Source organism: Polypterus senegalus, chromosome 7 (genome assembly GCF_016835505.1).
Source record: "Polypterus senegalus isolate Bchr_013 chromosome 7, ASM1683550v1, whole genome shotgun sequence".
Lineage (NCBI taxonomy): Eukaryota > Metazoa > Chordata > Cladistia > Polypteriformes > Polypteridae > Polypterus > Polypterus senegalus.
The window spans coordinates 20642066-20786244 of NC_053160.1; the positions used below are offsets into that span (position 1 = coordinate 20642066).

The following is a 144179-nucleotide window of genomic DNA, read 5'->3' on the forward strand; positions in this document are numbered from 1 at the left end:
ATATATTTTTTTATATATACATATATTGTGAAAGGTGCTATATAGGCACTCGACCCGACACAGACTGACAATGGAGGCCCAGGTAAAAATAAAAACAAAAGATTTATTTTCTTCCGCTGGGGGTCACGTCTTCCCTGTGTCCCTCAGCTACAGCACAGTTGCACAAAGCACCACACAAACTAAATCAAAAATATTCTTCTTCCTCCACTCCTCCCAGGCAGCTTCGTCCTTCTCCTCCCAACTCTGGCGCCCGGAGTGGTGGCTGCTGGTTCCTTTTATAGTCCAGCCGGAAGTGCTCCAGGTACTTGACCACCCGTTTCCGGGTGTGGCTGCAGAACTGCCCAGACGGGCTCAGGAACCCTTGCAGCTGGGCAAGCTGGGGGCTGCCATCTTGCGACCCGGGACAGTTATTGTGCAACCTATGACTGTTCCCCTGGATTATATGTAGAAGGGGCATCCCAGCCGGGCATTGGCCTTGGCCGTCCATCTCAATACACAACACAATACACACACACACATATACATATATATATATATAGAGAGAGAGATGTGTAGGTGTTGGACATAATTCAGTTAAATTATATGGTCTAATCTAATGAGACTACGTTTTCTTAGCAGTCAGCGACTATGAAGTTATGTAATTTAATCCATTCTTGATTGACATGGCAAGAAAAAGTATGTGGACCCTTTGGAATGACCTTTATTTTGCATTAATAGGTTATAAAATATGATCTGATCTTCATCTAAGTCTCAAATATAGACAAGTACAACATGCTTTCAGTAGCATCACACAAACGATCCTAATCTTTCATGTCATCAAATATTCAGAGTGTGCTGTTTAAAAAGGTAAATGAACCCTTGGATTTAAAAACTGATCCTCAAGCTCCATTGGCAGCAGTAACTTGGAACAAGTGATTTTGGTAGCTGTTGATCTGATCTACGTGATGTCCAGGATGGATTTTGGGCCATTCTTTGTGACAGAACTGCTAAGGATTCCTGATGAGAACGTCACTCCATGGCATCTCCACTATTCGAGGTCTGGCTCTGACTGGGCCACTCCAAAATGTAGATTTGTTTTTCTTTTTTTGAAGCTGTTCTGGAGCAGATTTACTTTAAAGTTTAAGGTCACTGTCACCCAACGTCTACTGGAATTCACCTTGATGTTTTCGTGTAGAGTACCTGCACAAACCTGGGAATTCATTTTCCCTCTTGACGATGGTGAGCTACCCAGGCAGCCTCAAATCAAATCACATCCTCCGCCACACCTGACCATTGGGACGATGTCTTCATGTTGGTATGCAGTGCCCTTTATACACCTTATGTAACTGATGAATATTCTTTCCGAGTAATCGAACCTTGCCTTTATCAGTCCACCAAATAGTTTCCCAATAGCACTGTGAATTGTCATGGTGGTCTTTGGCAAACTTCAGGGGAGAGCAGCTATTTCCTCCTTGACGTCGTGCCACGGGCACCGTGCCTGGTCACTGTTTTGTGTATGGTAGACTCGTGAACAGAGATGTTCCAGCTCTTACTCAAGGGTTTTTGTTTCAGCTCATAGAGCATTCTTCGTTGTGCCTTTCGACTCGTCTTCTATGGACAGTAGCCACAGTATTAAAATCCCCTCCATTTCTACTCAAACTCCTTCAAAATAAAACATTATTAGCCTTTCCAGCTTTAGACATTCTTGACTGTAGATCTTCTGATTTCCTATTTTCTCCTTTTTTTTGCAAGACATGCCTTACATCAGCAGACAACAGCAAGCTCAAAATGTCTCTGACCTTTTTTTTTTTTTTTACAGGTTAAAGTAGCTCTAAGCTCCACCTCCAATCTCGTTTCATTGGTTGGATTCCAGGTTTGCTAACCAGTAACACCCCGTCGTCCTTCTCCAGTTAGCTTCTGTTGTGGTCATCATCCTAGGAGTTCACAGCCATTCCTTCAACTTACACTGTGCATGTCTGAATGACGTGTTCAATATGTACAAGAACAACACAATAAGCAGATTGTGTTTCTCATTATTGTAACTTAGATGAAGATCAGAACATACTTTAAGGACAAATCTATACATAAATGCAATGGGACCACAAGAAGTACTTTTCCTTGCCAGTCCACTTGAAAATAAACACCACTATTATTGCTACAACTTTCTGCCCGTACTCACAATAAGAGTTGCTCTCATTCCATCCTTTTAAACGTATCCACAAATGGCTGTGCGACGGGCCCCTTCCTTCCTGCAGTCATGACGCAGACCCCCTGGTATCATGACAAGTGACCGGCACTCAGCACACCAGCATGCTCCCTCTTGAGCAATCGCCATCGTACTGCAGCACAAGAGGGCCGGCCTCTAGATATACCTGCTGCCATGGCAACGGCCCTTGGGTCCTAACAATAAGAAAGCAAACTGTCAAAAAAAAAAAAGATCAAGCAATGCCGTTTCAGAGCCCCTCATGTAACATCTGGGAACACCAGAAAAATGGTGACAGGGGGAGGCCGTCCAGCCAGCGTGTTCACCAGTCCGAATCTCCAAGATCACATCCAGCTAAGATTTGAAAATAGTCTTCACGCAAGAAACCAGCCACATAAAGCACGAGGCAGGATGTCAACTGTACCCCAGGCCATTTTAATACTGTTGTTTGAAGTAGACAGTTAACTTCATGCTTTTGTTGTACGTCTCACTTGCATTTCACTTGCAGGGTTGTTATCTCCTCACAAAGGCCCACGGTGTTTGAGCCTGGTTCTTGCTTACATTAATTAGGGTGGCACAACGTCATCTTTGGCCAACCAATAATCAGACTCGGGCAGCAAACCAGTGTGAGTTTAATGGACAATAAATAGTGAGTACTCCTGCTTGGCAGCTTCAGACACTCGGCTTCCATCCACAGCCCACTCACTGACTCCCTGGATGGAGTTGCCTGCTTTCAGTTCCTCCGAGACCTCAAATGCATGCATATTCACGTCCTGTTCACCCCACAGCGGACTCAACATATTCAGGACCCCTTCACTTTCTGCACCCTTTAATATGCTGCAGATTTAATTTGTAATGGAAAAGCTTGCCAGCAATCTACATTTAGTGACCCATACTCACAAAGTGGCGGTACTAAATGAGAAAGGCTAGAGCAGGCTTTTCTTCCTAAGGCGACTGCATTGCTTTAATGTAGAAAGTGACATCCTTCACGTCTTCTACAACTCTGTGATGGCCAGTGTGGTGTGCTCGGCTGGTAACATCACTTCAAGAGAGGCCCCCCGAATGACCAAGTAAATTAAAAGGGCAAGCTCAGTTATGGGACACACTCTGGACACTCTGATGGTCGTAATGAAGGAGAGGATTTAAACAAAACTGAGTGCCATTATGAACAATGCTGTACGTTCCCTCTCAGACACACTGAGGACTTTCAGACAACGAATAATTCAATAGAAGTGTGTCAAGAAAGGCTAGGGGGGGCTCCGTTATACCAACAGCAAACTGCCTGCATAGCACCTTACTGTGACTGGGACTGTCAAGGCAGATGTTGTTCCTACTTTTAAAGTTTATATCTATGATATAATGTCTTAGATAGATAGATAGATATGTAAGGCACTATATAATAGATAGATAGATAGATAGATGTGAAAGGCACTATATAATAGATAGATAGATAGATAGATAGATAGATAGATAGATAGATAGATAGATAGATAGATAGATAGATATGAATGGCACTATATAATAGATAGATAGATAGATAGATGTGTAAGGCACTATATAATAGATAGATAGATAGATAGATATGTAAGGCACTATATAATAGATAGATAGATAGATAGATAGATAGATAGATATGTAAGGCACTAAGTAATAGATATATAGTTAGATAGATAGATAGACATGTAAGGCACTATATAATAGATAGATAGAAAGACAGACAGATAGATATGTAAGGCACTATATAATAGATAGATAGATAGATATGTAATTCACTATATATTAGATATATAGTTAGATAGGCAGATAGATAGAGAGATAGATAGATAGATACAACTAGGCACTACATAATAGATATATAGTGTGGTCTATGGCCGGCTTGTCATCCCGGCCAATACCCCCAGGCCGTCAGATGGAGCCATCCCTGCAGTATGGAGATGCCCCGAAGACCAGCAGGGAATCATGGACAATGGAGTTTTTATCCACAGCCCTGCTGGATACAACAGGGGCCGCAAGAGGGAGCTGCAGGGAGGAGCCAAGAGTCATATGTGCCCTATAACCCGGAAGTGCGTCATAGGCAGAGCAATGGCAGAAGTGACGTACTTATGGGGTGAAGAAAAGAACTTGTACCTGACCTGGAAGTGATAAACATGGACTGGGGATTGGGAACACTTCCAGGTCAGGGAATATAAAAGGACTGTGACAGCTCCCAGACGGCGAGCTGAGCTGGGTGGTAGAAAGGCAACGCGTCTGGGAGTGGTGGAGAGTATTATTGTTAATGTATTGATTTGTTATATGAGTATAGTGGAGGAGAGGGTGCTTTGTGCACTGTGCAGAATTAATAAAGTCAACATTTGGACTTTTATCTGGTGTCTGGAGTCTTGGACAGGGGTTCAAGGGAGCGATAGCGCCCCCTATATGTCACAATAGATAGATAGAGAGATAGATAGATAGATAGATAGATAGATAGATAGATGTGAAAGGCACTATATGATAGATAGATAGATAGATAATGTAAGGCACTATATAATAGATAGATAGATAGATAACGCACTATATAATAGATAGATAGATAGATAGATAGATAGTGCATATGAATCCCAGAACAACAGCAAAGGAGCATGTGAAGATGCTGGAGGTAAAACAGGCAGACAAGTATCTACACTCACCGGCCACTTTATTAGGTACACCTGTTCAACTGCTTGTTAATGCAAATATCTAATCAGCCAATCACATGGCAGTAACTGAATGCATTTTGGCAGGTAGACATTGGCAAGTTGACCTGCTGAAGTTCAAGCTGATCATCAGGACGAGGAAGAAAGGGGATTGAAGTGACTCTGGATGTGGCCTGGTTGTTGGTGCCATTTGAGCTGGTCTGAGTATTTCAGAAACTGCTGGTCTGCTGGGATTTTCACGCACAACCGTCTGTAAAGGGAAAATATCCAGTGAGTGACAGATCTCTGGGCGGGAGTTGCCTGACTAGTCTGCGCTGATAGAAAGGCAACAGTAACTTAAATAATCACTCATTACAGCCAACGTATGCAGAAGAGCATCTCTGAACTTATAGAAAATTTAAATTTAGGGATCAATGTGCTTTCAGCCATTAGCTTTTTAGAATTATTAAAAACTTATGCTCACATTTTTATTTCTAAGTAGCTGAAATGCCCTCATTTATTTGTTAGCATAAAGGCTGCTGGCATTTTTTTTTTTTTGCTTACAAGTGGCCTGTCTTTCTTTCTTGCTGCTCAGTTTAAAACTTCAGCGAGACGGTGACAAGTCAAGGACACAGCATACTCTGAGAAAGCTGAACAGGCCGTCGTCTCAAGAAACGCAGCTGCTGAGTGTAGTTTAGAAAATATATACAGTACTATATATAGGTCAAATCTAAATTCACGTATTAATGATTTTGTGTGCTAAAGATTTGAAGTCAAGTTAACGTAAAATGTGTTATAATTAGTAGGCTCTAGGTTATATAAGAATGAATAAAATTAAAAGCTTGTGCCTGTATTTTTATTTCTCTAAACAGCTAGTTAGCCGCCTGTGCTAATCTGCTCAAGGCCACTTGCCTTCACTTTTTTTTTCTTTGGTTCTTTATTTCACCTTATTAAAATTTCATGTATTAGGAATTTGTTAGTTTTTCAATTTATTTTTGTAGCGCCCAAACTCACACAAGAAGGTGCCACAATGGGCTTTAACAGGCCCTGCATCGTGACAGCCCCCCAGCCTCGACTCTCTAAGAAGACAAGCAAAAAACTCCCAAACAAAAAACTGGAAGAAATCTTGGGAAAGGCAGTTTCAATAGAGACCCCTTTCCAGGTAGGCTGGGCGTGCAGTGGGTGTCAAACAGAGGGGGTCAATACAATACAATACACAGAACAAAACAGAAGTAATTCTCAGTACAGTATAAAAATATTACAAGTACGGAGCAGAATTTAACAGTAATGATATCACATGCTATGATTTGATTTTTTTGACCCCCCAAGAGTGCAGGGTCTGCTATTGTACGGCACCCCAGGAGCAAATCGCTCAGGTGCCCAATGGAGTAGGATCCTTTCAGACAATAAATGGCAACCTTCCGGATGCCAGTGCAGATCCTTAGCCTCAGACCCACTAGCTGTAGTGGCCAGGACTCTGCCCACCTGCTCAGAGACTAGCATGAGGTGACGACAAGCCAAGCAAAGTGTGTTCTATAAGAAGACTAAGTGCCACTGTCTTAGAGATGCAGCTGTCCAGAACTGTAGCCTTGCAACAAGTAACTTTTGTATATAAGTTGAAAAGTATTTTGTACAGTTGTGCTTGAAAGTTTGTGAACCCTTTAGAATTTTCTATATTTCTGCATAGATATGACCTAAAACATCAGCAGATTTTCACTGAAGTCCTAAAAGTAGATAAAGTGAAACCAATTAAACAAATGAGACAAAAATATTATACTTGGGCATTTATTTATTAAGGAAAATGATCGAATATTACATATTTGTGAGTGGCAAAAGTATGTGAACCTCTAGGATTAGCAGTTAGTTTGAAGGTGAAATTCGAGTCGGGTGTTTTCAGTCAATGAGGTGCCAATCAGGTGTGAGTGGGCACCCTGTGTTATTTAAAGAACAGGGATCTGTCAAAGTCTGCTCTTCACAACTCATGTTTGTGGAAGTGTATCATAGCACGAACAAAGGAGATTTCTGAGGACCTCATCAGGCTGGAAAAGGTTACAAAACCATCTCTAAAGAGTTTGGACTCCACCAATCCACAGTCAGACAGATTGTGTACAAATGGAGGAAATTCAAGACCATTGTTACCCTCCACAGGAGTGGTCGACCAACAAAGATCACTCCAAGAGCAAGGCGTGTAATAGTCGGCGAGGTCACAAAGGACCCCAGGGTAACTTCTAAGCAACTGAAGGCCTCTCTCACATTGGCTAATGTTCAGGGTTATGAGTCCACCATCAGGTGAACATGGAACAACAATGGTGTGCATGGCAGGGTTGCAAGGAGAAAGCCACTGCTCTCCAAAAAAAACATTGCTGCTCGTCTGCAGTTTGCTAAGGATCAGTTGGACAAACCAGAAGGCTATTGGAAGAATGTTTTGTGGACGGATGAGACCAAAATAGAACTTTTTGGTTTAAATGAAAAGCGTTATGTTTGGAGAAAGGAAAACACTGCATTCCAGAATAAGAACCTTATCCCATCTGTGAAACATGGTGGTGGTAGTATCAGGGTTTGGGCCTGTTTTGCTGCATCTGGGCCAGGACAGCTTGCCTTCATTGATGGAACAATGAATTATGAATTATATCAGAGAATTCTAAAGGAAAATGTCAGGACATCTGTCCATGAACTGAATCTCAAGAGAAGGTGGGTCATGCAGCAAGACAACGACTCTAAACACACAAGTCGTTCTACCAAAGAATGGTTAAAGAAGAATACAGTTAATGTTTTGGAATGGCCAAGTCAAAGTCCTGACCTTAATCCAATTGAAATGTTGTGGAAGGACCTGAAGCGAGCAGTTCATGTGAGGAAACCCACCAACATCCCAGAGTTGAAGGTGTTCTGTACGGAGGAATGGGCTAAAATTCCTCCAAGCCGGTGTGCAGGAATGATCAGAAGTTACCGGAAACGTTTAGTTGCAGTTATTGGGGGGTCACAGCAGATACTGAAAGCAAAGGTTCACATACTCTTGCCACTCACAAATATGTAATATTCGATCATTTTCCTTAATAAATAAACGACCAAGTATAATATTTTTGTCTCATTTGTTTAACTGGTTTCTCTTTATCTACTTTTAGGACTTGAGTGAAAATCTGATGATGTTTTAGGTCACATTTATGCAGAAATATAGAAAATTCTAAAGGGTTCACAAACTTTCAAGCACAACTGTATGTCTTTATTTGTAAGTCAAATGTAATGTTTCTTGTCTGACTATACAAATCCCCCCGAGTCCTTAGGACCGACTCAGGATGTGAGTTTAATTGTAGGGTTTTTTTTTTTTTTGCCTTAAACCAGTTTGGCATCCCCCACAGAAAAGCCAAGCTTCAACTCAACAGATGGGTGCAGGAGTGAAAAGGCAGTATGGGAGATGGAGAGTCAGACCACCTTAGCGAGAAGTGACTGTGTTTGGAATGAAAAACCTAAAAGCCATCAACAAAGCAACTGGGGGGGGTGACTTGTTCTGGAATCCTATTGGTGTAAAGTTGGCTGTTGGGGATTGGTTCTGAATCGGAGAACATTCAGTACCACGACGCCCTATTTTGCCCAGAGGGGACTGGGCGGTATCATGGTCTGGAATCCCTACAGATTTTATTTTTTCTCCAGCCGTCTGGAGTTTTTTTGTTTTTGTCCCCTGGCCATTGAACCTTACTCTTATTCGATGTTAATGTTGATTTATTTTTTATAATGATGTCTTTCATTTTTCTATTCTTTAATATGTAAAGCACTTTGAGCTACTGTTTGTATGAAAATGTGCTATATAAATAAATGTTGTTGTTGTTGTTGTTGGTGTAAGGATTTGGAACAGAGAATCTATTAGTTTGGTTGCTTTGCCACTCCTTCTCTCTCTCACACCATCGCCATGAAGAGAAGAACACAAACAGAAAACACAACTTGACAATTTCCCAACGTCTGAAGGCTCCACGTTCATCTGTACAAACAATAATACACAAGTACAAAAACGGCATGGGACCACCCAGCCGTCATACTGCTTAGGAAGGCGACTCGTTCTCTCTCCTAGAAAAGAACGTACGAGGGGGAGTCAAGCTAAAATTTGTAAATGGGATTTATTAGAAAAATAGAACAAACCTTAACCCTTAAACTGCCACATACCCTGGGGGCGTAATGCACCCCCAGACGCCAAATACTTTTTTTGATGCGCTTTTTAAGGAAACGTCACAATTCACCAGGAAAATGTGAAATTTTAATGGAACACATATTTTTTTCATGCAAACAACATCACAATTACTGTACCACTGATCATTTTACACACTGCCAGTGAACTGTAAAAACTATATAAAAAACTACTGTAGCAATCTATTATTATATGAACGAGGTGCAACTGACACCATTGATGCAATTCAGTAAACTACCGAGCCAACTGTGCTTGAACTGGCTGCACATGGGCACACAGAGGTAAGTGCTGAGACTCGCAGGCCAGTCTAGTGCAGCGGCTCAATCATAGGGACAATGATGCTGATTCACTTGGGGGCGCCAGTGGTCATGAGCTGGCTGGTCAACGAATGTACGGCACGGACTGATCAGCTTCAGCGTGCTGGCAAATTGCACCGAGAACCAACTATACGGCGGTTTAAGGGTTAACATAACTGATGCTGTCATTTCTCAATGTCGTCTCCACCCTTCTCAATGCACTTGTGCCACCTGTTAGGATTCCAGAAGAGTAAAAGGTTTTATCTCGTCCTCGCCACCACTCATGCACCTGAGTTATTGTCGAACACGATAGATAGATAGATAGATAGATAGATAGATAGATAGATAGATAGATAGATATGTAAGGCACTATGAAGCCTGCTATTCGACCCAAATGGCAGGGAATGCTGTCTCAAGGGGTCCTTTTGGTGACACACACTGCTAAGAACACCAAAGCCTGTCTGGAGAAACTGAAGTTTGAGGTATTGCCACATTCTCCTTGTTCACCAGATTTGGCACCGTGGTGTGATTTCCAGCTTTTTGGACCGCTAAAAAAACATCTGGGTGGTCGTCGATTCAAGACAGATGACCGCGTGAAGAAAGCAGAGCACAACTGATGGCGAGGACAAGCAGACCTTTTATTCTGCTGGCACTTCCAGACAGGTGGATTGAATAGCAGACTTCACATTGGTCTCCAGCAAGTCACAGTAACTTCCACCAGTGACTGGAGTACCCCTTGACATGTCATGTTCGACAATAACTCGGGTGCACGAGGGGTTCAGAGGACGACACCAAACCTTTTATTCTGCTGGCACTTCCAGGCAGGTGGCGCAAGTGCATTGAGAAGGGTGGAGACGACATTGAGAAACGACAAGATCAGTCCTGTAAGGTTCAATTCCATTTTCTACTAAATACCATCTTCTAACTTTAGCTTGACTCACTCTTGTACTTTGGCACAAAGAGTGCAAATCAATCCCAGAACAACAGCTGGAGATGCTGGAGGAAACAGGTAGACAAGTATCGATATCCACAGTAAAACAAGTCCTGTATCGACATAACCTGAACAGCTGCTCAGCATGGAAGAAGCTACTGCACCAAGGCCGCCATACAAAAGCCAAAGATCTTACCTTCTGGAGAAATGTCATCAGGTCTGATGAATCCAAGATTGGAGTGTGTGGCCATAATAGCCATCGTTTTGTTTGGAGGAAAAAGGGTGAGGCTTGCAAACCAAAGAACATCAACCCAACCGTCAAGCATGGAGGTGGGAGCATCATGTAGTGAGTGTTCTATATTGCAGGAGAAACTGGTGCACTTCACAAAATAGATGGTATCACGAGAAAGGAAAATGATGGAGATATAGATAGATAGATAGATAGATAGAGAGGCACTATATAATAGATAGATAGATACTTTATTAATCCCAAGGGGAATACTACAGGAACATCTCATGAGCTCAGCAAGGAAGCTGAAGCTCAGTTGCAAATGGATCTTCCAAATGGACAATGACCCAAGCCTACCTTGAAAGTTATAACAAAATGGCTTAAGGGAAACAATGTCAAAGTACTGGAGTCGCCATCACAAAGCCCTGACCCCAATCCCATTGAAAATTTGTGGGCAGAACTGAAAAAGCGTGTGTGAGCAAGGAGGCCTACGAACCTGTCCAATTTACATCAGTTCTGTCTGGAGGAATGGGACAAACTTCAGACAACTTATTGTTAAGAAGCTTGTGGAAGGCCAACCAAAATGTTTGGCAATTTTAAAATCAATACTACCAAATATGAACAAAGTGTACCCACTGGACTTGTGATAGAGTCAATAAAAAGTGGAATAATCTGAGGTCTGCAAACATTGTTGCAAAAAATTACTTTGCACTACAGTAAGTAGATGTCTTAAATTAAACGACAAATGTATAGTTTGTTAGTATAAATTCTGTGGAAGGGTTATAAAGTGAGTTTTAAAGAATTCATCCTAAGGGCTGATTTAAACTTCACGCTCAGAATGTTGACGCTCACTCATCATGGCTGCCATGTGTTCCCAGCATTCCTTTTGACACGTCCTGTGAGCACGTCGTCAGAAATTAATGTGACACGTGTATGAGTTGCAGTACCTGAAAAATCTGGGTGACGTGTGTGTACGAGTTTTGGTACATGATGTCTGTACCGTTATCTTCTATCAACATTTGATGGCATCGCAGCTCCAACAGGATCAATGTGTGTGCTTCGATGTTTGATGAATGGTTCTGTGCGGTGAAGGAAATCATCATACTTTTCTTCATCCATTTCTCGCATAGGCAATACAGTGGAACCTCGGTTCACAACCATAATTCGTTCCAAAACTCTGGTCGTAAACCGATTTGGTCGTGAAACGAAGTAATATCCCCCATAGGATTGTATGTAAATACAATTAATCCATTCCAGACTGTACGAAATGTATGTAAATATATTATTTTAAAGATTTTTAAGCACAAATATAGTTAAGTATGCCATACAATGCACAGCGTAACAGTAAACTAAATGTAAAAACATTGAATAACACTGAGAAAACCTTGAACAACAGAGAAAACTAACACTGCAAGAGTTCACGCTATAGCGCTACGAACCGCTCATTAAAAACACTTTTTTAATTGAGTTTTAAGCACAGGGAAAAAAAATGAACATTTGAAAAATCCGTAATTTAATAAACCACCAAGAAAAGTAACATTGCAACAATGCACGCTACGAACCGATCGCTGTAAACAGAAGTGAAGTGGAGGTTAAAATCCAATAGAAAAAAGTCTTCATTAAATACGAGGTTAAAACAATGCTCAGATCTGTCTCTTTAAAAACAAGCTTGGTGCCTTCTTTAATTGCCTTCTTGGCCTTATGCGTCCAGCCGTCTCTCGTTCGCGCACGTGTGTGTCTCTGTCTCTCTCTCTCTCTCGTGCGTGTGTCTCTCGCTTGCTCGTGCACATGTGTGTGTGTCTCTCTCTCTCTCTCATGTGTGTGTGTATCTGTCTCTCTCTTTCTGCACAGGGAGAAGCTGAACACGTGCGGAAATCATCGGCGTGCATAAACCGAAAGGGAAACTGGCTTGTTCGTATACCGAGTGTGTGGCCGTGAACAGATGCAAAAGTTTGGCGAACTTTTTGGTCGTAAACCGATTTGTACGTGTTCCGAGACGTTCGTGAACCGAGGTTCCACTGTACAAATGTTGCATATTCCCCATCGCAATGGCGCAATACACTTAAAGCTCTCACATCCCATCCTCTGCACTGCTGTTGCCACATCTACACAACAGCATCAGAATGCAAAGAATTTTTATCTTCAACTGACAACACAGAGAAACCAGTTGTTTTCTCACTGTGATGGTTTCTCACACTGCCACCTGATGGAATACAGTTACTTAAAGCACACGCACACAAGTATAGTCCGCACACGTTTGTGTAGCAGCAGCAGCGTCCTCAAGCACACACGTCGCGAATGGAAACTTGTGAGTTCAACCGTAGATCTTTGTTTCAATTAGGAGAAATTGGGTTGTTGGCCTCTGAGAAACATGATTAGCAGAGGCAAATTTCTCTAAACATAACCTGACCCCTCAACTTTTTTCATGATCATCCTCACCCCATGAGGCAAGATCTTGAAAGGAGCTCCAGACTGTGGGCAATTGATGGTCAATTCATATTTCTTCCGTTTCTGAATAATCATACCAACAGTTGTGACCTTCTCACCAAGCTTCTGGCTGGTGGTCTTATGGCCCATTCCGGCCTTGTGCAGGTCTTGTCTCTGATGTCCTTTGACAGCTCTTTGGTGTTGCCCGTGGTGGTGAAGAGGTTGGAAGAAATGGATTCTGTGGACAGGTGTGCTTTATGCACATAACGAGTTGAGATCAAGAGTATCTGTAATTGATCGATTGATCGACTGATTGATTGTAATGCACACAGCCATATTGGTTGGCTGGGTTGTAGGGGATCAAATCCTTAATTCACTCAATGACACCCAAATCAATTTGTAATTTTTATTTAAAGTATTTTTTCTGGATCTCTCCATTAAAATGAAACTACCATAAAAATTAGAGACTGTGCTTTTTTTTTTTGGAAGTTTTATTAATTTTATTACAAAACGTAAAATTGAGTTAAGAACAAATCGATCCCCACCCCTGAGAGAGACAGCAAGGCAAACGGCGTGACATTTAAGGCTTGTAAACATACCTAAATTAATAAATTTGAGGAGATGGATGCATAAGACAGAGAAATACAGAAATAATTGCTTCCTCTGTGCTTTAAGGGCTTATTTTAAAATATTACTGATTAGATCCTGCCATGTTTTGAAAAAAGTCTGTACGGGTCCTCTTGAGTATTTGATTTTTTCCAATTTCAAATATTATAACACATCGGTTTCCCACGGACTTAAAAGAGGAGAGTTTGGGTTCTTCCAGTTTATCAGAATAAGTCTGCGTGCCAACAGTGTAGTAAATGCAATCACAGTTTGTTTGTATTTCTCCACTTTAAACCCCTCTTGAAGAACCCCAAACACAGCTGTTAATGGGTTAGGAGGGATTGTGAGTCCAAGGCTGTCTGAAAGGTAAGTAAAAATGTTTGTCCAGAAAAATGTTAATTTGGTGCAGGCCCAGAACATGTGACCCAGTGAGGCTGGGACTTGGCTGCTGCATTCGCAGGTTGGATCATACTCTGGAAACATTTTGGAGAGTTTTAGTCGAGACAGATGTGCTCGATATATAATTTTGAGTTGTATAATTGTATGCTTTGCGCATATGGAGCTCGAGTGAATTCTCTGCATTGCTACTTTCCACTCCTTTTCTGATATATTAATTGAGAGATCTTTTTCCCATTGTCCTCTTGGATCTTTGAAAGGGAGGGACTGTAAAATGATTTTATATATTGCAGAGATGGTGTCTGAATCCTTGAGATTGAGCAATATTTTTTCCAGCATGGATGAAGATAGTGAAAGAAATGTGTAGCTGGAATGTTAAATTTGGAATGTAATTGTTCATAGGATGCAAAGACGTTGTCTATATAAAGATCTCTAAGCAAGTTAATTCCAAATTTTTTCCAGATATTAAAAACTGCATATGTTTGCGAAGGTTGAAAGAGGTGGCTCTCTTGCAGAGGTGCCACAGATAAAAGCGTCTCCGTCTTAAAATGGTTTCTACATTGGTTCCATATTCTAAGTAAGTGAAGCACAATTGGGTTATTTGTATATTGCCGATAACTTGCATTTATTGGGGCACAGAGCAGGGAATATAAAGAAGTACCGCAGGATTTTAGTTCTATTGTGGACCAAGCCTGTGTATGTTCTTCTATTTGTGTCCAGGTTCTTATCGCTTGTATATTTGCTGCCCAGTAATAAAACTGGAAGTTAGGTAGAGCCATGCCGCCTTCTGCCTTTTGTCTTTGTAGGGTCGCTCTTTGATGCGTGGATGTTTTGAGTTCCAAATAAATGAGGTTATTGTTGAATCTAATTGCTTAAAGAATGATTTATTAATGTATATTGGAATGTTTTGAAATAAAAAAGGAGCTTAGGAAGAATATTCATCTTAACAGTGTTAATTCTTCCAGCTAGATGAGACGAAGGGTTGACCATCTATGCAAGTCTTACTTAATTTTTTTCATGCAGACGGTGAAATTTTGTTGATAAAGAGCTTTATGTTTACTTGTGATGTTTACCCCGAGGTATTTAAACTGTTCTGCAATGATAAAAGGTAGGGTATCTAATCTAATATTATATGCTTGAGAATTCACTGGAAAGAGTACACTTTTATTCAGATTAATTCTGAGACCAGAGATCTTTTGAAATTCTGTGAGTGCTGTTAAGACTGCAGGCACAGAATTTTCTGGGTCTGATATATACAGTACCATATCATCTGCATATAATGAAATTTTCTGTTCCAGTCCTTCTCTGATAATCCCCTTTATCTGATCAGTATTTCGACAATGTATTGCCAGTGGTTCAATGGCAATTGCAAGCAGTAGTGGTGACAAGGGGCATCCTTGTCTAGTACCACGTTCTAGTTTAAAGTAGTCTGAGCAAATGTTGTTGATACAAACTGAAGCTTCTGGGTTAGTATACAGTAATTTGATCCATGCACAAATGTTGGGCCAAACCCAAATTTCTCCAATGTAGTAAAAAGGTATTTCCATTCAATCATGTCAAATGCTTTTTCTGCATCCAATGATAATATTTCTGGGGTGTTTGATTTAGTTGGTGAGTATATTACATTAAACAGGCGTCGAAGATTTGAAGATAAGTGTCGGCCCCTGATAAATCCAGTTTGATCTTGTGATATTACCGAGGGGAGCACTTTCTCCATCCTTCTAGCTATGATTTTAGAGAGTATTTTAACATCATTATTCAGAAGTGAAATTGGTCTGTATGATGCACATTGTAATAAGTCCTTATTTTGTTTTGGAAAAACGGTGATTAGTCCTTTGTGTAAAGTTTGAGGAAGAGTTTGGTTGTCTCTGGCTTCTGTAAATGTTGCTAATAGGAGGGGAGTTAGCTGAGCCGAGAATTTCTTAAAATTCTGCAGGGTAGCCATCAGGGCCTGCTGCTTTCCCACCTTGAAGTGACTTTATAGCATCTAGTAATTCTGATAACGCCAGAGGTTTTTCAAGTTCCTCCGCGCTAAAAGTGTCTATTTGTGGTATCTTCTTTAAACTCAGTTGCATATAGGGATTTATAGTAGTCTCTGAAAGTGTGCATTATATTTTTGTGGTCGATGATTTTATCTCCGTTCGCGTTGGTGATTACTAAGATTGCGTTGCACACTTCTTGCTTGTGAATTTGTTGAGCTAAAAGCTTAGATAGTTAGATAGATAGATAGATACTTTATTAATCCCAAGGGGAAATTCACATAATCCAGCAGCAGTATACTGATACAAAAAAAACAATATTAAATAGTAATAAAAATCCATGTAAAAGCAGACAATAACTTTGAGTAATGTTAGCTTTCTTGCTTTCTCTCCATGTTCATAGTAATGATGTCTAGATTTATAAATTAGTTGTTCAATTTCTTTAGTTGTCAAGAGATTTAGTTCTGAATGCTGAGCCTGCCTTTTCCTATGTAGTCTCTCGCTTGGTAGTCTGGCATGTTCTTCATCTATGCTAGTAATTTCGTTTTTTTATCTCTGCTACTTTCTTGGTTTCTAATTTATTTCTGTGGGAAAGATATGAGATAATCTGTCCTCTTAAGAAGGCCTTAAGAGTTTCCCAGAGTATTCTTGCAGAAATCTCTGAGGATGTATTTGTCTCTAGGAAGAAATTGATTTGTTTGGATATGAATTCTGTACAAGTCTCTTCTGCTAACAGAAGCGGGTTGAGACGCCATCTGTAAGGTGAGTGTGTGGGGCTTAGTAACTTTAGCTCCAAGATCAGAGGTGCATGGTCAGAAATTACAATTGCATCGAATTTGCAAGATTTAATCATAGGCAAGAAGTTATTATCTATAAACAATTCAATCCTTGAGTAGCAATGATGTACTGGTGAGTAGAAAGAATATGTTCTTGAGTTTGGGTTTAAAAACCTCCAGGGGTCTGGTAAGTTGTGATCAGTTATAAACTTTGTAATTATCTTTGCGGTGTTAGTTGCCGTTCCCCCTGTGGAAGAAGTCCTATCTAAGAGTGGATTTAAAACACAATTAAAGTCCCCAGTCATTATAATTTTAAGAGTGTTCAGATTGGGAATGGATGCAAATAAATTTTGTATAAATTCCGTATCATCAACATTAGGTGCATAAACATTTATCAAAATCATTTTACAGTTAGATAAGTCTCCCATGACCATTACATATCTTCCTTCAGGATCCAATACTACATCTGATGCTACAAATGGGACTGTTCTATGTATGAGAATTCCCACACCTCTAGTTTTCTTTGTAAAACTAGAATGGAACATTTGACCAGTCCAGTCTTTTTGCAGCCGGAACTGATCCTTGCTTAGTAAGTGGGTCTCCTGTAAAAAATACTATTTTAGCATTTAGACCTGTTAGGTGAGAGAGTACTTTCTTTCTCTTTAATTCGTGATTCAGGCCTTTAACATTCCAGCTCATGAAGTTAACTGTCCTATCATGGAGACATTGATTCCGAGTTTTTGATGTCATTTTATAGTCTTAACTGGAACTGAGACAGCTTCGGCCGTAGTTTCCCATTTACCCAAGAGTTATTGACATGCAGCCTATTATTACGTTGGTAGTTATAATTATAAAGATTAAAAGGATAGATTAGGTATAGATCAAACCTGCTCTCTTTCTCTTCTTTTGCTTCTGTGCCCTTTTTTTTTTTTTTTTGGCATTTCGTACCTGTGAAATGCGTCATTGTTACCTTCTGCTCATTACTCATAGTAACAGACATTTTAAGCACGAGTGCTCAGACTTTTACATGTCACTATAACTTTGCATGCAAAAGTTAGCATTTATAAAAGAAAACGTTTGCGAAAATATATGGCACATCCGTTCGCCAACATTTCGGAGAAAGCAGGAAATGATTACATCCTTGGTCAAGCAGGCAAATTCAGCTCAGCCAGCTCACGTGTATAATTCATATCACCGAGCCATTATTATTAAGTTATGTTGATGTGGCAAACATATTAAACGTCATAAGTGATGAATATGACATACAGATGGTATTTTAGTTCCCTTTTACGAAGGCCAATGCTGTGTATTATAACTTTTGTGTTTTTTTGTTAGTTTATATTGACTACCTGCTGTCACTTCATAGGGAGATGGCCAACAGGAGAAGAATATCTCAGCCAAGCTCCAGGTCCTTCATGTCCATAATACTGGAAGACACTAACCAACTAGCAGGGCACTACATTCAGTTTCTGTATGGTGTGGGTGCAAATACACACAAAACATGTTTGTTGCCAACATAAAAAAGCAATTTGCAGCAGTGTCCCGCTTACCAAATGTAATTTATTGCACTTATATTGCAATAAGCGCATCTAGGAAGAATAAAGCTGCTGTTATGAACCACAAGCAGTGAGACTGCATTAACGCACAAGTCATCTGTGGTGTCAAAAATGAGATTGACAAACGTTGTAGGAGTGTGGCCCGTGGTCAATGCATAACTCATTTATTTTGAGGCAAATCAACGTCAGCAGGCGATTTGCTTACAGAGCCACATGTGGTGGCTGACTTGTTGGTAAGGTAACTGCCTGAACCATCAGATTTTCATATAGCCTGTACAATTCATTGCCATTACAAGTGCCTGGTGACAGTGGCTACCCGCTTAGACTCTGGCACCTCACTTATGCAATTCACCGACCCCCAGAGGACAGGCGATACAATGCTGCACATTGTCTTATGCGTATATGAACAAGACTGACTAGCATTGTCCGCATACGGTTGTTTCTGGGTGGCAACAGGGTGGGATTTGTGGTGTATTCACATACACACATTTACAAGAGGATTGTGATTTATAAAGGTAAAATTAGGTAGAAATGGAAAAGACAGGTTTTATTAATCAGATTTCTTTTGTTTTTTTTAATGCATGCATTTTTTTTTTTTTGGAGTACAGTACACCCCCAAAATTTGCGGGGTGTGAAAAACCACGACTTTTGGATGTGGTTAAAAAATGCCTTTTAAATGCCTATTTTTATAGTTTAAACCCTAAATACAGTATGCCCCCAAAGCACTTTCATTTCGTTGCAAACTCAGCTTAATACATTACCTAAAAACAGAATGTAAAGGTAAACCTGTATACTGTACAGTACTGCTAATGTCTCCCACGGTGCTAGAACGTAAAATACCGATACTACCGCTATATGTACTGTAATTCATGCAAGCACGTTTTCTTTGGTATGTGCTGTCGTTTTCTTCGTTATAAGAAGAGTAAATGCATAATTTCATTTAATTAAAATACAGTAAAATGTATGGGTACTCACCAATGCTGAATGATATTGATGATGAAGATGAAGTAGCTGTGCAGTATGATGAGGAGGATTTAAAACTGCTCGGGTGGCGCCTCTTCTTCAGGCGCTTAAGGAGGAGCCATATCTTTGGACGGGTCCTTTTTCTGGTGGGGTTTTGTGCTGGCTTTTCTTTATAGGTTTCAGGAACATTGTGATGGGAAGTTGCTGTCGTTTCTTCATGGTGGCGAGGAGCGTTTTATATATCTGAATGGCAGGATCGATGCAATTATTAACTGTGAGAGCCCGAACCATATAGGGATCCCATGCTTCAATCACCCGTTGTAAATCGCTACTGAAAACGATCAAACCATGCCTTAATGGCTTGAAAATCTTCAGGCTCCGGTGCTGTTGATGGTCCTGGTTGCGGTTCTTCGGTACCTTCTACATTGTCGTCCGTAGCGAACTGCTGGTACAATTTCCATGCTTTCTCACGGATGATGTTACTGTCCACAGGGATGTTTTTCTTCCTGCAGTCGCTGATCCACAATGCCAAGGCAGATTCCATCCTGATGATATTTTTATTCCTTACAGTCGTAACCTTTTTGGCACGATCACAGAAACTTATAGATATGGTACTTCGGATCGCTGCCTTGTTCTTCTTTATGTAGTGTACAGTCCTTTCATTAATGCCATTGTGGTGCGCTACTGCTGCATAACTTATTAGTTCCCGGAGAAAATCCAGTAGTTCAACCTTCTCCTGGGACCTCATGCATAAACGGTGCGTACGCACAGAAATGTTGCGTAAGAACGTTTCCATGTTCAAATCGCAATGTATAAAACTTACACTTGGTGTAAAGCCATGCACTTTTCCACGGTACCTCATACCTTGTCGTACGCAAGTTCTCCGCTCGGGATAGCAGACTGGCGGCACCCAGCATCAAAGCAGTGCTACTGTTCCTGTGTGGTTAATCTTTATTTTTCTGACGCGGCTTTATAAATACACTGAAACTAACTGCATATTGTCGATTAGTGTAATGCATCTGATTGTAATTAACTTGTAACAATATAATGGTCCAGGGAATAGTCGTAGTATTCCAAATACCATAACCGCTTTAGCATGGTTACTCTAACTGCACTATCTTCCTCATCTTCTTCTTTCAGCTGCTCCCTTTAAGGGTTGCCACAGCAGATCATCTTTTTCCATATTTCTCTCACTGCACCACTCGGATTATTTATATCACTGTATCTGAGTGTGAATCACAGCATCAGCTGATCAGAAAGAGAATTATCGGTACTACAGCATCAAGCCCACGCTGCCTCAGCCATGGCAAAACGTTTCAAAGCCTTTCCTGTACGGACCTCGCGGTTCAGAAACAGTTTCATCCCAAGAACTATAAACACACTCAAATCAATTGCTCCTTGTAGAACTGTTTGTACTTATAAGTACAATTACCCCACTGTAAACTTGCACTACAGTTATAATATTACACAACCTGTGCCACTTTATAAAGCGCCTATTTACATATGATGACGATATCATTTTTAAGATGAAATGCAGCAAAATGTGTTTATTATATTATACAGATAAAACTTTAACTTCATTTAAATAATCTGTATTGTTAATAATTAAACATGTGAGGATACGGGGCCACAGCGCTAGCAAGTTTACGTATTGTTCCTGCCTCGCGCTGTATATTTACTGAGGCTGGCGTGACACTGGAAGGACAGATAGAATAATTAAACAAGTACTATGAAGATATTTCAATGTTCCTTAAAAGTTCTGAAGAATCATCGTTGTAAGCTTACAGATGGCTAAACGTCTATTGCAGAGCTGATTGTGTGGCGATTGGGTATTTGGGGAAAGAAAAGTAAAGACAGGAATTGAAGGTTAGTACGTTTGAAAGAGACAGTACTGCTACAATAAATTATTTCATCGAAGGTCGTGCATGGCGCAGCAGCATCTTGTGTGAGACATGAACAATCACTGCGCCATCATGTTTCCATGTTTAATAACATGCTTTCATTCCAATCATCATGAAAATGATACCACGTATACGTCTCAATATTTTAATTATTCAGATAGCTGTAATATCACGAATTTAATGGATTCTGTGTCCTGTTGGAGAAAGAACGGAAGCATGCAGTGATTTACACACAGAGCATATAGAAGATCAAATACAAAACAAAGCATTTAACATGCTACTTTAGTTACGATGGGATTTGAGAAACTAGTAAATTAAATGATTTTAAAATTACGTTTATGATGTTTTACTTTAATGACAAAATAAACTACGTGATTAAAGTGGAAATTTCGAGATTAAAGTTGACATTTCCAGCTTTTTTCCCCACTGTGTGCCTATTTTTTTTGTCTGTACCCTAATAAGCTCAGACGGTGGGCTACAACTCGCCTTTTCACTGCGACTTTTATGTGACTTCTTTTTTACTTTGCCACTGTGCAACTTTGTGAACGTGAGCTTTTGAGTTTCCCCGACACGCTATGTCACTTGATCAACTTCCTTTTGTTGATTATACCGCGGTTTAAAATAAATAGTATGTTTTTCCTTTGCCTCCACTTGGCATTCGCAACCCAAATTCTCTTATTTTCCCCCCATGCTTTTCCCATTGTCTTTTCACAGAAGGCTGAGCTTAAGGGTCGATTTATGTTGATTTGCATATTCATAGAGGTGTAATTCTGGGAGGAGTTGGGGGCGGGACAGAAGGCGCGTGCACAAGCGTCACTTTTTATGCTGACCAGGATTTATGGAGCAGAAGAACGTGGAAGTTGGAGTACACACAGATTCCTGCATCTAGATTTTTCTGTGTAAGCACATTTCAGCTTTTGTGATTACGTCATGTTATAGTGCAAATTCTACACACAGCGTCATGCACGAGGCTACTGGAGTGTTTTAAACTGCTTCTGGAGCTCAGGCTCAGAGCCAGAAGCCTTAAAAGGTGCAGGGCGTTTAGGTGACGTTCTTGTGCATTTAAGAATAACAAAATGAAAACAATAACAAAATGGAAAACACGACACTAAGCTGGAGACGCTTCACAGGGAAGCAGTCAATCAGCAGCAAGGAGAAATGAATAATGCTCTCAGATTGGCTACTTTCACCATCCAAAACCGCGTTTCCCTCTGTGGTTGCTTCCTGTTCTCTCTACAGCACCGTATTGCCACGAAAAAAACCATAAAAAAAAAAAACTGGAGTATATTTGCGCTTTCTGAGAACAATTAATAGTTAGGTTCTAAGGAAAAATCCGTGAATGACCGAGTCATTCATGCTCAAATCCAAATGAACATTTATAAATGAGACCCTTTGGTGAATTAGCTCTAATAATCCTTGTAGGACATCTCCTGGTCGATTTGATATGTGCCAATACACATCTCAAAATGTATCTTTCATTTACCAGCCTTCACAGTAATGAAAAGAATTATACAGAAAAAGGGGGATTCCCAATAGCAGGAAACTAACCCCCAATTTTTTATTTATATTTATATACACAAACATACACACATACAGAATATATACAGATATATTTACATTAAACAGAATATACATTTCAAAATGTACCCAACTACAGACTGAATTAAATTTTGAAGTGTGTATGCTGAAGTTAATTATACTTTATATACTCTCAAAACACCAATTTGCTTTGACCAGTAATGGGAAATTTGCATTTACAATATAAAAAAAATTAACAAATATTAATATACATTTAAAAAATGTGTATTTATACATCACAAAAATACTGTAAAAATAGTTCAACAGATATACTGTACTTGCAGTTGAATGAACAGTTACAAAAATATATAGTGCACATTGTTTCTAACAGAAGATAACTGATTGTAATTTAATGGCTTTTGCAAGATGTAAAAATCAAATGGAACACTGAACCATTATTACTATTTTTACTTTTTAGGACTGAAAGCATTAACTCTGTTTGGCTTGATTTAATAATGCAGAAACAAAAACATCTTCAAAAAAAATTACATACAGTGCTATGCAAATTACTGGCTCTGCTGTTGTCGCTTAATGAGCACTTCATAACGAACATCAGCAGTAGTCAAAGGCAAATACAAATAGCTTAAACTGAAAAATCACAAACTTAAATAATTTTTGTCATTTAAAAACAAAAATATTAAATCTGAGACAAGATATGTCAGATACATATAAAGACAATATTATTGTCTGAATTATTTAGAGCTTAATTAATGTTATGATTAAGGAGTTAAACTGTGCAAGTCAATGAATGCTTCCCAGTATTTTTATCTTACCTAGAAAGCACATTTCAGCGCGTTATATCGGCTTCTATCACTCTACATAATTTCCATGGCCTGTTCCATATTACATCGTCAATAAAAACTGGGAGTAGTCCTTTAAGTTGTCAATGTACATTTTCACAAAAAGTGGTCTTTGTGCTGTTAGTGGAACAGAAATGACAAACTCGTTATAAACAAGGAGAAGCAAGAACTATAAAAACATTGAAAGGACACCGTCTGAATACAAATGCGTTACCCAACCAGCAAACATTACAACACAAATCTGAAACACAGTCAATGATCGTCAAGGTTAATAAATGTCCTCAGTTGCTGACGGCAGGCCAGCAAACATGGTCCATCGTTTTTAAATGATTTCTTTAGAAACTTACCAGAAAGAAAGTCTGGCATTTCAGCATCAGCTCTAAAATGAAGTTCAAACTGTATCACTGAACATAATTGCAGTATTTTTATTGTTACTTTCACATTCTCTTCAACAAAGATTATCTGTGGCAATAAGCAAGCATCCTTCAGATAGTGTGGATCCATATTTTAATGCAGAATATTACATGATGCTTGATTATCTTCGAAAATCTAGTATTTGTCAGAAAACAATTTCTTCTTTAATCTCCAAAATTTAAACAGGATTCCTTTTCAGTTCAACAGATACGAGATCCTTATAACAAACTGTAGCAATTACTTAAAAGGTTCTCTTATTGCTTTTCTGAATTTGAGTACTGAATAGGAGCACCATAATACATTTCCAAAGAAGTTATTCAGATTTGTCAATTGCACAAAAAAACCCCAAATTTTAGCTCGAGACTGGAAAGTTAAATAATTCCCCATTTGCTTCAACAGCACACCATTCTGTGGTGCTGTTTTTTTATTGTTCTTCTTTTTCCAAAGTTTCTCAAAGCATCGATGCTGAAATGAACTGTAAAAAATATGAAACTGAGCAGCTGCATCTTAAGATTGAGGGGCAGATTTTCACTACCAGATGGGTCAAAATTATCCAAATGTTTGGGAAATGGTCTCTAATCCAAAGAAATAATGTCTGTAATACTTGTTCCCATACCACCAGTTATAACTCCAGCTTCACTTCTGTTTGCATTGTTGCCAAGATTGCTGCTTTCATATGGAGTTGATATTATGCCAGCACTCGTAGCGGCTGTCTGTAATACACTAGGGAGGGTATCCAGGAACAGTGGGGAGCAATAAGGCTACAAGAAAATAGACATTCTTATTAATTAAAAATAGCTGCAAATGGTTAAGCATATATACTATATTGCCAAGCAATAGTCTATTATGAAGATGAAATTTGGAATCACTAAACAGCAAAGGTTAATGGCTGACAAATGTGAGGCTTGACCGTTTTAAAAATAAGTGAAGTAAAAATTTTACTTATAAGGCAATCACTGACAAAAGTCACCAAGTGATGAACAATAAAACACAGAAAACAACAAAAAATACAATAAGAATGTAAAATTAACTCACAGATGGAAAAACTACCGAAAGGCCTGTTTGAACAGATGTGTCTTAAGGTGACACTTAAACAATTCAGTAGACTATACTGGTCTCAACGTCACTGGAAGACTGTTCCAAAACCTTGGAGCAATGAAATGGAATGTGCAGTCCCTACATGTCTTTGGTCTGGGGTACAAGAAAGAGAAAGAAGGTCTAACTGAGCAGTTCTCATGGTATGGCCTAAGGTGTAATGCTGCAGGAGGTTTGCGATACTCAATTCCACGGGGATCCAATGTAGAGAGAATGAAAAAATTATGACAATGAAAATAGAAAAACTAACATTTTTTTCTTCTACAGTAATATAAAAATCAGTGCTGTATGGCACGAATATTCTTATTATTATTCTGAGCAGGGTCACAGGGAAGCTAGAACCTAGTTTAGCAAGCATTGGGTTCACAGCAAGAACCACCACTAAAGAGGGCACTGCAGGGTGAAAATGCACTAGGGTCAATTTAACAATGCTAATTCACCTAACCTGCATGGTCTCTGGACTGTTGGAGGAAACCAGACCACCCAGAGAAAGTCCATCCAGAGAACATGCAATCTCCATGCAAGGAGCACCCAGAATGTGAAATTCAGTCTTCTTGGTGCAAGGCAGCAATGCTACCAGTGCACTACAGTGCTGCCTGCAAGTGTATCCTAATATCTAAAGGAATCTGAGGCTGTTTCGGACCAAATAGGCTAAGGCACCATTTGTTCTGTGGTGAAATTTACTGTTAATACATGTTATGAACAAGAGAGAGCAATATTAGTTGTATAAGACTTCCTTTTACAAGCTAAATACAAGTGAAAAGATTTTTAAAGGGTAAATTAGAAACTTAACTCTTGAATAACAGCACTATGTGAATGGCATCCTCAGTGAAACGAGTTCTAGATACGACTAACATTTTAACATCAACTCCTGCCTGGAAAAGATTTTTTTTTTTTTCCTCCAATCTTGTGCTCATGAAATTCTGGAGGGAGTCATTAATACGGTAATAGTCAGTCAGTCATTGTCCAACCTGCTATATCCTAACACAGGGTCACGGGGGTCTGCTGGAGCCAATCCCAGCCAACACAGGGCACCAGCCCACCAGCAGGCGCACACACACACACACACACACACACACACACACACACACACACACACACACACACACACACACACACACACACGAGACAATTTAGGATCGCCAGTGCACCTAACCTGCATGTCTTTGAACTGTGGGAGGAAACTGGAGCACTCAGAGAAAACCCACGCAGGAAGAACATGCAAACTCCATGCAGGGAGGACCTGGGAAGCGAACCCAGGTCTCCTTACTGCCAGTCAGCAGCACTACCACTGCGCCACCCTACGGCAATAGTATGTGAATATTTAAACATCCGATGTATTTGTATTGGCCATTACCATCTTATGTACTACTTCACTTTGAATAGAAAGTACTGAAAGCTTAACTGAGAGCTGCCAGCAGATATTTTATAGAATGATTAGTATATTAGGCGGAAGAAAAATGATAGGTGAAAGACTTAGTTCATGAATTAATTTTTCCTCTCCACTTTTTTTACTTGCTCAAATAAATTAACACATATATACAGACAAAATGCAGTAAACCCCAATAAGAAACAGCAACTAGAAACTACTCTAATGGGAACTGGTTCAAAAGCCTGAGTTTGTTTGAGCATGCTTTAATGTCATACATGAGGTGACTTTAAGGAAATGCATTTTTGGTAAAATATTGCTGAAAAACCATGGGTTTGGGACATTGCAAGCTACTAGCAGAACACCTGACATTTGTATTACAGCTCTCAACCAGTCATGTGCTTATTTACAGCTGACCGAGTTGAGGCCTTTCATACTTACGACCAATGTTCCCTCTTTTTTTTTTTTTACCTGACAAATAAATATTAAATAACAGATGAGCTGGTACTTTCCTTCTGCAACAGATTTCATTTATCCCACTGCACTACATAAGCTTTATCCCGTGAAGTCTCAATCAATCAATCATCTGAAAGGATCAACAAATGAACAATGAACTTTGCATGGGATATTACGAAAACCTGCAATGCCTCAATACATGAACAATAAGCGTGGTCCCACCTGGAGTTCCAGGAGGACAGTTGTGTGGCATTTCAAAACTGCTGTGAGTGGGAGAGTAAGCAGCATGACAGGACATATGCAGCATTTCAAAAGTGCAGCACAGCAGCACCCTGAAAATAAGGCCGCTGAGAATCAAGTATTTGCTTGTGCTATTCCGTAACAGCAGCATACCACACCCACACGGCCTCAAGCTGAAATGACCGGTATACTTTTTGACAAACATACTGCTAAATGGAGTCATAAATCGGTGCCTACTGTAGTTGCTTATGTAATTTAGTTATCTAGTTATACATTTAAGACGCTGCTTACCTGTGACTCTCCTTGAATTAGTGAAAGGAAATCCAGACCTGTAAGAGAGGGTTTTTACAATTCATTTTTAGTGCTAAAACAGTAAAAAAAAAAAAAAAAGCCAACCAATGAACAATTAAAAAAATAAATCTCTTAGCATTTGAAAAGATATTTGCACATAGCACCAATTCTTAACACAACAGCCTAGGATCCTACAGCAAACCTGTGCTGGAAAAGGAATGTCAAACTGTGCTTGTACAACTCTTTAGCTCCCTGTGTAAACTGCTAAGCAAGACAAGCAGACAAAATTTTCTTTGAATTATGGATCTGAACAACCTTGGCGAGGATGTGAGGAAATCTGTATATTTGAAATGGATGAAAAATGAATAACGCATTTCCTTTCATGAAGTAAACTTGCTTGCAGAAGGATTCTTTGCATCTCCATCCACCAATGTGGTCTGAGCAGTAAACGAGTGAGGTCTGAGTTGAACATTAACAAGCATTCAACAGATAACTGAACTAAAATTAACACTAGGATAGTATTATTTATATTCTTAGTAAATTATGCAAATACAGTGATCCCACTCTATATCGCGCTTCGACTTTCATGGCTTCACTCCATCGCGGATTTTAAATGTAAGCATATCTAAATATATATCACAGATTTTTCTCTGGTTCGCGGATTTCTGCGGACAATGGGTCTTTTAATTTATGGTACATGCTTCCTCAGTTTGTTTACCCAGTTGATTTCATACAAGGGACGCTATTAGCGAATGGCTTAGAAGCTACCCAATCGGAGCATGTATTACGTATTAACTAAAACTCCTCAATGATATACGATATGCTTCCCGCGCGGTGCTTGATTGTTTGCTTTTTCTATGTCTCTCTCACTCTCTCTGCCCGACGGAGGGGTTGTGAGCAAAGGCTGTTTGCCTAGAGGAAACAGATGCTCCTCTAAAAAATGCTGCTTTATCGCGGTGCTTCGGCATACTTAAAAGCACAAAAGCACGTATTGATTTTTTGATTGTTTGCTTTTCTTAGCAAGCTCTCTCTCTGAAATTCTCTGCTCCTGACGCGCGCACTCCTTTGAAGAGAAGATATATTTGCATTCTTTTAATTGTGAGAAAGAACTGTCATCTCTGTCTTGTCATAGAGCACAGTTTAAACTTTTGACTAAAGGGTGTTATTTCATGTCTAGAGGGCTCTAATAATGTTAACAGTGTGGGAGAGTTTATAAGGGCTTAAAATATATCAAAATAACCATACAAACATATGGTTTCTACTTCGTGGATTTTCATCTATCGCGAGGGGTTCTGGAACGCAACCCCCGCGATTGAGGAGGGATTACTGCAATATAATTTTGCCCTTTTGAAACAGTAGGATTATTGAAATATTTATGATTCTTGGCTGGGTCAAAGTATGAAATAACACAGCAAAGGATTCTTCAATTTGTTCCCCAATATGACACAAATAAGACAATTCAATTCATTATCATCACTAGTCTAAAAGCCCATTTCCCAAGTATTACCCAGGTTAGCAAGCTACTCCCAAATTTTTTCCTTCCATGGTCATGTGCATCCTTTAGGGTGAGACCCATTGTTTTCACTGTATTAACACTGACCCTCTTTCTGGATGATGTCAGCTGTTAGATATCTGTTGCATATTTTGCTTGGACAAGGAAAACTGCCTGGACATTCCAGCTGCTTACATTCTGACTTTTGGTATAAAAGACCACAAGATCTGATTTCTTACTAGTGATGGATTAATACAAAAATTTAAACTTCAGTACTGATACCAGCTTTTGCACCAAAGCACCAGTAATAAAACAGTATTCGACTGCTCTGCAGCACACGTTCGGCACCTGTGGTCTCTCTGCTGCACTGCACTCCATTGGGTTTTTTGTCCCTCTTGATGATTAAAGAATGAAGATATACATATATTATAGCAATGGAAATGTGGGGTGGGAGTTTAGTACTCTTGAAATTCCAATCATGCTTATATGATAGAGCAAGATACAGTTTAAGTCCTACGTTTATATACACTTCATGGATTTTATACTAACAAACTATACATCTGGAATATTGTTTATGACATCCACTTTGTGTAGGGCAAAAGTAATTTTTTCCAACACTGTTCGCATTTCACTTTTTATTGACCCTATCACAATTCCAGTGGGTCACAAGTTTACATATACTTTGTTCAAATTTGGTAGCATTACCTTTAAATTGTTTAACCTTGAGCCAAACCTTTAGTGTAGCCTTCCACAAACTTCTTACAATAAGATGCTAAAATACAGTAATACCTTGAGATGCGAGTTTAATTCGTTCTGTGACCGAGCTTATAAGTCAAAATGCTCATATCTCAAATCAATTTTCCCCATTGAAATTAATTGAAATGAAATTAATTCGTGCCGGCCCCCAAAAAACCACCACAATTTTATGTTAAATGTTTTCAACATAAGAAAAATTTATTTATAATGTACAAATATTGTATACAGACAAAATAAAACCTAATACATAAAAGAGAATCTAAAGAAATAAACAGATGTTGGCAAAGCTGAATAGCATACTGTAATGTTTTTTTCTTTCACTTCACTTTTGCTTAACTTCATTTTCGTCTTCACTAGTTTTTTTCTTTTTTGCCACGCTTTCGTCACTTTCATTCGCAGGGCATTTCAATAGAAACCTGTCCAAGGAGCTTTAAGTGTCATTAAATAGCGCTGCTGCACGATCAGTTGTAACTTTTTCTGGGTGTTTCTTTTCAATAAAGTCAAGTGTTAGGCAAGTGTCATTAAATCGCACTGCTGTACGATTAGTTGTAACTTTTTCAGGGTGTTTCTTTTCTTTAGAGTTCAAAACTTTTTCCCACATTGCAAACACTTCCTTTATTTCACTTTAAGAGATAACCTCCTCCGCAATAATGATCACCTGCAGAACCTCCGTATGTTGCTGCGTCTGTAGTTCCGTCAACTCCTCTGTCATCAGTTCCTCGGAATGTGCGGCGACAAGCTCTTTGATGGCTCGTATTTTGAATTTTGGCTCATAACTCAAGGAAAAAAAAAAAAATCGACCTAGTGACGGCTCGTATCTCAAAAAACTTGTACATTGGGGCACTCTTATCTCAAGGTACCACTGTACTGGCTTATTCTTCTAGACAGAACTGATGTAACTGGAACAGGTTCACAGGCCTCCATGCTCACACACGCTTTTTCAGTTCTGCCCACAAATTTTCAGGTTCACAGGCCTCCATGCGCACACGCTTTTTCAGTTCTGCCCACAAATTTTCAATCGGTTTGAGGTTTGGGCTTTGTAATGGCCTCTCCAGTACAACTATGGAGGTATGCTTGGATCATTGTCTGTTTGGAAGACCTCTTTGTGACTGACCTTGAATTTCCTTACTGAGCTCTTGAGATGTTCTTATGATACCATCTTTTTTGTGAAGTGCACCAGTCTCTCCTGCAGCAAAGCACCACCACCACACGGTGCTCCCACTCGCTTGATGGTTAGGATGATGTTCTTTGGCATGTAAGCCTCACACTTTTTCCTCCAAACAAAATGGTAGTCATTATGGCCTAACAGTTCGATCTTGGAATAATCAGATCAGAGGACATTTCTCCAAAAGGTAAGATCTTTGTACCCATGTGCCATTTCAAACTGCAGTCTGTTTTTTTTTTTATGGCAGCTTTGGAGCTGTGGCTTCCTCCTTGCTGAGCAGCCTTTCAGGTTATGTCAACAGAGGACTTGTTTTATTGTGAATATTGATATTTGTGTAACTGTTTCCTCCAGCTTCTTCACGTGCTCCTTTGCTGTTGTACTGGGATTGATCTGCCAAAGTATGTTCTTCTAAGGGAGACAGAATGAGCCACCTTCCTGAGTGATATGATGGTTATGTGGTCCCACGGAGTTTATACTTACGCATTATTGCTTGTACAGATGAACATGGAACCTTCAGGCATTTGGAAATTGTTCCCAAGGATGAACCAAATTTGTGGAGGTCCACAATTTTTTTTGGGAGGTCTAGGCTGATTTCTTTTTCTCTTCCCATTATGTCAATGCAAAGGGGTAGTGAGTTTGATGGTAGACCTTAACTTCCATCCACACATTGACTCCAATTACGCTAATTGGCTGTCAGAAGCTAAATGTCTACGTGCCTAAAGGCTTGACATAATTTTCTGGAATTTTCCAAGCTGTTTAAAGACACAGTTAACAAAAGTGTACTTAAACTTGTGATCCTGTGGAACTGTGACATAGACAATAAAAAGTGAAATAATCTATGAGCACTGGTGGAAAAAAAATCACTTTTGTCCTGCACAATGTAGAGGTCTTGAAAGATATGCCAAATTTATAGTTTGTTAGCATTAAATCTGTGGAGGGGTCATAAAGTGAGTTTTACAGAATTCACCCTAAGTGCGTGTAAACGTTTGACTTCTACTGAATGCCTGCAGGCAACAATTCACTTCAATGGCATTTTCAATAAAGTGTGATCAATTCTGCGGAAACATAATACATGTTAAAAACATAATGTGCATCACATTGTGCACTGTTACTATCCTACTGAGTACAGAGTTAATATCAGTGCTAGACAACTTCCAATTCCGATTGGATGTCAGTTTGATGTTTTTCTTGTCTGCTGCACTCAATGTTTGTGGCCAATGTTTGTTTCTGGTCCTCAGCCATTCTCACTTCCTATAATAATTTTTGCTTGGGAGAGATGTTGATGTAGGATGACCACCTTGTTTCTTGATGCTATGCTTACTTTATTGAGATGGTTTATGAACTAATAATTTCAAGGTTATACAAACATAACACACCCTCATCTTTTAGTATAGCCATCCTTTGCTCATTTTGATTCCTTCTAAACCGCTGTTGTTTTAGTTCATCGGTTTGATTCAATCAACTCATTATATCACTGGTCATTTGACCTTTGTTTAAATATGCACTGGGCCATATAGCTACAAAGTAATGCAGTTTGATTTGAACAGTCGTCTATTACTTGCTGTTATTTTCTTTAATGAAATCTAAATACAGAACACAAAAAACAAGCATGTCAGAAAAATTTTACATAAAAAAAAATATTTAAAGCAAGATTTCCTACCCTGTATATCCGAATGCATTAATGGTAATGTACGATGGAAAGGAACTGCATAGTCGGGAAGTGAAGATGCCAAAAAGGAGGTATCAACTGTTTGCATGTTTGGCAACCGCATAATTGGAGGTTGGTAATTCAAAACCCTAGTGGGGCAGGGAAAAAAAACGAGTCAAAGCAAAATCGCAAATTTCTTTTTAAAACAGTTACATTTCAAAGGTTACAGATATATACTACTCCCATTTAAAACTTTAAAGGCAGATGTACTACTCTATTTCATTGGTACTAACCCCTTGTTATGGCAGTCCTCTGGTCTGCTCAAGTAAAAACATTGCTTCTTAAGAGGAGGCTGTTCTACATGATCTGCTCCATCCTCTTCCTCTGAACTCTCAACTGTCAGGTCAATCACATCTGCTTTTTTCACATTACTTGTTTCGCTTGGAGATGTTAATGGAGATAATCTGCTGACAACACAAGAACCTGAAAGTTTCATAGAATAATTAATATAGAACAAGAATGAGCTGATTTGCAACCTGATGCTTGCTGCTGAAAAAGGAAAAAAAGTATACAATATTCAAGTATCCTGTATACATTGAAAACAAACACTGTTATTTATGACAATGAAATATTTACTGAGTTTTGTGCCCTCTAATAAAATAAAATGTGAAATAATGTATTACTGTTTTTACACTGAATTTAAAAATACAACTCTTATTTAAAAAAAAAAAACAATAAAACAAAAGACTTGCCTTCAACTTTCATACTGCCTGAGCTTGAAATCTTGAGTGGTTCATTTTTGGGTTTCATAGGACACCAAGTCCCATCTTCCTGGAATTTAATTTCATCAGTGTCTGAACAGGCATTAAGAATCTCCATAAAAAGTCTAAAGTTTTGGAGTACAAAAAAGGATGTGTATTTTATGAAGTATTTTCAATCATGAACTGGAAAAAGGCACATCAACTAAATTGTACAAATATCACTAAACATCTGTATAACTTCTCAAATTGGCTTCATTTGAATATGTATTATACACTATAGCAAGTGCCAGAAACATTAATAAGGAAGAGGGAGTTATTGAATGATGTTAGCTTCAACTGGTTCCATTTAATATTAAATATGCTTCTGAAATATTTTGTTTTTTTAACATGCACATACCTAACTATGCAAACCTAAAGCAGTTTGTGAACTAGTGTATCAAGCCATAACTACTGAATAAACACGTTTAAGTAAGTTATGCCCTTTACATTTGTCACTGCACATCCAAGGCAGGAAACATGCAGTACGGCACATGGATTAGACAGGCAATAAACACGCAAGTATGAATAGTCCATGTTGTATTGTCTGAAGAGACTTTATATTTCACATCATACGTAACCATGATGATGCCACTGCCTAGTACTGCACCATCACTTTATAGAAAGGATGGAGTTGCCTGGCTGATAAGCAGTGTTATACTTATACCACACATAATGCTTAGTGTTCACACCACAAAATTTGCCTTTAGTCTCATCAGACCACAAGGCTTTCTGACACATCTCTGCATTATTTTATCTAAGTCACGTTTTGAATGTAAAGACATGTTTTTTTCAGCCAGAGCTTCTTGCTTGACACTCTTATATAAAGTCCCATTTTGTACAATGGCTTGGGGATTGCTAATTTGTGAACATCCTCTATATTCACAGTCAATGACTTTTGCAACTCAGTAAATAAAGGCCACTATATAATGACCAAATTAAAAAGAGATTGTTCAAATTATTCAAAGGATGTTTTTTAATTTAACAAAATTCTAAAATATCTCTTGCTGCCTTAGCTTTTATATGAACATGGCCAATATTAACTATTAACAATCTGCAGAGAAAGAGCTTTGTGATTTTAGCATTTCCAGTCCTTTTTGCAAATGATCAATAAATGTTAAAAAAAAAACCAGGGTGTTAAGATAGCCACTGTGGTATCATTTTGACAACGTAAAGTTAAAACCCAACCACTCTATGCATTTTAAATGTACAAGCAATAAGCATTTTTCTCAATTTCCAAGGTTTTCCACAGGTGGAGAATAATTGAAAAACTCAAACATTTGAATATACTCAAAATACTTAAACTTACCCATCAATAATTAGACTTTCATAAGCAGCCTTTTTATCACAAACTGGACAAATCCATGTGGGCTTTTTCTCATTCATTTGAAGGTAAAGTGCTGCATCAAAGCACTGAAGATGAGAGCAAGTAATTGCACGGCAAGGTACTGTCAAACGCATTTTCCCAAGCTGATAAAACACAAATGTGGATTGGTTTGTTACATGTACATTAAATATAACCTAAAGTAAAATTTAAAAGAGAAACCTTTCTTACTTACTGGGCACATTAATGAAACCCTAAGGCTAGTAGTTGCAATCTCACTGTCAGGGTCAGCAGTTAACTTCTCTTTTACTGAAAATAAAAAAACAATTACGGAGGATTTTACTTAAAGAAGCATGATGATACTGAGGAATAGCACTAAAACACAATTATATTTCGAATTTATTTTAAATATGCTTTAAAAAAAAAAAGTTATTTTATCTATGTATATTGCCAACGAAAACACTACACATCTAGTACAACAGATTCAGGAAAATTAGTGTGAATATTATAGGAACAAAAATTCTTTACCCCTGTCTCTCAGTATTAAAAGGGGGATACACAAGTAAAGAAGGATTTGTTCTCAAAGTAAAATTAAATTAGCAAAATAGTGGAAAGATGCAGCAAATGTGTTCTCACATATTAAGGAGATAATGCAAAAACCCAAAATAAAGCAGACAGCCAAAAAGGAAACAGGGCAAAAACGAACGTGAAACCTCCAGCATATTGCCTGAATAAATGTTTCAGGGCAACACTAAATCATCCTCTCAAAATTTCATTTTGAATATAAAAGAACCACAAATTAAATTATCACAAAAGAAAAAAATGTTCTGAGACCCTTTACATTTTATCCATTGCACATGTGTATACGTCTGGTTCAAGGTGGCGATTCTGACATTCAAAACAATATTCTCTGTATAACACCTTCTGAATGCATTAGGTTACCCATTGAAATACCTTGTTCTGTAGAGCTCTGAAAGCTTAATTTTAAATTTGCAATAAAGAATAGCAGCTTGCAAGAATTCTTGTATGCACCAGAGATCCGAACACAAACCTTATAATTCTTTCTGCCTTTCTTATAAAAGCATAATCATTGATTAACCCCAAAAGACACTTCACATCTTCTGTCTAGCAAAAAAGGCAAATCATGTCAGTATGGGCCAAGTCAAAGTCCTGACCTTAACTCAATAGGAATGTTGTGGAAGGAATTGAATCATACAGTTCATTTGAGAAAACACAGCAACATAATGAGCTGAGGCAATTCTGTATGGAGGAATGGGTCAAAAATTCCTCCAAGCCGATGTGTAGGACTGATCAAGACTTACAGGAAATGTTTAGTTGCAGTTAATCCTGCAAATGGGGTTCACATCAGATACTAAAAGCAAAGGTTCACATACTTTTGCCCCTCACAGATATGTAGTACTGGGTGATTATCCTCAATAAATAAATGACTGAGTGTGATATTTGTGTCTCATTTGTTTAGCTGGGTATCTACTTTTAGGCCTTGTGTGAATATCTGATGATGTTTTAAGTCATATTTATGTCTTTCAAGCACCACTATACTTTATGCAGAGCAAAGGAATGTTTTTCCCCAACAATGCTCACAGACAGAGAATTTCACTTTTTATTGACTATATCACAACTCCACTGAGTCACAAGTTTCCATATACTTTGTTAACTGTGCCTTGAAACAGCTTGGAAAATTCAAGAAAAAATGTGAAGCCTTTAGGCAATTAGACAATTAGTTTCTAATAGCAAATTTGCCTAATTGGAGTCAACATATGGATGGATGCTAAGGCCCACCATCAAACTCACTGCCTCATTGCTTGGCATAATAAGAAAATTAAAAGAAATCAACCAAGACCTCTGAAAACAAATTGTGGACCTCTACAAATGTGGTACATCCTAGGGAACAAATTCCAAACTCCTAAAAGTTCCACATTCATCTGTGAAAACAATAATACCTAAGTATAAACGCCATAGGACCACATGACCGTCATACCACACAGGAAGGCAACTCATTCTGTCTCCTAGGGAAGAATGTACTTTGGCACGAAAGGTGCAGATCAATTCCGGGACAGCAACAAAGGGCCTTGTGAAGATGCTGGAGGAAACAGGTAGGCAAGTATCTATATCCACAGTAAAAGAAGTCCTGGATAGAGATAACCTGAAAGACTGTTCAATAAGGAAGAAGCCACTGCTCCAAAGCCGTCATAAAAAAGCCAGACTGCAGTTTGCAGTGGCACAAGCGGACAAACATCTTGCTTTCTGGAGAAATTACCTCTGGTCTGATTAATCCAAGGTTAAACTATTGGGCCATCATTACATTTGGAGGAAAAAGGATGAGGCAAGCCAAAGAACACCATTACAACCGTCAAGCATGGAGGTGGGAGTAAACCATGTTGTGAGGGTTCTTTGTTGCAGGTGGGACTGGTGCACTTCACAAAACAGATGGCATCATAAAGGAGGAAAATTATGTAGATATACTACAGGAACATCTCATGACTTTAGCAGGGAAGCTGAAGATCAGTTGCAAATGGGTCTTCCAGATGAACAATGACTCCAAGCATACCTTCAAATTTGTGACAAAATGGCTTAAGGACAACAAGGTAAAGGCATTGAAGTGGCCATCACAAAGCTTCAAACTCAATCAGATTTAAAATTTGTGGGCAGAACTGAAAATGTATGTGTGAGCAAAGAGGCCTATGAACCTGTCGCAGTTATACCAAGTTCTGTCTGGAAGAATAGGACAGAATTTCAGCAACTCATTGTAAGAAACTTATAGAAGGCTACCCAAAATGTTTGGCTCCAGTTAAACAATTTAAAGGCAACACTACCAAATATTAACAAAGTTTATGTAAACTTGTGACTCACTGGAGTTGTGATATAGTCAATGAAAAGTGAAATCTGTCCGTGAACACTTATGTAAAAATTACTTTTGCTATGCACCAAGGAGATGTCTTAAAAAGTAAGCCAAATTTAAAGTTTTTTTAGTATAAAATCTGTGGAGGGGTTATAAAGAATTCACTTCAACTGTAAGCCTTTAGGCCTTACACTGAGTGCATATGCAATTTAATACAGGCTCAGTTTATAACTGTGCTCAGATTTAACTAGTAACATTTCAATCAAGTATAAATGTTATTTGCCTTCACCTGAAATATTCTGATTAGCTGTTAAAGAAGCAGTTCCTGCAAGATTTTCCTCATTGTATAGAGCTAGGCTATAATCAGAAACGGGCTAAGAAAATATCTAAAAATTTGGAAGTGTTCAATATTTGTACATTTGCCATATTTAACGGTTACATATTCCAGGCCAAAAATAAAGACAGTGATGCTCAGATGCAAACTGAAAAGTTACATATAATGAGCTGTGTTTAACTGAGAACTGGAAGACAAATGAGGAAATGCATAAATGTTACTAGAAAAATATATTTTGACATGTAAAAAGGAACTAACACCGATACAGAATTCAGATAACAGAATAATACTTACTTAGCGCTCTAGAATGGTCCGAGTTTCTAATGCCTTTCATTTTCAGTCTCTGCAACAGTAGTGATGATGTCAGTTGTCTTACAAGGTAAACAGACATGGAATATGTCTGCCAAAAACAGAAAAAGACAGAGGAGAGATTACCTTTAAATTTAAAACATGTAGCTGAAAAACAGATGAAATGCATAAATAAATCCCTACAATTAAAAGAAATTATGATTAGGACAAGTAAATATTTACATGTTACCTGTTAAGGATCCATATATGGCCAAGTAATATCTAACAAAATTAGCAGATATTTAAATACCTTACGCAAAACAATAACCAAAAAAAAAAAATTAACCATAAGATAAACAAGCCAAAACAAACAAGAAGTACAGGTTGACTGATACGACATCTTATCAGTTGTGATGGACAGCCGACATTTCAGTACAGTTTACAATACAATACAGTTTATTCTTGTATAGCCCAAAATCACACAGGAAGTGCCGCAATGGGCTTTAACAGGCCCTGCCTCTTGACAGCCCCCCAGCCTCGACTCTCTGAGAAGACAAGAAAAAACTCCCAAAAAAAAAAAAAACACCTTGTAGGGAAAAATGGAAGAAACCTTGGGAACGGCAATTCAAAGAGAGACCCCTTTCCAGGTAGGTTGGGCGTGCAGTGGGTGTCAAAAGAAGGGGGTCAATACAATAAAATACACAGAACAGAACACATCCTTAATACAGCATAATAAAAATTTTAGAAGTACGGAGCAGAATTTAACAGTAGGTGATATCACATAATAAGATTTGGATATTTTTTTTTAAAAAAGAGTCCTGGAGACCTCATCCATCAAGCTGCCCCCCCATTTTGCCATTCCACGGCTGAAACGTTGCTCGGCCAGCCAATCCGACGAAAGGACCCCTTTTTCCCATGATTCCTGTGATCCTCCATCAGGAATGACATTACCATAGGCAGGCAAACAACTTGGCAGGTGGGCCGTGACACCAATTGCCACATTTTCCACATTTCAGTACGGCCGGGACGTCCTTCAAATGAAGAAAACAGCCTTTGCAGGACAATACATCCCCCAGGACGCTAGATGGCAGCTCCCCTGGATGGAAATGGTTCCCCGGACTCCTGCAGGGCAGCATGGGACATGGAGTCCGGTTCTTCAGCCCTGTTGGGTGCCGTGGGTGTCGCCAGGGGGAGCTCACCAAGAACCAGTGGGATATTACAATGACGTTAACCTGGAAGTACTTAGGAGTCAGGAGGACAGAAACCCACAGTACTTCCGGGGCACCTGAAGAAGGCGTTTGACCGGGAGACGGAATACTTCCGGGTCAGGGACTTTAAAAGGACTATGGGAAACACAGCAGATCGGTTGGAGTTGGGTGGTAGAGGATGGAGCTGCTGGGAGAGGAGGATTGTGTGTGATTATTGTGTTTTTGATTATGGATTTATTATTGAAGAATTGTGGAGTATGCGGTGCTTTGTGAACTTTATTGAAGAAAATATTAAAAGAATCTTCTTGTGCTTTTACAAGTGTGTCTGGGACGTCTGTCTGGTGGGTTCAATGGGGCAACAGTGACCCCTAGCATCCACACAGTTTATATATAAACCAGGCTTTAGATAGTGGTTACTGAAGTCTGAAACACTATAAGCAACTGTCTTTAAAAGTGACAAAGCTAACATTGTACATAATGAATTGTACTGAATTTATTTTTATCAAATTGTTTCTGGTTAGAAAAATATTATATGGACCAAAGATTCAAAACATCTAGTAGTCCACCAGGCTTTGTGAGTCTGCAGTTTGGTTGTCCTGAACTAAAAACCCATAGTTCTGGGCATCTGGACTACCGATTTATTCACCCCTGCAAACTGTCGGAGAAACTGGACAATGGTACAAGTGTAAAACATCCTACATGTTGGATTGACTACCACCAATGGCCTAAAGGGACAAACTGTTGGAAGTTTCATGCTGAAATTGATGAACAGAAGCCAATGGAAAAATAGAGAAACACTATGAAAAACTAAAAATGAAGATCTTAGTCATGTATTGAAAGAGTGGATTTGACAATTTTGCAGTGAAAACATGCCAATTAATGGCATGCTGGTCATGAAACAAACATCTATAATAATAAACTGAAAATTGAAGGAAACTGAATATTCAACAAAGAAAACACCACATTCAGTTCGCAAAGGTAATTGCTGATGAAATCCTAATGCAAGAACATCACTGTTATTGTGTTATTGCCCTAGAAAGAGACCATACTGGAATTAAGGTTGCCAAGGACAGAATAACTCTTTTGGGATATGCTAATACAGTGGGAATGCATAGGTGTAAATATGCTGTGACAGGAAAAAGCTTGTGCCCTCAGTGCTTTAATTTTCATTCATAAAATAATCAGCCAATGAAAATTATATTGTATAAAATTACCTTCAGGCTATGTGTTTAATGTGTATATGAAAAAAATAAATTCTGTATTTAGACTTGGGTCCCATCTATAAGATATCTCATTAGATATATACAAATAGATCTTCAACAGATCTGCTAGTTAAATGGACTATAAAAGAAACTTATTTACCTTTCCAATTTCTGGAGCCCATGTAACAGAAATATTATTGGGTACCGCAGATGACAACCTAACTAGTGAAGTAATGTTTAATGGGCGCCCAGGTCTCTTCTGTTCCACTCCATTTTTAGGTGGCGGTGCATATCCCTAAGAAATAAAAACTATCGGTAAATCTATGTACCAGGTAATATAATCATATAATAAAACACAACCACAGTAACTTAACAAAATTGAGAAAATCAGGTATATTTCTTCGATTTTGTTGAAAACCAAGCAAACACTTACTTCATGGGTTTACACTTGAAAAGCTTAAATTACCAGTGGGATTTTTTTTTATAAAGATGCCAAATTAGAAACCCTGTGCTCAAATATTAACTGGGAAAACCTTGGCACAGGGTTTCACAGCATGTTTTTGCCAGGGAGCACAGGTGCACCTCAATTTAATTTGACAAACACTTTTTTTATACTCTCCCAAACCAGGTATGCATTCAGTGAGCATGAGTAAATTGAACACAACTTTGCTTTAACTGGAAATGCTGAATAAGGACCAACTGTCCTCAAATACATTAATTAAACATTTTGGCCTTTTTTTTCCTTTCATCAACATAAACGGCTTATATGAATGAATCCCTTCTGTCAAGAAGGAAAATGTATCAGGCTGCTCACACTTTAACTGCAGGGCCATTTTTAGTTATGTCTGCTATCTAAATTATGATCTTAACATAAGTTGATCTTTTCTTCTCTGTCAAGCAAATGAAAATGGGAGCTCTTTAGTCAAAGTGTAATATGCAACACTGAACATTATTTTCCCTGCGCTGTATTTATGCAGTTGCTGTAATATGTCTGGCATGGGCTTGGTTGGTTTTATTCATAAATAAGATGCAGCAAATGGAATGCTGATAAGCAGAGCCATGCTTTGCTATGCTGTCTCATTTGCATATTTACAAACATTTAATTCCATGAATTTGTGCACCAAGGTGCACAACACCATTTGTAAAACATGAGCTTATCATCAAGGTTACAGAATAAGAAAAAACTGATCACACGCTGAACTTTGGAAGAGATATTTCCTTACCTAAGGACATTTTAGCCTCATCCTGTGTCAGTCCTGTATATTCAAGATTCTATCTGTCTTCTTCACCTTACTTTCATCACTTTTCAAATTAGCATTACTTTCAAGGATGCTGATGCTCCATATCCAATTCCACGAAAACAGTATCTATCAATACTTGCTATCATTGAACTGGCTACATGATTTGTTGGTTACATGATGACACATTTTACAAGGCTTTTTCAGAAAAACAGAACATTTTCATGTGTTGCCATTTGGCTTCTCCTAAAATAACTCATTGTTCCCTCTGAATCTCTGTAAACCAAGTTCTGTTAGTGAAGATATTCCTAATGGATGACCTCTGATTTTATTTAAATTGGACATCTCACATTGATAAACTAAATAATTAACATGCATTACTATTAAATCTACAGTACTACATAACATGTCATCTGAGCATGGACAATTAAATAAAGATAAATTAAAAACAATCTCTTACCGGTAATGGAAAAAGTTTGCCATTCACTTTAATGCATAAACTACTTGGGAAATTGTCTTCTTGGGGACAGCTAGTCTCCGCAAGGCAAAACCTACACAAGAAAGCAACAGTGCATACAAGTTGAGTAAGTCAGCTCTGCTCAATTAACATGGTGACAATTCAAAATTGCTACTGCTCACCAAAACTACACAACAACAGCTGGTACAGCAGGCCTTCAGGAGTATACAGATTTTTGCTAATTATAAAGACTGTAATGATATATTTCAGCAAGGCTTAGGCACATGTTACTGAGCATTAAGAAATATAAGTCAAGTGCACAAAGTGCCAGTGCCTGAATAATTAGCAAAGGAAAATAAAAACAAAATGGTTTAACCATGCTATGAAAGTTTGTTAAAGAACTAAATATAATGAAAAAATATACAAATGCACATCACATTCTCATGTGCTTTGCTACACATGTGGTCAATGTCCAGAGATGTGCATCAAAATAACTCATGATTAACCACACTTCACCCTTCAGGATAGATATGCCTCATAAGCATATAAAAGGTTTTCAATAAAGTTCTATAAAACCCTCTGCTAAAAATAATAAGGATCTGTGAATATAGTTGTGTCAGGGTTGGAGGCACTTGCAAAGCCGTCTTAAGCCGATTCACAGCATCTGTGATCATGGCACATCTTTTCTCTTCAGATGGTCAAGCTGGGTGGCGATGTCTGCAAAACTATGGATTAACTTGTGGTAGCCTACCAACCTCAGAAGTTGCTGATGTGACTTTAGGTCAGAGGAGGGTGGATAGCTGGATCGGTGTCTACCCCTTTACTAGACACCACATGTCTATAGGAAAGTGATTTGGGTTTGGAGGAGTCTGCATATTTTCATGCTCAGAGTCAGTGCAGTCACCTGGAGTTTGAGGAAGACAGCATCCAAGTGTTGCTCAATACACAGGAAAAAAAATATGATTTCATCGATATAAGCAAAACACGGAAATTCTCTTAAATTCTGCTGCATAATGTGCTGAAATGTGGCCCCTGCATTTTGTTACTTTAAACTGGCAACCCCTCAGGTGTAATTACTGTGGGCTTTCTCTTGCTGTTCTATTCCATTAACCTTTGCCAGGATCCACACTGAAGGTGAAGCAAACTAAACATTTGAGCTCCTTGCAAAGACCAGGAGCACAAGGTAGGCACTTAATCTGGTCTTGGCATTTACTCCTTAATAGCCCACACTGAACCGGTACTTTTCATGCGATTTATGACCCCAAAACACATGCAAGGCCCAAGTAAAACTTCAGGGCTTGATAATTCCACTCTCCACCATCTTCTCAACGTACTCCTTGTTAATAGCCTTTTTGTGATGCCCTGGGACTTCTCTTACCCAAATGTGATGATGAACAACATTTGTTTAACCCAATCTATTAGTTCATATATGAGGCCATTGTTGAAGGCTGGGTGGTTGACTCTCTACCAGACAGAAATTCACTATTTGACACATTTCACACCATAAACAGGTGTCCCTGTACTGTTGAAGGAATTGAAACACCCCAACCCTGCCACAATATAGATTTCACAACATGGCTGAAGCCTTATCTGTGACGCGTTGATCGAGTCCAGTCTACACAGCAACAGTATGGCCAAGTGTGAGTCTTCCAAAAATTACAGAGGGGGAAATTACTATTGAGTGTGTCAACTTTCTTTAGTAAATATATTCCAATGAGGCTATTCACATAAAAATTCTCACCAGACATTGGTATTAACTAACAAACCACACAAATATAAAGAATTCACAACATTAAAGGCAAGAAATAAAGGTAAATGTAATAAAGTGGAATGACACAGGATAAAAAAGTATCTCTTTGCTGATACAAGTTTTGTAGCAATAACATGCTCTCCAAGTACCTGTGGGTGTTATGAATTACAGGTAAAATTCCATTACAACGAACTCCCAGGGACCTAAAAAATATTTTGTTGTAACGAAAATTTTGTTGTAATGAGATTGTTTTGTTACTATATTGCTTTCTTTAACTTGTATCCAGGCATTTGCAATCATTTCAATCGCTTCTTTCGCATTAATTTTAATCCACTCCTGCCTACAAGTTATGCTGACAAGAATTTTTCTCAGTATTTCATTGCGATAATACACTTTCAGGGTGTGAATGATGCCCAAATCCAATAGCTGAAGCACTGCTATGCAATTAGGTGGGAGGAATTCAACGCGAACATTATCTAAATGTGGAAGCATGTTGTGGGCAGCACAGTTATCAATCAGGAGCCGAATCATCCTTTTCTTCTTCATACTGTGAGGTTTCTGAACACTTTGGAGACCCCACCAATCCCCACCCAACGGGAACGACACGCTGAAGTACGTCCCGAAGTGCGATTGCAGCATCTGTGGAAGATTGTTTGTCCGTTGCCGGGGCAGGGCAAAAACTGTAGTGCAGCAACACAGAACCAAATCATAAAAGATCGGGGTCGCACTATAAGTCCCTGTCTTGCACCCCAAAACATGAGGTAGTGTCTCAGTACTTCTGCAAAACCAGCTTTAATCAGCTTGAAACAGGAACGGCACAGTTATTTATTGTAGCGTGATCTGCCACTCTGCTATACACAGACACAGCAGTCAGGCAGGGTTGTGGCCAGGTCAGTGACCAAGTAAACCTGTTTTCTGAATTTACAATTTACGTGCTCCTAAACTTGCATCACCCACAGAGATCTTTTCTGTTTACTTTGGCGGACAGACGCAGCATAGCTGTGAGTCTGCTATTGCCCCGTACAGATGCAGAGATCGCACTTCAGGATGCTCTTTGGCATGCAGTCTAGTTGGGAGAGGTCCCAAGAGAGTTTACAAATCTCACATTTTCTTGAATGAGTATCGCATTAATAAGAATGTTTCTTGAACGAGCATCACTGAACCACATAAAAACTGCTTTTTGGACGTCTTCAAATGCAGCAGTTCGCATACGTTTGTAACCCGAGATTTTTCTTCTTTTTTTGCTCTGTCTTTCAAGAAAGCTTGCAATGTCGAGGGTGAAATTACAAATTCATTAGCAACGTTTTTTTTCTTTTTGCCGCAATCGAGAGCTGCAAAAAAATTTTTTTTTTTTCCTCTAATATGAACTGTTATTGTTTTTTTTGTGTCTGCCGTTTCTATAGGAGAGTGACAATGAGTTAAATTCCAACGGATGTTTTTCAAATGTTAACGAGCAATAAGCAAAAGATATCACTGAAAACTGCATGAAACAAAAAAAGCTGAGCTGCAGCCACAGAACTAACTGCTCTGTGGATGATTTATTCAGGCATTTCAAGGTCTTTTGGGCACTTCGTTGTTATGAAAGTATATGTTGAATGTACTTTGTAGTAATGAGATTTCTATAGACTCGGGTCATATGGGGAAGCTGTCTGGCCCATAAAAATACTTTGTTGTATTGAAAATGTCATTTTAATGATATTCGTTGTAACGGAATTTTACCTGTAGTTATAAACTAGTTAGGAAGAAAACTGTAATATAAGCAAGAGTAAAAAAAATAAAATAAAATAGAAAACAATTTAAATGTGAGTGATGAAGATGCAGGAAAGTTATCCACATGCATAATTCTAATACATGCAGTTTTCTCAGCAAGCAACTGATATTAACCATACCTGAGCTGAATCTGGACCATATAATCTCTTCTTCCTCCAGGTAGAAAATCCCTTTAAAAAAATACAAGAATAACAATATCATAATCTAGACAAGACATCTCTATCTTAAACAAGAAGGAATTCTTGAATATTTCTTGAATATTTTGTAAATATGTTCATTTCTGAATTTTGGGTGTGCTCCTAAACTAAAGAAAGGTGGTTGGAATGCATATGCTTTAAACAATACAACACGGGACATCCATTGTGTAAAACTATCTTTTATACTAAATCCCCATTTATTTATTTATTTATTTATGTCTGGTATTTGGCACACTGCATTAATCCCCGAGGGGAAGTTTTTAGTCTGTATTGAAACATTTGTTGATCTAATTCACATTAAAAATTATATCAAAAAGAATTACAGGACAAGCTGAGGTCAACAATATGCAGCTCAGTGATTAAAAAATGTACCAAAAAAGAAAAGGCCCATACCTTGAAATGCACACTTCTCGCACCTGCTGTGGAGTCAAAGCAAAGATAAAATATTTCTCTTGGAATCGTTGAATATTGCTTGCACCTAATAAAAAAAAATTTTTTTAAGAGTAGTGACACAAAACTAAACACAGGAAAACAAATACACCAGATATGTATATAAACAGTAATCTGAATGTTTATGTTCGCTTACCTAAGCTTGAAGGCTTTATGAGAATGTCCAGCACATCATAAAATGGCAAACTCCGCAGCTGGACGTCTGGATGCACTGGAGGGATGGGAGCTGGCTGCTGCATGTCTATTCTTGGTTTTGTTTCATGTAACAGTATTGAACTGATGGCTGCTGCTGACTGTGGAGTGACAGAGCTGGAAGGATGAGAATGCAAGTGGGCGATGGCCAAATCAGACTCCACTAATGAAGTACTACTGTCCAGTGCAAAGATTGATGATTTAAGAGATGACAAGTCCGGAAGATTTTCAATAGTTCTGGGATATCGGCGCTTATACAGTTCCTTAATTTTGATTTGAACAGCTGGGATACAGCCACTCTTTATCAAATGCAATGCTCTTAAAAGAAGTTCATGTTTGCGACCACTCTTGTTACGTCCAGCAAAGCCCAATAATACCTGTAGTTCTGACACACGAAAACTTGATACCATATTCTGAAAAATATGAAAGGTCACTTTAACATCGGACTATTTTAAAACTGTAGACTACAAAATAACTTCCTTAATTTCTCTACATCAAGTTAAAAGTACAAAAGAGGGCTACTAGATAAAATAAATTAACAAATAGATACCTAGTTTACTGTTAAGAGTCAATTATAAAGGATTTTTTTTTGCTCTCACTCTAAGGCCAGTATCATACGGTACAATGATCATTTACATTAATTTTCCTGCAATGATTTTAAGACTCATAACCAGAAATGCAAAAATTCATTCAAGAATTTGGACTCATTTAAAATTCTGGGTTTAATATTAGATATTTCATATACTATTACTTGCACAAAGAACCCTGTACCAATTAAAAAGGAAGCAATACAGAACTTTACATTCTAAATACAGTACTATCGAATTACGCAGCTTTTTGCCAAGCGAGTAGAAAATTAATCCATTACCAAAAATTTAAAATGCTGTTCTTTTAAAGTATGGCTCTGCACTTTTAATATCCCATTTAAATATTTTGGAACTACCAAATTGGATTACAGAACAGACTTTAAAAATAAACCAATAAAATACAGCCAAAATATTTTGTACTATTGAACAGTGCCTCAAGAGTTTTTCACTAAAGGCCACATACGAAAAAAATACCCTTTTACCCGAGAATAGTACATAAAACATTTTCTTTGTTGATTTTATGTATCACCCAACTGATAAAGAAGTCATCCAAGGCAAAAATCTAGCTCTTTGAAAAACTTTAATTAGTAAATCATTACAATCTTTGGAGGGGTGGGGGTGTTAATTATTTCCAATTGCAACTGTATTTGCACATTATGTACTGTACACGTCACGACCCTGTGACTAGCACACTAGGGTTGCATGGTATGCTAGCACTAGGAAAGGTCCTGAAAACCCCAAATTTTAAAACCGTACGATTCCAGCATTTTGGGATTTTTAGTACCAGAACTAGACTTCAGCTTTCCTCTCAAATAACCCTAGTCCACCCCATTCCCTTGACACTCTGTAGTATACAGTTGTGCTTGAAAGTTTGTGAACCCTTTAGAATTTTCTGTATTTCTGCATAAACATGACCTAAAACATCATCAGATTTTCACTCAAGTCCTAAAAGTAGATAAAGAGAAACCAGTTAAACACATGGAGACAAAAATATTATAGTTAGTCCTTTATTTATTGAGGAAAATGATTGAATATTACATATTTGAGTGTGGCAAAAGTATGTGAACCTCTAGGATTAGCAGTTAGTTTGAAGGTGAAATTCGAGTCAGGTGTTTTCAGTCAATGAGATGCCAATCAGGTGTGAGTGGGCACCCTGTGTTATTTAAAGAACAGGGATCTGTCAAAGTCTGCTCTTCACAACACATGTTTGTGGAAGTGTATCATGGCATGAACAAAAGAGATTTCTGAGGACCTCATCAGGCTGGAAAAGGTTACAAAACCATCTCTAAAAGAGTTTGGACTCCACCAATCCACAGTCAGACAGATTGTGTACAAATGGAGGAAATTCAAGACCATTGTTACCCTCCCCAGGAGTGGTCGATCAACAAAGATCACTCCAAGACCGAGGGTAACTTCTAAGTAACTGAAGGCCTCTCTCACATTGGCTAATGTTCAGGTTCATGAGTCCACCATCAGGAGAACACTGAACAGCAAATGGTGTGCATGGCAGGGTTGCAAGGAGAAAGCCACTGCTCTCCAAAAAAAACATTGCTGCTCGTCTGCAGTTTGCTAAGGATCACGTGGACAAACCAGAAGGCTATTGGAAGAATTTTTTGTGAACGGATGAGACCAAAATAGAACTTTTTGGTTTAAATGAAAAGCATTATTGTTTGGAGAAAAGAAACACTGCAGTCCAGCATAAGAACCTTATCCCATCTGTGAAACATGGTGGTGGTAGTATCAGGGTTTGGGCCTGTTTTGCTGCATCTGTGCCAGGACGGCTTGCCTTCATTGATGGAACAATGAATTCTGAATTATATCAGAGAATTCTAAAGGAAAATGTCAGGACATCTGTCCATGAACTGAGTCTCAAGAGAAGGTGGGTCATGCAGCAAGACAACCACCCTAAGCACACAAGTCATTCTACCAAAAAATGGTTAAAGGAGAATAAAGGTAATGTTTTGGAATGGCCAAGTCAAAGTCCTGACCTTAATTCAATCGAAATGTTGTGGAAGGACCTGAAGCGAGCAGTTCATGTGAGGAAACCCACCAACATCCCAGAGTTGAAGCTGTTCTGTACGGCTGAATGGGCTAAAATTCCTCCAAGCCGGTGTGCAGGAATGATCAAAATTTACCGGAAACGTTTAGATGCAGTTATTGCTACAAAGGGGGGTCACACCAGATACTGAAAGCAAAGGTTCACATACTTTTGCCACTCACAAATATGTAATATTCGATCATTTTCCTTAATAAATAAACAACCAATATTTTTGTCTCATTTGTTTAACTGGTTTCTCTTTATCTACTTTTAGCACTTGAGTGAAAATCTGATGATGTTTTAGGACATTTATGCAGAAATACAGAAAATTCTAAAGGGTTCACAAACTTTCAAGCACAACTGTATGTGTGGATTGTTCTGTAGACATCATAGGGTGCAACACTCCCACTGCTTTGACACGATCAAGACTTCAGTTGACCCCCAGATTATTGCTTCAAAGTGACCAGGACTTCACAGGGGACCACACCCACCCTCTTATTGCTTTGATGCAATTGATATTTCATGGAGGGCCTTTTATTTGCTTCAATAATTGCACATTTCTGCATTCTATCAGTAGGAAAGCCGTGTGTAGTGCAGCACGATGGTGTAACATACTGGAGAGGTGCTCAAATCTATGGGAGGCAGAGCATTTCTGTTTGTCTCCCTTTGCTTAAACTAGTATTATTCACCACTCCACTCGCAATTCTCTCACACGTCAAGTGCTAGACCAAAAACTACACAGCTTTATTATTGCACAAGATACTCGTCCAGTTTTCAAAACATAGAAATATATTACAAACTAGAATAAACTGGATTGTGCTGTAAAATGCAAAAAGCTTGCTTTGTTAGCTGTTTGTTTTTTTTTTTTTCCTTTAAACCTTTTTGTCTACACTTTATATTGTAGCATTTCTATTTAAAAAGAGTGAAAATACCAACTGAGGTAAATTTTTTACATTATGTAATTTCATATAATTCCAGCATAAGAAACACATCTAACGTATATGGTTATCACTGTACGGAGTTTGCATGTTCTTCCAATATTTACATTAGTTTTCAATAAGTAAGCTCAGTAGAGTTAGCGAAGAACTGCGTTGGTGTGAAAAAAAAACTACAAGGAAAAGAGGCTACTCTATTAATTTCTCAGTGTGGGAATAATCTTTACCTTTTTGCCTTAGGCAGATGCACACTAACTCAGCCCTTCACCAACTCCACTGGACTCAATTACTTAAACCAGTGGTTATCTCTGCCAATTTAACATAGCAAAGCAGCTCTGTCCGAGGCAAAGTCAGTGAGTGAGAGCCTGTTTCATTCCCAGTAGTGAGATGCAGAGATTGCTGGGTTATATTCTTTATGACTGATTTTGCAAAATTTGCAAGTTGGTTTAACTAGACAAATAAGCAGTTATGCAACACCACTGAAACTTTTTGGCAGATTCACACTTGTAACCCCAAAAATATCTTCAATACATCAGTTTTACTTCCTCTCTTGGCCTTTGTTCAGTTATAGTATTATGATAATCTTTATCCTTTTTCCACTACATACAACCCCAATATTGCATAGGTGAGAATTAGCTGGGAACACAAGATACATTATCCCAATACTTAGCCAAAACATGAATTAGTAAAAATTTCTGTACCTTAAAATATTATGTATTGTTTTAAATGTAAAGTATATTGAAATTTATTATTCCCTATTGTCAATCTACTATACTTAAATAAAATCCTTACATTCCACTGAAATCTTTAATGGTCGAAACAGATTAAGCACCTCAGCAATTCCACCAATAACACTTGGAGAACATCTGGGCACTCACTGTATGGTTTTGGGTGTCTGTGCCTTTAAGGGAGTGAGTCAATATGAAAATAGTTTATGTTTCAGTTTTGTTTTTGGTTAAACATGCTCTATAATTAAGTTTGAATGATGTGTTGTCATTATGGGTTACCGAGTGCAGATTGTGGGTTGGGGAGAGGGAATGGCAAATTTATCCACTGTAATCTACTGTATAATACAAAGTGTGCACAAAGTGAAGAGGTCTAAACACTGTCTGAATATACTACATGCATGTTACATTTATACACACACATATACTATTGTTGCATATTTATATTTATATTTATTTATATATATATATAGGCAACTGTTGGAGTGCGGAAAAAGCCTGATGAGATGTACAGATCCACATACTAACATCCAATGCATTACTGGATTAACACAGAAAACTGATGCATAGACTTTAAATATTGCATCTATTGCTGTTATATGTGTGCTGCTCTTTTTTAAGTGGAGTTAAGTTAAAGATTAAATAATTTGTGGGTGAACAAGTGTAAAAACGTAATGTGAGCACAGAATGGACAGAAGGAGGCAAGTCATTTTTTTATATTAAAATGAGATTTTTTTTTTTTTATAGTGACGTTAATATGCAACTTATTCTTAAAAATGGACTTCGTGTTTAACACATTTTAAATAAGGGTTCAGATTTTCTATTTTGAAATAATTGCAAAGCCCAGGTAGGCTGAATTTTCTTAATCCTTTGGCAATGCATACATAAGTTTGCACTGAAAATTTAGCAAAGTGAAAGCAAAAAACAAACACTCAAAACCATACACTGTATTTGATATTTATGAATGTCAATAACAGTTTACTTAAATGCTAGCTGGGTACTTGATGGAAATACCACCTTTTAAAAGCTTTCATTACCAGTAGTATTTGAATATTTTATTAAGAGAAAAAAGCACAGTACAATATTACTCACTTGAATAATGGAGGCACTTTTAATAAAAAACATTGAATGGTCACACCCTTGAACTCGTTCTTACATTTACTTACATTTATTTAACAGGCTGACACTTTTATCCAAAGCAACTTACAACATCTGAGATACAATTTGTTACATTTCTTGCGTTTTTCCAATTGGAGCACAGGTGGGAGAGGTGACTTGCTCTGGGTTACACGGTGTATGTGGTGGGATTGAAGTCCACAACCTTATGGACTGAAGTCCAGAGCCTTAACCATTGCACCACACTGCCTTCTTACATGTTGTATTTCAGTTAATGACATTGAAATATGTGATGTTCCTTTTACTGCAGTGGGCTGGCGCCCTGCCGGGGGTTTGTTTCCTGCCTTGCACCCTGTGTTGGTTGGGATTGGCTCAAGGATGCAACGGGTTGGAATTGGATGGATGGATGTTCCTTTTACTGATAATTTTTCTAATGATGGTTTTGAATATTACTGTTGATGCTACTACTGCAAGCTGTACTGCATGCTATTCTCGGTTTTATAATTCTTCAACTATATTTGATTTTTAAAACCATGTTTTCCAGTTTTGATCTACAAAGCCAGTGCTAAGGTATCGATGATTTTGCCTTAGCTTTAAATTCATTATGTAGAACAGATTTAGACTCTTGTTACTCCCCTCAAAATATGCTGTAAAAAGGGAAGACCTGCTCCAAGTCTTAATGACACCACATGGCAGCTGCGCCGCTCCTGCAGGATTGCTAAACGTCAGTGGAAGAAAGACAGACTGACAGTATCTAAACAGATTTTTAGGACTTCTCTGTTCAACTTCCAGGAAGCAGTTAAGAAATGCAAACATGATTATTTCTCAGATATTGGTATTCTCTCATTCTAAGAAACCCAGGGTCATATTTAATACAATTAATGTGGCTACATACCCCATTCAGAGATGGGATGAAATAGTACCATTCATTCATGTGAGCAGTTTCTTTCACTCTTTGTCAGCAAAATCGATAATATTCGCTCTGGTATTGTTCCAGCAGGTTATGTACTTACTGTTATTGATTATGGCATTGTTTTGGAATCCTTTGATGTTGTTTTACTTGCACAGTTAAAAAGTACTATTGACACACTTAGACCTACATTTTGTCCTCTTGATGGTGTTCCACCAAACCTCCTACTAGAAGCTTTTGATACCTTGGGTCCAGCATTGTTGGCTATTATTAATGGATCTATTAGTGAGGGGATTGTGCCCTTATTTTTTTTAAACATGCAGTGATGCGACCGTGCCTTAAAAAGGCAGAATTAAATCTTGGTGTGTTTGCCATTTTTGGCTAAATTATTTGAGAGAATTACTTGAAAAAACAGAAAAAACTGGTTGATCATCTTACCTCCAATAATTTATTTGAATTTATTCTAACAAACAGGGTACAGCCCTCCTAAAAGTATTTAATGACATCTTTCTTATTACTGACTCGGGTGTGGCAGCAGTCCTTTCTGCAGCTTTTTGATACTATTGGTCATGAGTTCCTACTGTTGTGGTTTGAGTATCTGGTGGGGCTTAAAGGGGCTGCTCTTAAGTGGTTCAGGTCATTTCTTACTGATGGACACTTTTCAGTAACTTTCAATTCCTCTTTTTGTCTACTGCTCCTGTTAAATGTGGTGATCCTCAGGTATCCATTTTGGGTTCTATTTTATCTTCTATACATCTTCATCCTATATGTGCTGTTTTTAGGAAGTTTAATGTTTCTTTTCATTGTTATGTTGATGACATGCAGGTCTATATTTCTTTGTGCAACTCTTCAATGAACAGGCTGCACAACTGTCTTGTAGAAGAACTAAGATCTTGGATGGCTGGCAATGTTCTTGATCTCAATCAAAATAAAACAGAAGTGCTGATAGCTGGTCCTCCTGCCAAAGCTCAAATTGGTTTTGAACTCCTTCCCTTTTTTGCGGACTTTTGCAAACCTTGTGTTCAGAATCTTGGGGTTATTTTTCATGATAAATGGGATAAATTCTGTGGTCAAGAGTTGTTTTTTCCAGCTTTGTCTTTTAGCCAAGGTAAAGCCTTTTTATCTCCTAAGGATCTTGAGAAAGTTACTCATGATTTTACCTTTTCTCGGCTTGATTACTGCAACTCGTTGTATTCTGGGATCAGCAAATCCCTGCTATACAGATTGCAGTTTGTCCAGAAAGCTGCTGCCCATTTTTTTTGGTTGGGGCAAGAAAGTTTGATTCAGTATCTCCAATTTTAGCCCCTTTACACTGGCTGCCCGTTTGTTTCGGAATTCTTTTAAACTTTTGCTGCTGGTTTTCAAATCAATATATGGGTATGCTCCCACTTATTTCTCTGAACTATGTGTTATACACCAGCCATCCAGACAGCTTAGATCTACTGGTCAGTTGTCTCGTTGTCCCTCATACTCGGTGCAAAACTAAGGGGGAATAGGATAGGGCTTCTGCAGCTGCTGCACCTTGTATGTGGGATTCTTTACCTAACAACATTAAGGAGTGAACTGTTTAAAACTAGACTGGAGATGAATTTCTTTTCTGTAGCTTTCAGTGACCTTCAGCGATACTGATGGTTCCTTCCTCATACAGCAGTCATTTATTTTCAGATTATTATTATTAGTTTGTGCTGTGGTTTATTGTATTTTATTTAGGTTTACTGTATATTTCAAAGTTAAGCACTTTGACTACAGCTTTACCGATGTTGTTTTAAATGTGCTCTATAAACAAATTGACACTGACATTTTATTTTTGCCATGGTATTGAATAAGTATCATACACAAAAATTCTGCTATTGTGACATCCCTAATCACAAGCGATTCTGTCGGTATTTCTCAAGTGTATTACAGGCTGAAACAGGCCATCTCTTTGATCACATCACTTTATGTGCACAGAGAACACAGCTTTTGTGAAGGGTTATATTCCTTTGCGAGCGTCAGTTTTCATGCAACTCAGCACAAATCAAAAACATTTTATACCTTGCAGATGCATCATGTGCAAAAGTTAAAAATATTAATAAGAATACATCTAATACAAAGCACATTTAGGCATAAATAAATCCTCTGCAGTTTCTCTCTCACTATAAAACATTTGTCAGAAATTCACACTGCTTTGTTTCTCCCCCAATACATTCCTGGCCAAACAGCACTTCTTATCTCTAACACTGTGTATTCCCAAAGTATTTACCTCCTCCTGCTGACTTTTGTTACATTAATAAATTAAATAAAATCCACCATATAAAGGATCTGTAATTTCTCTACAATGCTCATTAAAACTAAAAATGTAATAAAACATAAATAATCTTAGATAAAATGACTTAGAACCGCATAACCATTGCACAAAAACAAAGTTTTATGGCTAAAACCTTTTACATGCGATAGCTTTGGTAACAATAATACAGCCATTATGAAGGAGAATTTAAGAATGCTCTCTCTGGCTGAAAAGCACTAAGAACTTACTGCATAAACAGCAAAAACACAAAGAGCAGCAGAATTTGTGTATGATGTGCTTCGCAACTAAAAACTAAGAAGTTAAACCAAAAATGCTTCAACAGGAAACCACCTCTGGCAGACCACTAGATCACTACAAGGTAAAATCACACAGATACACACACACTAAAGTATTCTCTCATTCAAAATGGGCCAATTTAAGCCAACATGTATATCTGTTGATTTGAAAGGAAAAGAAAGCCACAGTGACATGGAGAACATATGCAAACAACAGATATGCAGTGTTCTGGCAAGAAAGCCGATTAATTAAATGAAAGCTACTATTAGAATATCTGATATACAATTCTCTGCAACCATTTTCAGCCTAGTTCATATCCCACATTGTAGATAATGCTTAAATAGTTTGATCCTCATAAATATGATGAATGTCACACATAGCCTTAATAGAGATTCACAGAGTCACTATAAGAGGGCATCAAGACAGACACAATACAGAGCTAAATCTCCAAAGCTATGTGAAAAGGGAATATCCGACAACTGGAGAAGTAATAGTTATCCTCCTACTTTAACATACATTGGGCATAATGACCAATACAACCTCTGCCCTAGACCAAATGAAATAAAACAAATTCGGCACTAGCCATCCATGTACTGAACATTTCATGAGTCACACAACAACATATTTACACTAAAGGATACCAGGCCTGTTTAGCGTTGTCAGTTAACCTAACGTAATTGTCTTGGGGAGGAAATTTAGAGAAGGCCCCAGGCAAACAAGGCATAGTCAAAGATCTACATTACTCAGCTGGCAAAGAAAATAAATTCTGAATTATGGAAATGTTGCTAAATCAAGTTTAAAGTGATATGGATCTAAAATTTGCTTCACCTGTTAATTGAATGTGTCTACATAGGCCTTCGTCCATTCACTTTCTAAGGTGCTTATCCTGATCATGGTGTCAGGAAGCCATTGTCTATTTAATTAGGGCTAGGATTAAAGATGGAAATCAATGATAGATGGGAGGCCATTCCATCACAGTCTGTAACTGCCTAGTTTTTTAAAATATTTTAAAATTGACAGCAAAGCAGTAGCAAGGATGTTACAAGGCAGGCATCTTACCATTTTCAAGTTAACTTTGAACCAAAAGAAAAAACTCTGTTAAAAGAAGCAATGTAATTCATTATTTCACTTTCATTTTGGAAATACCTGGTACGACCTTTGCAGCGATTGCCTAATTATATAAACTCTGCACAAAGACATACTGTACACGACTGCCCTATAAGCAGAGGTATCTCAAAAGTCTGAGAGCTTTACCAGCTTTTAGATTGCTGCTAACTCATATTCGCCATATTCACACAATACAAGTATTTAACGTGTTAAATTCTTACAAAATTTGGATTCCAATTTGTGTGACCATGAAATCATTGTTTCTTGTGGATTCAGAAGTGGACTCTAGACCCATGGTGCAAGAAACGTTTAATTTCTCCTTGTATTGTTTCATCTATTGTATTATTTATTATTGCCATTTTACCAATTCTGGAGAACTGATTTGTCATACAGAATTTGATGATGAACTACTGCATTTAGGTTAACAATAAAGATGCAAATTCTAAAGAAATCATGAACGATTCATTAGTTAGGTTTAACACTAGAAATACCAAAGCTTACAAAAAAACTCCAGCCCACCTTAAATCTGCTTGCACCTCTCCATTTAGCGTCTTTGGTCTTGTAAATGTGTCGATAATCCCAAGCAGGAAGCAGCCTGCTATACCACCCCATATACCCACCTACAAAAACCTCTCTCAACTGAAGCCTTGTTTATCAGGGAGTCAGGTACCTAAGCTAAAAAAAATATACACCTCTATTTGGCCTTTGGTCTTGTAAATGTTATTTTAGCCTCCTCCCCATATCGAGAGGAGTCAGATGAGGTGGCTCAGGCATCTGATCAGGATGCCTCCTGGACACCTCCCTGGTGAGGTGTTGCGGGTATGTCCAAACGGGAGGAGGCCCCGGGGAAGACCCAGGACACGCTGGAGGGACTATGTCTCCGGGCTGGCCTGGGAACGCCTTGGGATTCTCCCGGAAGAGCTGGAAGAAGTGGCCGGGGAGAGGGAAGTCTGGGCCTCTCTGCTTAAGCTACTGCCCCCGCGACCCAACCCCGGATAAGCGGAAGAGGATGGATGGATATTTGGAAAACATGCATTTGATGAGTATTCCGTGTCTACAAAGATCTGTGTAAGTGTAGGATGACAGGAAATGCAAGAAATGTTGAACACATAGCTAAAAGACAAAGATTTTCCATGTTTTAGTACTAACGACAAAATGTAGACATGAAATGTATAATTTGTGAAGACTGAAGTCCAAATATCAAATAAGCACTTTCACAAAAGGTACAAATAACAGAAGTGGTGCCCTTTTATTTAAGACTATAACCAAAGAAAAAGAAATCGGGTTAGTGTGGCTTGTTATTGCGACTTCTTCGGTAGTATAGTGGTTAGAGCTGCGGACTCCTATTCAGAAGTTCGAGTCTTAACGTGACCCAAAATAAATGTTTTGTGTAGTGAGCTGCTCTTATTGTTACTATTATACAATAAAAAAATACATTTGATTCGAGTCTGTAACAGCCGCTGTAAATGTATGGTACTTGTAAAGGTTAGCATTTTTTTATTCAGTTTTATGCTCTCAGTCGCATTCACACTCGGCCCAATCTGACACTGCTGTTTTCAAATAAAGACGAGCTATAACAGACGTGAACTCAGATCGGAGAAAGAGAACAGAAGCCCACCCTGCAAGAAATGTCCACTCACATATAAGAACAACGCAGCTGCACCAGGCGTAAAGGCGAAAGATCGCACTGTTTGGATAAAGGACGAAGCCCGGTGTTATCCTGCCAGTCAGTCTGCCCCACACCTATCCTTCAAAGAAACAGCACAGCTTACAGAGCTCACTAACGTATCATGCAAACTCCTGTTTGTGATGGTCTTTACATAAGAAGCATTTATATGTTTCTTATATAAAAGCCAGGTTGAATGTTATTTACCTTAATTTATTAACTTATCTTCCTACTGCATAAAGTCACAAGTAGACTGCAGAGCTTCCTCTGTTTGATTGACAAGGGCATGTTCACAAATTACACGTGTAATGCCACGAAAAATGCCTGCTGACACTTTAGTACGTGAGCAATGGTACAAGAATGCAGTTAGACCTTTTTTTTGGGCACATACACCGTCCAAATCTAAACACTAGCGTACTGAAGAGTCTTGGAAAGTCTTTCTCCTGTGGGGCGGCTGGGATCTTTTCCTGAATAAGATCAAACACAGTTGTGTAGGGTGCGTCAGGTGCTTCCACCTGCAGCTAAAGTCACTTCAGTACACATGTACTGTGTTAGCGTGCCCGTATCGATCAAACACAGGAACATCTGCAGTCTACGTGTGACTTTACGCTGTAGGAAGATAAGTGAATAAATCAAAGTAAATACCATTCGATCTGACTTTTATATACAAAGTACAGTGACTGGAAAAGTGCGATGGAAGCTTCCACCTCAAGCTACAGACTCTTCAGTACGCAAGCGACTCTCCACGCTAGTATTTAGATGTGGATGGTGTATGTGCCCAAAAAAGAAGTCTACCTGCATTCTCGTACCACTGCTCGCGTACTAAAGTGTCAGCATTCATTTTTCGTGGCATTACACGTGTAATTTGTGAGCATACCCTTGCCAATCAAACAGAGGAAGCTCTGCTGTCTACGTGTGACTTTACTCTGTAGGAAGTAAATAAATCAAGGTAAATAACATTCGACCTGGCTTTTATATAACTAACACATAAATGCTTCGTATGTAAAGATCATCACAAAACATAATCACAAACAGGAGTTAGCATGATACGTTGGTGAGCTCTGTAAGCTGTGCTGTTTCTTTGAAGGACAGGTGTGGGGCAGACTGACTGGCAGGATGACGCCGGGCTTCGTCCTTTATCCAAACAGTGCGATCTTTCACCTTTACGCCTGGTGCAGCTGCGTTGTTCTTATATGTGAGTGGATGTTACATGCGGGGTGGGCTTCTGTTCTCTTTCTCCGATCTATGTTCACAGCTGTTATAGCTCATCTTTATTTGAAAACAGCAGTGTCAGATCAGGGCGAGCGTGAAAGTGACTGAGAATAAAACTGTATAAAAAAAAAAGCTAACCTTTACAAGAACCATACATTTACAGCAGCTGTTACAGACTCAAATCAAATGTATGTTTTTATTGTATAATAGTAATAACAACAGCTCACTACTCAAAACAGCTATTTTGGGACACGTTAAGACTTGAACCCAGGACGCTCTGAATAGGAGTCCACAGCTCTAACCGCTGTACTACCAAAGAAGTCATGATAACAAACCACACTAACCCAATTTCTTTTTCTTTGGTTATAGTCTTGAAAAAAAGTGCATTTGTTCTGTTAAACTTGTATCTTTTGTGAAAATGCTTATCTGATATTTGGACTTCAGTCTTCACACATTATACACTTCATGTCTACATTTTGTCTTTAGTACTAAATCATGGAAAAAGTTTGTCTCTTGCATTTCCTGTCATCCCACACTTACACAGATCTTTGTAGACACAGAATACACATGAAATGCATGTGTTCCAAATAACGATATATATTTTTTTTTAGCTTAGGTACCTGACTCCCTGATAAACAAGGCTTCAGTTGGGATCAGAGGGACGGTATAACAAGCTGTTTGCTGCTTGGGATTATCGACACTTTTACAAGACAAAAGACAATGAATGGAGAGGTGCGAGCGGATTTAAAGTGGGCCGGATTTCCGAGTTTTCTCGTAAGCATTGGAAATTCTAGTGTTAAGGAATTTGGTTGCAGCGTGAATACTGAAGTTCCCTTTTTGAATTCACAATTGGAAGATTTTTTTCCCTTAAAATCTTGGGAGTGGTGAGTGAAGAGCAGGGTGAAAAATTCCATCAGGAGGTATCAGGGATGCTAGGATGTTGGCATGATAAACTACTGCTGCATGATTCACAGGGACACACCATAAAAAGTGTTCAAACGACAGGTCACCAAACAAAGTTTTTGCATCAAAAAAAAAAAAAAAAACCCTAAGAAGTGACAAAAATGAGGTTATACTGTATGTAAGTCATTAAAGATATATTGGGTTCTTTACACAACTTGAAAAATATTGTACTGGCTAAGCATTTTCATGTAAACAGATTTAGAACAATGTTCTATATTTTATTGTATTCAAGAATGCATCCATCCATTTTCAAACCCTCTGATCCTGAGCCGGATCACAGAGAAGCGGAGACTATCCCAGCATGCACCGGGCGCAAGGCAGGATTCAATCCCTGGACAAGGTGCCAGTCTATCACAGGGAGAACACACTCACTCTGGGACCAGTTTAGCAATGCCAGTTCCCCTAACCTGCATAATCCTTGGATCGTGGAAGGAAACACACGCAGGCACGAGGAGATTCATCCTAAGCGTAGGGTGCACCCAGGATGTTAACTCCAGACTCCCTGTAGCGAAGCCGCGGTGATAGCATGCATGCATGGTTAGGAGTGTAACCTAGCAGACATGATTATAGACAAAAACACAGCAAGCAACATTAAAAAAAAACTTGCTTGCCTTTTTTTTTTTTACTCTCCCGCTTAGTATATTTGGTCAAAAACAAACATCTGATTTATTGGCTACCATTTTAAAACTCAATCATCCAAGATTGTATTGCCTTACTCTAACAGATTTTAAGAAAAGAGAAAGTCAGGTTCACTTAAGTACACCCCAATTAATGCAGTTACAGTTTTATACATCTCCATCCCCCAGATAAAATAATCATTAGTATAATGGCAAGACATGCAAAACCTTCATTAAATTAATCAAAACAAGATAACAAAAAACACATTACATTAAATAAATTAAAGCAGCAAGTGAGGCGCAGGATGGGCCCATTTGGAAAATCCCACAAAAAAACAAAGAAGGAAATAAAATTCCCGACTGACCCTTTATAAACATGGTCCATGCTTGCTTGTTCTTACGTGATCGTCGTATTTTTTTTCCTTAACGAACTCGACCAAATTGGATCTAAAATATTAAGCACATTTCCATCTCATTAAAAATAACGACATAGCAGACAAATAAAACACACACACTAACGCTGTTTACATTCCAGGTTCAGCTGCCTTGTACGTTTATCGGGAAATGCTAAAGTAAAATGAATGAATTAAGAGAGATGAATGATTAAACAAGGAAACGATGTCATGGTACAAGAAAGATTCCAAATAAAACGTTGCTGTAAGTCAAAAGCCGTTAACAATTGGTCAGGGGACGCAGAAAGACAAGAAGCGATAGCGGTCCAACTGCCCAAGACGGATCGCCTCACGAGCTATATAGCGTGGACTTCCAAAATAAAAGCACGCCAATTCCCGCATCCACTTAAATTAAAGAGGGTGAATCTTACAAACACAAAGCAGTAGGAGAAGCGTGCAAATGTATGTCTAGATCAGTTTTCTTTTTTGGACCAAAGAAAAACAAAACAAAATCCTCCTTCATCACTGCTTAAATTTCCCACTTTAACTAATAACAGTGCACACTAAACGGTGACTACAAAACAACGTCATCAGCAAACTTAATCCTTTTTGAAAGACTTCAAACAAATCCCACAGAGAAACAAAACACCCGTTTTCTACTCTAAAACCTTTGCAAAATATAATTTTGGGTAAAGCCATAAAAAAAATCAAACTGTTGCCTACCCTTAATTCCACAATATCCGCCATCTTCCCACCACGACCATCCTGCACTGTTCTGGGGTGGTACGTCACGTGACTTGACGCCTAGTGTTTGGAGTCACTAGAGATATTGTCCGTGCGGAAACAAATTGATAGATTAATGCGGAAGTGAAATCCACAGGTCGCAAATAACGATGGGGAGCTTTTCTTCCAAGTTGAGAGGACGCCCGGTTTGTTTTTTAACGAGTTGCTGTTCTGTTTTTAGTTTTATAGGCTGGCAATTTTGTTCTTACTCCATGTACTGTATTTAATTATCCAGACTTCGGTACTCTGTTTTATGCTTTTGATGTGTATTTTAGGTTCTTAGCTATGGTCGAATACTGTAGAATTTTTGTAAATCACAATTCATTTATGAATCCGTCCAAAGATCTTGCGATTGACGTGACAATTACAGACTTTTAAGTAACAAAATCCGTTATATACTGATAAAAAAATCAACGTCGAGGTTTTTTGTGTGGTAAAACTGTATATTGAATATTTCCGATAAAGTAAATTAAACACAATTATATAGAATATTTACAATACCAAGCCATACCTTGACGATTTAGCTACGGTCTGATACTATATGCGTAGATCTATGTCAGTCACCATTTATGCTTAAATCAATTCTAACCGGAGATCTTCATAGGATTGACGTGAACATTACTTACTATAAAAATGAAAAATCCGGTTATGCATTGATAATTAAAAAAAGCAACGCTGAGATTTTTTTTTTATTTCGTGTAAAGTTTTAGCTACGGTCCATCTGGTGATAGAAGCAACGTTGAGGTTTTCTTTGTTCCGTGTAGGCCTTTTTTTCTTACCAATTATTTAATGAATATTTCCAATACAGCAAATTATAAAAATTGTACGGAACATTTACAATAGAAACCATACCCAGATGACTTAGCTACGTTGAATAGTACAGTATGGATAGATTTTTGTAATTCATAATACAATATGCATGAATCCGTCATAATCTGGAATATTCTTGGAAACGCCTTGAATAATTTTGACTGTAAAGTAAAACTGGGATTGTAAACTGCTAAACAATAACGTTTGCCAGGTTAAAAAGTCAGTCTATTCCCATTTTTTAATAATGTAAAAATAGTTTCACTTTAATATAAATTGAATCCATGGTTTTTCCGAATAGTTTGTAAAGGTCTGCTGTATTTTCTTCATTTTATTCTTATGCTTTATTATATGCTGAATGTATGCCAGTTGTTTTTCTTGCACTACATTTTCTTATGTATGATTACCCACCCCAACGTATTGTTATATTGTCACATGTTTTGAGTTGTGGCCCAAAGAAAAATAATTTTTCAGCACTGTATATAATGTATCAAGGTATGTATATTAACGGTATGACAATTAAGCACACTGACTTGGAATTTCTTTACAATTAAATACTTAATAATAGCCAATCTATCCACTATATGTTTTCTTTAAACTTCATTATACTGTAAATATGTGGCTAGTAATATATGTAAAAATACACAAATATCCTTATCATATATCAAATTTGTTCATGATTTGGAAGATGAGTATGAAAATAAATAAGCTACCAGAAAAGGGAAGTTTGCTAAACCACGTTGCTTTGTTGCAGACAACAAAAGACTTTAAGATTTGAAACAGAAAGCCAAGCCTTTAACGGACTTTTGGTTCAAGTAAAACTTTATATTGTGTTTGGTACACTGTATTAATGCCAGAGCATAAAGTGTCTTTTTCGCGTGACCTTTGGAGGTCAGAGCTGGGTTATGCAAAGCATTGGGGGCAATAGTTTTAAAGGTGATGATGATGATGATTATTATTAGTACTTCATTTTTTTAAGTCAATTATCCTGTTTGGGGTCACATCAGAGCACTCCCAAGTTATGCAGGCACCAACCATACATTGGCCACCAGTGATTTTTATTGGCTAATTTAATGTGTGCATGAAACAGACCATATATATACCTCAAAATTAACAAACAAGAGGCAAAACAATCCTGTTTAAGGCAATTTGGGTTTAACTAAAGAAACCATAGGGGTGTCATGGCTGGCACAGATTTATTGACCACAGCATTTAGTGTCGGATGATGGTGTATAACAACAGTAACGAATCTACTGGGTTATAAAATGCAGTTGTTTTTAGGTTTTACCCACTTATTAATTTATGTTTTTGGCAAAATACATAATATTTTATTATTATCCTGCCAATTTTGCAATGCAGCCCTCCTCTAGTGCCTGTTAGTCTGACAAAGTAAACCTGTGGGCAAACGGGCAAGTGATAATAAGCAACAATGAACAGAATTGGATCTGCCAAAATAAAAGCCTTTTAAAAGTTTGAAATGCACCACCGATGTTTAAAATTGAGGTGGTCATTCATTTACATGTATTTGCTTAGCAGACCCTTTTATACAACGTGACTTGCAAAAAGTGAATGGAACCGAGTAAACATCAGTTTGGGGGGCTGTGTCAAGGTCACAAAAATTGATCATCACAAGTGAAGAGCTCAGAATAAAACACAAGTGAGGTACAAGTCCCAGGTTACTAAAACCTAACAGCCAATATCAGAATGAAATCCAGCAAGCAAGAGAGTCTTCAAATGCTTCTTAAGCACATTGAGGGAGTCAGCAGCTGAAATGGAGGTGGGCAGCTCATTCCACCAGCTAGGAGCTCCACTTAAGGAGAGCCTGGATTGAGATTTGTTGCTATACAGTGGTGGCATCACAAGACGCCATTCATCAGCAGACCCGAGTAAGATCTCATGAGTGCCTCCGTATATGTAGGTGCATCTCCATAAATTAGAATTTCATCAAAAAGTTATTTTATTTCAGTAATTCAATTCAAAAAGTGAAACTCATACAGATTCTCTTGACACTGAGTGATATATTTCAAGTGTTTATTTCTTTTCATTTTGCTGATGATGGCTTATAGCTAATGAAAACCAAAATTCAGTATCTCAGAAAATTAAAATATTACATAAGACCAATAAAAAAAAGATTTTTAATACAGAAATGTTGGCCTACTGAAAAGTATGTCCATGTCCGCACTCAATACTTGGTCAGGGCTCCTTTTGCATGAATTACTGGAACAATGTGGCGTGGCACTGCTGAGGTGTTATGGAAGTCCAGGATGCTTTGATAGCGGTCTTCAGCTCGTCTGCATTGTTGGCTCTGGTGTCTCTCATCTTACTCTTGATAGATTCTCTATGGGGTTTAGGTCAGGCAAGTTTGCTGGCCAATCAAGCACAGTGATACCATGGTCATGAAATCAGGTATTGGTACTTTTGGCAGCTCATCAGGGAAGCCTGAAGTGCTCTAAAATTTCCTGCTAGACATCTGCGCTGACTTTGGACTTGATAAAACACAGTGGACCGACATCAGCAGATGACACGACTCCCCAAATCGTCACTGACTGTGGAAATGTCACACTGGACCTCATGCAACTTGGATTCTGTGCCTCTCCACTCTTCCTCCAGACTCTGGGACCTTGATTTCCAAATGAAATGCAAACATTTATTTTCATCTGAAAAGAGGACTTTGGATCACTGAGCAACAGTCCAGTCCGTTGTCTCCTTAGTCCAGGTAAGACGCTTCTGATGTTGTCTCTGGTTCAGGAGTGGCTTGACACAAGGAAAGTGATAGTTGTAGCCCATGTCCCGGATAAACACGTCTGTGTGTGGGGGCTCTTGAAGCACTGACTCCGGCCGCAGTGCACTCCTTGTGAATCTCCCCCTGATTGTTGAATGGGCTGTGCTTCACAATCCTCTCCAGGCTATGGTTATCCCTGTTGCTTGTGCACCTTTTTCTGCTGTTATATATTTTCCTTCCGCTCAACTTTCCATTAATATGCTTGGATATGTCACTCTGTGGACAGCCAGCTTCTTTAGCAATGACCTTTTGTGGCGTCCCCTCCTTGTGGAGGGTCTCAATGACTGTCTTCTGGACAACTGTCAAGTCAGCAGTCTTCCCTATGATAGTGTGGCCTACTAAACCAGACTGACAGACCATTTAAAGGCGGCTCAGTACACCTTTGCAGGTGTTTTGGGTTAATTAGCTGGGTGATTTGGGACACCTTGTGTCTACAAAATTGAACATTTTCACAATATTCTAATTTTCTGAGATACTGAACTTTTTTCATAAGTCATAATCAGCAAAATGAAAAGAAATAAATGCTTGAAATATATCACTCGGTGTGTATTGAATCTGTCTTAATATATAATATGCTACCGTGGCTGCTCATTTTTCTGTCCAGGATTTTATATCACCTTTAGCTCGCAAACCGTTTGACCTATTGACCTGAAATTTGGTACACATATACTACATGATGTCTACTATCTGCTTTCAGGGTGATGGTTGACCTCCAAGGTTATTCTTCTTTTTATTTTTATTTTATTTTATTTTATTGTAGAATCAACTCTTGGCAGCGGCCACCAGGGCGGCCATGCGGCGCATGCGTACAGGCGCCATTCTCATTCCCTACCACCTTTGCCATCACTTCCTCTACCTCTTCACATCTTAAATTATTCTTGAGGCAGATTGAACACTTAAGTGAAAAATTAAGGAAAACGTACTAAGTAATTGCAACACAAACACTGAATTAATTAGTTTTAAAGCGAAAAGATGCCGACAGAAGCCGCGAGGGTGGAGAAAAGACGAGCTGCTCAGGAAGCAGTAAGCACATCAACCTCTGAGCAAACAAATGCTAAACATACAGAGAAAGAGGAGGACAACTAGGAATGCTCAAGTCAAGTGTATTCTGTGCCATTGCTGGTATAATATATGAGTTTCACTTTCTGAATTGAATTGCTGAAATAAATTAACTTTTCGATGATATTCTAATTTATTGAGATGCACCTGTATGTAGGTGGTGACCCATTGACTGCTCTATAGGTAAGCATCAAGGATTTAGCATGGCAAGAGTTAATGAGCCAACAGATTCTGATTAATTTGTCAATGGCAAAATTAAAGCAATCTGTTGCATCTTTCGGGGAGACCCATACAGAGGTCACATTGTGGTGTTGAGGCAGTGGCATAAATTCAGTAGTAATTGGAAATAAATAGTTAGCGGAAGCAATAAGCACTTGAACCTGGTTCATGGCTGGGGTGTTGTCCATGGTGGTTCTTAGATTTTCCGCATGTATGTGTGGGATTCCTCCATCAATTCTGAAATTCTTCACAATTTCAGTTTGGTTAATTGACAATTTGTGTGTGCCCTGCAGTAAACTGACATACCCGTCCATGTTTTGCTCCTCTCTTGTGCTCGCTGCTGTTGTAATCAGCTCCAGTTCCCTGTCACGATATACTTAAATTTGGAAGTTAAAAAGTAGGGCTGTGGAGTTGGCATCTCGGGCAGAAGCAATTCTTGTTTTACTGAAATCAGAGTCAGTAGAAATGTACCAACTCTGGCTAAATGCTGATTGTATTGTGTTAAAATTTCCAGTTTCACATAAGCTATTTTATATTCTAGCCTTTTGATTTTGTAAGTTTTGTCTTTTATTGCTCAATGTATGTATAAAGAGTTTAATCTTTATATATAATATGCTACTGTGGCTGTCTGTTTGTCTGTCCAGGATTTTAAATCACCTGTAGCTCACAAACCGTTTGACCCATTGAACTGAAATTTGGTATACATATACTACATGACGTCTTACTGTCCACTTTCAGCGTGATGATTTTTATTACTCGTTTTATTTTTATTTTATTTTATTGTAGAATCAACTCTCTGCAGTAGGGCACCTTGTGGCACATGCGTACGGACGCCGTTCTCATTCCCTACCACCTTTGTCGTCACTTCGTATCTTAAATCACTCTTGAGGCAGATTGAAGACTTAAGTGCCAGCTTAAGTGAAAAATTAAGTAAAATCTGCTAAGTAATTGCAACACAAAAACTGACTTGGATCAGTTTTAACGCGAAAAGATGCCGACGGAAGAAGAGAAGAAGCTGGCCGCTAGGGTGGAGAAAAGAAGAGCTGCTCAGGAAGCAGCAAGCGTATCAACCACTGAGCAAACGAATGATAAACATACAGAGAAAGAGCAGGAAAACTAGGAATGCTCAAGTCAAGTGTATTCGTGCAGTGCGCCGTTACTGGTAAATATTATAAATAAGCCACAACAGCATCGCTGCAGCCTTTAAACCCAAACTTTAACAGGTTAGGGTGCTAAAAAGTAGCCTGATGATTCACGTTGGCAGTGATAAAATGCTTTGTATCTTGTATGTTATGTGCTTTCAGTTAGTATAGTAAATACACTGCTGTTCAAAAGTTTGGGATCACCTAGAAATTTTTTATAGAAAAATCAAGATGCATTAAATTGGTTTAAAATATAGTCAAGGCATTACTAGTGTTTATAATGGCTTTTACTGCTGGAAAAGACGGTCACGTATGAAGGCAAAGTCCCACGTTTAGCGGCCATTCCTTTGGTGTCGTAATGGTCAACTCCCTTAGCATCCCCTTAATTAGTTATGTACACATTCTGATTGGTTATTAGAGAAGCCTTTGCAATTGCATTAGCACCACTGTTATTCTGTTCACTTGGATTACAAGGTACTGGCACTCCTAAAGTTTAGCTCTGGGTGCAGAAATCAATACCGCAGACTAAATTCTGGGTTTCTTCATCTGTCAGTATCCTCCTAGGTGATCTACTAGGATCCACTGCATCTACTTAACAGTGTCATCTCCAGACAGAGGAGTAGCTTCAGTGACAGACTTTTGTTTTGATTAATTTTATTTTAATTTTTTTCATTTTTATTACTATTTAATTTAATATTGTTTCTTTGTATCAGTATACTGCTGCTGGATTATGTGAATTTCCCTAGGATTAATAAAGTATCTATCTATCTATCTATCTATCTATCTATCTATCTATCTATCTATCTATCTATCTATCTATCTATCTATCTATCTACTATAATTAAAGATTTCTGTTTTGCCCACATATTGGGAATTATTTTAAAGCTCAAGGAACCAATTTCATAAGGAAAGAACCCTTCCCAGATTTAACTGTCTCCTTGTCAAGCAGAGACTCTATGAGGAGCTGCAGAGTCCAATGAAACACCATTAAGGAACCAGTGTTGTATGTGTGCATTTTTGTTTACTTATTTGACACATGAAGGATCTATTTTTTTCTGTTTGTTTGGTTATTTGTCTTGAAATTTAAAAAAAAAAGAATCTTCTTTGTGTCCACAACATCTGGAAATTTATCATGTGACCACGATCATGGCTGTTTATGACTGCCAAAAGCATACCTAATATTACTGCATTTGATTATTTTGTGTTTTATAGTTGTAATTAATTCAGACCAGTTTGCCGAGGAGTGAGCGCATATTTAACAAGCATCTCGGAGTAAAACGGTACTATCTCAAAAATCTCAGAGTAATGCAAATTTGCTCCTTCTCTTAGGAGTAGGAATAAAAGAATTTGATCAGTTTCCCACATTTTGTAAAGTACTTTTAACTTGACCAGGGTATAGGAGTGCCAATGAGCTACCCTAAAAAAATGTACCGACCTGCAGAGCCACAGCATCATTCGTCACCGCAGGGCCATCTTAACAGAATCATAGGCCCTCTGGCAAAGTAGTGCACTGGGGCCTCTGTTTTGACAGTAAAACAGAAACATCCACAGGCATCAGAAACATCATGGGCCCTTATGCTCCAGGGGACCCCAGCCAGTGCCCATGTGTTAAGATGGCCATGTGTCTACATCAGCCCGGAAGTGACATCACTGCATGGCTGGATCTGCAGTTTGTTAATAAACAATATTTGGTCTTCACCAATCAAATTAATCCCTAACCTTAACCATTTATGCTACCTGCTAACCATACTAATCCCTAACCTTAACCATTTATGCTACCTGCTAACCATACTAATCCCTAATCTTAACTTCCGTCCTATAACCATGGCGCAGACCAGACGTGACGTACGGTGCTCTGGCTCTGCAGTTGAATGTTATTGGCATAGACATAGAATTATTAGGCGCCACACGACCAGCAGTATCATACGTCAACGTCGTCGCCATATTGCGAGTGGCACTGCTGTGGAGTGAAATAATGGATACAGATGCCTCATGCATGTGCTGCTTTGGATTGTGCAAACCGCTGTACACTCCAAATCAGATCCCGGGGGATTACATTTTTATAGGTAAGGCTGAACAATTGTTTTTGGTTATATTTGGCCATTAGAAAATCCCATTTTATAATCTTAACTTTAGCTACAGCCAGGCTAAGCTAGCAAAGCTATGCATTTATGTGCTCAAGTGAGCCTCCAAACAACGTTTTGGCTGAACGTATTTAGTCACTAACTATGTAGATTGTTGTTAGCTCTTAACATTTCTCAAACTTTGAAGATTTCCCAAAGAAATCCACCACAGGAAGCAGTGGGAGGTAGCCCTTAGGCAGGATTTTGAGAAAGCTGTCCTGTGATGTGTGCCATGCTAGTTTGGTAACAGATGCTGTACCGGCATCATATGATCAAAGCTACCAATTGCTCACATTAAAAAACAAATGAGGTTTGATGATTCCTTCTGAGGGTCCAGTCAAGGTGGTCAAAGTAGCTGAGCGTGTTATCCAACAGTCGACATTAGGGCAAGCTGTCAGTGTTTTTTTGATCAATCAGCTTGTTCGGGCTGAGATTGGTTCAGATGATGTGTTTTTTCTCAAGGAGCACATTGAGGAAACAGAGTTTGAAATTGACAACTATCATTTTACCCTCATGTCTTTAGTTGTGTCTGTCTCCTACAAACTAAGGCTGTACCATATTGCCAGACTGAATACTCTCAAATTACAGGGTCTGAGTGAGCGAGAGGGAGTGTAACTCTGTAGGAGATCAGTGAGGTCGGGGGGAGCTTTAAATGTTCAGAGCAGTATTTTGTATTATATTCAGTAGTGAACAGGGAGCCAGTGAAGTTGAGATAGAATCGGTGTAATATGTTCAGTGGATTTAGAACAGCAGGTTGTTATCCTGGCAGCCGAATTTTGAAGGAGCTGTAAGCGATGGGTACATTTTTGTGGGATGCCAGATAGAATAGCATTACAATAATCTATACGTGAGGTGACTCGGGCATTAACCGATACTTCAGTACTGTGTTGCGTAAGAACAGTATAAGTCTAGAAATGTTTTGGAGATGGAGAAATGTTACTTATATGGGAGGAATTATTTAATAATAATAACAATAATTATTATTATTTAATAATTGCCATTATTAGTGTATAAATGGATATAAATAATTGCATTTAAACGATTTGACAAAATCTGTTGTATGTAAACGATGCTGTTTTAAACGTTATTGTTTTTTCATCAGGAAACCCGGTTTCCACGTCTACCTGTATTAGTTTAAATGGCACTTTTGCCACTCGCAATGTGGCGGATGGGCTGACGTATCGTGTTGACTCGGCAACACAGTGAATGCGGCGTCTATCTATATATGTCTATGGTTATTGGGCCCTAACTCGCTAGGAGCTGCCACAAGATGGCGCTCAGGCTGAGATCGGCACGCACATATTACCCGGAAAGCCGAAACGTTTTGGAAACGCTGGGCAACAATGGAGTCGTAAAGTGACAAAGATGGAACAATATTCGTCACAGATTTTGTAAATTATGTGATCGGTCCATCCACGTGCTATAGGCATGCGCTGTTAGCTGAAATGAAAGTGTAACGTTACGTATAAAAGGCAGCTTTTAATAGGTTTAAGTGAGAACCAAGCACTTCTCTAATTTTGAAGCAAACTGTAAATGCGTTTACAACACAAAAGATATCCAATATTCAATATAATGTTAAAGTAATCGGTATTTATGCAAATCGGAACGCACATGACGATCACTCCCCCGAGTGCGGGTGATTACACACGATATCACAGTATCGACACACTGGTGGTCCTGGGTTCAAAATGTACTGTAATAACCAGCACATTACCCTGAAGACAGACAGGCTGCACTGGCGAGTGACACCAAAATGTCACACAGGCACACTGCTATGCACAACACAAACCCCAGGGACATTCCCGTTACATTTGACAATCTCGGAAAAGTCCAAGAAGGCAAGCGGAGGCTCTCGGGGCATTGAATAAAATTAGAGCTTTGCAGGAGTTAAACGGGAGATCACGGAGAGAAGCACTGCTCGGCACAGTGGAAGACGACCGGAACACTCGAAGAATGAACGTGAGTTCAGAAACAGCGAGAAAAGCTCTGGCTACTTTTCATAAAACTGTACGAGGCGCTTTCTGTTGGCGTAGCAGCGAGAAGGCGATTCTTTTGAAAGTATGGCTGTGGATCTACAGCGAGCACATAACACCTATCCGGGCTTCGCACTCACTGCGTCCCTGTGTCCTGTAACACTTTAAACGACCTTGTACCGGACTGCCTTTGTAACCTCCTCCATCACTAAGTCCACAAAGACCCATCGATTCTGGCAGTCTCACTGTGCCCCAAACATGTACCCTTTATGTTACAGAGAGTTGTCAGCTATATAGCGCCCGACATTGGAGCAGCCTACCGAAATGAATATCAGCTAGCTCAATCGATTCTTTAAAAAAAAAAAAAAACGACTGAAAACTCGATCTGGAAGGCGTTTAACTCACTCGGACATTCTGACCCTTTTCAGTTTCCCCTCTCTGTCCTGGTGTCCGGGATAATTTGTGTTTGTATAATAGATTATTTATTCAGGGTTTCCTTGTAGTATTTGTATTTGATTCTGGTTTATTGTCTCTTATTCTGTTTTTTTTATCCTTTGTAGCCTATATCCTGTATTTATCTTTATTTAGTGTTTTATGCATATACAGTATTATTTGTATCCAATGTTGTTCCAGTTGTTCTTTCTGAATTCCTGTTATGCGCTTTGAGCATTGGGAAGACGCTATGTAAATAAAATGCATGATGATGATGATAATTATTATTATCCATCCATTTTTCTAAACCCACTTTATCCTGAGCGGGGTCGCGGGATCTCTGGAGCCTATCCTGGCAAGTATAATGCGCAAGGTAGGAGCAATCCCTGGATCAATTATTGTTGGCTTTTTTACTCTCTTTCGATGTGTGTATCTATCCATTTCGGTTTTTGTTACAGAATTATTCATGGTGTTGCTAAAATGGAAAATCTGCGTGCATTATCTTACCTTATTATGTTTTCCATCTTGTTCTTGTATTGTGATGACGGTTATTATTTTTTGGTGACGCCTCAGTTTTAACACCAGAAAACTACAAACGTCATCATGAGCGTTCATTTGTAGCAAGGGGTGTCATAAAATCTTGACACCATTCATTTTCAGACGTGAATTCCTACATCTCGCTGGTCTTGGACTAGGACACTTCGTAAATACTTTTTATGTTCTAGTCTAGACAAATTCTTATCCCTAGTGTGACCTTTTGTGCAATTCGTAGGAGTAATTCTGAGACGATGGCTAGATACGGTCCCAGGCACTTTGAAGTACATTCTAGGTTCCGCGGTGTAGTCCCCTCAGAAGACACTAGATGTCACTGTCAGCTAGCACTTTGGAAGTGATTCCCTGACTCGAGTGACGGAATTGGCTTGAAAGTAACACTGGAATGGGGTTAAAAGAAAGCATCAGAGAGATTGTTAGTGAGCCTAAAGACAGCAGCTGAGCTCGACAAAAACTAACTGGAAAAATGAAAAAAGGCCAGACAGGGACGGTGAATGATAAGGAGAATGGCTGTGCAGGCTTGAAAACTGAGGAAGTTGCATTAGATAGTGTGAGTGAATGAATGAAGCAAGAGATGATAAGGTGGGGGTTGGGGGTCCCGGAAAATGCTCGATTTATTGTCCTAAAAGGAAGAATAAAATTCAAGGTGTAAAAACACCATGATAAAAATGCGTATCTGCGGTAAGGTTCCGCCAAAGCATTAGCTGCAATGAGGTGTAATCCATTGGTTAGATGGTTCCAGACTGCACAATGAGCTCTGGTGAAATTCAATGTTATATGGCCGAATGGACATTATCTTGGAAGTGACGTCATATATCTTCCATTTTAAAGAGGGGAATGGAAGAGTTGTTAGTTCCTGTGTCTTACCCTTAACATTTCCCTATCTTTCCATAGGGAGTAACCCATTAGATACTCCAGAGGTGCACGTGCTTTACAATAGATAGATAGGCACTATATAATAGATAGTGTCACGCATGGCCATCTGGGTGTCCCCTAAGAATCTTGACCAAATTAAGCAATACCATTCCGCAGCGAGAGGGGGCACTGTCGCTAACAGTATCATTTTCTTTCTCCAGACCCAGAGGAGATGCCCACTGAGGGCATGCACAACCAAATATGATGTCAATAATAAATACTGCCTCTTCTGATTGTTCCACTATAAGAAGGAAAACGCCAGAGAGATGGTGGCCTTGTCCCAATTAGGACCAGAGCACAGTGCCACTGATAGAGCAAGAGACAATTGAGAAAGCACAGCAGGCTGAAGCAGTTTCAGGATCTTTTGAATTCATCGTTGTTCCTATTATTTTGCAGTTACTTGTTTTTTGTTGGCCTTTCGTTTTATTTAAATAGGGTTACCAGGGTGGTTCCCCAACTTTTCCCTGCTCCCGACTGCCTTCTTGCTACTGGTCACATAAGATAGACAAGACAGATAGATAAACAGATTAGATTTTAATTTTAGTATAGTTGGCAGGATAGATAGATTTTACTTTTAGTATAGCTTGCAGGATAGATAGATAGATGTGTAAGGCACTATATGATAGATAGAGAGATAGATAGTATAGGGTGGTCCAGATGTAATTATGCAATTTTCATTATGCTATAACTTATTAAGTTTATCCATCCATCTATCCATTTTCCAACCCGTTGAATCCGAACACATAGTCATGGGGGTCTGCTGGAGCCAATCCCAGCCAACACAGGGCGCAAGGCAGGAACCAATCCCGGGCAGGGTGCCAACCCACCGCGGCTTATTAAGTTTATTACATAGAAAATCACCCAAAAAATCCCGGACCTTCGAGAAGTGTGCGAACTGACGACATGATGAATCGTCTTTGCACCAAACTCAAATCGTCCCCGCATAAATCAAAGTCATCCAGATGATCTGGATCTGCATAATTAGATCTGGACCACCCTGTACAATGTATTTGTTTGAAGGGATTTTTTTCTTTTACAGTAACTCAGGGACTATAGGTATATTCTAGCAAACATCAAAAACAAGAATCCACCTGAAACACACAAGAATTAGAAAAAAAATAAGAAGTAAATTCTGACTTGTCAAAAAATAAGTGATGCAATATACTCGTAAAAGTGCATTGCTGTAATCAATCAATCAATCAACATTTATTTATATAGCACATATTCATACAAAAAAATGTAGCTGAAAGTGCTTTACAAAATGAATAGAAAAATAGAAGACACAATAAAAAATAAACATAAGTCAACATTAATTAACATAGAATAAGAGTAAGGTCCGATGGCCAGGGTGGACAGAAAAACAAAAAAAAACTCCAAAGGCTGGAGAAAAAAATAAAATCTGTAGGGGTTCCAGACCAAGAGACCGCCCAGTCCCCTCTGGGCAAGTAAGTATGAAGGAGTGCCAGTAGCATTTCTTGACACACTTCTGTTGAATAATCACCTATGCTCCTGGGGTCCATGGCCAGTGCCCATTGTGCCCATGCATAAGATGACCTTGTACAGTAATAACGAGTATCTGGGTTCGAATCTGAACTTATCATTACTTACAAACCAGGTTGTGTATTGAGATCTCCAGATAATAGCCTATTAAAGATCACAAGAACTTGTAAATTAGCAGTGGTGGGTCGAGCTTTTAGTTACAGCACCTCGAAACTCAGCTTTTAAATCAGGTTGAAGACTCACAACTTTAGCCCAGCATACCCTGACTAGAGCTGCTTATTAGCTGTGCATAATGAATCTCTGTTGTTAGTCATTAGTACTAAAATATAAGTAATACAATATTTATAAACCCTCCCATTTTCTCAGTATCTTGATGTGGCAGTTGGTGCCAATGCTCTACTGACAAGCTGTTTTCCTGCCTATGGAAAAGACACCTGAGATACTGGGAGTCTTTGTGTCATTAGATGGAAGGATTTTGTCATCAGACTGGACAACCCAGTACAGACTCACCTGTAGAATGAGCAGAAGAGGATGGGCGGCCAGGGTCTGGCATTGGCTATTATAACTGACTGTGGTCCAAAGGTTTATTTTTTCCAGGGATGCTGCTAAGTAGAATGTTCCCCATTGTAAACTGGTCATTAATTAATAGGCAGATATTGTTGGTTTCCATTTCTCTTAATCACTTTAAAACTGTATGTGTACTAATTATGATTATCTGTACTTGCATGTTACCTGAAAACTTTTCACAGCATTCTCTTCCTACATTCAGTGAAGAGTGCTAAGCTTGGGATAATGATCACATTTGGATGAGCTTTTAACAACTCTTCCAGGTTACCCAGTGTCATTCAAAACATGAGTGATGCCGTCAAATAGCCACCCAGGGGCATCGGTTATTCTGGCATGCCCCTTCTACCACAGAGTTGTCCTGGTAATGCAGACTGGCTGTCCTGCCCGGTACGTTTGTGGGTCTATGGACGACCCCGAGGCAAACCCAGGATTTATTGGATTGGTCACATCTCTTGACTAGCTGTGAGACTACCAGACAATTCACTAATAAGGTCTGACCTGTTCAGCTCAGCATGTGGTCCCAACAATAGCTAAAAATATTTCTGCAAAACATGTCAGCTATTAGTTAAAATGTGTAATGATGTCACAAATTGACTTCCTGTCAGCCACACTTATTATCTTACAGCCAGAGTTTGTTCCCTGGCTTATGTTTACTTCCTGGTTTATTGTTATTTTGGAATTATTACGTTTTATGTGATGGTGGCCTTCACTAGGAAAAGTGGTTTTGAAAGATGAGAGGAGGTGATGTTTCAGGAGTTTTGTGTTTTTTTTAATGTAATTTTTGGTAATATTGTTATGTCGACTCATTGTATTATTTATTATGCAGGTATTTAAGGTGTTTGAATATGTTTTTTGTATTCTATGGCTGGACCCCCCCAAACGGTGGAGCCTTTTAGACATCACTTCTGAAGGGACCACCCTCCACCATTTATATACAGAAGGGAGTGATGGATCCCCTCAGAGTGTTATTGGAGTTTATGGAGTAGACATCTTCCTACTGTGAGTATTATTGGATTTTCTGTATTTTTTAGGAATTTATGCTTATAGTTTTTGGATTTTGTTATTTGATTGTGGACTTAGACTTGTTTTCCTTGGATTGCCTTATTTTGCCACATTTTCTTCTTTTGTTAATTACAAAATGTATTCATTTTAAAGAAAACTTAGTTATGTTTTTGTCCTTCAAGCCAAAATATTTTACAGTCTTCCTCTCCCTTGAATGGTATATTTGTGCATTTTACACATTTAAGGTAATTGTTATTAATATTAAATTTCACTCTCCATTTTAGGGCCTGTTAGGCCGAAGCCTATGTGATTTTTGGGATCAGCCTGCCTGGGGTGAGACTCCTCTCTAGGCAGGCTAGTAAAGTCCTGGCTTGGTTTGTGGGGTTTTTTGGAAGCCTCTCATCTTCATCACCATGTTTGTGTCCCTTATTAACAACAGCACCATCTTCCCAGTCTTTTGTTTGAGTCTGTTTACACTTTTAAATATCATAAAGTTATTCATTTGACTGTTTGCATATTGCTGGAACAGCTAGGGAAGTAAATATTTTGTCTTGCTTAATACTTAACATTTTCTGACCTTGAAAACCATGCTTTGTTGCATTGGATTATCACTAACAGAGTTATAATGTTGACGACAACAATGAATTGATTGGTGCAGACTTATCTCAGGCAGCTCATTATTTCGTATCATCAAATTGGTCGTAATTAGATCTGGCACTTATTTGTTTCATAAAGTATCATGATTACCATTTTGCCATGATATTTAGCTGATGTGCGGTTAATTATGCCAAGGATGAAACAGGCAGTTGTAAGTGTCAGTTGGTCTATAACGTTCTGCATACAGTAGCGACAGAAGATATATGAACATTAATGATTGGTATTGCTCATTTATTCCTCTTTAAACTGCCAACTTTTCTCCTTAATCGCATCATGGTCTATAAGGAAATGACTTATGGATTTCTTTTTTCCAGCATAAATGTGTAGGTCATGTCAAATACTGGAGTGACCTTTGACCACCACATCAGTTAAGAGTCCAACAGGGCCGTCCTTCACTGATTAGCTCACTTGGCCACACATGATGACCGTACACGGAAATTATTTCTTTGTAATTGGTTACGGCTTGTTTCAATTCACTCAAATATTGCATGGACTTTAATGCTGAGGAATAAGTTGGATGCTAAGAGGCAGGGAAAATAATTTGTAAAAGCATTAGCCAGAGGAACTGTATTACTTGCTTCCAGATGATCAATATGCCTGATCGTTACAGATTTGACATCCTCAACATTTCTTTTCCTGAACCGATATTGATTCACTTGCTGAAATCTGCTTTTTTTGATCTTACATGTCCAATCAATGAGATTGGCTATGGGTGAGGAGGGATTCACGTTGTAAATTGAAAACAAAAGCTGTAATGAGGGTCAAAGATCAGGAGTCTTACCAAAAAATCTTCAGGAAAACAAAACTAAAATGGACATCTTTGAAAGGTTTAATTTGGGATATCATTTGCTGAAAATAACTGGGAATGGATGTGGTATATATTTAAAATTCTTTGTAAAAAATTGCTTGTACTGTAGATGTGTATCATGTAACCTGGGATCTTTGAGCAAATCAAAATTTTTAATGTATCTATCTATCTATCTATCTATCTATCTATCTATCTATCTATCTATCTATCTATCTATCTACGAAAGATGTTCAAATAGTTTCTGCACTTTTATATTTTCATTGGAAATGGTGAAGGTGGTAGGAGTAGTAATTGGGCATTAAAAAGTTGATACAATGCTGGGAAAATTGCATCACAAATGAAGGTATCTATGTAGAAAAGTGATGTAATTTGTTTTTGAAATTCTTAATAAATATAGAGCAAAAAAAGTGCTGTGCTTTCTCAATTGTCTCTTGCTCTATCAGTGGCACTGTGCTCTGTTCCTAATTGGGACAAGGCCACCATCTCTCTGGCTTTTTCCTTCTTATAGTGGAACAATCAGAAGAGGCAGTATTTATTATTGACATCATATTTGGTTGTGCATGCCCTCAGTGGGCATCTCCTCTGGGTTTGGAGAAAGAAAATGATACTGTTAGCGACAGTGCCCCCTCTCGCTGCGGAATGGTATTGCTTAATTTGGTCAAGATTCTTAGGGGACACCCAGATGGCCATGCGTGACACTATCTATTATATAGTGCCTATATATCTATTGTAAAGCACATGCACCTCTGGAGTATCTAATGGGTTACTCCCTATGGAAAGATAGGGAAATGTTAAGGGTAAGACACAGGAACTAACAACTCTTCCATTCCCCCCTTTAAAATGGAAGATATATGACGTCACTTCCAAGATAATGTCCATTCGGCCATATAACATTGAATTTCACCAGAGCTCATTGTGCAGTCTGGAACCATCTAACCAATGGATTAGACCTCATTGCAGCTAATGCTTTGGCAGAACCTTACCGCAGATACGCATTTTTATCATGGTGTTTTTACACCTTGAATTTTATTCTTCCTTTTAGGACAATAAATCGAGCATTTTCCGGGACCCCCAACCCCCACCTTATCATCTCTTACTTTATTCATTCACTCACACTATCTAATGCAACTTCCTCAGTTTTCAAGCCTGCACAGCCATTCTCCTTATCATTCACCGTCCCTGTCTGGCCTTTTTTTATTCTTCCAGTTAGTTTTTGTCGAGCTCAGCTGCTGTCTTTAGGCTCACTAACAATCTCTCTGATGCTTTCTTTTAACCCCATTCCAGTGTTACTTTCAAGCCAATTCTGTCACTCGAGTCAGGGAATCACTTCCAAAGTGTGTGCTATCTATCTATCTATCTATCTATCTATCTATCTATCTATCTATCTATCTATCTATCTATCTATCTATCTATCTATCTATCTATCTATCTATCTATCTATCTATCTATCTATCTATCTATCTATCTATCATGATTTTGTCGGCAGTTGAATGTTTATGTAGTGTTACAGTTTGTAAGTGTGTGCCATTACGTTGGCTTTATTTGTCAACTGCTAACACACAAATGAATGGCTACTGTTCTTAGCAGAGCAGATGTACAGTATACTGTATAAGGTGTTTTGTTGGACGTATGTGTGTAAAATTTGTTGTATTGACAGGAGATTATTATTGTTGTATTCCCCTAATGAAGACATAAATAATAATTTATAGATGTAAACTATATGATGTGTGGTTTTGAAGAAAAATGAGTGCTGCATGAAAACATCCCATGAAAGCCTTGCATTATTTTGCTAATCCTTTTATACATAGAAAGTAACTGTATTGTTATTGTCCCTTATGGTCGTCTCAAGGCACAGTCATAGGAGTTGTGCGATTAAGCCCTTCACTGCCTTTTCCACTATATGTGACAAATAAAATTTGATTTGGTTTCCAAAACCGCCTCCTCCCATAAGATGTGGTGGTGTACAGGGCCTCATTTTACATTGCCTTTTATTATTAAAGGAATTGTCCTCCCAAACATTACATTTTTTACATGTTACTTACTCCCTTCAGTTGGTATTGGTGGTGAAGAAAACTGTATAATCTCATGTTTTCATGGTCTGACAACACAAGAAGGACCAGAGCAGACTGGACTTGCTATTGGCGCTTTTCCACTGCATAGTACGGCACAGCACGGTTCAGTACAGCTCACTTTGGTGCGGCTCAGTTCGGCTCGGTTTGCGTTTCGACTGCAGTTTAGTACCGCTTTAGAGTGGGTGGGATTATTCACGTGTCGTTATAGTTGCGCCGCCTCTACTGCCGTGACATCATCGTAAACACGCCACAAGCGACCTCCTGAAAAACTTTTTCATTCCGCGTCGCCCCATCCAGCTCTCGCTGGATCCGCTCCTCGGCTACCAACGAGAGGAACGTCTGTACTTCCTCAATAGACCATGAAAGAGCCATTTTTGGTTAAAACAAAATGGTGCGTCCGAACCTTCGCTGGCTGTGCTAAAAATCTAGCGAGTCTGTTGTGTCTCGTGTCGCAAGTTCAGTGACGCAGTAATGACGATTTTCTCCAGCCAATCAGTGACCAGCAGAGTTTACAAGTCACGTTTTAGTAACGGTTCGGCGCGCTTGGAACCCTGGCTGAGGTGGTACTAAAAAAAGGACCAGGTACCAGGTACTGTTCCCAGTGGAAAACCCCCCAAAAGTGAGCTGAACTGAACTGTGTCGTGCCGTACTATGCAGTGGAAAAGCGCCATATGGAGCCTCAGATCCTTTTGATGTGGACAGCAAACTGCTGGAAATGTCCTATCAGTCCATAGTAGCCAGTGTGGCGTTGTGCGCTGTGGTCTTCAGGGGAAGCAACCTGAGCTCAAAAGAAGCAAAACTTATCAGCAAAGACTACTGCATCACAGAGCGGACCCTGGACACACTGGTAGCTGTTGTGGAATAGAGGATGGTGGTGTCATTGGATGCCATCATGAAAAATCCCCTCCTGGAGGCGCTCGCTCTCTGTCGCTCTCTCTCTCAGAGCACTTTTAGCCACAGGCTCATTCCACCAAGGTTTGCTAAGAAGCACCACTGGGGGTCTTTTCTGCCCACTGCTATCAGGTAATTCAATACTTCCACCACCGTGTACGTGTTAAGTTCATTTTGAAATGTCTGCACAATATATATTTATTTATTTATCAATTGATTGGCTGTATTATCTTTTCTGTGAGTTATCTATTATTTTTTATGTTTCTGCTGCTATGTGCATCTGATATTTCCCCATGGATTTAATAAACTTAATATTATATTATATTATATTATATTATATTATATTATATTATATTATATTATATTATATTATATCTGCGGTGGGCTGGCGCCCTGCCTGGGGTTTGTTTCCTGCCTTGCGTCCTGTGTTGGCTGGGATTGGCTCCAGCAGACCCCCGTGACCCTGTACTTAGGATATACAGTAGTGGGTTGGATAGTGGATGGATGGATATCATATTGATATTCAAAAGTGTCGAAACGGCAACGACGTGTATCTCAAAAATCTGACGTGCTAGCTTAATTCCGATTTCATATATGAAATCAGTGTGAAAAACTTAAAAGAAAGCTGGTCTGAAGTTCCCAGTAGCAAACAAAAAACATTTTTTTGTAGACCAGTGATATAGAAGGGCTCGTTTCCAAAAAAATACATCTATTCATACTGTGGTGCATAACACAAAACGGAATTATTAGGACCCTGCAAAAATTGAGCAATAATTGTCAATGTTGTTCCTTTGTAGAACACTGCATCTTTCGCCATACTGTGTTTGATCCATTTGAATTGTTCATATTATTTTACAGAGAAACATCCAGTCATTCCCGTTATCGTAGTTGGAAATGATTACAGATGAGGTTGAGGGGCTGGCTCGTCAATGGCTGACAAATCTCTTGGTGGTTGTGTCACAGCAGACTTGTCTTTTGCTGGCGCTAAAGCCGGAGTCTCCTCAGATGAAGACGCGATTGAAATGTTTGCCTCCAGTCATTTTCTCAGCCGCACACTGTTGCATATTTTGTGTTTCATTTGTCCTCTTCATCTAAACAAGGCTTTTTGAAAAACCTTTGATATTTCATATATACTGTATATGAAATGATATATTCAAATCACATTATGTGATATAATCTACTTTTAAATTCTGCTCTGTACTATGGTATTGTATTGAGGATGACTTGTGTTCTGTTCTGTGTATTGTATTGTATTGATCCCCCTCTTTTTAACACCCACTGCATGCCCAACCTACCTGGAAAGGGGTCTTTCTCTGAACTGCCTTTCCCAAGGTTTCTTCCATTTGTTCCCTACTAGGGTTTAATCTTTGGGAGTTTTTTCTTGTCTTCTTAGAGTCAAGGCTGGGGGGCTTGTCAAGAGGCAGGGCCTGTTGAAGCCCATTGTGGCATTCCTTGTGTGATTTTGGGCTATACAAAAATAAATTGTATTGTATTTTATTGGGGTGGCATGGTGGTGCAGTGGTAGCACTACTGCCTCACTTCTCGGGTCCTCCCTGCGTGGAGTTTGCATGTTCTCCCCGTGTCTGCGTGGGTTTCCTCCGGGTGCTCCGGTTTCTTCTCACACTCCAAAGACATGCAGGTTAGGTGCATTGGCGATCCTAAATTGTCCCTAGTGTGTGCTTAGTGTGTGTGTGTGTGTGTCCTGCAGTTGGCTGGCGCCCTGCCCAGGGATTTGTTCCTGGCTTTGCCCTGTGCTGGCTGGGATTGGTTCCAGCAGACCTCGTGACCCTGTGTTAGGGTATAGCGGGTTGGACAATGACTGACTGGCTGTATTGTATTGTATATTTCTGATTATTTTGCCAAGTCAGAAATAATCCCTCAGAATAAAAAAACTATCTCTTGGTGTACGACAAAAATGCTCAATTTTGCATCAATTTAAGGTTCGGTTAACTGTCTGATGTCTACTACCAATCTGGTTACAGATACACCATAATACCGCTCCATTCATTTATTTGTTAAAAATTCAGTGGGATTTCACATATCACTTTGAACCCAAAGGAAATCTAAAATAACAAATACCCAATTAATTACAAAATGTAATGGAAAATTATACAATGAACTAATTGGCTAGGCCTATGGCCAATCAGGGTGGGCATGGGCCCTGCCAGTTCCACCCTTCCCTACGCCTACTGGGATGAATGAATAAAACCAACAGCTTGTGGAGAGTCTCCATAGACTGAATACATCGGCCACACTGTGGAGATTGTTTTTTGTACCACTAGATGGCAGTGTACACCATTGGTTTGTAATCCTTTCCTTAAACTGCTCGACATTTTTCAGTCAATCGATGACATATTGTTAAAAGTTTCAAAGTAGATAAACATGTAAAATATATGTAAAATACACTTTAAAAATGTGAAAAAAATTAGGCAAATTATAGACTTGGTAAAGACGGAAAAACAATCCCTTTTGAGATTTGAAATTTCGAGTTATGAATAATTAATAAACTTGTATTAGGGCAGAAAGAATCTCTGGACAGGATGACCATTCATCGCACGATAAACACCCACACACAGATTGGTGCCCACTTTTGCATCGCCTGTCCACCGAACTGGCATATCTTTGAAAACAGTTCGCCCAATCCCAGAACACCTCATGCCATATTTCTAATTTGTTTAAAAGAAAAGAACATGTGTTTATTTTGTCACCAGTACAATAAGAAGACAAAACAATGTCCTGCCATTTCAATATCGTTAATGGAACTTGTGTACTTTTCCAAAATGTTTAAGTTTTAAACTTGTTACTGTGAAATTTATGCTATATTGTACCTTTATCCATCCATCCATTATCCAACCTGCTATATCCCAGCTACTGGGTCACGGGGGTCCGCTGGAGCCAATCCCAGCCAACACAGAGTGCAAGGCAGAAAACAAACCCCAGGCAGGGCGCCAGCCCACCGCAGGACAGTAAATTTATATTATGATCAATTTATGGTATGTGAAATATGGAGCAGGAATTGTAATTAATGTGGTAGTAAAAATGTAATTGGTGTGAGCTTTGCATAAGAAAAAGTTGCTTTATGCATTGTATTTTATCATTTGTAAATATAACTTGCTTTTATATATTACAGCCTGCAGGGGGTGCACCAGCTCCCAAAACCTGACACAGACACACACAGTGTTTTATTTTTCTGTGGGAAACTCTTCCCTTTTGTTTCCCTTTTGTACTTTCTCTTCTTTATCTCTGTCTTTCTTTCCATCTCTTTGTCCTTCTCCCTGTTTCTGCCCTCCACTCCTCCTCCTCCTCCTCCTCTAGCAAGCTTGGTCAACTGCCTCCTGACTGACTCTGGCACCCGGAGCAATGGCAGCGGGCTTCTTTTATCCTGCACCCAGGAGTACTTCTGGTGGGCTGTAAGTGTGGTACTGAAGCACTTCTGGGTGAGATGGTTCTGGAATCCCTGTAGCACCCCCTGGTGGCACTCCAGAACCCAACAGGGCTCATCCATCAAACTCCAACTCCCAGTATAGCCTATGGGAATCCATGAGTCTGCCATCTAGTGATCTGGGGGAGTTAGTGCCCTATGCATGCTCTCTCGTCCCAGTCCTTCCTTTAAGAAAGCGTCCTGGCCAAGCAATGGCCCCGGCCATCCACCACAATATATATAAAGACAAAAGGTTTGTACGTCAGTGGCAAAATGATTGGTAGCAAGGCCCGATTAAGCCCAATTGATACCCTAAGCACAGCCCAACAATGGTGCCCCCCTTAGAGCTTCTAGTGCTTAACTGACAAGACATTAAGACTTAATAAGTGCTGAAATTGAAATAAGAGATTAAAACTTACCTTGCTTATCTGACAAATCCATAACAGTAATGATAGAATAAAGAGCTTAAAAGTGACAGGTTTGTTACACATATCGCCTGGTGAGTTAAATGCTCGCCCGAACAAGCCAGCCGTTTTTACTCTCGATGGAAGCAAAACTCTTATGCCATGAATGTGATATCTGACGACACCTTTATTTCTATTTTTTTATTTGTTTTTTTTATTGAATTTATTAAAAACATATAACATTCCATACAATGGAGTCAAAACTTAACAAAACTAAATTCAAATCAACCCTCACCCATGAGAAAGAGAGGAATGCCAGCAGGCAGAGAAAAACAATTGAAAGTAGTAAAGAGAGAAAAGAGTCCTTCTCCCCAATATAAATGCTTATTCTTAAATATTATTGATTAGGTCCTGCCAGGTTTTCAAAAAAGGTTTGAAGAGAGCCTCTAAGTGAGAATTTGATTTTTTCTAATTTCAAATAGTAACATCAGTTACCCACTGACTTAAAAGAGATGAGTTAGGATTCTTCCAGTTCAACAAGACAAGTCTATGTGCCAATAGTGAAGGCAATGACAGTTTGTGTGTCTTACCCAGGTCTACCCTCGACTTCTTAAGGAGGTTAGTGAGTACAGATATAAACCCTTGACACATATTTTTAGGAAGTCACTGGGCACTGGAGAGATTCAGAAGGACTGGAAAATGGCAAATGTCATCCCGTTGTATAAAAAAGAGTGACAGTGCAGATCCAAGCAACTATAGGCCAGTAAGCTTAACATGCATCACAGGAAAATTAATGGAAGGAATTATTAAGGATAAGATTGAGCAACACCTGGCAAGGACAGGAGTTACTCTGAACAGTCAGCTTGGGTTCAGAAGAGGGAGGTCGTGTTTTACTAACATGCTGGAATTCTATGAGGAGGCAACAAAAGGATTCGATCAAAGTGGAGCTTATGATATTATTTATCTGGACTTTCAGAAAGCATTTAATAAGGTGCCACGTGAGAGGTTGGGCACCAAACTAAAAGAGGTGGGTGATTTTTTTTGATGGGTGCAGAACTGGCTCAGACACAGGAAGTAGAGGGTGATGGTGTGAGGAACCTCATCAGAATTGGCTGATGTTAAGAGCGGGGTCAGTGCTAGGGCCGCTGCTATTTTTAATATACTGTATATAAATGATTTAGATAGGAATATAAGTAACAAGCTGGTTAAGTTTGCAGATGATACCAAGATAGGTGGATTAGCAGATAATTTGGAATCCGTTATATCATTACAGAAGGACTTGGACAGCAGACAGGCTTGGGCAGATTTGTGGCAGATGAAATTTAATGACAGTAAATGTAAAGTATTACACATAGGAGGTAAAAATGTTAGGATTGAATACACAATGTGAGGTCTGAGAATCGAGAGTACACCTTATGAGAAGGATTTAGGAGTCATGGTGGACTCATCACTATCAACTGCCAAACAGTTTGCAGAAGCCATTAAGAAGGCTAACAAAATGTCAGGTTATATAGCGCTTTGATGTGTGGAGTACAAGTCACAGGAGGTTCTGCTCAAGCTTTATAACACACTGGTGAGGCCTCATCTGGAGTACTGGGTGCAGGTTTGGTCTCCAGGCTACAAAAAGGACATAGCAGTAAGAGTCTAGAGAAGAGCGACCAGGCTGATTACAGGGCTACAAGGGATGGGTTACGAGGGAAGATTCAAAGAGCTGAGACTTTACAGTTTAAGCAAAAGAAGATTAAGAGGTGACACGATTGAAGTGTTTCAAATTATGAAGGGAATTAGTCCAGTGGATCGAGACTGTTATTTTAAAATGAGTTCATCAAGAACACGGGGACACAGAAACTTGTTAAGGATAAATTTTGCACAAACATTAGGAAGTTTTCCTTTACACAAAAACAATAGACACTTGGAATAAGATTCCAAGTAGTGTGGTGGACAGTAGGACTTTAGAGACTTTCAAAACTCGACTTGATGTTATTTTAGTAGAATTAAGTGAATAGGACTGGCGAGATTTATTGGACTGAATGGCCTGTTCTCGTCTAGAGTGCTCTAATGTTTTTTTTTTTTTTCTAATGTCCTTATCCACTTTAAGCCCACCACCAAACACAGCTGTTAATGGGTTAGGAGGGATTGTGACACCAAGGCTGTCTGAGAGGCATTTAAAGATGTTCATTTGGTGCAGGCCCAAAACATTTGACCCAGGGAGGCTGGAGCTCGATTGCAACGTTTGCAGGTTGGATCTTGCCCTGGAAACATTTTGGACAATTTTAACTGAGGGAGATGTGCTCGATAAAAGATTTTGAGTTGAATAATTGAAAGTTTTGCGCATATGGAGCTCGAGTGAATTCTGTGCATGGCTGCCTTCCTCTCCGTTTCTGAAATGTAAGAGATCCTGTTCCTACTGTATTCTGGGATCTTTAAAAGGAAGGGACTTTAAACTGACACCTTTAAACCACCTTTTTAAACTTTTCCCCTGACTATGCAAAAGTAGCCTTTTTATTTCAGTAGTGCAGAGTTAAAGTCGAACGTAGCAGGTAAGGAATATTCTAAAAAACGTCAAGTGGGGTAGTGAAAGAGGGGGGGTAGAATAACTCTTTGGTGCCCCCTTTCCTTTGGTGCCCTCAAGTTGGGAGCATGCACTGATGGCACGTTGCCACACCCACCACACGAATGAACCACCCGGTTTGGGACCCGAGTGCAGTGGGTGACACTTCAGCACCACACCTGGAACAGTGTGAGGTTTTTTAACGGTGGCTGGAGTGCCAGTCCTGCCAGTAACCCCAGAGTTTCCCCTGTAAGTTGGAGGACCTGGATGCAGATTAACGTCATAGCCGGGATGGAGCAATCGTACATTAAGGGCCTTGCTCAAGGGCCCAACAGAGTAGGGTCACTTCTGTCATTTATGGGATCCGTACTTATTTTACTTAATGGTTAATTCAGGGCTGATTGGTAGTTGAATTGCTATTCGTTTATTTATTACGTAAAGTTTTTTTTTTTTTGAACAATGTTTCTTTCCTGAAATCGTTTTAGTACATTTATAGTAAATTACTGGCTACCAAAGCATAAAACTTCTATGGTTAACATGAACAAATTAAGGACATTACTGTAAATCATCATTAGCACACTACTACATGACATTCATTTTCTGGCCCAGTTTACTGTGATGCTGCTGCTTAGTATTGTATTTGTGTTGTCATATACAGAAGTATAATACAGTGGAATACTATGTAATGCAATTGGTAGGCTGAAAATGTGCAATTTTTTTAGTGTGGATACCTAAAGTAAATGTCCCCTTTTTTTACAGTGTAGGGACCAAGGATGGACCATCAGGGGTAATGGAAGTAATAATAATGATCATTTTGATAAGCTATCCTTCAGTTCTTTGTGAAATGGGAAACATTTCTTTTGCACGCTTCAATGAAACTGCCCACCTTGCTGACAGACCCAAAAGAGCTAAACTGGTCAGTCTGACACAACAGGATTCTCCTTCAAAAGGAATTCCATACAACTGCACTATGGCGGTTTACAATAAAATAGTGACACGTCGTGTCAGAGGTAAGGAGATATTATATTGTTTTTTCTTGCTTTATGACCGTTTTCACCCCAAAGGCATCAAGCGTCGAGATACATCCAGATTAAACAAACAATGAAGCTCAACTTTAAAACTGCTTCCTTTGTCTGTTATCTCATCTACAGGCTCAGAACCTGTTCTGCTGCTTGGTGGCTGAACTGATTACACAGGCGATTGCATCAAAAAAATCCTCTGGAAAACGAATAGAATTGTGGTGAAAGGAAATACAGCCACAAATATACAGTTTCACAAGGTGAAAAGAAGATCTGAGACGCTACCGCAAATGAATAAGTAAAACAGTAAAACATCAAAAAACATCAAAAGCCTAAGATAAAGGCCTAAGTGCCAAAGAGAGGCTATTAGGCCTAAAAAAGGATCTCAGTTCACGTTCACCTAGTGTTTCTAAATCAATCATGACTTGGGGGTCCCCAGGCCGATCCATTTTATAAGTGACTTGATCGATACATTTATAACTTTCTTCGTCTTTGGCAGCTCGGTGAAGTGGATACAGACCCGTGTGGTGGAGTGGCTAAAGGCCCCGGTCCTAAAATCAACATGGTTACTGGTTCAATGCCCACCTTTGATTCGCTTAACCTGTCTATGCCCCCCCAGGAAAAACAAAAATGTCTGTGAATATTTGTAACACATTCTGTTATTGTAAGTCAGGTGTCGGCCAATATGCAATAATTACCAGCATCAAAAAATGTTCTCTACCATTTTAACAAGACACAGTGCACTACCCATCCACTCTGTACATCCGGGTACAATGGCAGCACCAGGTGCAAGTGCGGTACAGCATGTCAAACTCCGTGGCGGGTCCAGTGGGTGCAGGATTTTTGAAAATAACGCGGCTTAGATTTTGCGAGCGTACACTCTTAAAAATGAAGGTGCCAGAGAGCTTCTACAGAGTACTGCCACAGGGGAACCATTTTTGGTTCCTGAAAGACCCAACCACATGAAGGTTTCAGAAAGAACATTTGTTTAGATCCATACCAGGCTCCGTCCAGTCAATAAGCATTAAGAAGGCTCACAGAATGTCAGATTATATAGCGCCCTGATGTGTGGAGTTCAAGTCCAAGGAGGTTCTGCTCAAGCTTTATAACACACTGGTGAGGCCTCATCTGGAGTCCTGGGTGCAGTTTTGGTCTCCAGGCTACAAAAAGAACATAGCAGTGCTAGACAAAGTCCAGAGAAGAGCAACAAGGCTGATTCAGGAGCTACAGGGGATGAGTTATGAGGAAAGATTAAAAGAGCTGAGCCTTCAGGAGATGAAGACGAGACCTGATTGAAGTGTTTAAAATTATGAAGGGAATTAGTCCAGTGGATCCAGACTGTTATTTTAAAATGAGTTCATCAGGAACACAGGGACACAGTTGGAAACTTGTTAAGGGTAAATTTCGCACAAACATTTGGACGTTTTTTTTTTATACAAAAAACGACAGAAACTTGGAATAAGAGACCAAGTAGTGTGGTGGACAGTAAGACGTTAGGGACTTTCAAAACTTGACTTGATGTTATTTTGGTAGAATTACGTGGATAGAACTGTTGAGCTTTGTTGGACTGAATGGCCTCTTCTCGTCTACATTGTTCTAACGTAGCCACGAACAGACAGTAACAGGTTTGTGAAATACCAGCAGCTCATATCTGCACACGATAACACAGGCTAAGTCCTGGTTTTCTTAATCTGTTCCTGTCCTGCTAGGTATCCTATCATACATTAAAGATTCCAGTTTCTTATTCATATTAGGACATCTTTCAAAGCACAAAGAACCAACTTCATATACAAAGAGCCCTACCCAGGTGTTGGGAGGAACCACACAACCCAGTAAAGAACCTTAAAGTGCCATTAAGGAACCAGTATGTGTAAGAGGGTAGGTTTTTGCTGGAGAAAAGAAGTTCAGCCATGGTGTAATTGATGGGGGAATCTGATTGCTCATTTATGTGCATGTGAGCAATCGGTGCAGCCATCCCTCATTAGTGCTCCATGGATTGTTTAGAGCCCCTACACTCAGCGGGTTAGGATACGTTATGAGTAGAGGCAAAAGGAAGAAGAGAAAACTGAGGAAAGATAGAGAAAGAGAGAGCAGGATTGGCTGGTCAATGGAGAGGAGGCAAAGTGGTGAGAGATGCCCCTCACCTTCAGTAGAGCAAGAGGACTGGCAACCTGCTGAGCAGTTTGAAGTAGGGGCGATTATGGACTGCAGGGGTCCTGCAGAGAGCAACAGAGGTGGCAGGAAGAAGGAGTTGGGCTTGGTGGGTTCCAGCATTACAGACTGAGGTGGCTGGGATGGGAGTTTGACTGATGAGGACTGCATCTGACTGTGTCTCAATCCCGGCTGAGCAGACCTTGTGGGCAAGCATTGGAGACGAGAAACGGGAGTACTTGAGGATGTGATGGAAGAAAGATGATTTGCAGTCTGAAGGATTCTCTCAGAATTTTAGTGAGAAGTCAAGCAAAATGACCCCTTTTATTGGCTAACTAAGATTACAATATACAAGCTTTGGAGGTAACTCGGGCCCCTTCTTCAGGCGTCATTTTGCTTGACTTCTCACTACGTCATAATGGCTAACATGGTACAACACCCTAGTACCTCAGAATTTCATAATTTGTTTTAATTTATTACATTTGCATATTTTACAAGTTCTAACAGAGAAATCCTTCACCCACTCCTCCATGGTGACCTCTTTGCAGTTAGTACTTGCCAAAGTGAGGTTTATTCAGCTTCCCATAGCTTCTGGCCTCACTATATCTTAATCTAGCTCTGTGCCCAGGACTTCATTTCTGACCGACCAGCATCTCAAATTCAGTTTAATCACTGCCACCCAAAATAACCATAACCATAACTGGAAGTGGACAGTCCATAACACTAGCCCATGCCCTGTGGTCCCACTCTCACCTCTAATACTATGAAAGTGGAAGAAGGAGGACGTTGAGGAGCAAGAGAGGAAAAAACTTTGTGTGAGGTTAGACCTGAGAGGGGAGCAGCGCAGCACAGTAAGGTCCATAAGGACTGTCATTTCTAGGGGTTAGAAGGAACACCACAATGTCTGTCTGGGCTAGAAACAGTGCAGGATTTACGTATAAGCTGCACAAGCTATAGCTTAGGGCCCCCGCCTTTTTGGGGGCCCCCAAAACAAATTGTCAGAGTGAGCAATTGTCATATATACTTATAAAGGGCCCCATGTCTGAAATAGCTTAGGGCCTTATCAAGTCTAAATCCGGCACTGGCTAGAAAGATTCCCAAAGAGTCCAGTTTCATGATTTTCTGTGTTTCCCCTAGTGGTTACAATACATGTATTAAAAAAATAAAATAATAAAAATATAAATGTAGTAAATGAATGAAACAACATATTATAAAGGCTGAATAATTGAGAGTTGCTGAACTGACAAAATACACACGGCATTTGCAGAGACATATTCTACAGATAAGAGTCTTAGTCTGACTGACTCCAAGATGGCAGTGGAGCCAGTTTTTTTATTTTTTTTATTTTTTTATATATTTATATACTTTGTTAATCCCCAAGAGGAAATTGTCTTTTCACATGACCTTTGGGGGTCAGAACACTAGGTCAGCCATTGCACAGCATCCTTGGAGCAATTTTCAGGTTAAAGGCCTTTTCAGGAAGATGGTGCAGAAGGGATGGGTTCAAAGACTGGAAGCTGGAAATTATTACGTAGGTGGATTGTCTGTCAATTTTCTGTTCTGCAGAGGAAGGAAGAGAAAAGGCATTAAGTAACTGTTATATCTAGTGACCAGCAGATGAGCCCTGAAGTTTTTTCCCATATGCACATGTGTGACTATACAGTATATATATACAGTATATATATATATATTTTTTCATATTCATAGCATTCGTAGTCTGAGTCCCGATATGATTGCATGGGTGGTTACCTTGAGGTAACGCATGTGGTTGGTCTGCCAGTCTGCAAACATCCGCCACGGGCCCTCTCAGTTGCGAGAATCAGATCACAGAATGTTACATAGTTTACTGTCAAATAATGCAAAGAGTACGCAACACGTGTTTCACCCTTATTTGGGCTCATCAGGTGTACACACTCCACTGCACCCCTCGCGGGGATCAAACCTCGGATGTCACCACATGCGTTACCTGGTAGGTAACCACCCATACAATCCAATCGGGACTCAGACTACGAATGCTATGAATGCAATTACTCCGATCTCCAGGCTGTCAAATAAACGAACCACACGCCGTGGTGCAGTGTAAAGAGGCTTTGCCTCTGACGCTGATGTCCGAGGTTCGATCCCCGCGAGGGGTGCAGTGGAGTGTATACGCCTGATGAGCCCAAATAAGGGCGAAACACGTGTCACATACTCTTTGCATTCTTTGACAGTAAACTATGTAATATATACTGTATATATATATATATTGTATAAAAAAATCTTGGGTTGAGACCTGATCATCTCAGAGAGACACTTTGACATCACGTGAAACTACTTGCAAGTCACGCCCTACTTACAAACAATTTCTCGGAGACACTGTTAACGTCCTGCGAGACAAGGAAGTGAGACAAAAGGACAGCTTCTGTACAGGCTTTTAAATGATGGAGACAAGCAGAACATGCAGAAAATGCATCTCGGTAGCAGCAGCAAGCCAGCAGCTGATCCATCTGTATCTCCTTAGCGTGTGTTCAGTGCCACCCCCCCATTTACAACGCAAGTGGCAGAGGCACGATGTGGCTGGTGTGTGGCATGCCCTGTGGTGGGGGTAGGTGAGTGAAGCGAGCAGGGGGCTTTTCCCCCTAGTATATATATATTGTCACGCACGAGCGTATCGGGAGCAATTGAAAGACCCGACGCGCACCGCGATAAAACTGGCCAGGGGACAAAGACAGCGTACTAACCTCTCTCTCTTTTCTCCCGTAGAAAAGACGAAGCAACATTGCCGTAAAACCCGGAATACACAACGGTCTCTACTTCCGGGTTCCTTTCTTCCCTCTGGTCCCCCAAAGATGACGTCAACCTCCCACAATCCATCACGCCTTCCCAGCAAACATCACGTCTGATTTCTAGTCCATCCCTTTATATTGTCCCCCCAAACCCGCCATCTTTGTCTTATGATTTTTGAGATTTTTATGTCTGAAAAGAAAGACCTAATTTTGTTACAGTATACGGGGCAAATCCCCAAACCTTTATGCTCGTGTCTTGTGCTTCCTTTTACAGTATATATATATATATATATATATATATATATACTATAGCAAAGCAAAAAGAAACATCCCTTTTCAGGACTGTGTATTTCAACAATAATGTTTTAAAAATCCAAATAACTTTACAGATCTTCATTGTAAAGGGTTTAAACAATGTTTTCCATGCATGTTCAAGTAACCATAATCAATTAATTAACATGCACCTGTGGAATGGTCGTTAAGACCTTAACAGCTTACAGAAAGTAGGCACAGTGGTCACAGTTCTAAAACGCAGGACACTAAAGAGACTTGTCTACCGACTGTGAAAAACACCCAAAGAAAGATGCCCAGGGTCCCTGCTCATCTGCGTGAACGTGCATTAGGCATGCTGCAGGGAGGCATGAGGACTGCTGATGTGGCTAGGACAATAAATTGCCATGTCCGCACTGTGAGACGCCTAAGACAGCGCTACAGGGAGACAGGAAGGACAGCTGATCATCCTCGCAGTGGAAGACCACGTGTAACAACACCTGCACAGGATCGGTACATCCGAATATCACACCTGCGTGACAGGTACAGGATGGCCACAACAACTGCCCGAGTCACACCAGGAACACACAATCCCTCCATCAGTGCTCAGACTGTCCACAATAGGCTGAGAGAGGCTGGACTGAGGGCTTGTAGGCCTGTTGTAAGGCAGGTCCTTACCAGACATCACCAGCAACAACGCCGCCTATGGGCACAAACCCACCTTCGCTGGACCAGACAGGAGTGGCACTTTCTTTTTTTGCTGAGTATATATATATATATATATATATATATATATATATATATATATATATATATATATATATATATATATATATATATATGCACTCACTAAGAATATTATTAGGAATGCCTGTACACCTAATCCATGCAATTATCTACTCTGCCATGTGGCAGCAGCACAGTGTATAAAATGCAGGAGCTTCAGTTTATGTTCATAGGAGAATGAAGAAGGACCGTGGCATGATTGTTGGTGCCAGACTGGCTGGTGGGACTATTTCTGTAACTGCGAATCTCTTGGGATTTTCACACACAGAACTCTCAAGAGTGAGTGGCAGTTCTGTGGACAGAAAGGCCTTTTTGTTGAGCGAGGTCACAGCAGACTGGCCAGTTAAGCACTCTGCACAACCATGGTGAGTAGAAAAGCATCTCAAAATGCACAACACATCGAACTTTGAGGTGGATGGGCTACAACAACAGAAGCCCACGTTGGGTTCCAGTCTTGTCATCCATGAACAGAATGCCGAGACTTCATTGGGCGTCAGGTTCACCAAAACTGGAAGACTGGAATAACATAGCCTGGTCTGATGAGTCTTGAATCACTGCTGAGGCGCTGTGGTAGAAATCAACATCTTAATTAAAGAAAGAAACTTCTCCGTTAACAGGACAAATCCGATAAAATCTTTTAGTCACTAATCAGCCAGGAGAGAAGCTGGTCCATCCCATTTTTTCAGGGAGGGAGCATCTCTCACAGCAGTCTGTTACAGAATGGTCATGAAAATAAAGAGGAGAGGTTCATTTTGTAAGCTCCTGAACTTACATAGAGTGCCAATCAATGCATACATTTCATACTCTGGTTGGTTAAGAGAAATCAGGTGTTTAGCATAGAGTGCAACCAGCCTAAATAGAAGTCTTTGTCCATTACGTTCTTGTTCTTCAGTATCTCTTACTTTAGATATTACCCTTGAAATCTCCGCGTATGTGACAACTGTCCAGTTTTCTTGTTCACAGGACATCTGCTGATCTCTTAATCATACCTTTGGTGTATAACATCAACTTGCTCCTGGTACATTCTTGTCTCTGTTGTTCACTAGATCTTTATCTGGTTTCCTGATACGCCTGAACAGGTTTGTCACATTTATTAACCCTTTCATGCTTCTATATTTTAATCATCCTAAATAACTATGTGACCCCTTAAGGCCAGTTTGTCTTCCACAGCACACCTATGGTGGGGTCAGAATTTGGTGTGGACAGCATGGATCCATGCAATCCAACCTGCTTTGTGTGAAGAGTCAATGGAATGTTGTTTGATGAGGGAAAAATAAATCTGAATGATTTTCAGACAATGCTGTCACATAACAAAATGTGTACAAAGTGAAGGGGCCTGACAGCACCCTGAATTGGGTGTTTCTATGAGCAGCTGACTCTGGCCATCCATGAGCCTCATTCAGATTTATTGTATTATGATTTAACCCTCAATTGGATGGATGGAAAAATTATACAGTCAGACTCTCCTCCTCTGTCTGTCTCTGACCGACGTGCGTTCAATTTCACAAACTGCAAGGGCACACAGAGTTCTACAAAGACCTCGCGCTCTTCCCTTCAACAAAGCTGATCCCCGAAGGCCATAATTCGACAGGGCCGAGCAGCAGACCAATGGGTGACTGGCTCTGTCATTTGTTTTCTTAATTTGGAATTTCTTTATGAGATAAACACAAAGCAACTGCTCCCTTCCACATTCTTCAGCAGCCCAAGCTCGTTTATAAGATCGACTGATAGCCCTCTTCTGTCAGTCACTGGATGCTGTTTGGCTTTGTTGGGATCATTATCAGCGCCTGTTCATTTAAAAAAATAATCACTCCGAATTTTTGTTACTCTTGTTTGGCAAGCATAGGGGCAACATCCGATGTCATTCTGAGTGTGTTATGCATTTTTTTGACATATGTGATCAAATAAACCACAGGTTGTGCTTCTTAGTCCCCAGTCTTTGTTGTTTGCCATATGCCTGCTGCTGTTGTTGCAGCTTTTAATTGTTGATAATGCCAGGGGTTATGGCTGCTGCTTCACGGCTCTGCAGTCCTGGGTTTGAATCCCACACTGTCTGTTCTTGTTCTCATGCACGTTCCTGCTGGTGTTCCAGTATTCACGCCAAGACACGTGGCCGAGGGAGCAGGAATAACAAGGAAAAGAAGATGAGCATAGGAGTAAACAAGGCCAGAAAGTCAAAAATGATCTTTCATCAAAGTGTCAACATCAAAAATAAAAATTTCCTAATTTATTTTAATCCTTAGGAAACTTCATCCATCCATCCATTATCCAACCTGCTATATCCTAACACAGGGTCATGGGGGTCTGCTGGAGCCAATCCCAGCCAACTCAGGGTGCAAGGCAGGAACAAACCCCAGGCAGGGCACACACACACTAGGGACAATTTAGAATTATTTAGAATTGCCAATGCACCTAACCCGGTACCAGGAGGAAACCCACGCAGACACGGGGAGAACATGCAAACGTCATGCAGGGAGGACCAGTGAAGCGAACCCAGGCCTCCTAGCTGCGAGGCAGCAGCGCTACCCACTGCGCCACCATACCACCCTTAGGAAACTTGAAATCTCAATTCAATTTCTGCAATATAAGCTAATATTAGATACTGGGAAGTATTACTGGTTGACTTTTTATTACAGTGGCACCTCATGATGTCATGTGTCATGCACGTTCTGGCTCTAGTAGTAATAATAATAATGCATTTTATTTATATAGCGCCTTTCCCATGCGCAAGGCACTTACAGAATATAAGAAAGAACGGCAGGGTATACAGTATATAGCATAGTACAAACCAAATAAATAAATCAAGAAGATTAAGACAGTAAATTCAGAGAAAGCCTAACAGACAACATAATTGAATATCTAGCACACACATACAGGTTACATGAGCATCTTGTCAGTCTAGTAAGGTAAGCAGTACCACCCCATGATGAAAGGGGGCACTGTCACTAACACTGTCTTCTTTCCCTCCTGCACTTCAGACCCAATGTGATGGCAGTCAAGGCACAGAAAAAACAGTCCTCCCAGTCAAGGCACAGAAAAAACAGTCCTCCCCTGAAGGATGGCGGCTCAAAATGACGAAGACGGAGCTCCTTAGAACACGTCTTGAATACGTTTATGATTGAATCGGCCATTTGGGCAAATGTTTTGACCGCTTACTGAGTTTCCCCAAAATTAAGACAGGGTCTTATATTCATTTTTCCTTCAAAAGACACATTAGGGCTTATTTTCAGGGGATGTCTTGTTTTTCCATGAGCAAAAATCTATATTTCTCTCTATTATAAAAAACAAAGACAAAAAGCAGAAGGCTGCATGGCTCTACCTAACTTCCAGTTTTATTACTGGGCAGCAAATATACAGGCGATAAGAACCTGGACACAAATAGAAGAACATACACAGGCTTGGTCCGCAATAGAAGTAAAATCCTGCAGTCCTTGTTTATATTCCTTGCTCTGCGCTCCAATAAACACACGTTATCGGCAATACACTAATAACCCAATTGTGCTCCACTCACTTAGAATCTGGAACCAATGTAGAAAGCATTTTAAAATGGAGACGCTTTTATCTGTGGCACCTCTGCAAGAGAACCATCTCTTTCAACCTTCGCGAACATATGCAGTTTTTAATATCTGGATAAAATTTGGGATTAACTTGCTTAGAGATCTTTATATAGACAACGTCTTTGCATCCTATGAACAATTACATTCCAAATTTAACATTCCAGCTACACATTTTTTTCACTCTCTTCAAATCAGGAACTTTGTTAAACAGAACCTTCCAGATTTTCCTCATCTTGCACCCTCGTCCATGCTGGAAAAAATAGTCCTCAAGGACTTAGACACCATCTCTGCAATATATAAAATCATTTTACAGTCTCTCCCTTTCAAAGATCCAAGAGGACACTGGGAAAAAGATCTCTCAATTAATATATCAGAAAAGGAGTGGAAGGTAGCAATGCAGAGAATTCACTCGAGCTCCATATGCACAAAGCATACAATTATACAACTCAAAATTATATATCGAGCACATCTGTCTCGACTAAAACTCTCCAAAATGTTTCCACTGCGAGATCCAACCTGCGAACGCTGCAATCAAGCCCCAGCCTCACTGGGTCACATGTTCTGGGCCTGCACCAAATTAACATTATTCTGGACAAACATTTTTAATTACCTTTTAGACAGCCTTGGACTCACAATCCCTCCTAACCCATTAACAGCTGTGTTTGGGGTTCTTCCAGAGGGGCTTAAAGTGGAGAAAGACAAACAAACTGTGATTGCATTCACTACACTGTTGGCACGCAGACTTATTCTGATAAACTGGAAGAACCCAAACTCTCCTCTTTTAAGTCAGTGGGAAACTGATGTGTTATATAATTTGAAATTGGAAAAAAATCAAATACTCAGAGGACCCGTACAGACTTTTTTTAAAACATGGCAGGATCTAATCAGTAATATTTTAAAATAAGCTCTTAAAGCACAGAGGAAGCAATTATTTCTGTATTTCTTTGTCTTCTGCATTCATCTCTATTAGCTTATCAAATTTATTAATTTAGGTATGTTTACAAGCCTTAAATTTCACGCCGTTTGCCTTGCTCTCTCTCTCAGGGGTGGGGATTGATTTGTCCTTAACTCAATTTTTCTTTTTGTAAAATCTTGATTGATTTGTATGGATAAAACTTCTAAATAAATAAATAAAAATAAAAATAAATCTTGGAAGGCCTGGAAGGATTTGATACGTGATTTTCTCAGAGACACTTTAATGACCTGCAAGACAAGGCAGTGAGACAAAAGGACAGCTGCTGCACAAGCATTTCAAGGATCGTCACGCAGCATGACGGCAGTAAGACAGCGGCTGATCTGACCGCATCTCCTTAGCGTGCGTTCAGCTCCCCCTTCACAACACGAGCGGCAGAGACGCGAAGTGACTGCCGTGCAGCGCGCCCTCGAAGCAAGCCGGGGGCACAACCTCCTAGTATTCTGGAACAGAAATCTACATTTATTCAAATAGAGTCATGTCATCATCTTCTGGAACATCATCATAACTCTCCAAACTCCAAATTCCATTTTAAATTTCTAGCAACTCCATATTCTTTAGAACAATTGGCTCCAATCTCTCATGTCTAGTAATAGCGCTTTCCTTAAATGAGTACCTCTTGTCCATGTAGCCTGCTCGTAGTGCATTCGGATATCCAACTTCTCCTTGCAGAAAGCAGTAAGATTTTTGCCCTGGGACTCCTCCACAATTCTCACAATAGCTCTTTCTTTTTGCACTCATCTTGTCGGGGGGTCAAAATACCGGTATTATGTCCTCTTCATCTGTGTACATACGGTAGTGTTAGGTGTTTATCGCTCATCCAAAGTCACCTGCGCGAAATCGTATCTAGGGCTTATTTTCGGAGTAGGGCATCCTGAAAAATCATGCTAGGGCTTATTTTCGGGGAAACACGGTATAAACGCTGAAGTGCTAGAACATTTTTATTTCATTTTTTTTTTCCAATGATTTAAAGGGGTAGCCCAGCTGGTACCCCAACTAGTCCTACTAGCTCGCTCTTGCAGTCTGTCCACCGGTCACACACAATGCGATATCTAGGTTGTTTCTGCAATAATGAAAACAGTTCCATAACACGAAATGGCATTGCCCTTAAATTCAAAATTACGTTGATAACAGCAGAAAAATAGTTTAACATGCAGAAAATGAAAAGTAGACCTCAGAAATGAAATCAGCATCCTCAAGTACCATACTGGCAGTGTAAGTCAACTGGAATCTATACCTGTCAATAACCTAAAAAAAATACTTCTGAAATTTAGGGTAAGAACCAGCTTCTGTAGCCGAGGATCGGACTGCCAAGGTCCCCGCCTTTGGCCACCACCGACTCACACTGCACCTAACCTCCTTGGCCCCTCTTACAGGTGGTGAGCCCATGGAAAGGGGTACCCACGTTGCCTCTTCTGGCTGTGGAGTCAGATGAGGTGGCTTGGGCATCTGATCAGAATGCCTCCTGGACACCAACCCTGGTGTGGTGTTCTGGGCACATCTAACCAGGAGGAGGCCCCAGGGAAGACCCAGGACACGCTGGAGGGACTATGTCTCTCGGCTGGCCTGGGAACACCTCGGGATTCCCCCAGAAGAGCTGGAAGAAGTGGCCGGGGGAGAGGGAAGTCTGGGCATCTCTGTTCAAGCTGCTGCTCCCGCGACCTGATCTCGGATAAGTGGATAAGAGGATGGATGGATGGATGGATGGATGGATTTAGGGTAAGTTACTCTAATTCTGGGTGTTCATAAGAAGCTGTAATGATTTACTTCATGAGTTACAAGTCAGATGTTTGAAATATTAAAATCTCTGCTTCTATTTAAATGTTTAAAGTCAATATATTCTTGATTGTAATAGAAATTTGTCATTTTTCACCCTTTGATAGAGGTCTATAGAAGGCTACATCCCTAGTGAAGGATCAAAAAATCAAACATTTCATCACATTCATGCTCACTGACTTTGAAAAACGATACCCCACATACTTATACGAGGGACATTCAAAATGTTTCCGCACTTTTTTTTAAACTCTATTTATTAAGAATTTCAACAGCAAATGACGTCACTTTTCTACACAGTCACCTTCTTATGTGATGTAATTTTCCTAGCGTCGTACCAGCTTTTTAACGCCCAATCACTACTCCTCCTGCCTTCACCGTTTCCAATGAAAATATAAAAGCGTGGAAACTTTTCAAACGTTCCTTGCATTTGAAATTGATCATTAATAACATTCTGGGAGAGGCAGGTAAAGATTGAAATATAAAAAATTCTATCATATTTGTGTTCAGCAACCTCAAAAATAACATAAAATGACTGTCCACATGCCCTTATTACTGATAGACATTTTTTAAAGTTTTGTGAAAAAGAGTGACTTTGACGGCTCATATCCCATTAGCGGTTGGACCTTTGGGGTCCGTTGTTGTAACATGCATAACCTCAAGTCCACTTGATCATTTTTGCTGAAGACACCTATTGGTCAATCTCAAGAGTGTTATTTCCTGTACTAAATATGGTCCAACAATGGCCTAAAAATGAGGGTTTATCAGGTCTAGAGTGTGGTTGTGCAGTATAGAAGAACCAGCATGTAAACATCAGCTTTCCTCTGAATATCCTGTCTCCTCTACATTCGCCATTGCAGATGTGTAAAAAGTCTGTTTCGTAGTCTTCAATATGATTAGAACTTCATGGGGAACTTAGATGCATTCAGAACTTTATGAAGGACCACCTGTACCTACAACAGTCTAAGCAACTCTCAATCTTACAATTCCCAAAAGTGTGGAGATGACAGAGGACTTTAGGAATGGTCCCACAATATTAACTTCCATGCTTAACACTACTGTGACTGTTGTGGAATCCTTCACATTTCTGGGATCCATAATCTTCCGGGACTTGAAATGGGAGACCAATGTAGGGTCCATCATATGAAAGGCACCACAGGTAATGTACTTCCTGTGACAGCTGAGAAAATTCAACCTTCTACAAGAGCTGCTGATTCAGTTCTTCTGTACACAGCAGTCATTAAGTCTCTTCTTAGCTCATCCATAACAGTGTGGTTTGGATCAGTGACGAAACATGACAAAAATGAATAGTCAGGTCTGCCGGAAATATCATTGACTCCAGTCTGCCCACCTTACAAGACCTGTACTATTCCAGAGTCATGAAACAGGCAGGGAAACTCACCACTGACCCCTCACATCCAGGCCACAACCTTTTTGAACTTCTTCTATCGGCCAGGCGTTATAGATTAACATACGCCAAAACGTTTTTTTCCCCACAGGCCATCAAGCTCACAAATGGTAAACTCAGCTTAATCAGGCTGGGCAACACACTCCTCAGGCCTCCTAGGGTCTTGCAATTCTGTGTACATATTGTTATTGGCAGTGTTTATTTCAGCATTTCTTACACTGAGTTGCACTCTGCAATTTGTATGCCTGTATCTAATTACATTCTCTTGTACAGGGAAAATATTGTAATCATGCAAGAATTCATTGTCGAGATTTTGATGAATCTCGACGTTTTAGACCTCCCTGACTTTCTTGTATATGAAATGATGTATAGGGAAAATATTGTAATTGTCCAGAAATTCCATTTCGAGTTTTTGTTGAATCTCGATGTTTAGTCCGAAAATACCATTTTTGGATTTATGTCTCTGTGTGTGTGTGTGTGTGTGTGTAAACACTATTACTTGAGTATGTTTTCACTTAGGTCAACCAAGTTTTGCATACAAGTATTAGGCACAAAATGCAGATTTCTGTCAAATTTTGGGTTATTTCCACTAACCGGAAGTGCTACTTTACTTTTTATTCTAGAGTCCAATTTATTCAACTTTACTTTTATAATAATTCTTCAATATATTATTAATTTGATTTGATGCATTGTTGACAGTTCTTTAATGTACATAATATAAAAATATAATCAACTAGCCATGTGTGCCCAACTACGTTGCGCGTGTTAAAGTTGTCTGTGAAGGGCTCCCTGTTTAAACGCGGCTGCCAGTCGTGAACTGGGCCCTTCGTCGCACAGCATTATGATTTTTTATAAGGGAAACAAAATTACAAAAGAAAACCCTTGTATATTGATTCGATAGGAACGGCCTACTCGGAATCTCTGTCCAAATCGTAATTATGTGGTGGTGTAGCAGCATTTCTGCTTCTGTCCGTTCACAACGCTGTCGTTTCCTGTCACGATGTCTTCTCAACCTTTCTCCAATCTCGCAGGTTGCTTTGTGGCAATCCAAGGAGTAAGGCAATATACATGGAACAATGGTTATTAAAGGTGGGACACATAGGCATCCAGGCTCTTTAAAGCATAAATAGAGATCACTTCACTGACATGTGAGCAAGCCACGGTACAACTGTGAGACACGCAGCACTCGCCGGCTACAACGTAACATTAATAATTTCCGGAACGTGCTGTTATGTTGTCATTCATTTTACCCACTGTCTTTCTTTCATTCATATGTTACGTAGGCACGTACCTTTTATCTTCGGCAATCTCATTCTCTAACCAGGCCTCCGGAGCTAATCAGCGTAACACTGTCCACCACCCCTTTCGTTATTCCGGCACATTGTTGACATCCGTGAGTAACAACGACGTACTAAACTGGAAGGTGGTCTACGCATGCGTGGAATTCGCGGACAAACAAAGATCAAGTTCTAAATGAAGATCTCTTTAGTTAATTTAAAGCACAACAATTTGTTTAGTTTGAATGTCTGTGTTTTGAGGTATGACTGGCGTACTACAGTCTTCAGTAGTATAAGCCTGGAGGAGATTCTTAATGCAATGCCTATGTTTTAGCTGTCTCTCTACTGCCATCTAGTGCTTCTTCTTCTAATTCATTCGCTGACAAACAAAGATCAAGACCCAAATGAAGATTATATATAGAGATGTCTTGAGGTTTACTCCACAAATATCCATCCCCATATCTGAGTACTGTATATGATAAAGTTGATGGGAAGCCACTCCCGATTTTTTTATATCTCAACTGTGTGATTAACAGTTGTATGTTTGTCAATTATGTAACTTATACTCAGAGAGTCACCAAAACCGGAGTCAAATTCTTTGTATGCATGTATACTTGGCCAATAAATATGATTCTGATTCTGATTGTTTCGACACGATTGGGACTTCATGGCTTCTTGAGGGAAGAGATGCGATGGCACAGCACATCCGGGAGGCTGTAATAAGACCAGGGGTAGGGTGGGGTTTGGTGTCTTCCATTATTTGCTTCCAAATCATTCTGGTACTGAGATCTGAAAGCTGGTGTTGATACCAAAATGAATTGTTTAATATGGATCCAATGCTAATCTAGAGGGCCAAATATAGGGGGGAAGCCTAAGAATCTTGTGCACTAGACATTAAGACAAGTCGAACAGTATATGATATGTGTGGGTTTTCTCATAGCAATGAGTCAGAAGTCGCTGCATAAAATAACTGATTTCAAAGCATCCATAAGCAATTCTTAGGAACGTAGTAGAACCGGTTTTTTTTGGGGTTGTAAAACAAAGAGTACTGCTCCCTAAAGCCTCTTTCACACTTCTGTGTTTAATTGTGTTCTTTTCTTGTGCTACATTAAGCATTTAAGCTGAATCACAGTAGTAGAATTAACTCTATTTATTCCTTTTATTCACATCATCACGTAGGGAGTGCATTACGTTTTTAAACAAATGTAACATGTTGCATATTTTCAACATAAAGACACACTAAAACCCAACATTGTGTTCATTACTGTGTTCTCCACATGGAAAACTGGGTACATGGGAAGTCCCCACTGCCATCAACCTCCCTAAATAGCGACTGCCTTATCCTAGCTGATGATATGCACACTTCTGTTGACTTTTTTTTTTTTAAATAGAAATTTTTATTTATATTTTACACATACAGTAGAATAGCTGCATGCTTGAAAATACCTCCAGATTGGAACTAAATTCCTTTCTTCTTGTCGAGATGGCACAAATTTTGCTGGTAACAAAACAATTTATTTCACTAGTTTTATCATGAAGCAAAACTCAGAGTATGCGGTTGGCTGGCGCCTGGCCCGGGGTTTGTTTCCTGCCTTGTGCCCTGTGTTGGCTGGGATTGGCTCCAGCAGACCCTTGTGACCCTGTAGTTAGGATATAGTGGATTGTATAATGGATGGATGATTCATTTTGCTCATCGATAGCCATTAGAACCTCCATAGATAAGTTTGGTATTTCTTCACAAACATGGAAGTGTGCGGATCAATACTCGAGAACTGTGTTGGATGTTGGGACGTATTTGGTAAGTTTTCTAATTTTTTTTCTCGATGCCCCATTCCCCCCATTGTAAAGCACCAGAGTGAGCAAGACATTTTTTTAAATTTATAGAAAGTGCTTTTAGCATTTCAAATGCATACATAACATGTTTATGAAAAAGTAACTTTGATTTGAAAAATACGACGCTTATCCCTTTAGTTAAATCTTTACTGCGCTATTCATTAAAGTGGCACAGAGTTGTGCGCCAGGATATAGGATCACCAATAAGTGTTTTCATCTATTTGGTGCCACACATGTGTGCCAGGGGATCACCTTCTGGGCTCACCTAAAGTATGTGGTACCACCCCAAGACGAGAGGGGGCGCTGTTGCTAACAGTCTTATTTCCTTTTTCTCTTACAATTTTGAGAAGCTGCCCCTTGAGGGCAACAGGACCATGGAAGCCCCACCTCTTCTGCTCCCCTTCTGGTGTGAAAGGGAGGTGTTTTCGGAAGGTGGCGTCTCATTTGGGTCAGACAACGCTAGACAGAAAGTCTTTAAGAGCACCAGTGGTTTAGAAGGCGCTAAGCCAACAATTGCTGTAGCACCATCGAGCACATGTTTTCATTTTTGGTCTATTTTGTTTGAATTAAATGGGGTTTGCCTGGTTGGCAGCCCAACTATTTATGGACTCACTGTGGTACACTGGCTTATACATTTGTTGGTCTGACTCACTGAGTAGCTAATTGCTATGGTGCGTCCGGGATGATGTGTGCAGATGAGCTCTCATTCCCTGTCCTTGGCAAAGGGGTCAGCCTTATCAGTTCTTTTTCATGCCAGGATTGGACTATCTGAAAAGCAGAGTAAACTGATTTTATATCTCCATATTTATTTATGAAAGGAAGGTTACACTTGGAGGCAAAATTACAGATATGAACATCATGTAGGCGCTTGTCTGCTGAACTGATGCCCACTCTTCACAGCTAAAGACCTTTTAATGTATTTTGGACTGGCAATGCTGTATGGCTTAGTAAAGCCCTCACTCCCTAACAGTGGCCTCTAAGCCGATGTCTTTGTATGAAGTTCTTTGGTAACACAATAGCTGCTGCTTATAGTGCATCCATTAGTCAGATAAAGCAGATTCAGACCCCTTCACTTTGTGCACTCTTTATTCTGTTGTACATTTCATTTTAAATGGATACATTTGCCATTTTTTTCCTAACAATCTACACTCAATAACCTATAATGACAAAGTGAGAACATGTTTTTAGAATGGTATGCAAATTTATTAAAAATCCAAAACTGAAATTTCTCAATAATATAAATATTCAAACCCTTAATTCAGGCCTTTTTAGAAGCCCCTTTGGTAGCAATTACAGTTTTGAGAATTCTTGGGTAAGTCTCTGCTAGCTTTGTACTCCTGTATGTGGGCAGTTTATTCCAATCTGCTTGGTAGGTTCTCTCAAACTCTGATATCGCTAACTTATTGGCACCCAGAGACGCTGCGTAGAAGAAAAGCAGCAACAAGCGCCTGTTGGGCTCACATGTGCCTCCTTCAGGGAGGCACAGTACTGTCTGCCTCACCTTGTGCTTTTTCACTGCAGTTTTGTGTCCGATCAGCAAGACTAAATATGTCACTCAAATTAATTAAAGATATTAGCCAGACTGTGGAAAGTCTGGGTGTATAATAAATTTGTCTACCAACATTTCATTGGCATCATATAGAGAGACAGCAACAGGCTTGTGCCAATTGCATGCATCATCCCAGTGTGTGAGGGAGAGTGCAGTCCATGATGAGGTGAGGCTTGGCGCTGCCGCACCTCACGTTTCTTTCCTGTATTTGTGCCAATTCAGTGATTTTTACTATAAAAATAATCAAAATGATTGGAATCATACAGAAAACAATTTATAGCACAGACCAGTGGACACATTTATTTAAAGTTATCATTATTAGTTTTACAACTTTTCATGATGACCCCTGACTGCACATCCCTGTGCCAAAAGGATACCTGTCACCTCTATCTGAGATCTCAAGCAGGTTTTCTTCAAGGTTCTCTCTGAATTTGGCTGCATTCACCCTTCTGTGAATTCTGATCAGTCCCCATGTCCCTGCTACTCAGAAGGACCCCCATAGCATGATGCTGCTACAATCCCCCTTCATCTTAGGATGAGCAGTGCCTGGTCTTCACCAGTTATAGTGCTTGGAGTTCTGCCTAGATTGTTGAATTTTTGTCTCATCAGACCAGAGAATCTTTCTCCTCATGTTCTCAGAATCCCTTAAATGTCATATGGCAAACTCCATGTTATCCCCCCACGATTGATGAAGTGTGGCTGAGATTGTCATATTTTCATAGGCTCTCTTATCTCAGCAAGGAACATCTGGAGTTATTTTTGAGTGACTATTGGATTCTTGTTCGCTCTCCATGACCTACGCCCCTTTTGCCCAGTTTCTTAGTTTGACCAACTCTAGGAAGAGTCCTGATGGTTCCAAACTTTGTTTACTCAGAGATTTTGAAATATTTTAATCCCCTTACCTTATTAAAGGTCTCATTGCTATTTGGTCACAGAGGTCTAACAAAGAGTTTCTTGGTCCTCATGGCTTGGTTTTTGTGCTGACATGCAGTGTGAATCGTGAGACCTTCAATACACAAGTGTACGCCTATCTAAATGATGTCCGACCAATTCAGTTTGCTGCAGGTGAACTCCAATCAAATTCTGGACACATCTCAAGGAGAATTAAAGCAAACGGGGTGCACCTGCCCGCAAACTGGAGAGACACAGTAAAGGGTTGGAATACTTTAATGAATGAAATCTGGAAACGTTTCTGAAAACATGCTTTCACTTTATCATTATGGAGTGTGGATTGACGGGCTGAAAGAAAGTGAAAGGGTTTGAAGACCTTTACATTGATTTATTTCATAGGTTTCCAACCTTTATTGAGTCAGAGGCCACTTTTTCAAAGAGTGATTCGATAGCGCCCCCCTTGTGTGAACTATACTATTTACTGAAAAGCGAGGACTGATTTTTAGAATTATTTTATTAGAAGATACTAACGATATGGTGTACTGCTCAAAGTATGATTAAAAAATATATTATGTGACAGATGTCCGGGAACATTGCCCCACCGGGACGCTGGGAGACGGGAAGGACTGTGAGAGGGGGAGTAGTTTTCCCCGGAATATGAGAGGGCAGCCTTCCTGGGTTGCATGGGGGCCACGAAGCCGGGACGCTCAACCCTGTGGGAGGACGTGGCCACCACCAGGGGACAGCTCCGGAACGTTGGTCGACTGCACTTCCGCCACAACAGGAAGTGCTGCCAGAAGAGGAGCGGAGTCCATGTGCAGCACTTCCACCACACCCAGAAGTGCTGCCGGATGTTAATCAAGAAACACCTGGAGCACTTCAAGGGTGCTGTATAAAGGAGGCCACCGCACTCCACTCGAGGTGAGAGTTGGGAGGGAGAAGACAGGAGCCTGAGGAGGAGGAGAAGGAGGAGGTGGCTGAAGAGTCAGAAAGGAGAAAGAGACTGAATTGGCCAGATAAGGCATTGTGGTGCTGTATGTCATATTAAGGAAATAAAGTGTGTGTATATTTGGGACATTCGGTGTCTGTCTGTCTGTGGCCAAGCGGGTCTCTCACAATTATCAAAAAAAAATGAATATAATATTATTAGTGAAAGGGCTGAACTTGGTGTGATGACACTAACTTTTCGATGTTTGGTGCCATTTTTGTCATCAGCAATCTTAAATTGCCACATCCCACTATTGACAATCTGTTTCTTTTCTTTGTTAATAGATTGTTGATCATGCTAAATCCTCTTTCGGCTAAATACGATGATGGGAGACTTGTCTTCTTCTTCTTTCGGCTGCTCCCGTTAGGGGTTGCCACAGCGGATCATCTTCTTCCATTTCTTTCTGTCCTCTGCATCTTGTTCTGTTACACCCATCACCTGCATGTCCTCTCTCACCACATCCATAAACCTTCACTTAGGTCTTCCTCTTCTCCTCTTCCCTTGCAGCTCTATCCTTAGCTTCCTTCTCCCAATATACCCAGTATCTCTCCTCTGCAAATGTCCAAACCAACGCAATCTAGATCACCTAATTCGTATTGCCAACAGGGAAAAGTACTGTTTCTTCCCAATGAAGAGGCGTATCTGCGAGAATTAAAAGATTTGTTGTTTGGTGAAAGTGAAATCCACATACGCGAGCGGCAGAGACGCAAAGTGGCTGGTGTGTAGAGCAGGCCGGGGGGGATTGGCGAGCAAAGCCCCCTAGTTTTTAATAAGTAGGTCCATGTAAGTTTTCCTTTGAATGTGACCTGTAGGTACCGCACTGTAATTTTAGGTTTACACTTGCTCTGAAGGAATTCCAAAACAATCTGGTATTGATTAGAAAACTTTTCACATATTTATAGTAACGTTCAATGAACCTGTCAAAACACGCATAGATTCGGTCCTCTGCACGTGCGTTAATCTTGTAAGGACTTGCATGATCCGAGAATGCAAACTTATGCAAAAATATAATGTACCATACCTGATATTTAATACGGATGGGTCTTTCTTAATGGACATTTTGAATAACTGGTTGAAACATGCGTTCGATGATTATTAGTATTAATCAAACTTTTCAGCACATTCTTGCGAGTATTGCCCAAGGGGGTGATGGCTGGTCCTCAACACCCCCTTAATATGTCTTGGACCAGAAATGCCCCCTTAGATTTCTTCAGTGCCCACTGGTGGATGGTACTGCCCTGGCTGGGAACCTTAGATTTATTTAATCTTAATAAGACTAAAAAGCACTAAAGACACTTTAAGGATAGGAGCTCCTTGTAATGCACCTATTGACGACTTACCAATATTGATATTGTCTTTCATTTTATAAGACTGACAAAACACCATTGATACTTTAGAAGGTGGGCTACCTATGGTGCATCTATTAGTCAGTCACTGCTACGCAACGAGACCTTAACGTCGGTTTGTGTTACAGAGTGGAGTAGTAGCTGACTAAGAGATGCACTCAAGCAAATGGCTCTCATGTTCAGTCCTTTGTCCTCAGTGTGGCTGCACATTTCCTTATAACCCATTTCTTCTTCTTGTTCTTTTTTTCCAGTCATATAGCCGGCTGATATTCTAACCCTTTTTGTAACCAGTGAGTCATTTTGCCTCTGGTTGATCTCATTGTTTAATTAGCTGGTCTTTCAGTTCTAATGGTATATTCAGTAAAGCACAGTAGTGCGAGATTTACGTTTAAAAGAAATTTAAAAATATTTGTATTTTTTTGCCGTAATGTTAAATGCTTAGATAGATAGATAGATAGATAGATAGACAGATAGATAGATAGATAGATAGATAGATAGATAGATAGATAGATACTTTATTAATCCCAAGGGGAAATTCACATTTCTCCTTTGTCATTTATTTATTTGCCGTTTTTGTCTGTGGAGTTCATTTCTTTAACGGTATCCTAAAATGGGGTACGCATGAGGAACGTGGTGGTGAATGGAGAAAAGCTACAGCCACTTGAATATCCAACCTACCAGCCTGGTCATTAAAGAATAATATCTTAAATAATAGGACACTTGGAAAAGTGGAGTGAAAATCACAGAGATCTCGATGATGATGATGATGAAATTCTTAAAACCAAGATACAAAGATAAATCAAAACGTAACAGCAATTTGAGAATTGTGTGGTAACCACAACAGAGAGATTCTGACGCAATGCAACACGTTCACAAGGGCTTATGGGTAGTTCAAGTGTTAGGCCTTTGGTCTACTTGAAGCCAGTGTCAAATGAACTTGGATGCTCTGTTGTTGAATTACATGCCTTTGTGAGATTTCTTTGGGCAGAGGGAGTGAAATCTGCTGAAATTTACCAAAGGATGTTGGCTTGTGCAGATCAGTCAGCTGTCTGGGTACCCATCTTGTGCAAACTTTATGGTATCCCAAATCATCTTGCATGGTGGCACAGCAGATTTATAGCTATTATTCAAATGTGCAGCAACAGAGGACAACTTTAATCCTTTGGTCTTCTCTGATGAAGGCCTTCGCCATGTTAGTGTGGGCTTATGTGCACAATGTTGATGGCTGAGCTTTGTCTGTCACGTATACTTGTTCTTCCCACTTTAAGCTTTTCATCCCATTCATAAACTTTTCCTTGAGTCATGCTGTTTTCACTTCCATACTGAGACAACATCCTTAGGTGAATTTCAGCAGGTCTCGTGACCACTGCCTTCTGTTGCATTAGTAGTAATAAATGGGTTCTGATTAAAAAGTTGGTTAAAGTAAAAACTTGCAGCCACTGCGGACCTCCAGGACCAGAGTTGGGTACTCTGATTGTTCTTCCTCTCACTCCTCACATCTGATAATCTCCTTCCTGGTGCAGATATCTGCAGATTATTCTGATGTTTCATTCACAGGAATTCAAAATGTAATAATAACATACCATGCTTTTTTATCTCTGGTATTTGGAATCATTTAAGTGCTCTCTTCAAATTGGTCTACAATCTCCTAGATAAGAGTTTGTTCACTCATACAGCCAGAGGAATGAGGCTGTCATATACTAAAAACACTAAATATCCAGCCTCACAAAAGCTTTTAACCCATAACCTGTCCATATTTTTATAGTTTAATTCATAGCAAGTGCCGGGCTGTTTGTGGGCAAGGACGTCATTGGGTTGGAGTCAATGGATACTTACAGTGGATTTAACACAGAAGAGAAATTCACATTCGGACCAGGCATCTGTGTAGGAATGTCAAACTCGACACATGGAAGGCAGCGTCGCCTGAACAATTGAATTTTTCTGAGACAAGAAACTTTGTTTGATTTTTTTCCTAGACTTGTAGATAGATAGATAGATAGATAGATAGATAGATAGATAGATAGATAGATAGATAGATAGATAGATAGATAGATAGATATTTTAGTATACCGCATATCTTCTAGTAGTGGCCGGCTTCTTATTGACGCCCGTTTCCAATAAACGCCGGGTCTGAAGAGATGGCGCGACAAATAGACGTTGGCCTCTAATAGTAGCCGGTCTCCTTTAAGCTCCGGTCTGTAGTAAACGCCGATCTCCAATGACCCACTGCCTTTTCCGTACGCTAATCCTCTTTTTGTACCACCTGGGCTACCGCCCTCCTGCAGTGAATCATACAGTAAGTACCTTTTCGTGTCAAAAATGTTTTGTCGTTGGATGCTAGCTGATGTTGTTTGGAACAAGCCACCAAAAAAAAGACAAGCTTCGAGAGTTGTATGATAACTGGACGGCAGGGGAAGAAGATAAGGGGTTTACAGCTGGCAGAAATTTGAAAGTGCTGGCACTACGTTTGTTAGTAACGTGGATAATATCAACTTGGCAAAAAATCACCCCAGAAATGATAAGAAAATCCTTCAAGGATTGTGGAATCATCAATGCATGCGATGGATCTGAGGACCATCTTATCCACTGCTTTAAGGAGGGCCAGTCATGCCATGCTGGGAGTGTAAAACTGATTACTGCGTGACAACAAGCAATGGGAGTACCTGTATTGCCATCACAAGAAGAGGAAGATGAAGAAGAACTCGCAAATAACGAAGCAATCATTACCTATTCAGATGACGAGTAGATGGTAAGTACTGTACTTTATTGTATCTTATCCAGTCTCATGTCGTAATGTATACGTATATGCGTGAGTCTGGAGCTTATTGCATTTCCTTATGTTCCGCAGGGGACTTGTCGAGCTGATGAGCGCTTTCGTGCGAAATTCGGACTGGTGCAGGCCAGTGCTGGTGGCATCATTGGCAAGAAAGTTGACGTCTACCGTACCTGTTTTCCATGCTTACGGTAATACCGTATACTGCTTTAATAAGACCGTACTGCTGTACTGATAATTTCATTAAATCCTGAAATGTTCATCCGGTGTTGTTGCTTACATTTTGTGACCGCAAATACGGTACCACACTGTATTTTACTGCCAAATGAACCCCGTTTACCCATCACCATTCCGTCTGCACGGCGAATAATAGCCGGTCTCCAACAACCGCCGGTCTCTTTTAAACGCCGGGCCGTCCGAATAATTTTTTGAATAAACGCCAGGGCTACTATTGGAAGATATACGGTAGTAGGCAAGACAGATAGATAGATAGATATGTAAGGCACTATATAATAGATAGATAGACAGACAGACAGATATGTAAGGCACTATATAATAGATAGATAGATAGATATGTAAGGCACTATATGATAGATAGATAGATAGATAGATAGATAGATAGATGTGAAAGGTACTATATGATAGATAGATAGATAGATAGATATGTAAGGCACTATATAATAGATAGATAGATATGTAAGGCACTATATAACAGATAGATAGATAGATAGATAGATAGATAGATAGATAGATAGATAGATAGATAGATAGATAGATAGATAGTGTCACACACGTGATGCACGGGAGGCAGCTAAAGGGCTTGAAAGATGGTAATCCTGTGCTGGACCAGAGGGTGGCAGTGTGCACTAACTCACTCTCTTTTTTTCTTCTGCAGACCACAAAAGGGAAGTTCCACCTGGGCCCAATGACGTCCTTGCGGTTCCGGGCCCGATGACGTCACTTTCTCCACCCAACTTTAAAAACGCCATTTTGTTACCAATGAATCAGTTTTGTTTTAGACTCAACTCTGTAAAGACCTATTGATGATTTTTTCCACTTTATTCAGCCAAATAGATAGATAGATAGATAGATAGATAGATAGATAGATAGATAGATAGATAGATAGATAGATAGATAGATAGATAGATAGATAGATACTTTATTAATCCCATGTGTTCTTCTGTTTTGATGGAGGGGTACCAACAAATTTGTCCACGTCTGTAATAACAAAACACAAAATAAATATTGCATATCCATCCATCCATTATCCAGCTCCCTATATCCTAACTACAGGGTCATGGGGGTCCGCTGGAGCCAATCCCAGCCAACACAGGGTGCAAGGCAGGAACCAAACCCCGGGCAGGGCGCCAGCCCACCACAGGTGCATATACAGTACATTCGGCCTTTTAATATGACTCACCTAATTCCTCACTGATGTTTCAGAACTCACATAATCAGTTCAGCTGAGCTCACCTGATTGTACTCAAATTGAATCAAATTTTATTTGTCACAATTATACAGGTACTTCCTACAGAATGCAGTGACATACGTATGTTTGTGGGATCCCAGTACTCCGGTGGACATGATTTATTTTACATTCATTCTGCAGATCTATGGTTTACAGCTACCCTGTATCTTTTGGATGGTTTTGACATTTATTATTTTTTTGGCTTATCCATAGCTTGGGATGCCTCGGGACATTTTTCCCAATCTATTTGTAGTAAATTTGACTGTTTGTGATTAATGTAATGGTAAAGCTGTTTTTTCTGTTTCTGTTCTGTTAGACTATCCATGCATAGAATTAGCATGCAAGTCCCATTAAACGAAAGTCTGCAATGTGCACTTTAATCACATCCGAGTAGTTCGATTTGTAGTTTTAAACTGTGAAACAGAGGAGTAAATTAAGGAAAAGCATGTCTTTGTCCCAAACATTATGGAGGTTACTGTATCTATCTTGTGGTGAGCGGCTGGGGGTGATACCCAGCCGGGTGACCTGGAAGGACTGGAAGAGGGACTACACCTTCCCTAGGAGCCACCCTGGTTGGTATGGGAACCACGGGAACAGAACATGGAAGCTCAACCCTGTAGGAGCCCGTGGTCACCGCCGGGGGGCACCCAGATGCCTGAAGAGCCCTGGATGTCAGCATTTTTGCCACACCCGGAAGTGCTGGTAGAAGGATTACCAGGGACACCCGGAGTGCTACCGAGTGCTGAACCGGCACTTCTGCCACACCAGGAAGTGCCGGAGAAAGTTCATCGGGAGGCACCTGGAGTACATCCGGGTGAACGTAAAAGGGGCCGCCTCCCTCCATTTGGGAGCTGGAGCATATATGAACTTGTCGTTAGCAGTGCTAGCTGCTCTTTCTCCCCTTCCTGTCAGTTGTAATCAACATGTCGGAGCAGGAGGTACACAGTAGTGCTGCACAGCACATTATTATTCCATTTTTGACAAATGAAGGAGTCATTCCATCTCAGATCTGGTTGAGACTTTGGGGATGAGTGTCTGTCTCTCTCTCAGTCTCGAGTGTATGATTGGTGCAAGTCATTCAGAGAGGGACAATCATCTCTTCAGTCCACTTAAGGAATTTTTAGGAGGGAAGAAATTCAAGTCGAATGACGCTGTGCAAGAATGGAACAACATGCAGTCCAAAGACTTCTGCTCTTCTGGGATTAAGAAGCTTCCTGAGCGCTTGAACAAGTGTATTGAAGTGGGCGGAGACTACATAGAAAAACCGAGTGCAAGTCGTTTCATTGTATTCAATCAATAAAGCATAGCTCATAAATTCCTGTTTATATTTGAACACGGTGGACATTAAGCCAAACCATCAGGGTACACCTTACTCTTTTTGGAAGATGCTCATGGATCTTTGATGACCACAGAGAGTCAGACCCTTGGCTTGTCATCTCTCATCTGAAGGATGGTGCCCTTTTTACAGCATAGTGTCCTTGTCACTGCACTGGGGCATTAGGACCCACACACAGACCACTGGGTAAGTGCCCCCTGCTGGCCTCACCAACACCTCTTTCAGCAGCAACCCAAAGTTTCTTGGCTGGTCTCCCATCCAAGTACCGCCCAGGCCCAAACACGCTGAGCTTCAGGGGGTTTACTTGTTCTGAAGTGCAGGTGGCATGGCGTGTTGGTACCATCCCTTCACAGCCACCATCTACTCTTTTGCAGATGGATAACAACACAGCAAGTTCCAAAGCACACATCCTCTCGGACTGTTTTTGTTATAATGACAAAGTCCTGCACGCTTACCACTGGGGTAACGTGTCACAGCTCAAGGAGCCCCGCAGAACTCTGGATTAAACTGCAGATGCACGTCTGAGTTACTCCTAGTGGCTCAACATTCTCAGACCTGTTTAATCCAGTTGAGTGGTGGTGGGAGTGGAGGCTAACCATCACCTGGCCCCCCACTTCCACACTCGCACAGCGGGTCTCGCATTTGCTTGACCTAACCTGGAGAACTGAAAAAAAAAAACCCCTGCAGAGACGTGGAGACCATGCAAGTGCCACACAGACAGCAAGTGGCTGGGAAATCCGAAAGCAGAACTCAGGATCTGTGAGGCAGCGGCTTTACCTGTTAGCTGATGATCCTGTGCAGCAGGGTGGCCTTCCTGCTGTTGTAAAGCATCTTTTTTAATGGTCGTCGATGTGAAATTTCAGCCTGATGGAAACCTCAGAACAAAAAAAAGTGCAACGTGAACGCATTATTTGGGGGAGGGGCCACATTTCTGGAGATTTCTGTTGCTGTAGCGACGCTGGACAAGGCGCGCACCTCACCGACGGGGCAGGTTAGGGTGTAAATCTATCTACGCAGATAATGACTGCGATCAGGAATCATTTCACATGCACCTCAGAACAAAAGTGGGCTCACATCAAAGGGTTCAAATGCAGCTGTTCTTGTTATTATGCCATTTAGCTCCAGGGGTATAATTCTTTCCAGACTGACCAAAGGATTCAGAGGGAAAAAGGATTACTAATGTCGGTGAGAAAGACACCAAAATCAAGACGTTTGGAAAAAGAGAGAAAAGGGAAACAAAAAAGACACCCATCAAGAGAAGAGACACGACGCTGTTTAGATCTGCCCTTGAGAACTGAGCAGAATGTGACCAGAATGTGCAGAAATATTGGAAATAAGAACAAGCGTTCAACACTAGGGCATTATATCATGGATAGGTAGATAGATGTGAAAGGCACTATATAAAAAATAGATAGAATGATAAATAGAGAGACATGAAAGACACTATATAAAAGATAGACAGATAGATAGCAATGAAAGGCACTATATAATAGATAGATAGATAGATAGATAGATAGATAGATAGATAGATAGATAGATAGATAGATATGAAAGGCACTATATGATAGATAGATAGATAGATAGATAGGATAGATAGATAGATAGATAGATGAAAGACAGAAAGGCACTATATAGATAGATAGATAGATAGAAAGATAGATAGATAGATAGATAGATAGATAGATAGATATGTAAGGCACTATATAATAGATAGATAGATAGATAGATAGATAGATAGATAGATAGATAGATAGATAGATAATGTAAGGCACTTTATAATAGATAGATAAGAGAAGCATTAAATCATAAACAGACATACAAAAGAATATTTAAATTATCATAAATGAATCAGATAATATACAGAAAATTACAAAAAAACCCAGCAAACTAAGCATTCAATAATCAATTAGTACTGTATTTGAAGAAATACAACCTCATTATTTAATTCATAAAATACACAATTCCTATTCTATCCAAATTCATTTAAGGGAAGCATTTGTGATACCCCAAAACTTTGACTTTCTTCCCAGTACACCACACATCTCCAGCAAATTAGCACACAGTTTAAAACAAATAATACGCATTAAATGCTCCTTTTCCAATCTAAACATTACTGTATATTATTTTAATTTAACAGGAAGATATGAATATATAATTAAACTCTTTTAATACTTCAAAAACTCCACAAATTATAGCAAATGTTCAAAACGTTTTGCATGGTTGTAAATTAACTTTAATTATCCTTAAACAATGGAGCACAGCACCTTCTTCATGCCACACACTTTTTAACATTGCATTATAATAAACAAATCCTAACTTTATTCTTTATTCACCTTGAAAATAAAATTCTATCATCAGGTAGTTGGCTAGTCTGGTTATCATTAGTTGGATTAGATTAAAATCATCAGCTTTGCTTGACCAAAATAATAGAGCTGAGAGTCTGTAATTTAACATAATCTTTATTTAGGGACCTGTTATTTCATTTCAGATATAAACGTCTCTTCCTGAAGAGGGCAGTAGCACACTTGATTAACCCCAATTGATTCATTTGGTGATATCTCAACTTAAAGGCTCACTGAAATTGATTTTGACCATTTTGATTGGTTTAAAGACTAATTATTATTATTTTCATCATTATTATCATTTTTAATGGCTGGTAGCACTGCTACCTGGCAGATCCTCCCTGCATGTTCACAGGTTCTCTTTGTGTCTTCATGGGTTTCCCTCCAGGTGCTCCAGTTTCAGCACTCAGTCCAAAGACATGCAAGTCAGTTGGATTGGTGATACTAACTTGCCATGGTGTATGGTTGGTGTGTGTGTGTGTGTGTGTGTGTTTTTTCCCTGTGATGGACTGGCACCCTGTCCAGGGTCTGTTTCTACCTTATACACTGTGTTATCTAAGATAGGCTCCGACACTCCCGTGACCCTGTTCAGGAATAAGCAATTTAGAAAATGACTAGAAATATTAATAAAAATGTGGGGCTCCAAGACTAGTGTTGTGCTGGTGATGACCGGGGCTTTTGGTACGAATGACAACAATTTCTATATAGTGCAAACCAGACAAAGAATGTCTCAGTGGGCTTTGACAGACCCTGTTTAATGAACATTCCTAGCATCTTGACTCTCTAAGAAGACAAGAAAAAGACTCGAAAAAAAGGCTTGCAGGAAAAAAGGAAGAAATCTTGGGAAGGGCAAGGTGGGCTGGGCGTGCAATGTTGTGTCAAAAAATAGGGGAATGGAGTAAAATACAAGATAAGACAACAGAATGCAAGTAGGTCTCTTCTCAGAGCTAGTTGACTGTTATAGTTTTTGGTCTCATATTAAATGAGTGCATCAAAAAACACAGTTTATCACTCAGATGTCTGTGATGGACTGAGCTGGAAAGGATCTGCAGATCTATTGATAGAAGACTTCTGCTGGTTTTGGCAATCGCGCTGGTCTTTGGCACACACTAGCAGGAGGGCAGGCTGGCATGCCCTAGAAAGACCTCAGGCTGCGGATTTGAGAAGAAAGACAGAATGTGTTAACAACAGCTAAGATGACCATTCTTTCCATAATATTGTTATTAATGAGTGGAAAGAGATTCAAGAAAAATCTGCCGGAGCTGCCAGGACACCATGCAGCCCAACAAGGGCAGCAGATGACACTTATGCTCACATTCGCCACAAAGTGCTGGGTTCAGCCTTAGATCGGTGGTCCTCCTTGGTGATCAGCAAATTATATAATAATAATAATAATAAAAGTGTTTTTTTAGTGAGGATCATATAATAATAATAATAATAATGAAGATGATGACGAAAATGGTTTTCCTAGTAAGGTTCATAGTATAATAATAATAATAATAATAATATAATAATAATAATAATAATAATAATAATAATAATAATAATGATAATAATAATAATAATAATAATGTAAATGGTTTTCCTAGTAATGGGCATAGTATAATAATAATAACAATAATAATAATAATAATAATAATGTAAATGGTTTTTCTAGTGAGGATCATAGTATAATAATAATAATAATAATGTAAATGCTTTTCCTATTGAGGGTCATAGTATAATAATAATAATAATATAAATACTTTTCCTAGTGAGGGTCATAGTATCATAATAATAATATTAATAATAATAATAATAATGAAGATGATGATGAAAATGGTTTTCCTATTTTTTTTTCTCCGGCCGTCTGGAGTTTTTTTTTGTTTGTTTTTTCTGTCCTCCCTGGCCATCGGACCTTACTCTTATTCTATGTTAATTAATGTTGACTTATTTTATTTTCTTACTGTGTCTCTTATTTTTCTATTCTTCATTTTGTAAAGCACTTTGAGCTACATTTCTTGTATGAAAATGTGCTATATAAATAAATGTTGTTGTTGTTGTTATTGAGGGTCATAGTATATAATAATAATAATAATAATAATAATAATAATAATAATAATAATGTAAATGCTTTTCCTATTGAGGGTCATAGTATTATCATAATAATAATAATATAAATGGTTTTCCTAGTGAGGGTCATAGTATCATAATAATAGTAATAATAAAGGTAGTAATTCTGAACTTAAAAAGAAATGTGTGAAATAATGAGTAGAACCCAAACATTGTAGTCTATCTAGTGTAATGCTCCTAAACTATGACCAAGACAAAGGTGCTACTTGAAATATACAGTAAGTATCTCGATCATTAAGTGAGCGTGTTGTGTGTTGCGGGTACTTTGATGTTCCCCATGTGCTGTTTTTTTCAATGCAGGTTTCTTGAAGCTCTTCCAGGTGTTTCACCACCACTGAATCAGCACATGCATGAAGTTCCTCACTTCACAAGCCATTCTACTAAAGTGTTATTAATAATATTCTTCCCAGTTCACTTGTATTTACGTCCACACATCATAAAGTTGTATTGCTTTCGCGGTGCTGTGGCTTGGTGGTTCAAGCAGCTCCAGGGTCTTCAGCGAATATAAATCACCCCTTCCATTCTCAGAGTGGTTTAATCCAGTTCAGGGTCAAGGAGGGTGGAGCCTATCCAGGCAGCATCGAGTGAATGGCAGGGACACTGGACAGCACCCCCAGTCAGTCACATGGCCCACTCACTCACCTACACATGGCCAGTTTAGAGTTACTATTTAACCAAACACACAGTTTTAGTGCATGAGAACGTTTTCCAGAGGTGATTTATTTAACAATGTTTTTTGTAAAAATACATGTGTTTGGGACGTTGTGAACATGCGACTGGACGACTTGACATGTGGATTATGCAGGAAGGGTGGCAGAGAGTTTTTCTTGGACTTTCTGATATTGTTTGTTGTTGTCCAGGGTTGGTCGTCAACTGGGCAGGCGCCACCATCCCTCAAAGGCACAGATCATAATGGGGGGAATCAATCCGCAAGGGTTAGCTACTGAATAGCTGGCTGGCACACTAATAAGCTTGGCCTAGGGTGCAAAATCACCTAACACTGGCACTGGTTATCAGAGAGCCCTATCTAAAGTTGCTGTCTCCATTATGCATGAAAACATGAGATTAGTTTTTTCTCAGGCATCACTGCAAACTACATGGGGGAAGTCAGTCAGTCATTTTCAAACCCGCTTAGTCCTGAACAGGATGGCAGGGGGTGCTGGAGCCTATCCCACCCAGCATAGAGTGCAAGGCAGGAACAAACCCAGGACAGTCCCATTACTGGATGAACACACACACACTAGTGAATGAACAAACTTCTTTTGTACTTGTCTTGGTCCCTGAATAAACGTACTCGTTCACTGACATTTAAGAACGAATCTTTTTGAGTCATGCACAGTGTGTGTTACGTTTTATATTGAGTTCTGCAATCGTCCAGAGCTGTCATCGTAACTTCACTTAAATGGCTGCCATCTTCGGGAATTAGCCTATCAGTAAACTGTTACAGCAAAAGGTCATGACGACAACTAGCCAATGACTGACTTGGCAGATGACACCAAGCACCGCCCATTGATCGGTTCACTCTGACTGCGTGACTGCTAACTGACTGACTGAACCAGTACGCCCCCTAGTGATCTGGAGAGCCACTGCAAGTTCATTCACGTCCTGCAGACAAGAGACTCGCAGTACTGTACACTGAACTAGTTCACTGACAGAATGGAGGAACGAACTGCCATCGCAGTACAATGAACTGAATCGCAGTTCAGTTCACTTCTTCTTATATAATACGCTACCGTGGCTGTGCGTCTGTCTGTCCAGGATTTTAAATCGCCTGCAGCTCAAAAATCATTTGACCTGAAATTTGGTGCACAAATACTACGTGACGTCTACTGTCCGCTTTTGGGGTGATGATTGACCTCCAAGGTTATTCCTCTTTTAATTTTTATTTTATTTTAGTGTTGCGCAGCAGGGCGGCTGTGTGGCACATGTTTACGGGCGCCGTTCTCATCCCTACCACCTTCACCGTCACTTCCTCTTCATATGTTAAATCATTCTTGAGGCAGATTGAAGACTTAAGTGCCAGCTTAAGTGAAAAATTAAGGAAAATGTACTAAGTAATTGCAACACAAAAACTGACTCGATCAGTTTTAACACGAAAAGATGCCAACAGAAGAAGAGAAGCAGTGGGCTGCTAGGGTGGAGAAAAGAAGAGCTGCTCAGGAAGCAACAAGCGCATCAACCTCTGAGCAAACAAATGTTCAACGTACAGAGAAAGAGGAGGAAAACTAGGAAGGCTCAAGTCAAGTGTGTAACGTGTGGTGAGCTGTTACTAGTATGATATATGTGTGGTAGACTGCATCAGACAGAATGGGATATAAAATTGAAAAAAAATTATTTAGTCAGATTTTAGTGTTGCCCTGTGGTGGGCTGGCGCCCTGCCCGGGGTTTGTTGCCTGCCTTGTGCCCTGTGATGGCTGGGATTGGCACCAGCAGACCCCTGTGACCCTGTAGTTAGGATATAGCGGGTTGGATAATGGATGGATGGATGGATGGATGGATTTTAGCGTTCTCACAGTTTTATCGTGATGTGTGCGCTATTAGTTTGTACAATTGTTTTTTTTTTCTATTTATTGTTGAAGTATTTACTGTCAAAATTCAATAAAGAGTATTATTATTATTATTAATATTATTATTATGTGTGAATTACGTATTTTCTCGCTTGCTTTTTATATTGTTTGGTGGTTAAGGTTGCTACTCAGTTATAAAACTATTCCAGATTTTATAGCTTGTTGCTGTTTTTAAAGTGAACAAATCAGTGATTCAAAGATTCAAATCATTTTGGCAAACTGAATCGAATCACTAAAAAGATCCATTTTGAACATCTCTAATACACACACACACACACACACCAGGGTCAATTTAGCTTTGCCAATCCACCTGACCTGCACAGCTTTGGATTGTGGGATGAAATTCACACAGACACGGGATGAACATGCAAACTCCACGCAGGGAGGACCAAACAGTGATGCCAACCCTTGGACTCCTTACTGTGAGTTAGCAGCGCCACCGTGCCTCACACGCGAGGTAAGTCACATATTAAAAAATATCATTTGGCAATTTTATTGAGTATCATTCATTTGTCATTTATTCAGTTGTCCATGCTCCAAGCTCATTTATTTTTCAGTTTCACTTTTTTAGGAAACTTACAGCTTACCCAGAAGAATCATACAACAAACCTGGGGTGTAGATGGAGATAGATAGAAAGATAGATAGATAGATAGATAGATAGATAGATAGATAGATAGATAGATAGATAGATAGATATGTAAGGCACTATAAAATAGATAGATAGATAGATAGATATGTAAGGCACTATATAGATAGATAGATAGATAGATAGATAGATAGATAGATAGATATGTAAGGCACTATATAATAGATAGATAGATAGATAGATAGATAGATAGATAGATAGATAGATAGATAGATAGATAGATAGATATGTAAGGCACAATATAATAGATAGATAGATAGATAGATAGATAGATAGATAGATAGATAGATAGATAGATATGTAAGGCACAATATAATAGATAGATAGATAGTGTCAGGGATGCCAGGGGCTATGACCCGGCCGGGACGCCAGGAGGGACGGAAGAGGGTCAGAGCCGGCCTGACCACGTGGGGTTCGCCTTCCGGGTTGCTTTGGTAGCCACGGGTCAAGGGCTTGGAAGCTCTTCCTGTAGGGTCCCGTGGCCACCGCCAGGAGCGCCCAATGCCTTGGGATTTGTTTCCCCAGCACTCCTGCCACACCAGGAAGTGCTGGGGAAGACTTTGGGCGGTGCCCGGGAGCAGCCGGGAGGACAGTCGACACTTCCGCCACGCTGGGCGTGGCAGAAGATTGCCGGAACACCTGGGGCTCATCCGGGTCCTCCATAAAGGGGCCGTCTCCGTCATTCAGAGCTGGAGTCGGGTGGAAGGAGGACGAAGCAGTGGAGAGTGAGGCGGCCCGAAGAAAGGCATTGTGGCCAGGACATTGAGTGTTTGGGGTTTTGTGCACGTGACGGGTCTTTGTGACCAAGGAACTGGGTCTTTGTGACCAATGGACTGGGGTCTTGGTGACCAAAATAATTGTAAATATTCTGTAAATAAACGTGTGGTGGTGTGATAACAACATGTCCGCCTGTCTGTGCCCGGTGCCGTTCACAATAGATAGATAGATAGATAGATATTGTTCATACAGTGCTGTTGCTGATAACTGCTCCATTTTGGGCTTCTTTATATTACTTATATTTTTTCGCACTGGTTTGCTAGACTTTATGTCTGAATGAGAAGACTTCAAGTCAGTACCCAAGGATTTTCCGGTACTGAATGAGTCCAGCCTTCATCTCAGGTCACTGGATAGCGTCCATGTCTCACAACCATATAGCAAGACAGGAAGCACCAGGACTCTATAGACTTGGACCTTCGTCCTTTTGCATAGATATTGGGAGCACCACACACCCCTTTCCAGCCACCCCATGCTCTCCCAATCCGTCTACTGACTTCACAGGAAGCGTCACCAGAGACATGAATGTCACTGCTGAGGTAAGTAAACCTCCCAACAAGGTTGACATTCTCTCTGCAGACAGACACACTACTGATGGCCGTGCCCAAGAGGTCATTAAAAGTCTGGATCTTGGTTTTTATCAGGACACTCGCAAGCCAAGACACTCAGACTCCAAAAATGGGAAAAAAAAGAGATAAAATGTCAAAATTCCAAAATACAGAGAGGAGTCTCACAAGACTGAGTCTAACATTGGACTGCTGGTAACTAGATGAACGGTGCTTATATTAGGACTCAGACAGGAAGGGGCAGAACCGATGGGTGGGAGTGATGTCAGACAGAGTAGCTAATGCGAGGATCTTCGGGAGGAACCGGAAATGAGGTGGAAGAAACCGGAAGTGGGGTTTCAGGAAGTCTTCTTCTGTGGATCTGCAGATATCTCTAACTGGATTCACCCTTTACTCAGTTAAGCCCTTTGACTGCCTCCCAATCGTACGGGTGTGTGACACGGGACATATCAAAGAGTATTTAAAGAGTATCTTTAGATAAAGGTGAATGAAAATTTGCCAATTCTAGCAGTCAATGACATCTACTAGGAGAAAGTTTTTCCCACTCCTCCATGCAGAATTCCTTTAGCTGTGTGATGTTTTTAGGGGTGTCTTACAGACATGGCCCATTTCAGATCCCCCCCTCATCATCTGTATGGGGTCTGACTTGGCTTGGCCATTCCAGAACACTCCATTTCCCCCTTTTTTTTAGCTATTCTTTGGTGGATTTATTGGTATATTGAGGGTCATTGTCATGTTCAATGTCAAGGTCTTCTGACAGATGGTTTCACATTATCCTCAAACATATTCTGGTACAATGAAGAACTTTTAGTGGATTCTTTGGTGCCCTGTCTAGGCCCTGATACAGCAAATCTGCTCAAAACTATAACATTTCCACCAGTCATGCAGGTATCAGGGTCTTCTGGTCAAATGTTGCCTTTGGTTTTTGTCAAATGTGTCTTCTGGTACTGTGGCCGGACAAATAACTCTGTCTTTCCCTGTCCAGAGTACGTCATTCCAGAAGTGCTGGTAATTGGCTGGGTGTTCATAGATCAGCCATTCATCTTGCCCGGAAGTTCTTTCTAGTTTCTTCCTGGCACAGCACTCATGCGGATTTCATTTGTGCAGCCTCTTCTTAATGGTGGACTCATTTACTTTGTCAACAACAGTGGCACGAGCTTCCTGTAGGTTATGTGATGAAATTCTGGGCCTCCTAGAGACTTCTGAATTCTGATCTTGGGCTGAGCTTGCTGGGATGGCTTGGCTTCAACAAGACGAGAGTTGTTTAAAATCTTCTCCACTTGTAGATGATCTCCCAGACAAATGGAATTGTTCATTTCCAATCGTTTAAAGATCATAGGCATGTTCAACCCCCTTTCTGGAGGCCTCATAACAGTGGTGGTAACCAAGGGTGTAGTACCGAACTCTGGGCCCTATATATAAGCAGTCTCTGTGGTCCATGTCTGTCACACAGCTTTTTCATTCCAGGCTTTGAGGGTCCCCACCCACCACCACTGGGCCCTGGATAATCAATATCCTTTTTCCCCCCACTATGACACAACAAAAAAGAGCAAAGCACCTCATCTGGAGTACCGTGTGCCATTTTGGTATCCAGGCTACAAAAAAGGACATAGCAGCACTAGAAAAGGTCCAGAGAAGAGCATCCAGGTTGATTCTGGAGCTACAGGGGATGAGATATGAGGAAAGATTCAAAGAGCTGGCCCTTTAAAGGAGATGAAGAGGAGACCTGACTGAAGTGTTTAAAATTATCAAGAGAATTAGTCCAGTGGATCGAGGCTGTGACTTTAAAATGAGTTCATCAAGAACACGGGGACACAGTTGGAAACTTGTTAAGGGTAAATTTCACATAAACATTAGGAAGGTTTTCTTTACACAAAGAACCGCAGAAACATGGAATAAGAGACCCAGTAGTGTGGGAGACAGTAGGACTTTAGGGCCTTTCAAAACTCAACTTGATGTTTTTTTTAGAAGAAGATACAGTAGGACTGGTGAGCTTTGTTAGACTGAATGGCCTGTTCTCTTTTACATTGTTCTAATGTTCAAAGCAAATTAAACAGTGAAGGCTTAAATAAAAGTGATTCAGACAAGGTCCACTCTAATCAAGTTCTAATCATTTGCACCTGATCTGGAACACCTGACGGTAATTTTAAGGTAGTTATAAATGAATGGGGTGTCCTTACTCTTCAAACATGCAAAATATCTGTATTGTGTTAGCCATTATGGAAGTAGTGAGAAGTCAAGCAAAATGACACCTTTTATTGGCTACCGAAAAAGATTACAATAAGCAAGCTTTCGAGGCAACAAAGGCCCCTCCTTCAGGTAGGATGTAGTGACTACATTGTAATGATTCCATCTCGCCTGAAGAAGGGGTCTGAGTTGCTTCAATAGCTTGCTTATTGTAATCTTTCTAGTATGCCAATAAAAGGTGTCATTTTGCTTGGCTTCTCACTACAAGCAAAATGTGTCTGTTTATTTAACTTATACCATGGATGACAAAATGTAAATGTTTGTTATATCACCTTTATCTATAGATATGAAGATCAGACGTTGAGGTCTGCATACATATTTAAAAAAAAAAACACCATGGGGTGTACTTACTTTTTCACTTTTTTACTTCTGTACATCAATTATGATGAGAGTACGGCATCAGATGAGGATTCATGAATAGACGAACACTTTGAAATAAATTTAGCTCAATTATAAATGAGAGGACAAACTCAAAAAAAAAAAAAAAAGACCGGGAGGAGCTTGGAAAAGACCTGCCACCAAGAGCAGAGAACAAAGGGCCCAGCAAATGAACGGAATGAGCCGTCGAGGGCCGCAGACAGAACTCGGAGCTCATTAAACGTGTTAGTAACGGCAATTAGCTTGCGGTTTTTTTAAACGAAGCCGCGGTGTTCTACACACTCGACGCGTTCCTAACGCACTCTGCTTCTTTGTTAAAACGCCTGCAGCCGTTTAGCTGCGTCTCTGAGGGGATTCCTGCTCTTGTGAAACTTAATATTACATATCGGCTATTTATATTTGAATCAGATTTGAAAAATATCTACGGGCACATCAGTGCTCCACAGCACACCACTTCTATATTTCTCAGAAATATTTTGATGACTTTACTAAATTTAAATGTGCAGAAAGATGAACCAAATGTATAATTAGCAAAGGGTATCAGTAAAATATGATACATTTGGAGACAAATTAGCCGCCTAGGCATCAGGCATCACACAACTAAGTAAAAAGTATGTGTCTCGATTTCAAAATGTTTAATAAAAGAATAACATGCGGCATTTGATAGGCTTGTGAACAAAAATGTTAAAAATGATAAGTCGCTCACAACTGGCTTATTCTTATTTTAGTTCTATTAGGCATTATCAAATACGACATGAGAATGTGGAGTTAAAAAAAGACAAAATCTCACCAGTTTGAAATGATGACGAGCATTAAAGAAGAACGGGACACGAAAAGCCTAAGTGTTTTCTCAGAAAGTAATAAAACACACAAACACACACCCGCGCGCACATTGAAAAGAGAAGTAAGGGGTAACGGAAGGATGTGACGTGTCCCTGAGGAGTACTCACTTGGGGTCCGCGGCATTCTGGCTCCTGTAGTCTTTGTCCGCATTCGTTCTGTCTGTCCGTTCGTCCGTAAGACCCTCTCACTACCTTACTTACTAATGGTGCGCTTTCGACAGGAGCCGACAGACACTTTTATAAATAAATGAAGGGAAAGCAAACGAAATTCGTAATAAACTAAACACAAAAAACGAACCCGTTGCTCCTTCGAACGAAATGACAATAAAAGTGTCAATTGTCACCTTCTGTTTGCCAAACAGAGGCTTCAGCTCCCCGCAGTCCATTTCGTTTATATTCAATGTGCAATTATGTGCGTTTCAGAATAATTCATTTTATTCCGTTTAAAAATGTTACAGTTAAAAAAAAATCATAAATTTGTTGAGAAATGCGAGTCGGGAAACGAATGAGTCGCACAACACGGAAATCAAGCCGCGTTGAACTAAAGCAACGGCAGGGAAATTTAGCTGGACTACCAGCGGAGAGGACCGCGGCTTTAATGCTTTCTTGAACTTTTCGTTTTAAAACGGATCTTCCAACTCTTAATGCGAATTTATTGTCATTTGTGAGTAATATGTTTAATACGTTCTAACGGCAGTATTTATAGGTAATGATCTAATAGCATTTTGACAATAACTTGAAAACCGCGTTTATTTAGAAACATTACATCTATCTATCTATCTATCTATCTATCTATCTATCTATCTATCTATCTATCTATCTATCTATCTATCTATCTATCACTTTATATAGTGATATAAACCAACTTAGGTATAAATTAATTTTTTTTATGTTTTATAGAAAATTAACGTTTAGTGATAAAACGAGCATAAAACGCGTGTTTAATTTGTAAATGCCTTTTATATGTGTTGTTTTTTAGCTTCTGTTAAAATGACTGCAGTGGTAATATAATTGTGAATGAACGTCTGCTTAAAAATAGAATGAAATCGTTGCAGTGTTTTTTTCTCTCTTTTATATACAAGTAGTGCCATTCAAATCTATCTATCTATCTATCTATCTATCTATCTATCTATCTATCTATTATTATTATATAGTGCCTTTTCTATCTATCTATCTATCTATCTATCTATCTATCTATCTATCTATCTATCTATCTGCCTATCCTGCCAACTATACTAACATTAAATTCTATCTATCTATCTATCTATCTATCTATCTATCTATCTATCTATCTATCTATCTGTCTGTTATTATTATTATATAGTGCCTTTTCTATCTATCTATCTATCTATCTATCATATAGTGCCCTTTCTGTCCTTCCCTCCCTCGTGTTGGACACTTGTTTTATCTTTAAGAAAGCCATGTATTGTAAGCTTATTTCTATGCTGAAAAAAACAGAAAAGTAAATTACAAACAAAACGCTTCGGTTGAATCGCCTTGTGATATGTACAACATACCGCAAATATTTTATATCTGTAAACCACACAAATTGTTTTAGATTTATTCATTATGTTGTGTGTATACAGTATATATATATACTGTAATGTAATAATAAAATCATTTTAAATGATTTTAATGAGAAACATAAAATGCAAATATATTTATAATAGTTTATTGCTATAATTATTATATTAGTAGTACCAGAATTGCTCGTAGTATTAACAACATTAATAATAATTCAAATACTACTAATTCTTCTAGTAATACTATAGCTCTCAATACTTCGTCTGGAAAGGCGTATTTTAGAACTAAGTAAATGCTCTAAAGTAAGAGATGTTGTAAAACACCCAAAATAATAACAGTAATGTCAATGTGCCGTTGAAAAACTCGTTTTCATTTTCGGTGTTGTGGACATCACAGTAGGTGACCAAAATAGCGGATTGTCAAACGAAACAAACACAAAGACCCCCACCCCCCACCTCTTCTCTTCCCTTCCCAGACGATCAGCAAGGCAGCACGAGTTTGGACTGAGACGCAGGGAAAAAAAATAAAAAGCGGATAACCGATAAGGTCCAGACAGAGGCCGTCCTAGCTAACGTTTTGACTTTTTAAGTTACACTTGATGAGGCTTTGCAGCTGACCCTAGGAAGTACCCGAAAATACAAACAGCCATCACTGTCATTAAACAACCAACAAACCTGAAGATTCAGGGCGGACATTGGAGCATGCGGTGCACCTCGAAGGCGAGGAGATCCCAAGTGAAAGAGAGCACTCACTGTCCAAACCAGCGGGTATACAGACTACATTTCAACATGATGGCGATCAGTCACTTCTCCTCGGCTTTCCTGCTAAACTCTTTCAATTCTATCGACACAATTTCCTTGCTGAAAGTATCACACACTTGTCCCTTTTTTGAAAACAGAGTGACTGTTAGAAAAGTCGCTCGTTGCTTAGTTCACTGTTCCTTTTAAGTGTTTTCTGGCTTGTTTTATAATTAAAGTGTTACTGTATTTGTGTTATTTACCCATTGCAATGTAACTGGACAAACTAGATGTTTTTTTTTTTTGTAAGAATGGGAATTTGTTTTGGAAATGGTGATAAACACATAAATTATTTTTTATCTGGACTGCAATTGAAATAAATAATAATTACAAAAATAGGTTCTAGCCGTTTTTGTCAAATCCTTCAATCTTGTAGAAGTGTAAGCTATTAGAAAGAACTCTGTGTGAAATAATAATAATAATAATAATAATAATAATAATAATAATAATAATAATATGTCAGTGAACTGCCAAGAAGATTGCACTCCTCGGATGTTCCCACATACTTTGTAAAGTTCTGACCTTTGGATAATAAAACCCAACGAACCTGGTGGGTTCCCAGTAAAAATCAACCAGCACAAACTGAAATAAATAAATACATTTGATTGAAATTATGATTTTTTTTTCAATATAACTATAGTATGTCAATATATTTCCCGAAATTATTTTAAATGTAACCCAACAATTTGGTAAAAGATAATATGTATTCTTATTATTATTGTTATCATGCATTCTTCCCTCCATCTTCTTAACCCGGACAGACTCGCGGGGCAGGCGAAGAATATCCCAGCAACAAGGTTGGGACAACACCTGGATAATAATAATACTCTAATAATAACAACATGATCATATTTGTCCCCATTATATTCCATCATTTAACCTATTCATACCTTTTTCTTCACTACAGGAACATCATCATAATAATAATAATACATTCATTTCCTTGGCTGCTGGAGCCTATCCCAACAAGTTTCTGATGCAAAATAGGAACAATTCCCGGACAGTGCGCCAACCCATCACCCATTATTGCTATTATTATTATTGATTCAAATATAATTTTTTCATTATACACTTTTTGTAAAGAGGACTTCTATATATATCTTATAAAAACTACTAACTACTATTGAAATGTGCATCATGAAAGGTGTTACAATAACAATAAATGGTACATTTATTACAATTATTAGCAGCAATTATTTTATTGTTAGTATTATATTAAATGCAACATTGCAAATCATTTCGCAGACATTATAAGATATAATAATAATGGTGTATCATTAGAAAAATTCACTGTCAAATGTACAGTAAATGTCAAAATGTAAATATAACATTGCAAATTTCGTAATACCCTTAAAACAGTATTATTATCCTTCAATAAATACACGTATTTAAAAGTTAGTTAAAAAGATTTCAACATATATATAGATGTCATGTAAATGGAAAGTATATAATAAATGTTCTAATAGATAATAATGTTTGAATGCTCCAATAATAATAATTGTTATCGTCAGTGTCGTCCATCTATTAATGTATGCGTATATTTTCTTTCCGCAGCGGCTTCATTCCATAACATCGTTATCGCCATAAACTTTTTTGAATTAACTGATCCGTTTTCATCAATCCCTCCGTCTTATTTTATACGTCACACAAAAACACTTCAACAATGCGGCTGAGATTCAAGTTTTGACGATAAAAAAATGGACATTTACAAAATGTGGACGTTGAAGAGTTGGACCAAATCGAGTCGTTCTCCATCGTTCTCCGTGTCTACCTGTAACCGCGTGCACGGTTTCGTTTGAAGCGACAGTAGCGGCTGTGATGCCGCTATCTGACTCCTCCGTAGCCACTGCTCTCCCTCCGCCCCTCCCCAGCTCGCTATCCGTTGCCCCGTGTTCGTCGCCGGTCCGTGTTTGTCAGCCGCTCCGTCCCTCCCGCCCCTGTCATTATCGTGCTATCAGGTACAGTATTCTGCCAGCAGAGCTCCTTTTTTTCGCGTTGTTAAACTGTATTTCCCCGGCTGTCAGTAGACCCTGCCCTCTCTATTTATCACTCCATTGACGTGTTGTTAGCAAATGGGAGCAGAAGGGCTGATCTCTCACTGAAGAGGTCATACTGGCTTCGGCTGCCACTTGTTGCCAAAACCTTCGGGGCTTCGGGATACATCGAATTGCTGTCTTTTTTTTTTTTAAACAATTATTTAGCAGCCGGCGGAAGCGCGCTTTCAATGTACAGAGAAGAATACACCTTCATGTGATATTTGTTGGCCAGAGGGACGTACTTGTATTATTTAATAGTGCATTGCAGCCCACCGGGAAACAAGTATGGTTGATAACACCACTATAGCAACAAAATCTGCTTTGGTAAGCGTTTTATCTTTGGCTTCAGAGTTTTATTGTATATTTTCCTTTTGTGAAAAACAAAAATAAAATGTTCGGGTTTCGGAGTTAAACGGCTGCATGTGGGGTGGCCTTGCGTGTTGGGAACTTTCTGTCTGTGCTCAAAAGGCGCTTGAACGAACTTGCGGGACACTTTCTTTAAAGTTTTTTTTTTTTTAAATTAAAAGACGGACGTGTTTTTGCATCGTACGGCTCCTTTTACACGGGAGTGTCGCGAGATGCGGAAAAAATAGAGTCCCTTGAGCCGCCCGGGCTGGTGTTAACGCACGGTTCTTAAAATTCGGTTGGCACAAGTGCGGTGGTGGAGTTAATCCTACCGAACCCCTGATCGCCCCCAAAAACACACACACACTTATCTGTAAAAGCATTTCCTTTGCCCTTGCTGGCGTTAGTGTAATTTCCCCCGGAGAATGTAATTTTTTTTACATTTGTAAGCTGAATGATTTACAGGGTCAGCTTGCTTTAACGGTGGGTTATTTTTATTGGCACTGACGCGATTAAAAAAAAAAAAACTCGGCCAGCTCGTGAAAATCGCAACACTTGCTAAAGCGCAGAGCAACTTTTTTTTTCTGTTGGCTTGTTTGCACTTCGTCGCCCGCACTGTCAGTCGCACGCAGCGACCGCTCGGCTGCTCTCGCTATTTTCCTTTCCTCTTCCCTTTTGACATGTTGCTGGATTTTTGTGTTTCATTTCCCTCCTGCCTACCGCGCCGCTGCCGTCAACTCTTTTAGACAAGCAGTTTGATAATCAATCGAGTTGATCTGAGCGCCTTTATCTGTTCTCATCTTTTCCAGCAAACCGCTTTCTCCTCTGCAAATTCTCTGCCCCTCCTGGGGTCGACAGCCCCCTCTCACAGTCACTTCTCCGGCTCACAGGCTCACCCAGTCGGCGGTGGGATGAAACTAGAAGCGGTTATGGAGAACCTCCAGCGGCAGCAGGCGGCACGACTGGCGCTGGAAGAGAAGCTGCGGCAGGCGGAGAAACAGAAGGAGATCCGATCTATGGTGGAGACGCAGATCCAGCAGCAAGCCTTGGCTTTAAGGCATTACCACGAGTCCGTCCGAGGTTCATTCGCTCCGAGAGGGACGGACAGCAGTCCGGGGGCTAGTGCAGCAGACCGGCAGCAAATCCGCCCAGCGCCACCGAGGCAGATTGATCCGGACGAGTCAGATATGGACGACGAAGCCGAAGGGGACCACGAAGACGACGAAAGGGATCTGGACGAGGACGACTTAGATGACGAAGGGGCAATGGACGAGGACGTGGAAGGAGATATGTCACATTTTCGACCCCGCCACCCCGGACAAGGAGGAGCGGGTCAGTCTCCGAAGGGTTCCTCCGTGCATGTGTTGCCTAGAGTCGGACAGCCACAGTATTGTGCCCCGGGACAGTCGCCTTCTCCAAGCGGCACAGCACAGCAAGGACAATCGCAGCACCACGAGTGGACTTACGAGGAGCAGTTCAAACAGGTAGGGTGAAAATTCCGACCGGAGGGTACCCGGGGCGCTTCATTTGGGAGTTCTGTCTCACCTTTTATGTTATTACAGAAATTGTTGGAGATGCAGAAAATAACAAATCGTGCTAGCACGAAGTTTTTATGTAGACGCGGTCGAAGGTTACAAAGTCATTTGCACGTTGTCTCCTGCAAAGACCGTGGTGTGCACGGGGTGCTGTATTGCTGCATTGTCACTTTGCACTTTATTACTCTGTTCTAGCGATGACCTCGTTGGTGTTTAATCGAACAAGCCGTAATCGTGTTAACGGATATGCTGGGCGGAAATAACCATTGACTTGGTGGGGTGCAGTGTAGCACCTTTTCATAGTAGCGAGGCTTCGGGTTGTGGGGATTATCACCGTTGTACATCTGCTGTTTGGGTCTTGAAATGATTTTAAGTGAACAGTTGCATAAATCAGAAAAGCAAACGTGTGTAATGGCGGTAACAACGCTGGCTGGCATCTGTGGGATCGTTGGCGAGTACGCTGTTCAGGTGTTTAGCAGAGGGCTAATATGTACAGTACAAACCTGCCAGCCTTTATTTTGGAGATTGTCTTCCATGTTTTAGGTAGAGGGTGCACTTTTCCTTCTTTGCGTTAGAGACTTGTCCCGCAAGCGTTCGCGCTCATATTTTGTACCTGAACTGTCTTTGGGTTTGAACTGTTAGCAAAACGTCCCAGGAACGCCCTGTCCTTAAAATCTATAGCGAGGAGGATCATCATCATCATACATTCTTTATCATTTGTATATAAAACACGCCATGTGTTTTTAAATTCATTCTGATTAGCCTATTACCAAAACATGCTGTGTTTACCTTGGAAGATGTGGAGAAGTTTTGACATCAAGCAAAGGTTATTTATTTATCTTTTTCGTTAGCGCTGGCGACCCAGACAAAACGTGTATTATTACACATTATCGGGAGAGAAGGGTTTACTTTTTAAGAAAAGGTTTTGTAACATTGAACTTGGCAAAGTATGACAGTCAGGATTTGGTATTCTCTCCAAGAAGTTACAGTCAACTAAATGTATGCATAAAGGCATAGAGAAAAGAATAAAGATCTATCTATCTATCTATCTATCTATCTATCTATCTATCTATCTATCTATCTATCTATCTATCTATCTATCTATCTATCTATCATATAGTGCCTTATCTATATCTATCTATCTATCTATCTATCTATCTATCTATCTATCTATCTATCTATCTATCATATAGTGCCTTACATATCTATCTATCTATCTATCTATCTATCTATCTATCTATCTATCTATCTATCTATCTATCTATCTAGATACAAAAATGCTAGACACATATGATAGATAGACAGATAGATAGATCACTATTGTTTTAAACTAAGACAAAGTGCTAAATTAACACTTCATTATTGTATATGGGTACAGAACAAAAAAAGTAAGATAATTTAAATTTAACTCTTTCAAAATATGTATATACTGTATGTATATGAAAAGGCACAAAAGGAAGAATCAAGCAGAAGATGTGTGTATATGCACAGTAAGATGACTAGTGTTAAACTAAGGCTTAAATTGCTAAGTTAATACTTCAATTTTTACATAGGTCCTCATGAACACTTACATTTTAATTCAACATTGGGGATTTCACTGTGTGTGTGTGTGTTTCAAACAATATAAAATTATACATACATGTGTGCTTTTAAAAAGGTTGTTAAAGAGCTTTTATTTTATGCATGTAGTACATTGTACAGTTTTACCTAAAAAAGGTGGAAAAATGTTGATAATATATATATATATATAGTAGCTGATCTATCTATCTATCTATCTATCTATCTATCTATCTATCTATCTATCTATCTATCTATCTGTCTATCTATCTATCGAGTACTGGTGAAATTTGCATATAAATACATATTGATACAGATTGTTTAAGTGCCTTTTGTGCTTGCTACATATTGTACAATAAAGACAGTCAAATTCCAGCTAGATGTGTAAGTACCTTTTAATGGTATTTTAAGTAAAAGAAGCTAAGCAAAATCAAGACTGATACAGTGGTATATTTTTCAGTCTATCTTATGATGATGTTTGATATCAAATGTGTTATATGTAAAATTAAAAGCAGATAAAATGATATCTACATAAGTAATATCTTGTAAAACTGACTGTTCTAAAACTGCTATGTAAACTGAACGTTAATAGAGTTCTATCTATCTATCTATCTATCTATCTATCTATCTATCTATCTATCTATCTATCTATCTATCTATCTATCTATCTATCTATCTATTATATATATAGTATCTATCTATCTATCTATCTATCTATCTATCTATCTATCTATCTATCTATCTATCTAATCGAAAGGTCTGTTTGAAATTAATTAAGTTACCTATGCTCTTAAAAGTAAAAGCGCCAGAGTGGTTCTTCCAAGTGATGCCATAAGGGAACCATTTTTGGTTCCCGAAAGACCCATCCATGAGAAGGTTATGGAAAGAACCTTCATTTATTTAGACCCATAACAGTTTGCATGAATAACCAGGAATAGATGGCAACAGATTTGTAAATTTAAGCAAAATGCAGTTTTCATTTTATATCTTACCAAATTTGCTTTTTCAGAGTTAGTGGCTGCTTTCACTTATTTTTTGTCCACTGTCCTTAAAGTGTAGTTGTTATCTAGGCTTAAGTGTAAGCTGAAAACTGTTTGACTTGTAATACTTTTTTTTTCAAATCTGCTGTTACTTAAAAGTAAAGGGCAAGAGCAAAAGCAACAGGAGATCACTTTAATCATTAATTCCATTTCACAAGCCTCGGTGTGTATTTGAACTGATAGACAATGACGGTCAAAAATTTGTTTTTTTGAGCACATTTGGCTGCTGCTGTGCTATAAAGGTAGTTATGGCAAACCGGGACTCCATTATCAGCATGCTTTGATTCTCCCATTATGTTAGTAATTTGCTTACGTTTGAAAAAGTTAATAGCCGCATAACAACAACTGCAGCAACATTTATTTCTATTGGGCATTTTCTTACAAATGATGTAGCTCAAAATGCTTCAGAGGATGTCAAAGAAAAAGTTAGAAGAAATAGCAAAACAAATCAGAAATAGATAAGAAGAATGAGAATGACAAAGTAAGAATGAATAAATCATGTGCAGAAAATAGCGGATAAGAATTAATCAATACACACATAAATCAGATATACATGTGATAGAAAAAGTAGAGTCTTTAAAAATAGATTCATTTTTATAGTCTTTAATGAGAAGTTCGATGGTATTCTCAGTGGCCTGGGGAGGACATACAAAAATTTTAAAAACTTTATGTATTCTATCTATCTATCTATCTATCTATCTATCTATCTATCTATCTATCTATCTATCTATCTATCTATCTGCCTGTCTGTCTGTTATTTAGTGTCTTTCACATGTATCTTTATATAAATCAATAATATATTTATAAATCAGTATTAAATTGTATCTTCCACATGTATCTTTCTATCTATAAATCAATATTATATTGTCATTCATGCCTATCTATCTATCTATCTATCTATCTATCTATCTATCTATGCCCACACATACAGTATATAGTATTATATACTATATATATCTTTATTTTTATGTACCCATTTCTGGAATCAAATTAATTCAAACATACAATGCAACATATGTATAAAAAATGTATATATATATTTGCAGCTGGAGATCCATAAAGGGAGAAAATGAATCACATATCATGAAGTAGATTTTTTATATATATATTTATATGTTTTTATATTTATATATACAGTTAAATATGTATATATGCTTATATTTATGTACCCATTTCCTGAATGAAGTTAATCCAAATTGGGGTTGTGGGATTGAGAGTTCTGTTGCACAAGAGAGGAGCCAAGCCCGCATGCTGTATACTTACATATAAATATTTATCTCATCTCATCTACAGAATTAACACAAACCAAGTTTTCAAAGATAAACAGCATAAAGTGATTTGGCAGAAATTTGTGTTTATACTTTTGAAAGAAATCAGACATGAGCACAAATAAGAATAGAGCACTCAACCAAAAAAAAAAAAAACCCCACATGTTGAAAGTTTAAAGTGCCGTCTGCTGGACATCTGAGCTCTGAGCCCACCGTCAATTTGCACGTCTGTGTTGAAAAAACACAATAAAATTTGAGAAAGGTTTTCTGTTTTCTGCGCTGAGGCTAAGAATGACATCGGAGTGTATAGTTCACTCCAAAAGTTTTCAAACTTGTGTAGCCAAACCACATTTAAAAATGATAGGTAAAAAAAAAAACTATCTAATAAAAACAGTAGACAGACCTTTCAGGAAATGACAGCAAGCTGTGGTTGTGTATTAAAATAATAACATTCCAAGAGCAGGCATTGAATTCTGTTGTAATGCTGTTGCTAACAGAGTCGCTGTTGCTGTAAAGCTGCCATTAATTAGTGTCACCTTGTGTCATGCCCTAAAAAGTTCTTTTCTTAAATGTAAAATGTCTTTATTTAAACTGGCAGACATTTCTTTATTTGAATTAATTTGAAGCCACCCCCCCCCTGCCTTTACACCAGCATTATTAATTTTAAATCACACCAGTAATTAGCGAACAGTAATAAAGTATTAGTCCAAAGCACTTGGCTGAAATGCTCCGTAGCCGCTTGTGTAGGGCCGTTTACGGCACTTTTTGAAGGCTTTTCAATGAGGGCCGGGCTCTGTTTTGGTTTCAATCACTCTATCACTGGGAAAGACATGGGGAGTTGCCAAGAGAGCAGGAAATTGGTCTGGTGGCATTCCAGTCTGGCTCACACCCAAAAATACAGGGATCTCCCTCTTTGGCTGAGCTTGCAGGCAGGCGGCCAAACTGTTACAAAGCAAAAACAAATTGTAGAGCCGTGTAGGCAGAAGCTACAGCTGTGAGGAACAAAAGCCCATCAAGCAGCGGCAAAGTGCACGTCTTTTATTTTTTGATATGCACATGGCTCTCCGGAGCAGAAGAAAACAAAGAATGTCTCTGAGGAATATTTGAAAAAAAAAACTGGAAACAGTTTCTAAACAAATACAGCATGACCTAAATAAATAAACAAATTAATGCACTAATAACGAAGTGAATAAATGGCTATATGGCTTTCATAACGTCCTATGTATTTTTAAATGCAAATTGGGTTTTAGTTTTCAGAGAACTTAAAAAAAACGGACACGATGTAGTGGGAATAATTTGTAATGCGGAGAGGAGGATCAAAGGAAGAAAGCAGACAGAATATTGTGACGAGTGACAAAAAGGACAGAAGGTGCTGCTCAGTACAGCCAGGAATCAGCAGAGTAGCTGGAAGTGGAAGAGAAAAGGGCAGGCATGAAAAACAAAGGAGCGTGGCTCTGTGATGGTCAGTATTTGTTTCCTGTCAGACAAGCATTTCATTCATTCATTCATTTCTGTCTGTCGTCTACAATATTATGTTCTTTTATTTCATACTGAAATTGTACTTTAAAAGGACTGAATTATCACACTACTCTGTTCAGTTTTACTTTGACCGAAATGCTCTTTGTAACACTTGTTAAAGGGGAAAAATATCAGTGATATACAGATATGCATTCATCATATAGTGCCTTATCTATCTATCTATCTATCTATCTATCTATCTATCTATCTATCTATCTATCTATCTATCTATCTATCTATCTATCTATCTATCTATCTAATAGATAATTTAAAATAAAAAGCAATACACATGTAGAACAAGCATATTTTCAAAGTGTTTCATCAAACAAGAATGACATTTTCATGTAAGTCATTATGTGGCATTTTGTCATTTATGTCCATTTTAAGTGACACCCGCTCCCATTCTGTACGTCTACACGACAATTCAAAAACCAATAAACAATGTCAAACAAGCATGTGGAATATCCCAAAAAAACAGCTCTGACAAATTATTATGACGCTATGCAGCTCTTTTTACCCTAAATATTTTCACATCATCCAAGAGAATGGAAAAAAAATTCCTTCTGCAATTTCCAAAAATACACTGAATCACACATTCATTTTCAGCTCTCCTACCTCAGTTGAGTACAGGACCCCACTTTACCCCTCACACTTTTTAAAATACCTCCAGTGTTTTCATCAGTTTGTAATAAGTGAAATCCATCATTATTCTGGAGTGCACATTCATGTTGAAGATCAAAATAACATCAGGAGGCCCTGCTCCACATTGTTTATGTTATGGCGCTTTTCATATTATCTATCACCTATCCATCTTAGAGTGCCTTTCATATTTACAGTATTTATTTTGAACATACAAACTGATAGCGTGCCATTTATTTATCAAAATTACTGTTAGTATCTCTCGGTAGTGTATACTACACAGTGTGTTATACTGTATGTAACAAGGATTGATTAAGTGTTATCAGTCTAAGTGTCTTATAATGGTGTTTACTGTAAATACACTTGAACATGGGAATTGGTAAAGCCGATATTTATATATTTGAATTAGTTTGTGATGCTGCTTGATGCAAAAAGTGCCTTATGAAATACAGACTAATATGGTGCTGTGTACAGTATGCAAGTGCTCTGTGAGGGTGACTGGCAAAGGAGATGATATATAAAACAAAGAACACGATCTATCGATCTATCTATCTATCTATCTATCTATCTATCTATCTATCTATCTATCTATCTATCTATCTATCTATCTATCAATTATATAGTGCCTTTCATATCTATCTATCTATCTATCTATCTATCTATCTATCTATCTATCTATCTATCTATTATATAGTGCCTTACATATCTATCTATATCTGTTATATAGTGCTCTATCTATCTATCTATCTATCTATCTATCTATCTATCTATCTATCTATCTATTATATAGTGCCTTACATATCTATCTATCTATCTATCTATCTATCTATCTATCTATCTATCTATCTATCTATCTATCTATCTATCGATAGTATGTACTGTCAGTGTTGTTATACGAGTTCCATTTAGGGGTGTTTGACAGGGCGCGCTATAATAAGCAGTATTTCAGATAAACCTGTAAAGCGCTGGCAGCCTCTAAGTGGCTAGTGACGGTGTGCAGATTGAAGAATCCCACCGAGCTGAATCTTTTTCAGTTGTAAAGCTGCTGTGTAAAAGGAGGTCTGACAGGATGGTGTCTCTCTCCGAGGCTGTACTCTACGTGCTTTGTGACAGTGAATCATGTCAGGAGGAGTAAAACTACATGAAGAATGGCGGGATCTGCTGCTCTTCTCTCAGTCATTCATAAAAAGTGACAAAACTGGCCTCTTTATCCCACGTTGTCTCCTTCATGGCTTCCCTCCTTTTTTGAAACTTCATCCTAACCTGCCTGGCAGTGGTCTCAGAGATAAGCCAATATGTCATTTATAGGCTGGTGTCACATTCTGAGCTGATTCTGAGCTCCCTTTCTTACTCTTTCGGTGTAACACGCTGTGTTCAGAGTGGGATGGCTGAATTTGGTTGGAGCCATGAGGGCCGGGTGACGCAATTTTGTCAATTAGAGGGGCTGCGATTCTGTCGTGCAACGTGCTCACGGTACCAGATGCCACGTTGACGAAGCACTTTTTGAACCTCCTGGCTAAAAATACCCTGTCATTGTGCTGCTTTGATAAAGAGCCGGTTGGTGCCAGGGCCGTTTAATTTCGGCTTTGATCAGGCAGGACGTAATGCACACTGCTGCAATTCATTTGTCTCCACACAGCACCTGCCTTTATAATAAACACCAAGTAATACCAACAGCTCCACAGTGCATGGAGATAAATCCCATTCTAATCGCCCTGTTGGATAACATATCAACTGTTCCAATAAAATTGTATTTATGTTTACCCAATGTGGAAAGTAATCCTCTTTTCATTGCAATCAGTCCTTCCTGAACCTTTGTTTGGGGATTGCATTTGATCGCTCTGTGGCCGCGTCTCCCTCTCCTGCATTTGTGTTTTGCAAACATAAAAAAGAATGACTTTTTTCTCCCCCCCCCCCATAACAATTCATTTAGGTTCACTCTGGGGAGGGGGGAACGTCAGCTTTGTCTCATTTGAGCTCCTGCTTTCTCCCAAATGGCCCCCAATTAAGCCGTGCCTGCTCTCTGCTTTGTTACAGTATTATTTATTTATTTAGTGTTTGGTAACTGAACCAAAAATTCACACCTTGTCTTTGTTTAAACAGATATCCCTAAAGTGGGCTGGCGGTGCTGGGGTTGTGACGCCTCATGGCCAGTTGGCGTGCCACCCTTTTTTTAGTTTTAAGGCCTGCTTTCCCACTCCGTTTCAAACTTCTGGGGATGTTCTTCCTCTAACTTGGCTTTGTTTTATTCCATTATAGCGTCCGTCTCTGTGACACCCACCAAACTCATGAACAAGTTCAGCTCACTAAAAATAAAAATAAGAAAAGACAGTAAAAAAATAAACTGCATTAATGTAAGGGAACGTGCTGTGGTACAAACGGCTTTTTTATTGTCAAGGCCACTCCTTAGGGTCTAATCTTGCTAACGAGCCAAAGGTTAAAGATTGCTCTGTTTTTATAGCATCTTTTTTTAATTCATAAGCCATAGCTTGTGAAAAGAAAAGATTAAATAAATAAATAAATAAATAAATAAATAAATAAAAAAAAAAAAAAGACGCAAAAGCAGCTGTGGAACTCTTGGAGATGATCAATCAAACACATGGTGGCACCCGCTCTGGAGGTGTTTACCAAAGAAGACCCTTCCCCCCAGTTTTATTTCTTTTACATGTGTCCATTTGTGGTTTGAGACCCCCACCTCCCCCCCAACACCCACCCACCCAACCAACCATCCCCCAGTGCTGCTGCTGCTGCTGCTTACCTTCTTCTCACACTCGTTCACAAACTGTCTAAGTGAAGCATTGTGGCCTACTGGGAGTCGGGAGCAAACTACCAAGGCATGGAGTTTAAGCAGAACTTTTATGAAGGACCTGAATGAGATATCGGGAGAGCTTAGCTATTAGCTAAACAAACAGCCTCAATGGACTGAACGGCCTCCTTATGTTCTTATGGTATTCGGTAAACCACAAACTGTCTAAGTGAAGCATTGCAGCCTACTGGGAATCGGGAGCAAACTACCAAGACATGGAGTTCAAGCAGAACTTTTATGAAGGACCTGAATGAGATATCGGGAGAGCTTAGCTATTAGCTGAACAAGCGGCCTCGATGGACTGAATGGCCTCCTTATGTTCTTATGGTATTCAATAAACCACAAGGCTGCCAGTTCAAACTCATCTTTGACTCTCACGCTCCGAGAGCTTCTCAAGGAACAGTTGTGGCTCATCATGGAAGATGTTGTATAAAGTTGGTTCGGTGATTAAAAGTTATGCTGCCTTCCCCCTCTGTAAATGATGTTCTTACTTACATTAATCCGTAGTGTGACTTTCTGGATTTGTCTAATTGCTCAGATCAGT

At 39.4% G+C, this 144179-nt stretch overlaps 2 protein-coding genes across 5 annotated transcripts in view; one reads left to right on the top strand and one right to left on the bottom strand.

Annotated features, from left to right (window-relative positions):
- Window positions 1-22575: 22575 nt before the first annotated feature.
- Window positions 22576-62074, bottom strand: pias2 (protein inhibitor of activated STAT, 2). 4 transcript variants are annotated; one of them, XM_039758328.1, is made up of 15 exons: window positions 61996-62074; window positions 61246-61327; window positions 46386-46558; window positions 46193-46277; window positions 45722-45772; window positions 42086-42176; window positions 40548-40682; window positions 37984-38089; window positions 34731-34804; window positions 34481-34641; window positions 33127-33260; window positions 32668-32857; window positions 32387-32523; window positions 27314-27351; window positions 22576-24623 (listed from the first exon to the last, which is right to left on the bottom strand). In XM_039758328.1, the coding sequence occupies exons 2-15, from the start codon at window positions 61263-61265 to the stop codon at window positions 24438-24440; spliced, it is 1581 nt and encodes a 526-aa protein (XP_039614262.1). In that variant the 5' UTR covers window positions 61266-61327; window positions 61996-62074; the 3' UTR covers window positions 22576-24437. The 4 variants fall into 4 exon arrangements, with proteins under 4 accessions (XP_039614262.1, XP_039614259.1, XP_039614263.1 ...); XM_039758325.1 differs by lacking the exon at window positions 61246-61327 and having other exon boundaries at window positions 46386-46854; window positions 61996-62059; XM_039758329.1 differs by lacking the exon at window positions 61246-61327 and having other exon boundaries at window positions 61996-62014.
- Window positions 62075-132968: 70894 nt separating this feature from the next.
- Window positions 132969-144179, top strand: part of arid3c (AT rich interactive domain 3C (BRIGHT-like)) — a 382233-nt gene continuing 371022 nt past the window's right edge. The window contains exons 1-2 of the mRNA XM_039758330.1: window positions 132969-133251; window positions 134082-134756. Coding sequence (XP_039614264.1) covers window positions 133213-133251; window positions 134082-134756 — 714 coding nt within the window. The 5' untranslated portion in view covers window positions 132969-133212. The remainder of the gene's footprint in view (window positions 133252-134081; window positions 134757-144179) is intronic.

Coding starts and splice junctions, on each gene's coding strand:
- pias2 (XM_039758325.1), bottom strand. CDS start 62,019: ATGGCGGATATTGTGGAATTAAGG. Junction 46,855..61,995: donor CGGATATTGTGGAATTAAGG/GTAGGCAACAGT, acceptor CATATTTTTCAG/AATATGGTATCAAGTTTTCG. Junction 24,624..27,313: donor TAATTCAAGGAGAGTCACAG/GTAAGCAGCGTC, acceptor ATTTTCTTGTAG/CCTTATTGCTCCCCACTGTT.